At 48.2% G+C, this 141,683-nt stretch overlaps 1 protein-coding gene across 1 annotated transcript; it reads right to left on the bottom strand.

Moving 5' to 3' along the window:
• Window positions 1-31,842: 31,842 nt before the first annotated feature.
• On the bottom strand, window positions 31,843-90,744 carry LOC137300047 (aquaporin FA-CHIP-like). The gene is made up of 4 exons (XM_067969148.1): window positions 90,318-90,744; window positions 65,592-65,753; window positions 55,385-55,465; window positions 31,843-32,127 (listed from the first exon to the last, which is right to left on the bottom strand). The coding sequence occupies exons 1-4, from the start codon at window positions 90,687-90,689 to the stop codon at window positions 31,978-31,980; spliced, it is 765 nt and encodes a 254-aa protein (XP_067825249.1). The 5' UTR covers window positions 90,690-90,744; the 3' UTR covers window positions 31,843-31,977.
• Window positions 90,745-141,683: the final 50,939 nt, after the last annotated feature.

Genomic DNA, 141,683 nt, shown 5'->3' with positions numbered 1-141,683 from the left:
AAACACACAAATTATTTATATAATAAATTAAACAGGTTTTTTTATTCAATCATTATACTTGGGCATCGCTGGCGAGGCTAACATTTATTGCCCATCCCTAATTGCCCTTGAGAAGGTGGTGGTGAGCCGCCGCCTTGAACCACTGCAGTCCGTGTGGTGACGGTTCTCCCACAGTGTTGTTAGGAAGGGAGTTCCAAGATTTTGACCCAGCGATGATGAAGTAACGGCAATATATTTCCAAGTCGGGATGGTGTGTGACTTGGAGGGGAACCTGCAGGTGCTGTTGTTCCCATGTATGTGCTGCTCTTGTCCTTCTAGGTGCTAGAGGTCACAGGTTTGGGAGGTGCTGTCGAACAAGCCTTGGCGAGTTGCTGCAGTGCATCCTGTGGATGGTACACACTGCATCCACTGTGCACCGCTGGTGAAGGGAGTGAATGTTTAGGGTGGTGGATGGGGTGCCAATCAAGCGGGCTGCTTTATCCTGGATGTTGTTGAGCTTCTTCAGTGTTGTTGGAGCTGCACTCATCCAGGCAAGTGGAGAGTATTCCATCACACTCTTGACTTGTTCCTTTGTGGATGGTGGAAAGGCTTTGGGGAGTCAGGAGGTGAGTCACTCGCCGTAGAATACCCAGCCTCTGACCTGCTCTTGTAGCCACAGTAATTATATGGCTGGTCCAGTTAAGCTTCTGGTCAATGGTGACCCCCAGGATTGTTTGATGGTGGGAGATTCGGCGATGGTAATGCCATTGAATGTCAAGGGGAGGTGGTTAGACTCTCTCATGTTGGAGATGGTCATTGCCTGGCACTTGTCAATTATATATATAATAAATTAAACATTTATTTAGTTCATAATTTAATCAATTGAATTATTTAGATAATATATTAAACACTTGACTTAGTTCTATAATAAAGTAAACAATTGAATTATTTATATAATAAATTTAAAATTTCATTATAAATTAAACTACTGATTTATTTATGTATTCAATTAAACACTTGAATAATTTATATAATAAAATAAACAGTTCAGTTATTTATGTAATTAATTACACAATTGATTATTTACATAATAAAATAAACTATTGAATTATTTATATCATAAATTAAACAAATCATGATCAATTAAACACTTGAATTATTTAAATAATAAAGTAAATTATACATTTATTTATATAATAAATTACACAATTCATTATAAATTAAACTATTCATTTGTTTATATAATTAATTAAATACATGAATTACTTAAATAATAAATTAAACAATTCATTCCTAATTAAATAATTGAATTATTTAGATTATCAAACAAACTATCAAATTTGTTATATAATAAATCACACTCTTGATTATTTATATAATAAATTAAACAATTCATTATAAATTACACTGTTGAACTATTTATATAATAAATTAAACACTTGAATAATTCATATAATAAAATAAACAATTCAATTATTTATATAATTAATTACTCATTTGATTATTCATATAATAAATTATACACATGAATTATTTATATAATAAATTAAAACAATTCAATTATTTATATAATACATTAAATAATTCATTATTAATTAAACTATTGAATTATTTATAAAATAAATTAAACAATTGAATTCTTGAATTACTAAATTTAACATTTATTTAATTAATAAATTAAACAGTTGAATTATTTAGGTAATACATTTTACTTGACCTAGTTCGATAATAAATTAAACACTTGACTTATTTATATAATAAATTAAACAATTCATTATAAATTAAACTATTGAATTATTTATATATTCAATTAAATACTTGAATAATTTATATCATAAAATAAACAGTTCAATTATTTATATAATTAATTACACAATTGATTATTTATACAATGAATTAAACTATTAAATTATTTATATCATAAAGCGAACAATTGAATTATTTATATAATAAATCAAACTATTCATTATAAATTAAACAATTGAATTATTTATAAATTAATGATATACTTGATTATTTACATAATAAATTAAAATGTTGAATTATTTATATAATATATTAAACAATTCACTATAAATTAAAGAACTGAATTATTTATATAATAAATTAAACACTTGAATTATTTATATACCAAAATAAACAATTCAATTAATATATAATTAATTACCCATTTGATTATTTATATAATAAATTAAACAATTCATTATTAATTAAACTATTGAATTATTTATATAATATATTAAACACTTAAAGGAACAGGGGAATATAGGAACAGCAGTAGGCCATTCAGCCCTTCGGGCCTGCTCCGCCATTCAAAATGATCGTGGCTGATCGTCTAACTCAGTACCCTGTTTCTGCTTTTTCCCCATATCCCTTGATCCCTTTAGCATGAAGAAATATATCTATCTCCTTCTTGAATACATTTAATGACTTGGCCTCCACTGCCTTCTGTGGGAGACAATTCCACAGGTTCACCACCCTCTGAGTGAAGAAATTTCTCCTCATCTTGGTTCTAAATGGCATACCCCATATCCTGAGACTGTGACCCCTGGTTCTGGATTCCCCAGCCATCGGGAACATGCTCCCTGCATCTAGTCTGTCTAGTCCTGTTAGAATTTTATATGTTCTTCTAAACTCTAGTGAATATAGGCCTAGTCGACCCAATCTCTCCTCATACGTCAGTCCTGCCATCCCAAGAATCAGTCTGGTAAACCTTCGTTGCACTCCTTCCTCAGATAAGGAGACCAAAACTGCACACAATACTCCAGATGTGGTCTCATCATGGCCCTGTATAACTGCAGTAAGACATCCCTGCTCCTGTACTCAAATCCTCTTGCAATGAAGGCCAACATACCATTTGCCTTCCTAACTGCTTGCTGCACCTGAATGCTCACTTTCAGCGACTGGTGTACAAGGACACCCAGGTCTCGTTGCAACTCCCCTTTTCCCAATCTATCACCATTCAGATATCTGCCTTTCTGTTTTTACAACCAAAGTGGATAACCTCACATTTATCCACATTATACTGCATCTGCCATGTTCTTGCCCACTCACCCAACTTGTCTAAATCACATTGCAGCCTCTTTGCATCCTCCTCACAGCTCACATTCCATCCCAGCTTTGTGTCGTCTGCAAACTTGGAAATGTTACCTTTAGTTCCCTTATCCAAATCATTGATATATATTATGAATTGCTGGGGCCCAAGCACTGGTGCCTGCGGTACCCCACTAGTTACTGCCTGCCACCCGGAAAAAGACACGTTTATTCCCACTCTCTGGTTCCTGTCTGTCAACCAATTCTCAATCCATGCCAGTATATTCCCCCCAATCCCATGTGCTTTAATTTTGCCTTCTGAAAATCCAAATACACCACATCCACTGGTTCTCCCCTATCTATTCTATTAGTTACATCCTCAAAAAACTCCAGTAGATTTGTTAAGCATTTGTTAACCCTTTCATAAACCCATGCTGACTTTGTCCAATCCCGTTAATGCCCTCCAAGTGTTCTGTTATCACATCTTTTATAATAGACTCTAGCATGTTGAACGATTACTTGGCATCAGTATTTACAGTAGAAAAAGCGGATAGCAGGCCGGAAATCAAAAAAAAACTAATATTGAATCGGGGACAGGGACTCGATAAAATTAACATAAGTAAAGCAACAGTAATGAAGAAAATAATAGCATTAAAGAGTGACAAATCCCCAGAACCAGATGTTTTCCATCCCAGGGTTTTAAAGGAAGTAGGTGAGCACATTGCGGATGCCCTAACTATAATCTTTCAAAGTTCTCCAGATTCAGAAACTGTCCCTCTAGATTGGAAAATTGCACATGTCACTCTGCTTTTCAAGAAAGGAGAGAGAGGGAAACCAGGGAATTATAGACCAGTTAGCCTAACATCTGTTGTGGGGAAATTGCTGGAGTCTATAATTAAGGATAGGGTGACTGAACACCTCGAGAATTTTCAGTTAATCAGGGAGAGCCAGCATGGATTTGTGAAAGGTAGGTCGTGTCTGACAAACCTGATTGAATTTTTTGAAGAGGTGACTAAAGTAGTGAACAGGGGAATGTCAATGGATATTATTTATATGGACTTCCAGAAGGCATTTGATAAGGTCCCACATAAACGACTGTTAGCTAAGTTAGAAGCCCATGGAATCGAGGGAAAAGTACGGACTTGGTTAGGAAGTTGGCTGAGCGAAAGGCGACAGTGAGTAGGGATAATGGGAAGGTACTCACATTGGCAGGATGTGACTAGTGGAGTCCCGCAGGGATCTGTCTTGGGGCCTCAATTATTCACAATATTTATTAACAACTTAGATGAAGGCATAGAAAGTCTCATATCTAAGTTTGCCGATGACACAAAGATTGGTGGCATTGTAAGCAGTGTAGATGAAAACATAAAATTACAAAGGGATATTGATAGATTAGGTGAATGGGCAAAATTGTGGCAAATGGAATTCAATGTAGACAAATGTGAAGTCATCCACTTTGGATCAAAAAAAGATAGAACAGGGTACTTTCTAAATGGTAAAAAGTTAAAAACAGTGGATGTCCAAAGGGACTTAGGGGATCAAGTACATAGATCATTGAACTGTCATGAACAGGTGCAGAAAATAATCAAGAAGGCTAATGGAATGCTGGCCTTTATATCTAGAGGACTAGAGTACAAGGGGGCAGAAGTTATGCTGCAGCTATACAAAACCCTGGTTAGACTGCACCTGGAGAACTGTGAGCAGTTCTGGGCACCGCACCTTCGGAAGGACATATTGGCCTTGGAGGGAGTGCAGCGTAGGTTTACTGGAATGATACCCGGACTTCAAGGGTTAAGTTACGAGGAGAGATTACACAAATTGGGGTTGTATTCTCTGGAGTTTCGAAGGTTAAGGGGTGATCTGATCGAAGTTTATAAGATATTAAGGGGAATGGATAGGGTGGATAGAGAGAAACTATTTCCGCTGGTTGGGGATTTTAGGAGTAGGGGGCACAGTCTAAAAATTAGAGCCAGACCTTTCAGGAGCGAGATTAGAAAACATTTCTGCACACAAAGGGTGGTAGAAGTTTGGAACTCTCTTCCGCAAATGGCAATTGATACTAGCTCAATTGTAAATTTAAATGTGAGATAGATAGCTTTTTGCCAACCAAAGGTATGAAGGGATATGGGCCAAAGGCAGGTATATGGGGCTCGAATTTAGCAGGCCTGCGGGTTCCCAGCGGGTGGTCCTCCGGGAGCGTCGAAAACGCGAACGGCGAAATTAGTGGGTTGCCCACGCGATCGTAGCAGGCAATCCACTAATAGGATCCAATTACCTGCTCCTCCGGGGTCCACGGCGCTGGCCTGCGCCTCGGGCGGGCTGCGCATGCGCAGTACGATCTGTCAGCTGGAGGCTCTCTAGTTAAAGGGGCAGTCCTCCACTGACAGATGCTGCAACCAATGGGACAAATTGCAGCATGGAGCAGCCCAGGGGGAAGGCTGCTCCCAGTTTAATGATGCCTCACCCCAGGTATCATCAGATGGGGTGAGGAGGAGGGGGAGGACACAGATCTTCCCCCCGGCGGGCGGGAGGAAGCGGCCTGCCTCTGCCACCAAGAAGGCCTGGCTCGAGGTGGCAGAGGGGGTCACCTGCGCCACCAACATATCGCCCACCTGCATACAGTGCAGGAGGCGCTGCAATGACCTCAGTAGGTCAGCCACAGTGAGAACACGAAGTCTTTCCCCTACACTCCATCTGCCACAACACTGCCCCAACCCCACATCTCCTTCGGCACCGCCAACACTATTCTGTCACATCACCCTTCATGCCCACTCACACCCCATCCTCATCTTACCTCCACCTACTCACCTCGCCAGTACTCATCCTGCCACTAACACGCGACCCAATCCTCATACAATCTCATGGCTCCATCCCATACTCACCCTCTCGTGCATCTCCCTCACGGCCAGCCTCACTCAACCTGCCACCACCTGTGCTGCAGCCACAGGGCATGCATCACATATGTGCAGTAGGCAGGGTAAGGCAAACGTCTCGTCAGCATGAAGGGGGTGCACAAGGGTGTCTGAGGGTTTGTCATGGGTGTTACCCATATTGAATTTCAGAGCCACAAACAGCACACATTATATTGACACCACCACTGCCATGTCTCCGCGAATCCTGTCCATTGTGTCCAATAATGCCCGCTCCTGGGTATCACTATGAGGACCCACCACTGATGCCACCCATCGTGTTACTGCAGAGTAGGTGCAGGTGTATTTGCAGGGCTCGTCCGCGCAGACGACTGAGAGACATCGGCGGTGTAGCCGGCTGCACCCTGGAAGGATGCGGAGGAGAAGGTGTGGAGGACAGTGGTGACTTTGCCAGCGACAGGTAAGCAGTTGGTTCTGGGGCCAGCCAGGAGCAGCTCGGCATGAAAGAGGCTGCAGATCTCCACGACTACATGTCGAGCGAATCTGCGCCTCCCTGTGCACTGCTGCTCGGAGAGGTCCGGGGAGCTGCGCCTCGGTCTGTGGACCCTGTGGCGAGGGTAGTGCCCTCTGCGACGCGTCTCTCTCTGCGGTAGCCCTCCCTCCTGCTGTGCAGGTGGGTGTGCAACCACACCGTGTTGGGGGGATCCACGTCTCTGCGGTGGACGGCGTGGACTGCGAGGCTGCTGGTGGTGGTCATGCTCTTCGTCCTCCGAGGGTGTCCACACACCACCCAACTGGCAGGTGTTGGTCTGAGGGGTTGTGCAGGGTAGGTGTGTGGGTCCTCGGACTGGGGCTGCGGTTTCGTGTCGGTCTGTCCTCTGGCTTGGCCGGGGGGTGGTGGGGGGCAGGGGTTGCCCTATGTGACGCGGTGGCCTCCTGCGTGGGTGAGGGCTCTCCCCCGTGGAGTGCACCTTGGCACCTGCCACAGGCTGCTGGCTGCAACACGCCTGGTTTGAAGGGTTCTGTTTCCCCCAGTGTGGGAAACTGACTGCTTTGAACCTAAAATCCCACACTTCCTCTTTTGACAGCTGCTTCAGCTCATTAACTGACCACAACGAGCAAGTTAAGTGCTCTCAAGTGGAACCCCACTGGCTTTAATTGCCTGCGGGATTCCCACCAACGGGGCTTGCGCGCGCAGCCCCGCACGTCAGCGCGATACCCGGAAGTGGCCGGGATTTCGTCCGAATCCGGTCACGTGATCGGAGATCGGGATTTTCGGGGCCCCCCCGCTAGAAACCCGCAGGTAACCCGACCCTAAAATCGAGCCCATGGAGTTAAATCACAGATCAGCCATAATCTTATCAAATGGTGGAGCAGGCTCGAGGGGCTGAATGGCCATGTTCCTATGGTTTTGATATCCCTTGCAAGTTTCTTTTCATACTCTCTTTTTGTAGCTCTTACTATCTGTTTTGTGACCCTTTGTTGATCTTTGTATCTTTCCCATTCGCCAGGATCTGTGCCATTTTTTGCCTTTTTGTATGCCCTTTCCTTATGTCTTATACTGTCCCTCACCTCTTTAGTTGTCCATGGCTGTTTTTTTTTTGGCAAGTGGTGTTCTTGCCCCTCAGGGGTATAAACCAGTTCTGTATCACATTAAATGTTTCTTTAAACATTTCCCACTGATCATCAGTCGTTTTACCCATTAACAGATTTGCCCAGTTTACTGTGGACAGTCTCTGTCTCATCCCATTGAAGTCGGCCTTGCCCAAGTCTAGAATCTTAGCAGCTGATTCACTTTTTTCCCTTTCAAACACTATATTGAACTCAATCATGTTATGATCGCTATTGGGATAGATGTTCATGCACAGTTAAGCTGTTAACTAAATCTGGTTCATTACTCATTATTAAATCTAATATGGCTTGCCCCCTTGTTGCCTCTGAGACAAACTATCCCGGACACACTCAAGAAATTTGCTACCTTTCTGAAAGTTGCTCGTCTGCTTTTCCCAATCTATGTGAAGGTTAAATTCCCACATTAAGACCACTATGCCTTTCTTACACGCTTGTCTAATCTCTGCACTTAAAAAATCTAGCACATCAGAGCTGCTGCCAGGGCTCCTTTACACAACTCCCACTATAGTCTTAGATCCTTTCCTATTTCTCAATTCAGCCCATAAGGTCTCTGTTGGCTGATTACCTCTCGTTATATCCTCCTTTATCATTGAAGTGATTTCATCTCTGATCATTAAGGCTATTCCTCCCCCTCTTCTATTTCCCCTATCTCTCCTGTAGACCTTATAACCCGGTATAATTAGTTCCCAATCCTGACCATCCTGCAGCCATGTCTCAGTAATAGCTATCATGTCATACCCTCCAATTTGAATTTGTACCTGTTGTTCATTTAATTTATTCCTTATACTCCGTGCATTTGTATATAGAACTCTTAGTTGGGCCACACACCCTAGCCTGACCTTCAGCTTTGATGCTCGGTTAATCGCCTTACGCCTTCTAGTTTTCACTTTGTCTGTAGTGCCTAAAGTACACTTTCTTTCTGCTGCTCTATGCTTTTCCCTTTCACTTGTTCTTGAACAACTATTTGTACTATTTGTATTGTAAATTTCCCCTGCGTCTTCCCCTCTCTTGCTGCTTTCAACTTTACTCTCTTCTGACTCTCCGCTCAGGTTCCCATCCCCCGGCCACTTTAGTTTAAACCCTCCCCAACAGCACTAGCAAACCTCCCCCGACCCCCCGAATCTCCTGGATCTGTTGAGGTGTAACCCGTCCGGCTTGTACAGGTCCCACCTTCCCCAGAACCGGTCCCAATGCACCAGGAATCTAAAGCCCTCCCTCCTGCAGCATCTCTCCAGCCACACATTCATCTTCTCTATCCTCCTGTTTCTATACTCACTAGCGCGTGGCACCAGGAGTAATCTGGAAATTACTACCTTTGAGGTCCTGCTTTTTAATCTTTTTCCTAACTCCTTAAACTCAGCCTGTAGGATCTCATCCCACTTTCTACCAATGTTGTTGGTCCAGATATGTACCCCGACCTTTGGTTGTTCACCCTCTCCACTCCAGAATATTCTGAAGCTGCTCAGTGACATCCATGACTCTGGCACCAGGGAGGCAACATACCATCCTGGAATCACATCTGCAGCCGCAGAAACACCTGTCTGTTCCCTTAACCATAGAATCCCCTATCACTATTGATCTCCTGACCTTTCTCCTCCCCCTCTGTACAGCTGAGCCACATATGGTGCTGTGGACTTGTCTCTGGCTGCATTCCCCAGAGGAACCCTCTCCCACAACAGTACCCAGAACTGAACACTGGTTGGAGAGTGAGATGCCCTCGGGGACTCCTGAACTACCTGCCTCGTCCTCCTTGTCTGTCTGGCAGTCGCCCAGTCCCTCTTTGCCTGCACTCTCTTAAGCTGCGTGGTAACCACCTCCTGAAACGTGCTATCCACAAAACTCTCAGCCTCGCGGATGCTCTGCAGTGACAATGGCTGACGACACTTCCTGCACATGTGGTTGTCCAGGACTGGGGAAACGTCCTGGAGTTCCCACATGGCACAGGTCGTGCATTGCATGGGTCTGAGCTGCCCTGCCATGCCTTAATTTATTAGATCAACTTTAACCAAGTAAAAACAAATTAAGCCTTAAATACAGTTATTTTTGGTTTTGTTACTCTAGTTAAGTAGTTAAAGTTTTTAATTTTAATGAGCTACCAGTAGTTTTACGCTTCGAGCTTTGAATTCAATTTTTCCCAATTCCCGAACTCAGAGAAAAAAATCCTGTAACACTCACTAGCCAATCACCTACCTGCTGTCCTGTGACGGCACTCATTTTTTTTTCAACGATTGCCTCTCTGCTCCGAATGTAGGTCTCCATCTGGTCTTCTCTCTCTCCATCTGGGTCTCCATCTGGTCCTCTCTCTTCCTCTGGGTCTCCATCTGGTCCTCTCTCTCTCTCTCTCTGGGTTGGCAGATGTAGGAGGGGTTCTAAATGAATTTTTTGCATCTGTTTTCACTATGGAGAAGGACGATGTAGACATAGAAATACGGCAGGGGGACTGTGATATACTCGAACATATTAACATCGAGCGGGAGGAGGTATTGGCGGTTATTTCAGGCCTAAAAATGGATAAATCCCCAGGCCCGGACGAAATGTATCCCAGGCTACTGTGTGAGGCAAAGGAGGAGATTGCGGGGGCTCTGACACATATATTCAGAACCTCTCTGGCCACAGGGGATGTGCCAGAGGACTGGAGAACCGCTAATGTAGTACCATTATTCAAGAATGGAAGTAGGGAAAACCCGGGGAACTACAGGCCAGTGAGCCTAACATCAGTGGTAGGAAAATTATTGGAAAAAATTCTGAAGGACAAAATTAGTCTCCACTTGGAGAAGCAAGGATTAATCAGGGATAGTCAACATGGCTTTGTCAAGGGAAGATCATGTCTGACTAATTTGATTGAATTTTTTGAGGGGGTGACTAGGCGTGTGGATGAGGGTAACGCAGTGGATGTGGTATACATGGATTTCAGTAAGGCCTTCGATAAAGTCCCCCACAGGAGACTGGTCAAGAAGGTACGAGCCCATGGAATCCAGGGTGCCTTGGCACTTTGGATACAAAACTGGCTTAGTGGCAGAAAGCAGAGGGTGATGGTCGAAGGTTGTTTTTGTGACTGGAAGCCTGTGGCCAGTGGGGTACCACAGGGATCGGTGCTGGGTCCCTTGCTGTTTGTGGTCTACATTAATGACTTGGATATGAATGTAAAAGGTATGATCAGTAAGTTCGCTGATGATACAAAAATTGGTAGGGTGGTAAATAGCGAGGAGGATAGCCTCAGTCTGCAGGACGATATAGATGGGTTGGTCAGATGGGCGGAACAGTGGCAAATGGAATTTAACCCAGAAAAGTGCGAGGTGATGCACTTTGGAGGGACTAACAAGGCAAGGGAATACACAATGAATGGGAGGACCCTTGGCAAGACAGAGGGTCAGAGGGATCTTGGTGTGCAAGTTCACAGATCCCTGAAGGCGGCGGAACAGGTAGATAAGGTGGTAAAGAAGGCATATGGGATACTTGCCTTTATTAGCCGAGGCATAGAATATAAGAGCAAGGAGTTTATGATGGAGCTGTATAAAACACTGGTTAGGCCACAACTGGAGTACTGTGTGCAGTTCTGGTCGCCACACTACAGGAAGGATGTGATCGCTTTGGAGAGGGTGCAGAGGAGATTCACCAGGATGTTACCAGGGCTGGAGCATTTCAGCTATGAAGAGAGACTGGGAAGATTGGGTTTGTTTTCCTTGGAGCAGAGGAGGCTGAGGGGGGACATGATTGAGGTGTACAAAATTATGATGGTCACAGATAGGATGGATACTAAGGAGCTTTTTCCCTTTGTTGAGGGTTCTATAACAAGGGGACATAGATTCAAGGTAAAAGGCGGGAGGTTTAGAGGGGATTTGAGAAAGAACTTTTTCACCCAGAGGGTGGTTGGAGTCTGGAACTCACTGCCTGAAAGGGTTGTGGAGGCAGGAACCCTCACAACATTCAAGAAGCATTTGGATGAGCACTTGAAATGCCATAGCATACAAGGCTATGGACCAAATGCTGGAATATGGGATTAGAGTAGACAGGGCTTGATGGCCGGCATGGACACGATGGGCCGAAGGGCCTCTATCCGTGCCGTATAACTCTATGACTCTATGACTCTCTATGACTCTATGTCTCCATCTGGTCCTCTCTCTCTCTCTCGGTCTCCATCTGGTCCTCTCTCTCCCTCTGGGTCTCCATCTGATCCTCCCTCTGGGTCTCCATCTGATCCTCCCTCTGGGTCTCCATCTGATCCTCCCTCTGGGTCTCCATCTGATCCTCCCTCTGGGTCTCCATCTGATCCTCCCTCTGGGTCTCCATCTGATCTTCCCTCTGGGTCTCCATCTGATCCTCCCTCTGGGTCTCCATCTGATCCTCTCTCTGGGTCTCCATCTGGTCCTCTCTCTGGGTCTCCATCTGGTCCTCTCTCTCTCCCTCTGGGTCTCCATCTTGTCCTCTCTCTTTCCGGGTCTCCAATTGGTGCTCTCTCTCTTCCTCTGGTGCTCTCTCTCTATCTCTGGGTCTCCATCTGGACCTCTCTCTCCCTCCAGTGCTCTCTCTCTCTCTGGGTCTCCATCTGGTCCTCTCTATCTCACTGGGTCTCCATCTGGTCTTCTCTCTTTCTCTGGGTCTCCATCTGGTCCTCTCTCTCTCTCTCTGGATCTCCATCTGGTCCTCTCTCTCTCTCTCTCTCCCTCTGGGTCTCCATCTGGTCCTCTCTCTTCCTGGGTCTCCCTCTGGTCCTTTCTATTTCTCTGTGTCTCCATCTGGTCTTCTCTCTCTCTGGCTCTCTCCGGGTCTCTTGCTCTCTCACACTCTCCCTCTGGGTCTCCCTCTCTCTCTCTCTCTGGGTCTCCTTCTCTCTCTCTTTCTCTTTCTCTCTCTCTGGGTCTTCCCCCCTCTCCCTCTCTGGGTCTCCGTCTCTATCCCTCTCTCTGGGTCTCCGTCTCTATCCCTCTCTCTGGGTCTCCCTCTCTCTCTCTCTCTCTGGGTCTCCCTCTCTCTCTCTCTCTCTGGGTCTCCCTCTCTCTCTCTCTCTGGGTCTCCCTCTCTCTCGCTCTCTCTCTGGGTCTCCCTCTCTCTCGCTCTCTCTCTGGGTCTCCCTCTCTCTCTCTCTCTCTCTGGGTCTCCCTCTCTCTCTCTCTCTCTGGGTCTCCCTCTCTCTCTCTCTCTGGGTCTCCCTCTCTCTATCTCTGTGGATCTCCCTCGCTCTCTCTCTCTCGGTCTCTCTCTCTCTGGTCCATTCAGGGATGGTTTTCCTCCCAGTGGGAGTATCTCTCCCGGACCCCATCATGTGATCTCCAGTACCCCATCATGTGATCTCCAGTACCCCATCATGTGATCTCCAGTACCCCATCATGTGATCTCCCTGGGGAATCTGAGATTTGTATGAAAGTAATAACTGACAAGGAAAAAAATAAAAACTGACATCAAGAGAAACAGGCTAATTTACTCAACTGAGCAATAAAAAGTAACGAAAAGAATACAAATTAAATCCATCTGATAATCAATGTTTAATGTTAATTCTCAGTTATCTCTGGAAATAGATAATTAAATAACTGTAAAGAAAGAATGAAATCTCCAGGGCCTGATGGATTTCCCCTCAGGGTATTAAAGGAAACAGGCAGGGAAATTACAGAAACATTAGTCCTAATTTCCCAAAGCTCTCTGGACTCGGGAATTGTGCCTTTGGATAGGAAAATTGAAAATGTCACTCTGTTATTTAAGAAAGGAGGGAGAGAGAAATCAGGAAAATACAGACCTGTTAGTTTAACGTCAGTTACGGGGAAGTTACTGGAATCTATCATCAGAGTCAAAATGATTAGCTCATCCTTGTTCAAGAACTCAATCAGAGAGTCAGCGGGGATTTGTGAAGGGTAGCTCATGTCTGACTAATCTAGTTGAATTTTTTGAGGTCACTAACAGGGTGAACAGAGAGTGTCAATGGAAGTTGTTTATATGGATTTCCAGAAGGCATTTGATAAGGTTCAGCACAAGAGATAATTAGCAAAAATAAAAGTGCACAAAAATGAAAGTGACCTTGTGACTTGGGTTGGAATTGGTTGGGAGGTCGGAGACAGAGAGTGGGGATAAAGGGAACGTTTTTTGATTGGTGGGATGTGGCAAGTGGTGATCCCCAGGGATCTGGACTAAGGTCTCAGCTTTTCACCATATTTATCAATAACTTGGATGAAGGAATAGAGAGTTTTATATCCAAGTTTACAGATGACATTAAGTTAAGAGGCACAATAAGTTGTGTGGATGGGAGCAGGAAGTTACAAAGGGACAGATTAAGTGAGTGGACAAATCTGTGGCAGATGGAGTTCAGTGTGGGGATGTGTGAGATCATCCACTTTGGATGCAAGAAGGAAACATTGGAGTATTTTCTTAAAGTGAGATACTGGGAAGTGTGGAGGAGCAAAGGGATTTGTGTGTCCATGTACACAAATCATTAAAAGCCAGTGCCCAGATACAAAAAGTAATCACAAAGTCTAATGGAATGTTGGCCTTTATCTCGAGGGCTGGAATACAAAGGGGAGGAAGTTATGCTTCAGTTGTACAGAGCCTCTGTCAGAGCCCCCCTGGAGTACTGATCCTCAACAAGGAGATATTGGCCTTGGAGGGGGGACAGTGCAGATTCACCAGAATGATACTGGGGCTTGAAGGGTTCAATTATGAGGACAGGGTGCAGAGACTTGGTTTGTATTCCCTTGAGTTTCGAAGGTTGAGGGTGATCTGATCCAGGGATTTAAAACTATAAAGGGATTTGATAGGGTAGAAATAGAAATTATTTTCTCTGCTGGGGGAATCCAGAACAAGAGGGCATGACCTTCAAATTAGAGCTAGGGCATCTAGGAGTGAAATCAGGAAGCCCTTTGTGGAAAACTATAAGCTTTGCCTTAATAAATTGACTTTCTAATACACTTAAACCATAAAGCTGACCATATTAATGTAGAAATATTGAACCATTATAGAAGCAAAGCATGATGGAATAAAAACTGACTGATTAATTAAACTGTTATAAGAGACTGTTGCAGCATGGCATGTCCTAAACTTTTAAATCATATGAGAATAATTGGCTCGACATGCCTGATCGTGTGGGTGGGAACTGACATAAAACCTGCTACAACCCCTGCTGCAAGCAGACTCAATCGTGTTTCAAGAGAACTGCATGTCAATACTTTTTTATACATGTCATATATGTATGCAAAGCGTCAAGGTATCTCTAGTTGCTGGGTGTGCTCACATATCCCAATTCAATCCAAGGGAGGCATTCCACTCAGACCAGTCCCCCGAACTTCCCAAGAAATAGCGGAGTGGGTAATAAATCAAATTGAAATTAATGGGAACAGAATGCGAGATCGTGGCTGGATGAGTGCGAGAACAAATAAGACAATGTTTGTGAGAAAGCAATGGAAGGAGTACACAGTCACAACAAAATGTGAAACCAGATTTCGGGGGTGGTACCAACCTAATTACGATCAGACCCATAAACCTCCTTTTTTAATCCTTACAAATACACCAAGAACTAATGGAGCAATATGTTTGAGTAAGAATTCAGTAAGGGGTGATGTAGTGGGATGGAGTAATTGCACTCAGTATATAAATATGACAGTAACCAGCATCAGTAGTACCATCAGATGGAAGCCTTGCACAGGTGGCCAAATTTACATAGATAGAATAAACATAAAGAATTCCCCTGCAGTTACTGCGTTTAATGAAACCTACTTTATTTGTGGCCACAAGGCATACCCATGGTTGCCTCAAAGATGGACCGGATCATGTTACTTGGGATATGTGATCCCATATATCTGACACTCATCATCCCTGCCTCAATATCCTGCTGGGCAACGAGTAAAGAGGGTAATTACTGAGGCTGACCGATTCTGGGCCATTGCTTTCCCTAGGTGGGGAGTGAGCATGGCCACCAGAGAAATTATTAAATTAGCCAATATCTGGGAAATAGTTGCTAATGATACGGCAGAAGCCTTAAAGGAAATAAGCGCAGAAATGATAGCCATTCGTACGGTCACCTTACAAAACCGTATGGCCCTTGATTACCTATTGGCAGAGAAAGGAGGAACATGCGCACTAATTGGATCTGAATGTTGTACCAACATACCTGATAGTTCAGAGAATATTACTAATTTGGCCAATCACATCCAAAGGGAAGTTGAGAAATTCAAGCAGCCCCCTTCATTCACTCTTTGGGGCTGGGCAACAGGATGGCTGGGTTCTATTGGGACTTCTCTAGTTCAGGGACTAGTCATATTTGTTGTTATAATTCTTATAGCCTATTGCTTTGTCAAATGCTGCTGTGTTATGATGTCCAACCTGGGTACACAGAAAATGCCCACAAATTTGATGGTGCAAGTAGGGGTGACACAGGATGAGGCGACACAGGAGGTGTTTGAACGTCTGGGTGGAATAATGCCTTATTAAAGTGTTGTCCTTTTATTTTTATATATATATATATATATATATATATGTAGGACAAAAGGTGGGAATGTGGAAAACTATAAGCTTTGCCTTACTAAATTGACTTTCTAATACACTTAAACCATAAAGCTGACCATATTAATGTAGAAATATTGAACCATTATAGAAGCAAAGCATGATGGAATAAGTTGACCATGTTAGCTAACCAGCTGAATTTAATGAGAAGCTTGGAGTGTTCACTTTCCCAGCAAAGACACACAGAAGGGCTATTGTCTTTGCTTATGAGATAACTGTCTAACTAACAGAAATTAATGACCACATAACCTTGAGACCAAGACAGTCTCTACTGATAAGGGAGCTGTGTTGCTAGAGCAACGTACCTTTCCCAGATCCTGTGAGAGGCCACCGAGGGGGATGGGGGCCTGGGGGTTGGGTCCCTATTTTTGATTGACTAAAACTCTTGAACCAATGAGATTGTACATGTACGCCTATATTCAATGATAGACAAACATTACTAAAGTAAGTGTATAAAAAGAAAGCCTTTGTCTTTCGAAGTCGTAGCCTCAACCTTTGATTTGAGGTGGACTTCCCTTGTATACAAGCTTCTTGGTAATAAATTCTTACTTGTCTGAAAATAAGTGTTTGGAGTTAATGCATTGTGTATAATAGGTAATTAAGTTCTTTTCGACACCTTTTTCACACAAGGGTAGTGGGAAATCTGCTCAGGCTGATTGAAGTGGACCCTGTGATATAATAGAATTTTCTGTCCTCTCAGACTTGGACATCTTGGGGATCCATCTTTTAAAAAGGTGGAGGAACTCAGTTCTAAGATGGATTCCACTCACTTCATAATAATTCCTCAATCAGCTTGTCTTATCATCGAGATATCATGGACCAGACACACTGTGTTTTAAAGAAAGCTGATTTATTTGACACTTCTCCAGAATATTAAACTCCAGCCCAGTTATAGGGGTTATTAACATCAGAAACAAACGGCAACTCTCAGAATGAACATGGTTCAGTCCTGGATGTGATTAAAAGCAGCAATTACAGCAGAATCCAACCCCTGCAGTCACAGGTGAACTCGCGAGTGTCTCAGCTGTTCCAGGATATACCAGGTTAGCTGTGAGCTTTGGCTCGCAGAGCCCTTTTACTTTCAGGTTCATCTGTGAGAGAAGCAGGGTCCAGCGAGCAATGCGGGCACTGCTCACTGTCCCATCCTTGATTCTCCCGTCCAGGAGCATCTGGGTGGGCATGTGATGGGTGAGGAGGGTGAGGGGAGAGGTGCCTGTGAAGATCAGCGATCTTTTCACAGCCCAATATGTGGCCAAGAGGTGCCTTTCACAATTGGAGTAGCTCTTCTCCACATCTGTGAGTATCCTGGAGGAGTAGACCACCGGTCTCAGCTTGCCATGCCGCTCTTGGAGCAGCACAGCACTCAGGCTGTCCCCGCTGGCTGCTATCTCTAGGAAGAACTCTTTCCCTCCATCTATGGCCCCTAGAGCTGGTGCGGTCTGCAGATCTTTCTTGAGCCTGACAAATGCTGCCTGGCACCCCTCATCCCAAACCCACTCCACTCCCTTATGCAGGAGTCGGAGCAGAGGGGCTGCTGTGGCCGCATGGTCCTCAATGAAGTCTCTGCAGTACCCGGTTAGCCCTAGAAACAATCTCACTCCCGTGACTGTGTTGGGGACTGGTAACTCCTGTACTGCTTCCCTTCTAGCTTTATCTATGGCCCTTTGCCCAGCGCGTATTGTCAGGCCCAGGAATTTCACCTCCTGCTGGCCGATCTGCGCTTTCTTTGGGTTCACTTGAAAACCAGAAGTGGGCCATGCTCCTCTCTCGAATCGGTGAATAGGAGCAGGTCATCCACGTATTGTACCAGCTGCCTGGGCTGGCTGAAGCCCTTTAAACTGTTTGCCATGCATTGGTGGAAAATGTTGGGGCTATTGTGGAAGTCCTGAGGCAGACAGTTCCAGGTGTACTGTTGCCCTTTAAAGGTAAAGGCAAACTTGTACTGATCCTTTCTCCATAAAGGGATGGACCAAAACCCGTTGGAGATATCCAGGACAGTGAAAGTGGTCGCGGATGCTGGGATACTTCCTATCAGGTCGGCAACTGCTGCTACCGTGGGTGCACAGGCTGGGATGTTACTGTTGAGCACCCGACAGTCCACTGTGGCCCTCCAGGAGTTGTCTGGTTTTCTAACAGGCCACAGTGGAGAGTTCACGTGGGTGGCTATCGGTCTCAGGACCCCCTGTTGCACTAAGGAGGACATGGCTGCTTCCATGTCTGGCTCCGCTTCCCTGGGGAAGTTATATTGCTTTTGTGGTCGGGCCATAGGGTCCCCATCTACACTGACCTCGAACCCGTTGACCCTCCCACAGTCGTGTTTGTGTGTAGCAAATGTGGCTAGGTGGGCTCGCACAAATGCCTGGAACTCCCTTGGGGTATTACTGACCATGAGTTCGAGGTTATAACCCTCTTTAGGCTTCATGGTGCACAGGGTCCCCTTCCCCTGTTTCACTGGGATGACTACTACTCCGCCTTCTTTTCCTGTATTTGCCCCCCACAGGCAGTGATTCCTCAAATCCACTAGGATCCCATGGCCTACAATAAAGTCGGCTCCCAGGATCCCTTTTCCACTCTCCACTTCCCACTTCATTAGGACACAGGTCCACTTAGAGCGGAGTGTTCCTAAACGAATGGTCAGCGGGATGGAAAATGTCTGGGACCCCGTTAGATAGAGCTGAGGTGGTGGGGTTAGCTGAATGGATCACGGTACGTGATGCTCCCGTGTCCAACAGATAGGTCCCCTTTACCTCTTCTACCTCCATCTCAATGAGGCGTCTCTTCCATAAGTCGTAGGTAAGGGAACACAGGTAAACAGGGTTGTGGGTTAGATGGGGCTGATGGGGTCAGAGCGCCGGTGGTGGCTGCTACCTTCCCTGGGCCAGTCAATAGGGTACTCATGGCGTCCAAAAATGACTTGACCGTGGCAGGAGGGAGTCCTGTCTCTGCCTTTTGGGCTGGGGTTGAGGAATTCTTTCTCTTGTTATCTTTCCAAGGATTCTTACACTCCTTCCTCCAGTGTCCATCCTTCCCACACCCATAACAGTTGAGCTTTGTGCTTGTAAGATTCTCAAAATTCACAGATCCCCCAAAACTCAGAGAAAAACCAGAAAGAAATTCACCTTTTCCCTGGATATGGGAAAACTTTGGCCCCTGACTAAAATCCTAAGATGGAAGGATAGGTGAGAGGTCACCAGACGAATCCACAATCCACACACTTGGAAGGTGGGAGAATTACTGCTTCAGACATGTCTCTGTTTTAATGCAAAATCGACAGCAGGTGGTCAACACTCGGCACGAATTCGAAAGGCAGTCGGCCATTGAAAGAGGCAACTGCTCCAGACATGGTGGGGCCATGTCTTTGTTTTAAAGCAAAACTTATCAACACCGAGGAGGTTGGATACAAAAGGAAGCCTTGTGTGACAAGCTCTAAAAATCGGAATTAACAATGACCCATCGGGAGAAGCAATGGCAACATGATGAGGGACCATCAAAAAGCCATCAAAGATTCTTAAGGACTTTGTAAGAACTGTTTAAACAGACATGAAGTGTTTTTTTTTAAAGTGACGAAGACCATTTGTAAGAGAGGGATACACAAGTGGAAACTCGAAACCGCTCTCTCTCTCTCTCTCTGGCTCTTGCTGGCTCTGGTGGGCTGCTTGTCTTGGTTCTGCCTGTCTCTGGAAGAAAGAGCAGCTTCCAGCGTTCAACAAGGCGACGGGGCAGTTGGACATGGAAGGTCGGCAGCTCTAGAAGCAGGCCGAGACACACAAGAAGAAACCAGACCAACAGCCCCAGTGACCATCAGACACCTCGCGGCAACAAGGGCCTTATGAAACAACCAACCGAATATTACCACCAACCAACCGGGTAATATTGGGTCACCGCGACCAAAGAAAACCAACTCGGGAGAAAACCGAAGATCCGCAAAGTTTCCACTCTGCGATCGATTTCTGACTTACCTCTGGGTGAATTACTGTCAAGGGTTCGTTTGGTGAGCATTATCTCTGGTCCTTTAGAGTCAAACTTAGCAAGTACAGTGGGATTGCGAGGGGTGAGGTATCTTTCTACTGTAATTTCCCTCGTGTGTACCAAAGTGTTCCCCATTTTATTAGAGTGTAACGATTGTTGTGTTGTATTTTCGCTCTTGAATAAAGGTCAAAGTTTCTTGTCTGCTGCAATTTGTCACAACCCCCAAATAAGTCCAAGGTCGAGAACCCAGGGAGTGGGAGCGATTCGAACCACTCAGAAGTCAGAGGTGAAGCTGACACACACCACCACCCCCGACACTCTGACTCGGAGCTGAACTCACTCTGGCTGTGAGCTGTGCTCACTCTGACTCGGAGCTGTGATTAATCTGATTGTGAGCTGCGCTCACTCTGACTCGGAGCTGCGCTCACTCTGACTCGGAGCTGCGCTCACTCTGACTCGGAGCTGCGCTCACTCTGACTCGGAGCTTTTTTTTTTATTATTCGTTCACGGGATGTGGGCGTCGCTGGCGAGGCCAGCATTTATTGCCCATCCCAAATTGCCCTCGAGAAGGTGGTGGTGAGCCGCCTTCTTGAACCGCTGCAGTCCGTGTGGTGACGGTTCTCCCACAGTGCTGTTAGGAAGGGAATTCCAGGATTTTGACCCAGCGACGATGAAGGAACGGCCGATATATTTCCAAGTCGGGATGGTGTGTGACTTGGAGGGGAACGTGCAGGTGGTGTTGTTCCCATGTGCCTGCTGCTCTTGTCCTTCTAGGTGGTAGAGGTCGCGGGTTTGGGAGGTGCTGTCGAAGAAGCCTTGGCGAGTTGCTGCAGTGCATCCTGTGGATGGTACACACTGCAGCCACAGTGCGCCGGTGGTGAAGGGAGTGAATGTTTTGGGTGATGGATGGGGTGCCAATCAAGCGGGCTGCTTTATCTTGGATGGTGTCGAGCTTCTTGAGTGTTGTTGGAGCTGCACTCATCCAGGCAAGTGGAGAGTATTCCATCACACTCCTGACTTGTGCCTTGTAGATGGTGGAAAGGCTTTGGGGAGTCAGGAGGTGAGTCACTCGCTGCAGAACACCCAGCCTCTGACCTGCTCTCGTAGCCACAGTATTTATATGGCTGGTCCAGTTCAGTTTCTGGTCAATGGTGACCCCCAGGATATTGATGGTGGGGGATTCGGCGATGGTAATGCCGTTGAATGTCAAGGGGAGGTGGTTAGACTTTCTCTTGTTGGAGATGGTCATTGCCTGGCACTTATCTGGCGCGAATGTTACTTGCCACTTATGAGCCCAAGCCTGGATGTTGTCCAGGTCTTGCTGCATGCGGGCTCGGACTGCTTCATTATCTGAGGGGTTGCGAATGGAACTGAACACTGTGCAGTCATCAGCGAACATCCCCATTTCTGACCTTATGATGGAGGGAATGTCATTGATGAAGCAGCTGAAGATGGTTGGGCCTAGGACACTGCCCTGAGGAACTCCTGCAGCAATGCCCTGGGGCTGAGATGATTGGCCTCCAACAACCACTACCATCTTCCTTTGTGCGAGGTATGACTCCAGCCACTGGAGAGTTTTCCCCCTGATTCCCATGGACTTCAATTTTACTAGGGCTCCTTGGTGCCACACTCGGTCAAATGCTGCCTTGATGTCAAGGGCAGTCACTCTCACCTCACCTCCGGAATTCAACTCTTTTGTCCATGTTTGGACCAAGGCTGTAATGAGGTCTGGAGCCGAGTGGTCCTGGCGGAACCCAAACTGAGCATCGGTGAGCAGGTTATTGGTAAGTGCCGCTTGATAGCACTGTCGACGACACCTTCCATCACTTTGCTGATGATTGAGAGTAGACTGATGGGGTGGTAATTGGCCGGATTGGATTTGTCCTGCTTTTTGTGGACAGGACATACCTGGGCAATTTTCCACATTGTCGGGTAGATGCCAGTGTTGTAGCTGTACTGGAACAGCTTGGCTAGAGGCGCAGCTAGTTCTGGAGCACTAGGCTTCAGCACTACAGCTGGGATGTTGTCGGGGCCCATAGCCTTTGCTGTATCCAGTGCACTCAGCCGTTTCTTGATATCACGTGGAGTGAATCGAATTGGCCGAAGACTGGCTTCCGTGATGGTGGGGATATCGGGAGGAGGCTGAGATGGATCATCCACTCGGCACTTCTGGCTGAAGATGGTTGCAAACGCTTCAGCCTTGTCTTTTGCACTCACGTGCTGGACTCCGCCATCATTGAGAATGGGGATGTTTGCAGAGCCTTCTCCTCCCGTTAGTTGTTTAATTGTCCACCACCATTCACGACTGGATGTGGCAGGACTGCAGAGCTTTGATCTGATCCGTTGGTTGTGGAATCGCTTAGCTCTGTCTATAGCATGTTGCTTCCGCTGTTTAGCATGCATGTAGTCCTGAGTTGTAGCTTCACCAGGTTGGTACCTCATTTTTAGGTACGCCTGGTGCTGCTCCTGGCATGCTCTTCTACACTCCTCATTGAACCAGGGTTGATCCCCTGGCTTGTTGGTAATGGTAGAGTGAGGAATATGCCGGGCCATGAGGTTACAGATTGTGCTGGAATACAATTCTGCTGCTGCTGATGGCCCACAGCGCCTCATGGATGCCCAATTTTGAGCTGCTAGATCCGTTCTGAATCTATCCCATTTAGCACGGTGGTAGTGCCACACAACACGTTGGATGGTGTCCTCAGTGCGAAGACGGGACTTCATCTCCACGAGGACTGTGCGGTGGTCACTCCTACCAATACTGTCATGGACAGATGCATTTGCGACAGGGAGATTGGTGAGGACAAGGTCAAGTAAGTTTTTCCCTCGTGTTGGTTCGCTCACCACCTGCCGCAGGCCCAGTCTAGCAGCTATTTCCTTCAGGACTCGGCCAGCTCAGTCAGTAGTGGTGCTACCGAGCCACTCTTGGTGATGGACATTGAAGTCCCCCACCCAGAGTACATTTTGTGCCCTTGCTACCCTCAGTGCTTCCTCCAAGTGGTGCTCAACATGGAGGAGGACTGATTCATCAGCTGAGGGAGGACGGTAGGTGGTAATCAGCAGGAGGTTTCCTTGCCCATGTTTGACCTGATGCCATGAGATTTCATGGGGTCCAGAGTCAATGTTGAGGACTCCCAGGGCCACTCCCTCCTGACTGTATATCACTGTACCGCCACCTCTGGTGGGTCTGTCCTGCCGGTGGGACAGGTCATACCCAGGGATGGTGATGGAAGAGTCTGGGACGTTGGCTGCGCTCACTCTGACTCGGAGCTGCGCTCACTCTGACTTATCTCTACCCAAACTGTTTCATTATCCTGATCCTTTATCCCAATATCATTTCTCTGTGTTACAGTGATTCCTTCCTTTATTAACAGAGCCACCCCACCTCCCCTTCCTTCCTGCCTGTCCTTCCTGATTGTTAAATACCCTGACATATTGAATTCCCTGTCATTGTCACCCTGCAGACATGTTTCTGTAATGGCCACAAGATCATACCCATACGTAGTTATTTGTGCTGTTAACTCGTCCATTTTAACATCGAGCAGGAGGAGGTATTGGCGGTTTTAGCAGGCCTAAAAATGGATAAATCCCCAGGCCCGGACGAAATGTATCCCAGGCTGCTGTGTGAGGCAAAGGAGGAGATTGCAGGGGCTCTAACACATATATTCAGAACCTCTCCGGCCACAGGGGATGTGCCAGAGGACTGGAGAACCGCTAATGTAGTACCATTATTCAAGAAGGGGAGTGGGGAAAACCCGGGGAACTACAGGCCAGTGAGCCTAACATCAGTGGTAGGAAAATTATTGGAAAAAATTCTGAAGGACAAAATTAGTCTCCACTTGGAGAAGCAAGGATTAATCAGGGATAGTCAACATGGCTTTGTCAAGGGAAGATCATGTCTGACTAATTTGATTGAATTTTTTGAGGGGGTGACTAGGCGTGTGGATGAGGGTAACGCAGTGGATGTGGTATACATGGATTTCAGTAAGGCCTTCGATAAAGTCCCGCACAGGAGACTGGTCAAGAAGGTACGAGCCCATGGAATCCAGGGTGCCTTGGCACTTTGGATACAAAACTGGCTTAGTGGCAGAAGGCAGAGGGTGATGGTCGAAGGTTGTTTTTGTGACTGGAAGCCTGTGGCCAGTGGGGTACCACAGGGATCTGTGCTGGGGCCCTTGCTGTTTGTGGTCTACATTAATGACTTGGATATGAATGTCAAAGGTATGATCAGTAAGTTCGCTGATGATACAAAAATTGGTAGGGTGGTAAATAGCGAGGAGGATAGCCTCAGTCTGCAGGACGATATAGATGGGTTGGTCAGATGGGCGGAACAGTGGCAAATGGAATTTAACCTGGAAAAGTGCGAGGTGATGCACTTTGGAGGGACTAACAAGGCAAGGGAATACACAATGAATGGGAGGACCCTTGGCAAGACAGAGAGTCAGAGGGATCTCGGTGTGCAAGTTCACAGATCCCTGAAGGCGGCGGAACAGGTAGATAAGGTGGTAAAGAAGGCATATGGGATACTTGCCTTTATTAGCCGAGGCATAGAATATAAGAGCAAGGAGGTTATGATGGAGCTGTATAAAACACTGGTTAGGCCACAGCTGGAGTACTGTGTGCAGTTCTGGTCGCCGCACTACAGGAAGGATGTGATCGCTTTGGAGAGGGTGCAGAGGAGATTCACCAGGATGTTACCAGGGCTGGAGCGCTTCAGCTATGAAGAGAGACTGGGAAGATTGGGTTTGTTTTCCTTGGAGCAGAGGAGGCTGAGGGGGGACATGATTGAGGTGTACCAAATTATGAGGGGCATAGATCGGATGGATACTAAGGAGCTTTTTCCCTTCGTTGAGGGTTCTATAACAAGGAGGCATCGATTCAAGGTAAAAGGCGGGAGGTTTAGAGGGGATTTGAGAAAGAACTTTTTCACCCAGAGGGTGGTTGGAGTCTGGAACTCACTGCCTGAGAGGGTTGTGGAGGCAGGAACCCTCACAACATTCAAGAAGCATTTGGATGAGCACTTGAAATGCCATAGCATACAAGGCTACGGACCAAATGCTGGAATATGGGATTAGATTAGACTGGGCTTGATGGCCGGCGTGGACACGATGGGCCGAAGGGCCTCGATCCGTGCTGTATAACTCTATGACTCTATGACTCTATTTTGTTACGAATGCTACGTGCATTCAGATAAAGAACTTTCAAATATGTTTTGTGACACTTAGTTACTGCTTTTTCCTTTTTTGACACTTTACCTTTTACTCCATACCTTCTGTCCCTTCCTGACACGCTTTCCTCTGACTCCCTGCTCAGGTTCCCAACCCCCTGCCACTTTAGTTTAAACCCTCCCCAACAGCACTAGCAAACACTCCCCCTCGGACAGCGGTCCCGGCCCTGCCCAGGTGCAGACCGTCCGGTTTGTACTGGTCGCACCTCCCCCAGAACCTGTTCCAGTGTCCCAGGAATTTGAATCCCTCCCCCTTGCACCACTCCTCTCGCCACGTATTCATTTCAAATATCCTCCTATTTCTACTCTGACCAGCACGTGGCACTGGTAGCAATCCTGAGATTACTACCTTTGAGGTCCTATTTTTAAATTTACCTCCTAACTCCCTATATTCTTCTTTTAGGACCTCATCCCCTTTTCTACCTATATCGTTGGTGCCTATGTGCACCACGACAGCTGGCTGTTCGCCCTCCCCCTCCAAAATGTTCTGTAGCCGCTCCGAGACATCCTTGACCCTTGCACCAGGGAGGCAACACACCATCCTGGAGTCTCGGTTGAGGCCGCAGAAACGCCTGTCTATTCCCCTTACAATTGAGTCCCCTATCACTATAGCTCTTCCACTCTTTTTCCTCCCAGCCTGTGCAACAGAGCCACCCATGGTGCCAGGAAGTTGGCTGCTGCTGCCTTCCCCTGATAAGTCATCCCTCCCAACAGTATCCAAAGTGGTATATCTGTTTGAGAGGGGGATGGCCACAGGGGACCCCTGCACTACCTGCCTGCACCTCTTAATCTGCCTGGTGGTCACCCATTCACTTCCTGCCTGTACACCCTTTACCTGGGGTGTGACCAACTCGCTAAACGTGCTATCCACGTGGTTCTCAGCATCGCGAATGCACCAGTATGTATCCATCCGCAGTTCCAGTGCCGCAATGCGGTCTGTCAGTAGCTGCAGCTGGATACACTTCCCGCACACATGGTCGTCAGGGACACAGAAAGTGTCCCTGATTTCCCACGTAGAGCAGGAGGAGCATGCCACGGGGCCGAGTGTCCTGCCATGACTTACCCTTTAATTGATTGAAATTAAATTAAAATTAAATGAATCCCACCAATCACACTGGAATAAAATGATATACTCAAGGGCCCCTGCTTAACAGTCGTCCCTGCGACACAAAGAGACCGGAGGAACCACAAACTATAAGTTCAGAAAGATTGAGAAAGAAAATACACACCAACCAATCACGAACCTGCTTTTTGGTGACGTCACACTACGAATACATTTTGCTTCCCTCTCCCGGAACCTGGATTTGTCGTCGGCCCCTCGGGACTCACCTTTAGTACGGCCCCTCGCCCCCTCGGGACTCACCTTTAGTACGGCCCCTCGCCCCCTCGGGACTCACCTTTAGTACGGCCCCTCGCCCCCTCGGGACTCACCTTTAGTACGGCCCCTCGCCCCCTCGGGACTCACCTTTAGTACGGCCCCTCGCCCCCTCGGGACTCACCTTTAGTACGGCCCCTCGCCCCCTCGGGACTCACCTTTAGTACGGCCCCTCGCCCCCTCGGGACTCACCTTTAGTACGGCCCCTCGCCCCCTCGGGACTCACCTTTAGTACGGCCCCTCGCCCACTCGGGACTCACCTTTAGTACGGCCCCTCGCCCCCTCGGGACTCACCTTTAGTACGGCCCCTCGCCCCCTCGGGACTCACCTTTAGTACGGCCCCTCGCCCCCTCGGGACTCACCTTTAGTACGGCCCCTCGCCCCCTCGGGACTCACCTTTAGTCCGGCCCCTCGCCCCCTCGGGACTCACCTTTAGTCCGGCCCCTCGCCCCCTTGGGACTCACCTTTAGTACGGCCCCTCGGCCCCCTCGGGACTCACCTTTAGTACGGCCCCTCGCCCCCTCGGGACTCACCTTTAGTACGGCCCCTCGCCCCCTCGGGACTCACCTTTAGTACGGCCCCTCGCCCCCTCGGGACTCACCTTTAGTACGGCCCCTCGCCCCCTCGGGACTCACCTTTAGTACGGCCCCTCGCCCCCTCGGGACTCACCTTTAGTACGGCCCCTCGCCCCCTCGGGACTCACCTTTAGTCCGGCCCCTCGCCCCCTCGGGACTCACCTTTAGTACGGCCCCTCGCCCCCTCGGGACTCACCTTTAGTACGGCCCCTCGGCCCCCTCGGGACTCACCTTTAGTACGGCCCCTCGCCCCCTCGGGACTCACCTTTAGTACGGCCCCTCGCCCCCTCGGGACTCACCTTTAGTACGGCCCCTCGCCCCCTCGGGACTCACCTTTAGTCCCGCCCCTCGCCCCCTCGGGACTCACCTTTAGTACGGCCCCTCGCCCCCTCGGGACTCACCTTTAGTACGGCCCCTCGCCCCCTCGGGACTCACCTTTAGTCCCGCCCCTCGCCCCCTCGGGACTCACCTTTAGTCCCGCCCCTCGCCCCCTCGGGACTCACCTTTAGTACGGCCCCTCGCCCCCTCGGGACTCACCTTTAGTACGGCCCCTCGCCCCCTCGGGACTCACCTTTAGTCCCGCCCCTCGCCCCCTCGGGACTCACCTTTAGTACGGCCCCTCGCCCCCTCGGGACTCACCTTTAGTACGGCCCCTCGGCCCCCTCGGGACTCACCTTTAGTACGGCCCCTCGCCCCCTCGGGACTCACCTTTAGTCCCGCCCCTCACCCCCTCGGGACTCACCTTTAGTACGGCCCCTCGCCCCCTCGGGACTCACCTTTAGTCCGGCCCCTCGCCCCCTCGGGACTCACCTTTAGTACGGCCCCTCGCCCCCTCGGGACTCACCTTTAGTACGGCCCCTCGGCCCCCTCGGGACTCACCTTTAGTACGGCCCCTCGCCCCCTCGGGACTCACCTTTAGTACGGCCCCTCGCCCCCTCGGGACTCACCTTTAGTACGGCCCCTCGCCCCCTCGGGACTCACCTTTAGTCCCGCCCCTCGCCCCCTCGGGACTCACCTTTAGTACGGCCCCTCGCCCCCTCGGGACTCACCTTTAGTACGGCCCCTCGCCCCCTCGGGACTCACCTTTAGTACGGCCCCTCGCCCCCTCGGGACTCACCTTTAGTCCCGCCCCTCGCCCCCTCGGGACTCACCTTTAGTACGGCCCCTCGCCCCCTCGGGACTCACCTTTAGTACGGCCCCTCGCCCCCTCGGGACTCACCTTTAGTACGGCCCCTCGCCCCCTCGGGACTCACCTTTAGTCCCGCCCCTCGCCCCCTCGGGACTCACCTTTAGTACGGCCCCTCGCCCCCTCGGGACTCACCTTTAGTACGGCCCCTCGCCCCCTCGGGACTCACCTTTAGTCCCGCCCCTCGCCCCCTCGGGACTCACCTTTAGTACGGCCCCTCGCCCCCTTGGGACTCACCTTTAGTACGGCCCCTCGCCCCCTCGGGACTCACCTTTAGTCCCGCCCCTCGCCCCCTCGGGACTCACCTTTAGTCCCGCCCCTCGCCCCCTCGGGACTCACCTTTAGTACGGCCCCTCGCCCCCTCGCGACTCACCTTTAGTCCCGCCCCTCGCCCCCTCGGGACTCACCTTTAGTCCCGCCCCTCGCCCCCTCGGGACTCACCTTTAGTACGGCCCCTCGCCCCCTCGGGACTCACCTTTAGTACGGCCCCTCGCCCCCTCGGGACTCACCTTTAGTACTGCGCTCAGGCTGACTCGTAGCTGTACAGACGCTGGCTGTGAGTTTGACTCACTCTGGCTGTGAGCTGCGCTCATTCTGATGTGAGCTGTACTCGCAATGAATCGGAGCTGCACTCGCTCTGACTTTGAGCTGTACTCACTTTAACTTGGAGCTGTGCTCCGGCTGACTCGTAGCTGTACTGACGCTGGCTGTGAGTTATGCTCACTCTGACTGTGAGCTGCGCTCACGCTGACTGTGAGCTGCGCTCACTCTGGCTCGGAGCTGCGCTCACTCTGGCTCGGACCTGCGCTCACTCTGACTGTGAGCTGTACTCACTCTGACTGTGAGCTGTGCTCCCTCTGACTCGGAGCTGTGCTCACTCTGACTCGGAGCTGTACTCACTGATGTGAGCTGTGCTCTCTCTGACCGGGAGCTGTGCTCACTCCGACCGTCAGCTGTGCTCACTCCGACCGTCAGCTGTGCTCACTCCGGCCGTCAGCTGTGCTCACTCCGGCCGTCAGCTGTGCTCACTCCGGCCGTCAGCTGTGCTCACTCCGGCCGTCAGCTGTGCTCACTCCGGCCGTCAGCTGTGCTCACTCCGGCCGTGAGCTGTGCTCACTCTGACTCGGAGCTGTGCTCTCTCTGACTCGGAGCTGTGCTCACTCTGACTCGGAGCTGTGCTCACTCGGACTCGGAGCTGTGCTCACTCTGACTCGGAGCTGTGCTCACTCTGAATCGGAGCTGTGCTCACTCTGACTCGGAGCTGTGCTCACTCTGACGTGAGCTGCACTCACTGATGTGAGCTGTGCTCTCTCTGACTGGGAGCTGTGCTCACTCCGGCTGTGAGCTGTGCTCACTCTGGCTCGAAGCTGTTCTCACTTGGACTTGGAGCTGTGCTCAGGCTGACTCGGAGCTGCACTGACGCTGACTGAGCTGTGCTCACTCTGACTCGGAGCTGTGCTCACTCTGACTCGGAGCTGTGCTCACTCTGACTCGGAGCTGTGCTCACTCTGACTCGGAGCTGTGCTCACTCTGACTCGGAGCTGTGCTCACTCTGACTCGGAGCTGTGCTCACTCTGATGTGAGCTGTGCTCTCTCTGACTGGGAGCTGTGCTCACTCCGACTGTGAGCTGCGCTCACTCCGACTCATAAGAACATAAGAACATAAGAAATTGGAGCAGGAGTAGGCCAATCGGCCCCTCGAGCCTGCTCCGCCATTCAATAAGATCATGGCTGATCTGATCCCAACCACAAATCTAAAGAACACAAGAAGTCGGAGCAGGACCCGGCCACATAGCCCCTGGGCCCTCTCCGCCACCCACAGGGCATTGACCGATCCGAACTCAGCTTCATGTCCAATTTCCTGCCCGCTCCCCATAACCCCTAATTCCCTTTACTTCTAGGGAGCTGTGCTCACTCCGACTGTGAGCTGCGCTCACTCTGACTCGGAGCTGTTCTCACTCGGATGTGAGCTGTACTCACTGATGTGAGCTGTGCTCTCTCTGACTGGGAGCTGTGCTCACTCTGACTGGGAGCTGTGCTCACTCCGACTCGGAGCTGCGCTCACTCTGACTCGGAGCTGTTCTCACTCGGATGTGAGCTGTACTCACTGATGTGAGCTGTGCTCTCTCTGACTGGGAGCTGTGCTCACTCTGACTGGGAGCTGTGCTCACTCTGACTGGGAGCTGCGCTCACTCTGGCTGTGAGCTGCGCTCACTCTGGCTGTGAGCTGCGCTCACTCTGGCTGTGAGCTGTGCTCACTCTGACTCGGAGCTTTACTCACTCGGATGTGAGCTGTACTCACTGATGTGAGCTGTGCTCTCTCTGACTGGGAGCTGTACTCAGTCTGACTGTGAGCTGTACTCAGTCTGACTGTGAGCTGTACTCAGTCTGACTGTGAGCTGTACTCAGTCTGACTGTGAGCTGTGCACCTTCTGACTGTGAGCTGTGCACCTTCTGACTGTGAGCTGGACTCACTCTGACTGTGAGCTGGACTCACTCTGACTGTGAGCTGGACTCACTCTGACTGTGAGCTGGACTCACTCTGACTGTGAGCTGGACTCACTCTGACTGTGAGCTGGACTCACTCTGACTGTGAGCTGGACTCACTCTGACTGTGAGCTGGACTCACGCTGGATGTGAGCTGTACTCACTCTGACTGTGAGCTGGACTCACGCTGACTGTGAGCTGGACTCACTCTGACTGTGAGCTGGACTCACGCTGGATGTGAGCTGTACTCACTCTGACTGTGAGCTGGACTCACGCTGACTGTGAGCTGGACTCACTCTGACTGTGAGCTGGACTCACGCTGGATGTGAGCTGTACTCACGCTGACTGTGAGCTGGACTCACTCTGACTGTGAGCTGGACTCACTCTGACTGTGAGCTGGACTCACTCTGACTGTGAGCTGGACTCACGCTGGATGTGAGCTGTACTCACGCTGACTGTGAGCTGGACTCACGCTGGATGTGAGCTGGGCTCACGCTGGATGTGAGCTGGACTCACGCTGGATGTGAGCTGGACTCACTCTGACTGTGAGCTGGACTCACTCTGACTGTGAGCTGTGCGCGCTCTAAATCTGAGCTTTGCTCGCTCTGGATGTGAGCTGCAATCACTCTGATGTGAGCTGTGCTCACTTTGGCTCGGAGCTGTGCTCTCAGAGATTGTTTATCAGTAATTTGGATATACCGTTCCCATGTTCTCGGATTGTGGGCTGTATTCTCGCTCGGTGTGAAGTTGCTACACTGCATGAATGAAGTTGGAGTTTGGGGAGGGCCCATGTTATTTGATAATTCTTGGGTTTCTTGAGCAGCAGACTGCTCTGGTCAAATCCCCGTTGAATGTTAATGAGATTATTGACACAACTGTCCTGCGGTGATACAGAGTTTGTTTCACTGCATGTTACCGTGAACTATCAGGTAGTTCCCATTGAGTATCTGAGTGGGTCACTCTGCATGGACTAACCACAGTCACAGAAACATTATTTACACAAATACAATTTAAATATAAGTGTATTACATACAAAATCAAACTCCTGATTTTTATTTACAAACGTGATGAATTTTAACAACTACATGATGTAAAAATGATTTATGATATGTGTGTGGCACTGCCATCATGTGTTGCAGTTCTAGCGATTTGATTGGTCTCTAGGGCTGTGATTCCACATGGCATTCCACCTTGTCATTGGCCTCCAGTGTGTTCAGACAATCTCTGCAACCAATCCTCTTTGGCATCAGCAGTAAGTTGTACCCAATCGCAGCCATGATTCCTCCAATCAGGGGTCCGACCCAGAAAATCTGCAGCAACAACAACAGCTGTCATTTTCGATCCATTGGCTGCGGCCTGTGCTCTGAGCCAATCGGTGGGATCAAGGAGCGACAGCTCAGAATAGCAGGTCAGTGATTGGCTGGTAAGTATTACAGCTTTTTTTTCCACTGAGTTAGGGAAGTGGGTAAAATTAAATGAAGAGCTGGGAGCATAAAACTGCTGTTAGTTTATGAAATTTACTAACTTAAACTAGTTTATTAACCAGATTAATAAAACTATAAATAACCAATTGATAAAAACTTTTGAACACTGATTATATAAAAGCAGGTTGGCGTCAACACAAGGGAAGGAGCTGATTGGTGAGGAGCTGGTGAGTGTTTTTTTTAAGTCTTTAGTTTATTTTAAGTCTTTTGTTAAGATTAGTTAATAAATCGAGGCATGGCAGGGCAGGGTGACCAGGCAGGTAGTGCAGGAGTGCCCTGAGGGCATCTCACTCTCTACCCAGTACTCAGTTCTGAATACTGGTGAGGGAGAGGGTTCCTCTGGGGAGTGCAGCCAGAGCCAAGTCCACAGCACCATGGGTGGCTCAGCTGTACGGGGGTGGGAGAGGAGAGCGATAGTGATAGGGGATTCTATAGTTAGGGGAACAGACAGGCCTTTCTCTGGCTGCAGATGTGATTCCAGGATGGTATGTTGCCTCCCTGGTGCCAGAGTTAAGGATATCACTGAGCGGCTGCAGAGCATTCTGACGGGGGAGGGTGAACAGCCAGAGGTCGTGGTCCATATCGGTACCAACGACATAGGTAGAAAGAGGGATGAGGTCCTGCAGGCAGATTTTAGGGAGCTAGAAAAGAGATTAATGAGCAGGACCTCAAAGGTAGTAATCGCTGGATTACTCCCAGTGCCACATGCTAGTGAGTATAGAAATAGGAGTCTTACAACAACAGCTGTCATTTTCGATCCATTGGCTGCGGCCTGTGCTCTGAGCCAATCGGTGGGATCAAGGAGCGACAGCTCCTTGACAGGCCGGACAGGTTGCACCTCAACAGAGCTGAGACCAATGTCCTCACGGGGAGGGGTTCGCTGGTGCTGTAGGGGAGGGTTTAAATTAATTTGGCAGGGGGATGGGCACCAGGATGTAGCATTGGAAAGGTGAAACAAGGGGCACAAAGGATTGGGAGAGACAGATAGCACTAGAGTAAGAAATAGTACAGTATTAGGTGGAATCAGACTAAGAGAGAATAAAAGAAGGTCTTAGATAGATTTGCAGTGCGTGTGTGTAAACGTACGAAGTGTGGTAAACAAGGTTGGTGAGCTACAGCCGCAAATAGCCACACGGGAATATGATGTTGTGGTGATAACGGAGACCTGGCTCAAAAAAGGGCAGGATTGGGTACTAAACATTCCTGGATACAAGGTGTTCAGGAAAGATCGGGAAGGAAAGAAAGCGGGAGGGGCAGTATTGATTAAAGAGAATATTGCAGTGCTGGAGAGAGAGGATGTCCTGGAGGGCTCAAGGACACAATCTATTTGGTGAGAGTTAAGAAACAATAGAGGTGCCATTACACTACTGGGGGTATTCTATAGACCACCTACCAGTGGGAAGGAGATAGAGGAGCAAATTTGCAGGGAAATTAGAGGTGCCAAAACCATAGAGTAGTGATAATGGGAATCTTCAACTATCCCAATATAGACTGGGATAGTAATAGTGTAAGTGACAAGAGGGGGAGGAATTTTTGAAGTGTGTTAAGGGAACTTTCTTGACCAGTACGTTTCTGGCCCAATGAGGAAGGAGACATTGCTGGATCTGGTTCTGGGGAATGAGGTGGGCCAAGTGTCAGTGAGGGAACATTTAGGGAACAGCAACCATAGTATCATAAGGTTTAAATTAGCTATGGAAAAGGATTAGTGAGTATAGAAATAGGAGGATAGAACAGATGAATGCGTGGCTAAAGAGTTGGTGCAGGAGGGAGGGTTTCAGTTTCCTGGATCACTGGGCCTGCTTCTGGGGAAGGTGGGACTTGTACAAGTCGGACGGGTTGCACCTGAACCAGAGCGGGACAAATATCCTTGCGGGGAGGTTTGCTAGCACTGTTGGGGGGGGTTTAAACTAACTTGGCAGGGGGATGGGATACAGAGTGGAGCTACAATAGGGGGTGATGTGCAGCCAAATATAGAGAAAAAAACAAGTCAGCTTGGAAGACAGGGCAAATATGTGAGGGCAAGGCTGGATGGCATCTATTTTAATGCAAGGAGTCTTGCGAATAAGGTGGATGAACTGAAGGTGTTGATAAACACATGGGAGTATGATATTGTTGCTGTCACAGAGACATGGTTGAGGGAGGGGCAAGACTGGCAGCTCAATATTCCGGGGTACAGAATCTTCAGGCGAGACAGAGGGGGAGGTATAAGAGGAGGGGGGTCGCAATATTAATTAAAGAATCAATTACTGCCATAAGGAGGGATGATATATTAGCAGGTTCCTCTAATGAGGCCATATGGGTGGAGCTTAAAAACAAAAAGGGGGCAAGCACTTTGATGGGAGTGTACTATAGGCCCCCAAACAGTCAGGGGGAGATAGAGGAACAGATATGTAGGCAAATCTCAGAAAATTGTGCAAATAATAGGGTAATAATAGTGGGGGATTTCAACTTCCCCAATATTAACTGGGATACTCAGAGTGTAAAAGGCTTAGAGGGTACAAAATTCTTAACGTGCATCCAGGAGAGCTTTTTGAGCCAGCATGTAGAAAGTCCTACAAGAGAGGGGGCGGTACTGGACCTAATTCTAGGGAATGTGGCCGGCCAAGTGGAAGAAGTGCTAGTAGGTGAGCACTTTGGTGACAGTGACCATAATTCGGTGAGATTGAAGGTGGTCATGGAAAAGGACAGGGAGGGGCCGGAAGTAAAGGTTCTAAATTGGGGGAAGGCCGATTTTAATAGGATAAGGCAGGATCTGGCCAAAATGGACTGGGATCAGCTGCTTGTAGGAAAATCCGCATCGGAGCAATGGGAGTCTTTCAGAAGGGAGATTGAGACCATACAATGGCAACATGTTCCCGTAAAGGTCAAGGGTGGTTCCAAGAACTCCAGGGAACCTTGGATGTCAGGGGATATACGAGAATGGATTAGGAAAAAAAGGAGGGCTTTTGGCAGATACAAAAGGCTAAAGACAGAGGAAGCCCTAGAGGAGTACAAAAAGTGCAGGGGGATACTTAAAAAAGAAATTAGGAGATCAAGGAGGGGCCATGAAATAACACTGGCGAGCAAAATAAAGGAAAATCCTAAGATGTTTTATAAGTATATTAAGGGTAAGAGGATGACTAGGGAAAAAATAGGGCCCATTAGGGACAAAAATGGCAATCTGTGTGTGGAGCCGGCAGATGTAGGAGGGGTTCTAAATGAATTTTTTGCATCTGTTTTCACTATGGAGAAGGACGATGTAGACATAGAAATACGGCAGGGGGACTGTGATATACTCGAACATATTAACATCGAGCGGGAGGAGGTATTGGCGGTTTTAGCAGGCCTAAAAATGGATAAATCCCCAGGCCCGGACGAAATGTATCCCAGGCTACTGTGTGAGGCAAAGGAGGAGATTGCGGGGGCTCTGACACATATATTCAGAACCTCTCTGGCCACAGGGGATGTGCCAGAGGACTGGAGAACCGCTAATGTAATACCATTATTCAAGAAGGGGAGTCGGGAAAAACCGGGGAACTACAGGCCAGTGAGCCTAACATCAGTGGTAGGAAAATTATTGGAAAAAATTCTGAAGGACAAAATTAGTCTCCACTTGGAGAAGCAAGGATTAATCAGGGATAGTCAACATGGCTTTGTCAAGGGAAGATCATGTCTGACTAATTTGATTGAATTTTTTGAGGGGGTGACTAGGCGTGTGGATGAGGGTAACGCAGTGGATGTGGTATACATGGATTTCAGTAAGGCCTTCGATAAAGTCCCCCACAGGAGACTGGTCAAGAAGGTACGAGCCCATGGAATCCAGGGTGCCTTGGCACTTTGGATACAAAACTGGCTTAGTGGCAGAAGGCAGAGGGTGATGGTCGAAGGTTGTTTTTGTGACTGGAAGCCTGTGGCCAGTGGTGTACCACAGGGATCGGTGCTGGGTCCCTTGCTGTTTGTGGTCTACATTAATGACTTGGATATGAATGTAAAAGGTATGATCAGTAAGTTCGCTGATGATACAAAAATTGGTAGGGTGGTAAATAGCGAGGAGGATAGCCTCAGTCTGCAGGACGATATAGATGGGTTGGTCAGATGGGCGGAACAGTGGCAAATGGAATTTAACCCAGAAAAGTGCGAGGTGATGCACTTTGGAGGGACTAACAAGGCAAGGGAATACACAATGAATGGGAGGACCCTAGGCAAGACAGAGGGTCAGAGGGATCTTGGTGTGCAAGTTCACAGATCCCTGAAGGCGGCGGAACAGGTAGATAAGGTGGTAAAGAAGGCATATGGGATACTTGCCTTTATTAGCCGAGGCATAGAATATAAGAGCAAGGAGGTTATGATGGAGCTGTATAAAACACTGGTTAGGCCACAGCTGGAGTACTGTGTGCAGTTCTGGTCGCCACACTACAGGAAGGATGTGATCGCTTTGGAGAGGGTGCAGAGGAGATTCACCAGGATGTTACCAGGGCTGGAGCGCTTCAGCTATGAAGAGAGACTGGGAAGATTGGGTTTGTTTTCCTTGGAGCAGAGGAGGCTGAGGGGGTACATGATTAAGGTGTACAAAATTATGAGGGTCACAGATAGGATGGATACTAAGGAGCTTTTTCCCTTCGTTGAGGGTTCTATAACAAGGGGACATAGATTCAAGGTAAAAGGCGGGAGGTTTAGAGGGGATTTGAGAAAGAACTTTTTCACCCAGAGGGTGGTTGGAGTCTGGAACTCACTGCCTGAAAGGGTTGTGGAGGCAGGAACCCTCACAACATTCAAGAAGCATTTGGATGAGCACTTAAAATGCCATAGCATACAAGGCTACGGACCAAATGCTGGAATATGGGATTAGAGTAGACAGGGCTGATGGCCGGCGCGGACAAGATGGGCCGAAGGGCCTCTATCCGTGCTGTATAACTTCTATTACTCTATGACTATGACAAGGAGAAATCTAGAGTAAAATATTCAATTGGAGGAGGGCCATTTTCAGTGGGATGAGAACAGATCTGACCCGGGTAAATTGGAATCTTTGATTGGCAGGCAAAACAACGGGCGGCCTTTAAAGAGGAGATGGTTCGGGTACAGTCTAGGCACATTGCCATGAGTTAGAAAGGTAGGGCAACTAAAGCCAGAGCTCCCTGGATAACCAAAAAGAGAGAGAGTAAAATGAAGTAGAAAAAAGGGGCGTATGACAGGTGTCAGGTTGATAACACAAGTGAGAACCAGGCTGAATATTGAAAGTTCAGAGGGGAAGCGAAAAAGGAAATAAGAGGGGAAAAGAGAGAGTGTGAGAATAGACTGGCGGCCAACATAAAAGGGAATCCAAACATCTTCTATAGGCATGTAAACAGTAAACGGGTAGCAAGAGGAGGGGTGGGGCCGATTAGGGACCACAAAGGAGATCTACTCATGGAGGCAGAGAGCATGGCTGAGGTACTAAATGAGGACTTTGCATGTGTCTTTACCAAGGAAGAAGATGCTGCCAAAGTCACAGTAAAAGAAGAGGTAGATGAGATAATGGATGGGCTAAAAATTGATAAAGAGGCTTAAAGTAGATAAGTCACCCGGTCCGGATGGGATGCATCCTAGGTTGCTGAGGGAAGTGAGGGTGGAAATTGCAAAGTTTCTGGCCATAATCTTCCAAACATCCTTAGATACCGGGGTGGTGCCAGAGGACTGGAGAATTGCAAATGTTACACCTTTGTTCAAAAAAGGGTGTAAGGATAAACTCAGCAACTACAGGCCAGTCAGTTTAACCTCAGTGGTGGGAAATCTTTTAGAAACGATAATCCGGGACAGAATTAACAGTCACTTGGACAAGTGTGGATTGATTGGAGAAAGCCAGCACAAATTTGTTAAAGGAAAATCATGTTTAACTAACTTGATTGAGTATTTTGATGAGGTACTAGAGAAGGTCGATGAGGGCAATGTGGTTGATGTGGTGTATATGGACTTCCAAAAGGCGTTTGATAAAGTGCCGCATAATAGGCTTGTCATCAAAGTTGAAGCCCATGGAATAAAAGGGGCAGTGGCAGCATGGATACAGAATTGGCTAAGGGACAGGAAGCAGAGAGTAGTAGTGAACCCACCACCCTCTGGGTGAAAACATCTTTCCTCAGCTCCCCTCTAATCCTTCTACCAATCACTTTAAATCTATGCCCCCTGGTTATTGTTGTCTCCGCTAAGGAAAATAGGTCCTTCCTATCCACTCTATCTAGGCTCCTCATAATTTTATACACCTCAATAAAATCTCCCCTCAGCCTCCTCTGTTCCAAAGAGAACAACCCCAGCCTATCCAATCTTTCCTCACAGCTAAAATTCTCCAGCCCTGGCAACATCCTCATAAATCTCCTCTGTACCCTCTCTGGAAGTCACTGCCTGAAAGGGTGGGAGAGGCAGAAACCCTCAACTCATTTAAAAAGTACCTGGATGTGCACCTGAAGTGCCGTAACCTACAGGGCTACGGACCAAGTGCTGGAAAGTGGGATTAGGCTGGGATTAGGCTTCGGTCAGAACGGACATGATGGGCTGAATAACCTCCTTCTGTGGGCTGAATAACCTCCTTCTGTGCTGTAAATTTGCTATGATTCTATGATCTCTCTGTTCCTGTACCCCTTTTAGAAATGTACCCTTTAATTTATATTGCCTCTCCTCGTTCTTCCTACTGAAAAGTATAACTTCGCATTTTTCTGCGTTAAATTTCATCTGTCATGTGTCCACCCATTCCACCAGACTGACCATAATCCTCTTGAAGTCTATCACTATCCTTCTCACTGTTCACTGCACTTCAAAGTTTTGTGTCATCTGCAAATTTTGAAATTGTGCCCTGTACACCCAAGTCCAAGTCATTAATATATATCAAGAAAAGCAGTGGTCCCAGCACTGACCCCTGACGTACATCACTGTACACCTCCCTCCAGTCCGAAAAACAACCATTCATCACGACGCTCTGCTTCCGGTCACTTAGCCAATTTTGTATCCATGATGCTACTGCCCCTTTTATTCCATGGGCTTCAATCTTGATGACAAGCCTATTAGGTGGCATGTTTTTGAACGAGGGTGTAACATTTGCAATTCTCCAGTCCTCTGGCACCATCCCTGTATCTAAGGATGATGAGGAGATTATGCCCAGTACCGCTGCAATTTCCACCCTTACTTCCCTCAGAAGGCTGTAATGAAGTGCCAGGCAATGACCATCTCCAACAAGAGAGAGTCTAACCATCTCCCCAAGACATTCAACGGCATTACCATCGCCGAATCCCCCACCATCAGCATCCTGAAGGTCACCATTGACCAGAAACTTAACTGGACCAGCCATTTAAATACTGTGGCTACAAGAGCAGGTCAGAGGCTGGCTATTCTGTGGTGAGTGACTCACCTCCTGACTCCCCAAAGCCTTTCCACCATCTACAAGGCACAAGTCAGGAGTGTGATGGAATACTCTCCACTTGCCTGGATGAGTGCAGCTTCAACAACACTCAAGAAGCTCGACACCATCCAGGACAAAGCAGCCCGCTTGATTGGCACCCCATCCACCACCCTAAACATTCACTCCCTTCACCACCGGCGCACAGTGGCTGCAGTGTGTACCATCCACAGGATGCACTGCAGCAAATCGCCAAGGCTTCTTCGACAGCACCTCCCAAACCCACGACCTCTACCACCTAGAAGGACAAGGGCAGCAGGCACATGGGAACAACACCACCTGCACGTTCCCCTCCAAGTCACACACCACCCCGACTTGGAAATATATCGCCGTTCGTTCATCATCGCTGGGTCAAAATCCTGGAACTCCCTTCCTAGCAGCACTGTGGGAGAACCTTCACCACACGAACTGCAGCGGTTCAAGAAGGCGGCTCACCACCACCTTCTCAAGAGCAATTAGGGATGGGCAATAAATGCCGGCCTCGCCAGCAACGCCCACATCCCATGAACGAATAAAAAAAAATAAAAAGGCTAGCTGCACTTAAAGTAGATAAGTCACCTGGTCCGGATGGACCAAGGCTGTAATGAGGTCTGGAGCCGAGTGGTCCTGGCGAAACCTAAACTGAGCATCGGTGAGCAGGTTATTGGTGAGTAAGTGCCGCTTGATAGCACTGTAGACGACACCTTCCATCACTTTGCTGATGATTCTATTATCTCCTCTTTATCAATTTTTAGCCCATCCAGTATCTCAAATACATTTTCCTTTACTGAGACTCTGGCAGCATCTTCTTCCCTGGTAAAGATAGACGCAAAGTACTCATTTAGTACCTCGGCCATGCTCTCTGCCTCCATGAGTAGATCTCCTTTTTGGTCCTTGATCGGTCCCACCCCTCCTCTTACTGTTTCCTTGCCTATAGAAGATTTTTGGATTCCCTTTTGTGTTGGCCGCCAGTCTATTCTCATACTCTCTCTTTGTCCCTCTTGTTTCCTTTTTCACTTCCCCTCTGAATTTTCTATATTCAGCCTGGTTCTCACTTGTGTTATCAATCTAGCATCTGTCATACGCCCCTTTTTTCTGCTTCATCTTACTCTCTATCTCTTTTGTCATCCAGGCAGCTCTGGCTTTAGTTGCCCTCCCTTTCTCCCTCGTGGGAATGTACCTAGACTGTACCTGAACCATCTCCTCCTTAAAGGCTGCCCCCATTGTTCAATTACAGTTTTGCCTGCCAATCTTTGATTCCAATTTACCCGGGTTGGATCAGTTCTCATTCCACTGAAATTGGCCCTCCTCCAATTGAGTATTTTTACTTTAGAGTGGTCCTTTAAGTTGGTCCTCTGCTCTGACTCCTTATGTTCTCTCCCCAGTCTCTCACAGGTATGCGCTCGCTCTGGACACTGGACTCCAGATTGAGGCCTAGTCTTGGTTGAAGCCTTGGTCATCGATCCTTTATGTTGGTCGCTGACCCGTTATTAAATGATAGAATCATAGAATCATAGAATCTTACAGCACAGGAGATCATTCGGTCCATCGTGCCTGTGCTGGCTCTTTGAAAGAGCTGTCCAATTTAGTCCCACACCCCAGCTTTTCCCCCATAACCCTGCAAATTAGTCCTTTTCAAGTACATGTCCAATTGCCTTTTGAAAGTTCCAATGGAATCTGCTTCCACCACTCTTTCAGGTAGTATGTTCCAGATCTTAAAGGCCCTTTGTGTAAAAACATTTCTCCTAATTTCCCCTCTAATTCTTTTGCCAATTGTTTTAAATCTATGACCTCTGGTTACTGACCCACTTGCCAGTGAAAACAATTGCTCCCTATTTGCTCTATCAGAACCCCTCATTTTGAACACCTCTATTAGGTCTCTCCTTAACCTTCTCTGGTTTAAGGAGAACAATCCCAGCTTTTCCAATCTCTCCACATAACTGAAGTCCCTCATCCCTGGTATGATCTGGGAATATCTCTTCTGTACCCTCTCCAAGGCCTTGACATCCTTCCTAAAGTGTGATGCCCAGAATTGTATACAATACTCCAGCTGAGGCCTACCCAGTGATTTGTGAAGGTTTAGCATGACTTCCTTGTTTTTGTTTTCAATGCCCCTATTTATCCCATATGCTTTCTTAACCACCTTATCAACTTGCCCTGCCACCTTCAAAGATTTATGAATATGAGCCCCAAGGTCCCTCTGCTCTTGCACCCCCCCTCAAAATAGAACCATTTAGATTATACTGCCTCTCCATGTTGTTCCTCCCAAAGTGTATCACTTCACACTTATCTGCTTTAAATTGCATCTGCCATGTGTCTGCCCATTTCACCAGTCTGTCTATGCCCTCCTGAAATCTGCTACTATCCTCCTCACTATTTATTACATTGCCAAGTTTTGTATCATCTTCAAACTTCAAAATTGTACTCCCTATACCCAAGTCCAGGTCATTATTAGATAACAAGAAAAGCAATGGTCCTCATACCAATCCCTGGGGGACCCCACTGCATACTTCTCTCCAGAAAAACATTAGTTCACCACTACTCTGTCTCCTGTCTCTTTGCCAATTATGTACCCAAGTTACCGCCGTCCCTTATCAAATGCCTTTTGAAAGTCCATATGTACAACATCTACTGCACTACTGTCATCAACCCTCTCTGATGCTTCATCAAAGAGCTCAATCTGGTTAGTCAGACATAATTTGTCTTTAACAAATCCATGTTGGCTGTCCCTTATTAACTCATGCTTCTCCAAGTGAGAATTAATGTTGTCCTTGACGATGGACTCTAGAGGTTTTCCCACCACTGATTGATTGGCCTATTGTTACCAGGTTTATCGCTCCCCCCTTTTTTGAACAGGGGTGTAACATTTGCAATCCTCCAGTCCTCTGGCACCATTCCCATATTCAAGGGGGATTAGAAGATTGATAGCTTCTGCTATCTCCACCCTAGCTTCCCTCAGCAACCTAGGATGCATTCCATCTGCACCGGGTGACTTATCTACTTTAAGCCTTTCTAGTACCTCCTCTTTATCAATTTTTAGCCCATCCAGTACCTCAACTACCTTCTCTTTTACTGAGACTGTAGCAGCATCTTCTTCCTTGGTAAAGACAGATGCAAAGTACTCATTTAATACCTCAGCCATGCCCTCTGCCTCCAAACGCAGATCTCCTTTTTGGTCCCTAATCGGTCCCATCTCTCCTCTTACTACCCGTCTATATGCCTACAGAAGACTTTTGGATTCCCTTTTATATTGGCTGTCAGTCTATTCTCATACTCCCTCTTTGTCCCTCTTACTTCCTTTTTCGCTTCCCTTCTGAACTTTCTATATTCAGCCTGGTTCTCACTTGTATTATCAACCTGACAGCTGCCATATGCCCCCTTTCTCTGCTTCATCTTACTCGCTATCTCTTATGTCACCTAGGGAGCTCTGGCCTTGGTTGTCCTACCTTTCTCCCTCATGGCAATGTACCTTGACTGCACCCGAATCATCTCCCCTTCAAACGCCGTCCATTGTTCGATTACAGTTTTGCCTGCCAATCTTTGATTCCAATTTACCTGGGCCAGATCTGTTCTCATCCCACTGAAATTGGCCCTCCTTCAATTGTGTATTTTTACTCTAGATTGCTCCTTGTCCTTTTCCATAGCTAATCTAAACCTTATGATACTAAAATTGCAGTTCTTTAAATGTTCCCCCACTGACACTTGCTCCACTTGGCCCGTCTCATTCCCCAGAACCAGATCCAGCAATGCTCCTTCCTCATTGGGCCAGAAACGTACTGGTCAAGAAAGTTGTCCTGAACACACTTCAAAAATTCCTCCCCTTCTTTGTCCCTTACACTGTTACTATCCCAGTTTATATTAGGATAGTTGAAGTCCCCCATTATCACTACTCTATGGCTCTTGCACCTCTCTGTAATTTCCCTGCAAATGTTTTCCTCTATATCCTTCCCACCAGCTGCTGGCCTATAGAATACCCACAGTAGTGTAATGGCACCTCGATTGTTTCTTAACTCTAACTAAATAGATTCTGTCCTTGACCCCTCCAATAGATAAGACCATAAAAGATCAAAAGAGATAGGAGCAGGAGTAGGCCATTCGGCCCCTCAAACCTGCTCCGCCATTTAATGAGATCATGGCTGATCTGATTTTTACCTCAACTCCACTTTCCCGCCCTTTCCCCATATCCTTTGACTCCTTTGCTGATTAAAAATGTGTCTAACTCAGCCTTGAATGTATTCAATGACTCAGCCTCCACAGCTTTTTGGGATAAAGAATTCCAAAGATTCACGACCCTCAGGGAGAAGAAATTCCTCCTCATTTCCATCTTAAATGGGCGACCCCTTATTCTGAGACCATGCCCCCTAGTTTTAGATTTCCCCATGAGGGGTAACATTCTCTCAGCATTTACCCTATCGAGTCCCCTCAGAATCCTGTATGTTTAAATGTGATCTCCTCTCATTCTTCTAAACTCCAATGAGTATAGACCCAACCTGTTCAATCTTTCCTCATAAGACAACCCTTCCATACCCGGAATCAACCGAGTGAACCTTCTCTGAACTGCCTCCAATGCAAGTATGTCCTTCCTTAAATAAGGGCACCAGAACTGTACGCAGTACTCCAGGTGTGGTCTCACCAGCACCCTGTACAGTTGTAGCTTTTATACTCCATCCCCCTAGAAATAAAAGCCAATACTCCATTTGCCTTCCAGATTAGCTGCTGCACCTGTATGTTGACTTTTTGTGTTTCATGTATGAGGACACCCAGATCCCTCTGTACCGCAGCATTTTGTAGTATTTCTCCATTCAAATAATATTTTGCTTTTTTATTTTTCCTCCCAAAGTGGATGACTTCACATTGTCCCACATTATATTCCATCTGCCAAATTTTTGCCCATTCGCTTAACCTGTCAATATCCCTTTGCAGACACTTTGGGCGTCATTTTAGCACCCGCTATCGGGTGCGTTCCTGGCGGGGGGCTCCGAAAATCGGAGAATCCCGGAGCGGGACCGGAGCCCGCCCCGAACCCGCGCACTTCCGGGTTCCCCGCTGAAATGCCGGCGTGCGCGCGCAGCCCCCGCTGGTGGGAATCCCGCAGGCAATTAAAGCCAGTGGGATGCCACTTGACAATATTTAGTTAGGTATTTCAGGTCATTAACTGACCTGATTAAGGGATTATGTGAGGAGGGGTGGGATTTTAGAGCAAACTGGGACTGTTTCCCACACTGGGGGAAACACTCCCAGGTCAAATGGACGTGTTGCAGCTGTTAGCCTGTGGCAGCTGCAAAGGTCCATTTGACAGGTGGTGGGGGGGGTTGAGACCCTCACTCATTGCAGGAGGCCACTCTGTCACTTGGGACAAAGTTTGGCCTCCACCACCCTCCTCCTGACAGTCAAAGTCACCAACCTGCACACTTACCCCGGGGTCCGGAGACATGTACCTACCTCGCGGACCCCCTCAGATGTACATCTTGCAGATGGGGGCCGCCGTAGCTGCAGTCATGACCTCCTCGGTAGGCGAACAGCATCACCAGCCTCACCAGCCTCACCATCCATGCCGTCAACCTCTGACACGTGGAGCTCCACAACACAGTGCTGTGACACATCCACCTGTATAGCAGGAGGGAGGGCTACTGCAGAGAGAGATGCGTCGCGGAGGGCACTACCCTCGCCACAGGGTCCACAGACCGAGGCTCAGCTTCCTGGACCTCTCTGAGCAGCAGTGCACACGGAGGCTCAGAGTCACCTGACATGTAGTCGTGGACATCTGCAGCCTCTTTCATGCCGAGCTGCTCCTGGCTGGCCCGAGCACCATCTTCTTACCTGTTGTTCTCAAAGTCACCACTGCCCTCAACAACCTCTCCTCTGCATCCTGGGGACATTGCCGATGTCTCTCAGTCGACTGCACAAAAGAGCCCTGCAAATACACCTACACCCACTCTGCAGTGACACAATGAGTGGCATCAGTTGTGGGTCTTCATCGTGATTAGTTCAAAACCTCTCCCATAGCACTAATGAAGCTCCCCGCGAGGACATTGGTCCCAGCTCCATTGAGGTGCAACCTATCCGGCCTGTACAGGTCCCACTTCCCCCCAAACTGGTCCCAATGCCCCAGGAATCTAAAGTCCTCCCTCCTGCACCATCTCTCCAGCCACGCATTCATCTTCTCTATCCTCCTATTTCTTTACTCACTCACACTTGGCAATTATTACCTTGGAGGTCCTGCTTAATAATCTCTTTCCTCAGGTCCTCCAGGTAGAGTTTAGGGAGTTAGGAAAGAGATTATTCCTACCTATGTCGTTGGTGCCGATATGGACCACGACCTCTGGCTGTTCACCCTCTCACTCCAGAATGTTCCACAATCACTCAGTGACATCCTTTACCCTGGTACACGGAGGCAATTTATCATCCTGGAATCACGTCTTTTTTTTTAATCGTTCATGGGATGTGGGCGTCGCTGGTAAGGTCAGCATTAATTGCCCTTGAGAAGGTGGTTCTCCCACAGTGCTGTTAGGAAGGGAGTTCCAGGATTTTGACCCAGCGACGATGAAGGAACGGCGATATATTTCCAAGTCGGGATGGTGAGTGACTTGGAGGGGAATGTGCAGGTGGTGTTGTTCCCATGTGCCTGCTGCCCTTGTCCTTCTAGGTGGTAGAGGTCGTGGGTTTGGGAGGTGCTGTCGAAGAAGCCTTGGCGAGTTGCTGCAGTGCATCTGTGGATGGTACACACTGCAGCCACGGTACGCCGGTGGTGAAGGGAGTGAACGTTTAGGGTGGTGGATGGGGTGCCAATCAAGCGGGCTGCTTTGTCCTGGATGGTGTCGAGCTTCTTGAGGGCTGTTGGAGCTGCACTCATCCAGGCAAGTGGAGAGTATTCCATCACACTCCTGACTTGTGCCTTGTAGATGGTGGAAAGGCTTTGGGGAGTCAGGAGGTGAGTCACTCGCCACAGAATACCCAGCCTCTGACCTGCTCTTGTAGCCACAGTATTTATGCGGCTGGTCCAGTTAAGTTTCTGGTCAGTGGTGACCCCCAGGATGTTGATGGTGGGGGATTCGGCAATGGTAATGCCGTTGACTGTCAAGGGGAGGTGGTTAGACTCTCTCTTGTTGGAGATGGTCATTGCCTGGCACTTATCTGGTGAGAATGTTACTTGCCACTTATGAGCCCAAGCCTGGAAGTTGTCCAGGTCTTGCTGCATGCGGGCTCGGACTGCTTCATTATCTGAAGGGTTGCAAATGGAACTGAACACTTTGCAATCATCAGCGAACATCCCCATTTCTGACCTTATGATGGAGGGAAGGTCATTGATGAAGCAGCTGAAGATGGTTGGACACTGCCCTGAGGAACTCCTGCAGCAATGCCCTGGGGCTGAGATGATTGGCCTCCAACAACCACAACCATCTTCCTTTGTGCTTGGTATGACTCCAGCCACTGGGGAGTTTTCCCCCTGATTCCCATTGACTTCAATTTTACTCGGGCTCCTTGGTGCCACACTCGGTCAAATGCTGCCTTGAGCACAAGTCTTCAGCACTACAGCTGGGATGTTGTCGGGGCCCATAGCCTTTGCTGCATCCAGTGCACTCAGCCGTTTCATTATATCACATGGAGTGAATCAAATTGGCTGAAAACTGGCTTCTGTGATGATGGGGATATCGGGAGGAGGCCGAAATGGATCATCCACTCGGCACTTCTGGTCGCAGAAACGCCTGTCTGCTCCCCTAACTATAGAATCCCCGATCACTATTGCTCTTCTGACCTTTCTCCTCCCCTCCTGTACAGCTAAGTCACCCATGGTGCCGTGGACTTGGCTCTGGCTGCGCTCCCCAGAGGAACCCCCTCCCTCACCAGTATTCAGAACTGAATACTGGTTGGAGAGTGAGATGCACTCAGTGGATTCCTGCACTACCTGCCTCGTCCTTTGGCAGTCACCCAGTCCCTCTCTGCCTGCAATCTCTTAATCTGTGAGGTGACCACCTCCTGAAATGCGATATCCCCGTAGCTCTCAGCCTCGTGGATGCTCTGCAGTGACCCCAGCTGCTGCTCAAGGTCCGAGACCCGAAGCTCGAGCTCCTCCAGCTGACGACACTTCCTGCACCTGTGGTTGTCCAGGACACGGGAAGAGTCCTGGAGTTCCCACACGACACAGGATGTGCAATCGATGGGAGACTCATAATACAATCAAGGAGAGTCAACATGGTTTTATGAAGGGGAAATCGTGTCTGACAAATTTATTAGAGTTCTTTGAGGAAGTAACGGGCAGGGTGGATAAAGGGGAACCAATGGATGCAGTATATTTGGATTTCCAAAAGGCATTCGATAAGGTGCCACATAAAAGATTACTGCACAAGATAAGAGCTCATGGTGTTGGGGGTAATATACTGGCATGGATAGAGGATTGGCTAACTAACAGAAAACAATGAGTAGGGGTAAAAGGGTCATTTTCAAAATGGCAATCTGTAACTAGTGGGGTGCCGCAGGGATCAGTGCTGGGGCCTCAACTATTTACAATCTATATCAATGATTTGGATGAAAGAACAGAGTGTCTTGTGGCCAAATTTGCTGCTGATACAAAGATAGGTGGAAAAGCAAGTTGTGAGGAGGACACAAAGGGCCCGATGTTAGCAGGGCTGCGGGTTCTCGGCGGGGGGGCTATCGGGCGCGTGGGTAACGCGCCCGGTGAAATTAGTCAGCTGTAGCATCCAATCCACTAATTGGATCCACTTACCTGCTCCTCCGAGTTCCCCACTGCTGATCTGCGCGTCGGGCGGGCTGCGCGTGCGCAGTAAGGTCTGTCAGCTGGAGGCGATCTATTTAAAGGGGCAGTCCTCCACTGACTGATGCTGCAACAAATAGCAAAAATTACAGCATGGAGCAGCCCTGGGGGAAGGCTGCTCCCAGTTTAATGATGCCTCACTCCAGGTATCAATACATGGGGAGAGGAGGAGGGGGAGGACAGAGATCGTCCCCCCAGCGGGCGGGAGGAAGCGGCCTGCCTCTGCCACCAGGGAGGCCTGGCTCGAGGTGGCAGAGGGGGTCACCTGCGCCACCAACATATCGCCCACCTGCATACAGTGCAGGAGGCGCTCCAATGACCTCAGTAGGTCAGCCACAGTGAGTACACGTAGTCTTTCCCCTACACTCCGTCTGCCACATCACTGCCCCCACCCCACATCTCCTTCAGCACTGCCAACACTACTCTGTCACATCACCCCTCATACCCACTCAAACCCCATCCTCATCGTACCTGCACCTACTCACCTCGCCAGTACTCATCCCACCACTACCACTCAACCCAATCCTCATACAATCTCATGGCTCTATCTCATACTCACCCTCTCGTGCATCTCTTTCACGGTCAGTCTCACTCAACCTGCTACTACCTGTGCTGCAGCCACAGGGCATGCATCACATATGTGCAGTAAGCAGCGTAAGGCAAACGTGTCGTGAGCATGAAGGGGATGCACAAGGGTGTTTGAGGGTTTGTCATGGTTGTTCCTTATATTGAATTTCTGACCAACTCACATTACATATTATATTGGCACCACTACTGCCATGTCTTCGCGAATCCTGTCTGGTTTGTGCATTAATGCCCTCTCCGGAGGATCACTATGAGGACCCACAACTGATGCCACCCATTGTATTTGCAGGGCTCTTTTGCGCAGACGACTGAGAGACGTCGGCGATGTCCCCGGTTGCACCCTGGAAGGATGCGGAGGAGAGGTTGTTGAGGGCAGTGGTGACTTTGACAGCAACAGGTAAGAAGATGGTGCTCGGGCCAGCCAGGAGCAGCTCGGCATGAAAGAGGCTGCAGATGTCCATGACGACATGTCGAGTGACTCTGAGCCTCCGTGTGCACTGCTGCTCAAAGAGGTCCAGGAAGCTGAGCCTCGGTCTGTGGACCCTGTGGCGAGGGTAGTGCCCTCTGCGACGCATCTCTCTCTGCAGTAGCCCTCCCTCCTGCTGTACAGGTGGATGTGTCACAGCACTCTATTGTGGAGCTCCACGTGTCATAGAATCATAGAATCATAGAAGTTACAACATGGAAACAGGCCCTTCGGCCCAACATGTCCATGTCGCCCAGTTTATACCACTAAGCTAGTCCCAATTGCCTGCACTTGGCCCATATCCCTCTATACCCATCTTACCCATGTAACTGTCCAAATGCTTTTTAAAAGACAAAATTGTACCCGCCTCTACTACTGCCTCTGGCAGCTCGTTCCAGACACTCACCACCCTTTGAGTGAAAAAATTGCCCCTCTGGACCCTTTTGTATCTCTCCCCTCTCACCTTAAATCTGTGCCCCCTCGTTATAGACTCCCCTACCTTTGGGAAAAGATTTTGACTATCGACCTTATCTATGCCCCTCATTATTTTATAGACTTCTATAAGATCACCCCTTAACCTCCTACTCTCCAGGGAAAAAAGTCCCAGTCTGTCTAACCTCTCCCTGTAAGTCAAACCATCAAGTCCCGGTAGCATCCTAGTAAATCTTTTCTGCACTCTTTCTAGTTTAATAATATCCTTTCTATAATAGGGTGACCAGAACTGTACACAGTACTCCAAGTGTGGCCTCACCAATGCCCTGTACAACTTCAACAAGACATCCCAACTCCTGCATTCAATGTTCTGACCAATGAAACCAAGCATGCTGAATGCCTTCTTCACCACCCTATCCACCTGTGACTCCACTTTCAAGGAGCTATGAATCTGTACTCCCAGATCTCTTTGTTCTATAACTCTCCCCAACGCCCTACCATTAACGGAGTAGGTCCTGGCCCGATTCGATCTACCAAAATGCATCACCTCACATTTATCTAAATTAAACTCCATCTGCCATTCATCGGCCCACTGGCCCAATTTATCAAGATCCCGTTGCAATCCTAGATAACCTTCTTCACTGTCCACAATGCCACCAATCTTGGTGTCATCTGCAAACTTACTAACCATGCCTCCTAAATTCTCATCCAAATCATTAATATAAATAACAAATAACAGCGGACCCAGCACCGATCCCTGAGGCACACCGCTGGACACAGGCATCCAGTTTGAAAAACAACCCTCTACAACCACCCTCTGTCTTCTGTCGTCAAGCCAATTTTGTATCCAATTGGCTACCTCACCTTGGATCCCATGAGATTTAACCTTATGTAACAACCTACCATGCGGTACCTTGTCAAATGCTTTGCTGAAGTCCATTTAGACCACGTCTACTGCACAGCCCTCATCTATCTTCTTGGTTACCCCTTCAAAAAACTCAATCAAATTCGTGAGACATGATTTTCCTCTCACAAAACCATGCTGACTGTTCCTAATCAGTCCCTGCCTCTCCAAATGCCTGTAGATCCTGTCCCTCAGAATACCCTCTAACAACTTACCCACTACAGATGTCAGGCTCACTGGTCTGTAGTTCCCAGGCTTTTCCCTGCCGCCCTTCTTAAACAAAGGCACAACATTTGCTACCCTCCAATCTTCAGGCACCTCACCTGCAGAGGTGGACGGCGTGGCCGGCGAGGCTGGTGATGCTGTTCGCCCTCCGAGGAGGTCATGACTGCAGCTACGGCGGCCCCCATCCGCAAGATGTACATCTGAGGGGGTCCGCGAGGTAGGTACATGTCTCCGGACCCCGGGGTAAGTGTGCAGGTTGGTGACTTTGACCATCAGGAGGAGGGTGGTGGAGGCCAAACTTTGTCCCAAGTAACAGAGCGGCCTCCTGCAATGAGTGAGGGTCTCCACCCCCCCCCCACCTGTCAAATACCACAGGCTAACAGCTGCAACACGTTCATTTGACCTGGGAGTGTTTCCCCCAGTGTGGGAAACAGTCCCAGTTTGCTCTAAAATCCCACCCCTCCTCACATAATCCCTTAATCAGGTCAGTTAATGATCTGAAATACCTGACTAAATATTGTCAAGTGGCATCCCGCTGGCTTTAATTGCCTGCGGGATTCCCACCAGCGGGGGCTGCGCGCGCACGCCGGCGTGTCAGCGGGGAACCCGGAAGTGCGCGGGTTCGGGGCGGGCTCCGGTCCCACTCCGGGATTCTCCGATTTTTGGAGCCCCCCCGCCAGGAACGCACCCGATAGCGGGTGCTAAAATGACGCCCAAAGTGTCTGCAAAGGGATATTGACAGGTTAAGCGAATGGGCAAAAATTTGGCAGATGGAATATAATGTGGGACAATGTGAAGTCATCCACTTTGGGAGGAAAAATAAAAAAGCAAAATATTATTTGAATGGAGAAATACTATAAAATGCTGCGGTGCAGAGGGATCTGGGTGTCCTCATACATGAAACACAAAAAGTCAACATACAGGTGCAGCAGCTAATCTGGAAGGCAAATGGAATATTGGCTTTTATTTCTAGGGGGATGGAGTATAAAAGCAGGGAAGTCATGCTACAACTGTACAGGGTGCTGGTGAGACCACACCTGGAGTACTGTGTACAGTTCTGGTGCCCTTATTTAAGGAAGGACATACTTGCATTGGAGGCAGTTCAGAGAAGGTTCACTCGGTTGATTCCGGGTATGGAAGGGTTGTCTTATGAGGAAAGATTGAACAGGCTGGGTCTATACTCATTGGAGTTTAGATGATAGGAGATCTTATTGAAACATACAAGATTCTGAGGGGACTTGATGGGGTAGATGCTGAGAGGATGTTACCCCTCATGGGGGAATCTAAAACTAGGGGGCATAGTCTCAGAATAAGGAGTTGCCCGTTTAAGACGGAAATGAGGAGGAATTTCTTCTCCCAGAGGGTCGTGAATCTTTGGAATTCTTTATCCCAAAAAGCTGTGGAGGCCGAGTCATTGAATACATTCAAGGCTGAGTTAGACACATTTTTGATCAGCAAGGGAGTCAAAGCATATGGGGAAAGGGCGGGAAAGTGGAGTTGAGGTAAAAATCAGATCTTCCGTGATCTCATTGAATGGCGGAGCAGGCTCGAGGGGTCGAATGGCCGACTCCTGCTCCTATCTCTTATGGTCTTATGGTCTTATGGAGCTGGCCTCCATGCCTCGATTTATTAGATTAACTAAACTTACCAGAAATAAACTAATGACTTAAAAAAAGCACTCACCAACTACTCACCAATCAGCTGCTCACCAATCAGCTCCGTCCCTTGTGCTGACATCACTTTCGATTTTTCTCTTGCTCCCTGGACTTGGCTTTTTACCTGCTCTGATGCTCTGATGCTCCACCCCCGGTCTCTCGCAGGTCTGCGCTCACTCTGGACTTCGGGCTGTCTCTGCCCCTTTATATTGTTCTTTTACCCTGGTTGTTGGTCTCTGACCCTTAATTTGATTTAGAATCATAGAATCATCGTATGATACAGCACAAAAGGAAGCCATTCGGCCCATCGTGCCTGTGCCGGCTCTCTGGTAGAGCTATCCAATTGGTCCCTTTCCCTGCTCTTTCCCTGTAGTCCAACACATGTTTTCCCTTCAAGTATTTATCCAATTCCTTTTTAAAGTTATTATTGAATCTGCTTCCACCGCCCTTTCAGGCAGCGCATTCCAGGTCATCACAACTCACTATGTAAACATTTTTTTGCTCATTCACCTCGGGTTCTTTTGCCAAGCACCTTAAATCTGTGTCCTCTGGTTACCGACCCTTCTACCACTGGAAACAGTTTCTCCTTATTTACTCTATCAAAACCGTTCATGATTTTGAACACCTCAATCAAATCTCCTCTTAACTTTCTCTGTTCTAAGGAGAACAATCCCAGCTTCTCCAGTCTCTCCACATAACTGAAGTCCCTCATCCCTGGTACCATTCTTGTAAATCTTTTCTGCACCCTCTGTAAGGCCTTGACATCCTTCCTGAAGTGTGGTGCCCAGAATTGAAGACAATATTCCAGCTGTAGCCTAACCAGTGTTTTATAAAGGTTTTACAACACCAAGTTATAGTCCAGCAATTTTATTTTAAATTCACAAGCTTTCAGAGGCTTCCTCCTTCCTCAGGTGAATATTGTGGAATTTTCCACAATATTCACCTGAGGAAGGAGGAAGCCTCCTAAAGCTTGTGAATTTAAAATAAAATTGCTGGACTATAACTTGGTGTTGTAAAATTGTTTACAATTGTCAACCCCAGTCCATCACCGGCTTCTCCACATTATAAAGGTTTAGCATTAATCCCTTGCTTTTGTACTCTATACCTCTGTTAATAAAGACCAGGATGATTTTTAACAGCCTTCTCAACTTGTCCTGCCACCTTCAAAGATGTGTGTCCATCTTGGGGTTCTGATCACTGGGGGTTTGGGGTTCAGATCACTGGGGGTTTGGGGTTCAGATCACTGGGGGTTTGGGGTTCAGATCACTGGGGATTTGGGGTTCTGATCACTGGGGGTTTGGGGTTCTGATCACTGGGGGTTTGGGGTTCTGATCACTGGGGGTTTGGGGTTCTGATCTCTGAGGGTTTGGGGTTCTGATCACTGGGGGTTTGGGGTTCTGATCACTGGGGGTTTGGGGTTCTGATCACTGGGGGTTTGGGGTTCTGATCACTGGGGGTTTGGGGTTCTGATCACTGGGGGTTTGGGGTTCTGATCACTGGGGGTTTGGGGTTCTGATCACTGCGGGTTTGGGGTTCTGATCTCTGAGGGTTTGGGGTTCAGATCACTGCGGGTTTGGGGTTCTGATCACTGGGGGTTTGGGGTTCTGATCACTGGGGGTTTGGGGTTCTGATCACTGCGGGTTTGGGGTTCTGATCTCTGAGGGTTTGGGGTTCTGATCACTGGGGGTTTGGAGTTCTGATCACTGGGGGTTTGGGGTTCTGATCACTTTATGTTGGTCTCTTCCTCTTGATGCTGGTCTCTGACCTTTTATGTTGCATGAGGATTTCCAGGTTTCCCCTGAGGCAGGCAACACTTCCCCAAAAGTCGAAAGGGCAGCCATTTTGAGGAGCACACTGAAGAAGTCGATAAGACAGGGATAGTGCGACAAAGAGGTGGAGGCCGTGTACCTTCTCCAATTGGACAGCAGCCAGAAGGCCTCCAGAAGTCTCTCAGGAGGTCCGATCAGTGCACTCTGCCAGACTAGCAGCCAGGCACCCTGACATGGGAGGAGTAAATCAGCCCCTTTGGTTCATGTGTTGTCTTATTGTTTCTGCAAAACTAGCCTACTTATTATAAAACTGATTATTTATTTGCAAAGTACCTTTTTTGGTGTGAACATGAAAGTTTGATTTTGAGGGAGTGCGAGCCCTGAACCATAATATTTATTAGTGATTCACACACAAAACAGAGCTGTTCCCATATACAGGAAGAGGCCTCATTCTCTCTCCATCTTTAATGATTGGAAACAGCTGCATAAAGGAATCTCAATGCAGTGAACAAAGTAGCAAACCCTACTGAACCGAACCCCAAAACCCTGTGATCTGAACCCCAAACTCCCAGTAATCTGAATCCAAAAACCCTACTGATGTGAACCCCAAAACCCTGTGATCTGAACCCCAAACTCCCAGTAATCTGAATCCAAAAACCCTACTGATGTGAACCCCAAAATCCCAGTGATCTAAACCCCAAACCCCCAGTGATCAGAACCCCAAACCCCACGACTTGGCGGTGTACTTTGCAAAGGCTGGACTGGTTGCAATATGACACATAATGCAAGTATTATAGATCATGTGACAATGTTAGTGTGATTGCAGTGTCATGCGCTTAAAAAGAAAGAACAGAAGCAAAGCTGGTGAGCTGAGGTGAGAACACTTCACTTACCCAGTGATGATTGAAGTTTGTTGTAATCACAGCTGGTCCCAGGGATCGAGCAGGATTCATGCTGCATCCAGTGAATCCAATCTGCAAACAGTGAACAACACAGTGAGGAACACAAGCCGGGGGTTTTAGACAAATTCTCAACACCCTATTATGACTTCCCATCACTAATCTAAAGGAGACAAAGCTCTTTGTTTTAAAGAGGTTAATGTAGATTTAGGAGCAGACAGAGGAACATTGGACTCGTTAATAATTTGTTCATGAATATCACCACCAGGAATTTCTAGTCCAATGTCACATCCAAGGTTTTATAAATAGGAGCATCGGGTCCAAAAGTGAAGAGGCATCAACTAGACAAACCATTGATTGGGCTCCCATTAGACTATTGGGCTTTACTTCTGGCAGAGGCTAGAGTAACTGAGGCAAAATTCTTTAGAGCAGAGAATGTTAAGAGGAAATGTGACTGGACGGAGGGAATGGAGGGGGATCCTGAGGCCTGAGAGGCCAAAGATTTCCTTGTGGGCCACAAGAACACTAAAAATGTTTTTAAAGCGTACGTTACTGGAGCTCTTCTGGCCCGGCCCTTTTTCCCGGCAGGTTTGGCCTGGGCGGCAGAGTGTTGGGGAAACCAGTACTCTTCCACTCAGGCCTCAGGTTCAAATAGCAAGTCGGGCCCCGATGACATTTAAAGAGGACTTGTTAGCTTCGGAAAGGTGTTTTTGCCACCTGCAATCCCGTGGGATGGTACATACTGAGTTACAATCAAGGCCAGTATCACTATAACCTGGTTATTATTGTGTCACATGGTGACTCCAACACACCACCAGATTTTCACATACAATGCTTCACAGTCAACAGTGAAAGAAACCAAGGAAATATTTCCTGAAAAAAGAGACTTTTTGAAGTGTTTACTTACAAATTTTGGGATTGAAAGGGGGTTTCGGCTTGGACCCAGCTGAATGACTCTTGTCACAGTGCCTGGGATTGACAAATGGATTGTTTTCTGTCTCGGGTCATCGGGTCATTGTCGAGAGTGCCTGTTCAGCAACCAGATACATTCCACTTTTTCTATTTCTTCCCTGGTTCTCACCATTCGAAAGGGGCGACTGGACTCCAGTACAAGTGAGTGGCAATGATTGATTTATGAGGTGAGGCAAAGAGGCTATTTAACTGTTGGGCCATCACCAAACCAAATCCTTTCCTCACCCAATCTCCATAACTACATGAATCACTGTACAATGACCAAGAGCACAATTCCTGGCCAGTCTTTCTTTCCTCCCATTAACCCAGGGTTGCTGGGAATAATTGACACACCAGCCTCCATCAGGTAACTCAGGTGTTACACACGAGATAACATGCAGGCTGGGGTGTGTTACACACAGGCTGGGGTGTGTTATACACAGGATAACACACAGGCTGGGGTGTGTTACACACAGGCTGGGGTGTGTTATACACAGGATAACACACAGGCTGGGGTGTGTTACACACAGGCTGGGGTGTGTTATACACAGGATAACACACAGGCTGGGGTGAGTTATACACAGGATAACACACAGGCTGGGGTGTGTTACACACAGGCTGGATTGTGTTATACACAGGATAACACACTGGCTGTAATGTCCTGGCCAATATTGATCCCTCGACCAACATCACCAAAAACAGATGATTTGGTCAGGTTTGTGGGATCTTGCTGTGCGCAAATTGGATGCCACATTTCCTACATTAGAATAATGATTAAACTTCAAAAGTACTTCATTGGCTCTAAAGCGTTTTGGGACATCCTGAGATCATGCAAAGCGCTATATAAATGCAAGTCTTTCATTCTTTCTTTTAAGGATAGCACATAAGCTGGAGAGTGATATATTGGATAACACACAGGCTTGGGAGATCACCCACAGGCTGGAGTCTGTTCCACAAGATGACACATAGGTTGGAGTATGTTACACACAGGATAACACACAGGCTGGAGTGTATTACATGGGATAACAACAACACTGGAGTTACACAGGATAGCACACAGCCTGGTGTATGTTATGGAGAACAACATAGACTGGAGTGTGTTACACAGGATAACAGACAGGTAAATGTGTGTTACAAACAGGATAATAGAGGCTAGATGTTTTATACAGAGTAACACACAGGCTGCTCTGTGTTATACACAGGATAACACACATTGCTCTCTGTTATACACAGGATAACACATAGGTACGTACAGGTTGGAGTGGGTTACACAGGATAACATACAGGCTGGCATGTGTTATGCAGGGCCACATAGGCTGGAGTGTGTGACATAGGATAACGCACAGGGTGTTACATAGAAAAACACACAGGCTGGAGTATGTTACACAGGATAGCACACAGAATAACATACAGGCTGGAGTATGTTACACAGGATAACACACTGGGTGGGGTACTAGGTTGGGTGGGGTGGGGTCTGGGTGGGGTGGGGCATGGGTGGGGTCTGGGTGGGGTACCAGGTTGGGTGGGGTCTGGGTGGGGCATGGGTGTGGTCTGGGTGGGGTACCAGGTGGGGTGGGGTCAGGGTGGGGTCTGGGTGGGGTACCAGGTTGGGTGGGGCCTGGGTGGGGTACCAGGTTGGGGTGGGGTACTGGGTGGGGTCGGGCCTGGGTGGGGTACCAGGTTGGGGTGGGGTACCGGGTGGGGTCGGGCCTGGGTGGGGTACCAGGTTGGGTGGGGCCTGGGTGGGGTCTGGGTGGGGTGGGGTACCAGGTTGGGTGAGGCCTGGGTGGGGTACCAGGTTGGGTGGGGCCTGGGTGGGGCGGGGCCTGGGTGTGGTACCAGGTGAGGTGGGGCCTGGGTGGTGTCTGGGTGGGGTAACAGGTTGGGTGGGGTCTGGGTGGGGCCTGGGTGGGTCTGGATCAAAGTAGCAGATTGCTTTGATTCACCTCTTCATGCATTGCCAAGTGGAGAGGTTCAGATATGAGCACCAGGGTGTATTGAGATGGAGGGATGGGTATGTGAAGGTGGGGCCAAGCACCTCGGAGGAGAACCCTCTCATTCTCTACTTTTTTGTCATCATAAACATGGTAAAGTAACATCCCCATTTGAAATGCCCTTATTGTATCCTGTGGTAGATGTAGTTACATTTAAAAAAGGAGACAGTGTAAGAAGCAGAGAAAAGAATGACATCAAGGTAAAACCTGCACTTAATGAGAAGGCTCGTCAGTGGCAGAAGTTGAAACTATCGCCGTAAACCGAGAAGATGGTTCGATAGAATCCATGGATTTTACAACACGGAAACAGGCCATTCGGCCCAGCCAGGCCGTGTTGGCATTTACCCTCCACACGAGCAAATAGTTCTAATCACATTCCCCCCCCCCCCCTGTTCCCATATACCTTTACCCCCTTTTCACCATTCACCTTTCCAATGTAATCTTCAATATTGACGTAGTTTCTGCCTCAGCCACTGAGCCTGGAAGTGAAGGCCACAGCCTCACAACTCTCTGTCTGAAGAAGTTTCTCCTGCCCTCTGTTCTAAATATCTTACATTTAATCTGTGGCCCCTCTTTCCTGACTGTTAGCGTAAAATTTGGGCTGTTGGGTTAAAGGCAAAGATGAAGTGACTATTGTGTGCATGGCGGCGGTCATTACCCTAAAACCACACCGAAATGTGCTTTGTGCAGACCAGACTAACCTTAAGTAAAAGCTTAAACATAACATATGACTACTAAACAAAACGGACTCTACTAAACAAAATGGATTCTGTGACTGTGGGAAAGACAGTTAAAAGTGCTGAGTTTGTATATTCCGAAAACTGACTTACAGTCTGGGAATACAAAAGACATTTCACAATGAACTGATAAAAACTACAGAACCAGACTGAATAGACAAAGCCCATACTGTCTTAAGGTGATAACAGTTGTTTTAATGTGATTGGAGGTCCGCGGTTGCTGTGCGGGCCTAATTGGTTAGTGTGTAAACTAATAAAGACTAATGATGTAATCGCTACTGAAAATCTGTATTTCAAAGGTATAAAAAAGCATGACAACCATGTTGAAGTTGAGGAGGTAGTTGCGAACGCTGCGGAGCGTCCAGTTCTTCTCCCAAAATACTTTGTCCAATAAACTGCATGTTGAATCTTTAAGTCTGACTCCGAGTGGTGATTTTCCCACAACAAATTGGCGTAGTCGGCAGGATCTCACTACTGGTGAGCTGATCGGTTGGCCTCAATCAGCGAACTGGAGTAGAGATTATTGAACTGTGGGAGTCAGACTAAGCCAACAGTGCAGTTAACACGGGGGGGTAAGTTAAGAGAATTTATGGGACTGTTGGGTATAACTAAGAGCTGGTTGCTTGTGCTGATCGACTAAGGACAAGGAAGTGCCTCTTTTACGCCCAGCCTTAGACTGGTTGTTAAGAGGGGAGATCCCCCATGCGAAGGTCAGGACCATGAAGTGGGCGCAAAAACAGGGGCACTTGCGATTGTGAAGCACAAGTAACCAGAACCATCCGATATCAAACTCTGTAGTGGCGAACAAACGCAGAGATTAGAGCATAAGTTAGAGCATAAGTTAATTTACGATGTGTACTATCTGATCACCTTAACCTGGAGCCGAACTCCATGCGAGGAAGCACATTACCAAACTGGTAATTGTGGCCGTGAGTATATAGTTGCAGCTAAAAGTAAAATCTGGAGTGGAGTTCGGGCTGGGAGTTAGAAAGTTTCAGAGTGTTGGGAAAGAAAAGAAAATCCGGTGATTCCGGTATAGACCGGGGATTACGGCTGGACGTACGCCAGCACTACCGACAGAGTCGGTGATTACGGAGCACCGGCAAAGTCCGGTACCGGGACACGAAAGTAGACAGAAAAGAAAATCCGGTGAAAGGCCGGGACCCGAAAGATAGATATAGCGAGAGGCTGAATAGACAGAAAAGAAAATCCGGTGAGAGACCGGGACCCGAAAGATAGATATAGCGAGAGGCTGAATAGACAGAAAAGAAAATCCGGTGAGAGACCGGGACCCGAAAGATAGATATAGCGAGAGGCTGAATAGACAGAAAAGAAAATCCGGTGAGAGACCGGGACCCGAAAGTGAAAGTTGAGAGAAAAGAAAATCCGGTGAGAGGCCGGGACCCGAAAGATATAGCGAGATCAGAGCACGACAGGTGAAAATGACAAGTGAACAACCTAGATGGGGACCTGCGGGTTCCCTTATTGAGAAGTATATGACAGATAGACACTCGTTGATTAAGCAGATGCAAAAGGATGGCTGGGATATTTCTCAGACCTTAGAACAACAGAGAAAGTGGATAGATAGGGAAAAGAAGGATAGAACAAAAAAGGCAGGAGTATTACTAGTCCACCAACTACCTGGACTAATAGGACAAGTGGGCACCTCCACTAGAAAGTGGAGCGAAGATAAGGATAAAATTAGGGAATTAGAAACTAGGATAAGGGAATTAGAAAAAAAGAATCAATTAAAAGAGACCCGGAAAAGAAAGGGTGTACTGTCTCTTTAAAAAGCCTGTCCTGATTGTGAGTGGGTTTTTTTTCGGTGTTGTGGGCCACGCCCCCTTCTTACTGCGTCTTACGTGTTTTCTTCTTTTGTGTAATATATCTGTTTTTGTCTTGTGTTTAATTCTGAGATTGCTGAATTAAAATTGGAGTTATTGAGGCTAAGTGACCGATTAAATTCTGATTCTTATAAAATGTGAGCATGTCAAATTCCAGACATGGGATCTTCTAAAAATTGGCATTTTGAATTTTTATCTTGTGATTGGCTGTGGTTAAAAAAAAAATAACGGGACAGATATAAAAAAGCTATCTGGTATCACCGTGATAGGAAATGTTGGAAAGCGGGAACAGCTCGGAGAATTGGTCACAATCATACCCACTAAAAGTATTAAAAAAATGAATTGGAAAGCTATAGTTGTGTATGATGAGCAAATTATAAAACTTACGAAGACTAACTATAAACTAAAATGTACGATGGGAGATGTTGTTTCCTGGTATGAATTTTTTTTTTAAAAGAATTTATGTGAAAATTACGTTGACGTATGCTTAGAAAAGTCTAACCTTCCCAAGGACACCGATATCTGTTTCCAATTCACCAAGACAAAATGAGGTTTTAATTGTAAAGAAAGATAAAGTGCAGATTTAAAGAATTACAAGTTACAATTGCAGGATGATCTCTAGTTATAAATTAAACTGATCTTCGAAGCATTTTGTGCTATTGTCAATTGATTAAACACTATGATTAAAATAAATCTCAAAAATAGTGTGAAAAAGATAAAGTGAAAGCAATCCACAAATGTGAGAAGTGAAAAAAAAAATTCAGTCAAAGCTGTGTGAAGTTAATGTTAACCCCTTCCATCCCAAGAAGCCAGACTGTCATGCCAAGCAGTTCAAACAGATAGAAATGACCCAGTCGGTTGAGAACTGTCTGAGGCTTGCCCAGAACACAAGTTCAACAATGAGGTAACAATTGGTATAGGTTAGAATTGGAAGTCCATTACTTGAGCTATGTACTGACACAGGGTACTAAACGCCTATCAGTTTTACCCCGCCACAGTATGATAACGAAGTTCGACAAGTTCGGGGCTATTCACGAATAATAGATACAATACAAATCTGACCAACGAGGGGAGACCTTCCCTGACAAATTATATAACTCGCGTTGAGAATGCTAAGAAAATTCAACAATTATATCAACACCTCCTAACTCAAGTGTTAAAACAAAGCGAGACATGGAATGGAGGTGGACATCGTAAAAGAGATAGATTTGTACATCTTGAAAACACAGAGATTAGGACTTGGAGTTGGGAATTCCAATCTGCAGTCCTACGTACATCTGTATGTGGGAGAGACAGTGTTTATTTCAGACAGGCTGCGTGCTCCAGAGAGAGAGAGAGAGAAAGAGAAAGAGACTAGGCAATTCCTCTCTCCTGTTTTGTTTTCTGATTTGGTTTCAGGTAAAGGGATTATTCCTTTGGACAAAATAAATAATAAATGATGATTTGACAAATTAACCCCTTGGGCTCTCAAGAAGAGCCGCAATGGATTTTCTCTGTTTCTTTTAAAACAGGTGACCCTGGTTACCAAGAGTAATTACAAAGTTACGATGCAACCTTTGCTGGACAAATTTGGTGCATGAAACGATCCAGTGATGTTAAAGATTTAAGACTTTAGCTGCAGACATCAGCAGATACCAAATGTCACAGCGTGGTGTATCAAGAATCCTCTTCCTTTGAAAACATTTTGATTTGTTTTGTTTTAACCCATTTATTGTCTTCTGAGACAGAGTGCTCGAGGTGGGAAAATATGGGAGTTACATCCAAAAAAAAAAATTATGAGCACTTCATCTCTACTATAAAAACCACAAAGCCTGGACATAATTTGTTTCTGAAATTGGAATTGATAAGAAAAATTTATATGAGTTGCTATTCAAGCACTCGAGGGAGAAAAATTTACTTGTAATTTAAGGCGATAATCAAATTATATTTCAAAATAAAAGAAGTCCAGTCTAAATGGTTCCTATTGAATGCTGTGTATCAAGAATTCTTTTTGGGAGGGAAGAAAAATTTTACATTGACAAGTCCTGTCAGTCCAACAATACTGCTCTCAAGTTGGGATAATTGTGAAATGATAGAAGGGACTCGGGCACAATATAATGGGATATTTTGGGAAATGAAAAGCGGTTCAAGAAGAAATTACGTAAAATAAATAAATTTTGGGATATTGGAGCTGACTGTAAATATTGTATCGGACAGTAACATTGATTTGACAACATTAGATCGAAAGGTCAGAGATTTAGGGTCTCGCATTAAAGATATATTTAAAAAAATAAATGAAAATACAGATAAGGAATTGTCTAAGGATCAAATACTGATCATACATTTGCACAGTGCTAGAAACACATGCCCAAACCATTAATAAATTAATAAAAGAGGAATATAACGTATCTTAGTAGGTGGCTGCTAATGACATCCGCAGTACATATGGTAACTGGATTGTGGAACAGACACGAGAGAACCTAGCCCAGATACAGGCAGGGGAAGTACCCTTATGAATAACGAATCAACAAACTGAGGGTGAGCCTGACCTGTGGGCATGATGGAGGTGGTACCTCCAACCGGCTGTTACCAAACAAGAACATCACCCCTTGCCAATTCAGGGCAATGGTGCGAGTGTACCCTACTCAAGTGGAGTGTAAACCTGACGGAGGAGGGCTCCTAGGGTTGGTACGAGTAATACTGGTGATGGCACCCGAAACCCAGGGATGAGAGGTGTAACAAGAATATTGGGGTAGTGAAGGACGGAATGCACATATCCCATCACAATATGTTACCATATGCTGAAAAAAAAAAATTAAAGGGAATTTGGCTGGAACAAAATTAAAGGTATGTGTTACTAGACATGCTGTCACTGTATGTCCACATAGTGTTGGACACAGCCCAGAAGCACAGGGTGAGATAGTTTACAACAGAAATGCGTATGTGCCGCCCCAACAGCCGAATAGCATAAAGATAGGGCACTTTGCACCCAAAATCTGTAACATGTAACCTGTGAGTTACGGGTTAGGCATACGCACAGAACATCACGGAAGTTAAATACCCGAAAGGCTGTGTATTAAGTGCCGGACCAATGTTGCATGGACTTTATCGGTATTGGTCTCAATGATTATTAAGCCATAATCATGACCAACAGGGGGGTCTGTTAGCGTAAAATTTGGGCTGTTGGGTTAAAGGCAAAGATGAAGTGACTATTGTGTGCATGGCGGTGGTCATTACCCTAAAACCACACTGAAATGTGCTTTGTGCAGACCAGACTAACCCTAAGTAAAAGCTTAAACATAACATATAACTACTAAACAAAATGGACTCTACTAAACAAAATGGATTCTGTGACTGTGGGAAAGACAGTTAAAGTGCTGAGTTTGTATATTCCAAAACTGACTTACAGTCTGGGAATACAAAAGACATTTCACAATGAACTGATAAAAACTACAGAACCAGACTGAATAGACAAAGACCATACTGTCTTAAGGTGATAACAGTTGTTTTAATGTGATTGGTGGTCCGCGGTTGCTGTGCGGGCTTAATTGGTTAATGTGTAAACTAATAAAGACTAATGATGTAATAGCTGCTAAAAATCTGTATTTCAAAGGTATAAAAAAGCATGACAACCATTTTGAAGTTGAGGAGGTAGTTGCGAACGCTGCGGAGCGTCCAGTTCTTCTCCCAAAGTACTTTGTCCAATAAACTGCATGTTGAATCTTTAAGTCTGACTCCGAGTGGTGATTTTCCCACAACACTGACCCCTCACCTACTGGAAACTGTCTGCTTCTATCTCTCCCACCCTTCCATAATGTTAATTAATCTGCATTGTTCTAATGGAAAAAGACACCATTTTTCAAGTATTTCTTTGTATTTGTATTCCCTCATACGAGGCAGTATCCCAGTGAATCTGTGTTGTACCCTCTCTATAGCCTCAACAAAGTTCCTATCATTTGGAGCCCAGTGCTGCACACAGTCCCCTCACTGATGACTCACTAAGGTTTTATATAGATTCATCATTACATTTTTTTTGAAGTCTTAACTACATGAGATTCAGATTTTAATGTCCACTGGACCTGCACCTCCAAATCCCTCTGCTCTTCCACAATTCTGAGCCTAGTTCCACTCAGATTATAATTACTGCTGTTATTTATTTACCAAAATACTTCACACTTACTGACATTGAATTCCATCTGCCACTTTTCTGACCATTGCCCCTTCAATAGGACCTGCCTGTCACCAACTAGCAACCAGCAAGGCCTTTTTAAATCAGGCAGTGATTCGTCGAGGCCAGTCACAGGGAATAGGGGAGGGAAATGGGATAGGCTTTATTGAAAGGACATTTGAATCCCATCGGGCAGGGGGGATTACAGGGTCTGCAGGCATTGGGAGCAGGCTTTACTGTTGGTGATTGGGGGCACTACCTCTCTTCCCGATTCTCCTCCTCCAGCATCCGTCCCGGATCCACCAAAGATCAAGGTTAGATATTATTGAGTGAAAAAGCAGAGAAGTGGATATGGAGGAGTGGGATCAGGGGACAAATCCACGCTCTGCTTGGAATGGAGCAGCACAGGGCCGTATTCTGTGTCATGATTGTGGAATTGAAGAAAATGCACAACTAGTTTTGAAAAATCAATTGTGTCACTGAATAATTGGTATGATGAATAAAAGGAACAAATGGAATCATTCTTACTGCCACCAAATGTCCAAGGGTCACGGATGCTCCAAGGGCCACATGTGCAGACCCTTCAAAGTTGCTTTTCTTGTGTGAGATGGCAAACACGCACATCACGAGCTGGAAGGTGACAATGATTTCTACTCCCAAAGCCTGGCTCTGCGTAACTCCCGGAGAAGGCTGTGGAGTAAATTGGGCACAATTAGATAGCTGCATTGAATAAACAGTCCCATGGCTTCAGAAGCATTCAAACTATTTTTAGTACTCAATGTGTACAGTAGATTTTATGCTGCATGGGGCTGTGGATGAACAATCCCAAATCTCTAGCATCCACAACCTTCCTCACTGGCGCACAGAACATACAAACAGACAGAAGCAGCAAGAAACACAGAACGAGAAAGACACAGGACTTGGTTACAGACAGGAACAGCAAGACAACAGAAAGAGAAAGACAGGTGTCATACACAAAGATAGAAACAGCAAGGCCACAGAAAGAAAAAGACACAGGACGTGCAAAATAGTAAAAGGGTAGTAAAAGGAAGGGTGGGATTGATTAGGAACAAAAAAGATCTTCTTGTGGAGGCAGAGGGCATGGCTGAGGCACGAAATGAATATTTCACATCAGTCTTCACTAGAGGAGAGGATGCTGCCATTGTAACAGTAAAGGAGGAGGTAGTACTGATATTGGATAGGATTAAAATAGATAAAGAGGAGGTATTTAAAAGATTGGCAGAATTCAAGGTAGGAACCTCACCTTATCCAGATGGGATGCATCCTCGGTTACTGAGGGAAGTAAGGGTGGAAATTTCAGCCATACTGGCCGTAATCTTCCAACCCTCCTTAGATACAGGGGTGGTGCCAGAGGACTGGAGAATTGCAAATGCTACACCCATGTTCAAAAAAGGGTGTAAGGATAAACTCAGCAACTATAGGCCAGTCAGTTTAACCTCGGTGGTGGGGAAACTTTTAGAAACAATAATCCAGGACAAAATTAATAGTCACTTGGACAAGTGTGGATTAATAAAGGAAAGCCAGCACAGATTTGTAAAAGGCAAATTGTGTTTAACTAACTTGATTGAGTTTTTTGATGAGATAAACAGAGAGGGTTGATGAGAGTAGTGTGGTTGATGTGGTGTACATGGATTTTCAAAAGGCATTTGATAAAGTGCCACATAATAGGCTTGTCAGCAAAATAAAAGGGGCAGTAGCAGCATGGATACAAGATTGGCTAAGTGTCAGGAAACAGAGAGTAGTGATGAATGGTTGTTTTTCGGACTGGAGGGAGATGTACAGTGGTGTTCCCCAGGGGCCAGTATTAGAACCACTGCTTTTTTTGATATATATTAATGACTTGGACTTGGGTGTACAGGGCACAATTTTAAAATCTGCAGATGACACAAAACTTGTAAACAGTGAGGAGGATGGTAACAGACTTCAGGAAGACATAGACAGACTGGTGAAATGGGTAGACATATGGGAGATGAAATTAAATGCAGAGAAGTGCGAAGTGATAAATTTTGGCAGGAAGATTGAGGAGTGGCAATATAAATTAAAGGGTGTGGGAACAGAGAGACCCGGAGGTATATGTGCACAAATCTTTGGAGGTGGCCGGACAGGTTGAGAAAGCAGTTAAAAAAGTATAAGGGATCCTGGGCTTTATAAATTGAGGCATAGAGTACAAAAGCAAGGAAATTATGTTGAACCTTTACAAAATACTAGTTTGGCCACAACTGGAGTATTGTGTCCAATTCTGGGCACCGCACTTTTGGAAAGATGTGAAGGCCTTAGAGAGGGTGCAGAGGAGATTTACTAGAATGATTCCAGGGATGAGGGACTTCAGTTATGTGGATAGACTGGAGAAGCTGGGATTGTTCTCCTTGGAACAGAGAAGATTAAGAGGAGATTTGATCGAAGTGTTCAAAATCATGAATGGTTTAGAAAGAGTAAATAAAGAGAAACTGTTCCCATTGGCAGAAGGCCCATCTTCCAAAATTCTAGAGACTCTGGAACAGTTCCTACAGATTGGAGGGTGGCAAATGTAACCCCACTATTTAAAAAAGGAGGGAGAGAAAAAACAGGAAATTACAGACCAGTTAGCCTAACATCAGTCGTGGGGAAAATGCTAGAGTCTATTATAAAAGATGTGATAACAGAACACTTGGAGGGCATTAATGGGATTGGACAAAGTCAGCATGGGTTTATGAAAGGGAAATCATGCTTAACAAATCTACTGGAGATTTTTGAGGATGTAACTAGTAGAATAGATAGGGGGGAACCAGTGGATGTGGTGTATTTGGATTTTCAGAAGGCTTTTGATAAGGTCCCACACAAGAGGTTAGTGTGCAAAATTAAAGCACATACTGGCATGGATTGAGAATTGGTTGACAGGCAGGAAACAGAGAGTAGGAATAAATTGATTTTTTTCCGGGTGGCAGGCAGTGACCAGTGGGGTACCGCAGGGATCAGTGCTTGGGCCCCAGCTATTCACAATATATATCAATGATTTGGATGAGGGAACTTAATGTAACATTTCCAAGTTTGTAGACGACACAAAGCTGGGGTGGAATGTGAGCTGTGAGGAGGATGCAAAGAGGCTCCAATGTGATTTAGACAAGTTGGGTGAGTGGGCAAGAACATGGCAGATGCAGTATAACGTGAATAAATGTGAGGTTATCCATTTTGGTTGTAAAAACAGAAAGGCAGATTATTATCTGAATGGTGATAGATTGGGAAAAGTGGAGGTGCAACGAGACCTGGGTGTCCTTGTACACCAGTCACTGAAAGCGAGCATTCAGGTGCAGCAAGCAGTTAGCAAGGCCTTCATTGCAAGAGGATTTGAATACAGGAACAGGGATGTCTTACTGCAGTTATACAGGGCCTTGGTGAGACCACATCTGGAGTATTGTGTGCAGTTTTGGTCTCCTTATCTGAGGAAGGATGTCCTTGCCATGGAGGGAGTGCAACGAAGGTTTACCAGACTGATTCCTGGGATGGCAGGACTGACATATGAGGATAGATTGGCCTATATTCACTAGAGTTTAGAAGAATGAGAGGTGATCTCATCGAAACATATAACATTCTAACAGGACTAGACAGACTTTAAGCAAGGAGGATGTTCCCGATGGCTGGGGAGTCCAGAACCAGGGGTCACAGTCTCAGGATACGGGGTGTGCCATTTAGAACCGAGATGAGGAGAAATTTCTTCACTCAGAGGGTGGTGAACCTGTGGAATTCTCTACCACAGAAGGCAGTGGAGGCCAAGTCATTAGATGTATTCAAGAAGGAGAGATATATTTCTTAATGCAAAAGGGAACAAGGGACATGAGGAAAAAGCGGGAACAGGGCACTGAATTAGACGATCAGCCATGATCCTTTTGAATGGCGGAGCAGGCCCGAAGGGCCGAATGGCCTACTCTTGCTCCTATTTTCTACGTTTCTATGTTTCTAAGGGTTGAAAACCAGAGGACACAGATTTAAGGTGATTGGCAAAAGAACCAAAGGTGATATGAGGAAAAATGTTTTGTTCAGAGAGATGATCTGGAATGTGCTGCCTGTAAGGGCGGTGGAAGCAGATTCAATCATGGCTTACAAAAAGGAACTGGATAAATATTTGAAGGGAAAACATTTAAAGGCTATGGGGAAAGAGCGGGGGAATGCAACTAACTGGATAGCTCTTACAAAGAGATGGCACGGGCTCGGTGGCCCGAATGGCCTCCTCCCTTGCTGTACCTACTATGATAAGACAAAGACACAGGACGTGCACACAGACAGAAACAGCAAGACCACAGAACGAGAAAGACACAGGACATGCATGCAGGACAGGCCAGAAGACTACAGAAATAAAAACATACAGGACATTGATTCAGATAGAAAAAGCAAGAACATAGAAAGAGAATGGCACAGGATGTGGATACAGACAGAAACAGCAAAGCAACAGAAAAAGGATGACATGGGATATGGAAACAGCATGACCATAGAAAGAGAAAAGCAGGGCCGTGCACACAGACAGAAAGCGCAAGAACCACAAAAAGAGAAAGACACAGGATATGCACAGAGACAGAGGCAGCAAGACCACAGAAATAATAACATGCAGGACACGGATACAGACAGAAGGAGCAAGAACCACAGAACAAGAAGACACAGGATGTTCATACAAACTGAAGGCGTAAGACCACAGAAAAAGAATTCCACAGGACATGCACATGGATGTGAACAGCAAGACCACAGAAAGTGAAAGATAAAGGACGTGCACATAGACAGAGGGAGCAAGACGACGCAAAGAGAAAGACATTAGAACATAAGAAATAGGAGCAGGAGTAGGCCATATGGCCCCTCGAGCCTGCTCCGCCATTCAATCAGATCATGGCCGATTGTCTTCTTCAATTCCACTTTCCCGCCCGATCCCCATATCCCTTGATTCCCCTCAGAGTCCAAAAAACTATCAATCTCAGTCTTGAATATATTCAACAAATGAACATCCACAGCCCTCTGGGGTAGAGAATTCCAAAGATTCACAACCCTCTGAGTGAAGAAATTTCTCTTCATCTCAGTCCTAAATGGCTGACCCCTTATCCTGCGACTATGTCCCCAAGTTCCAGACTCTCCAGCCAGGGGAAACAGCCTCTCAGCATCTACCCTGTCAAGCCCTCTCACAATCTTATATGTTTCAATGAGATTTTAAAGGCAAAGGACATGCATGCAGGCAGAAATAGCAAGAGCACAGATAGAGAAAAGCACAGGACATGCACACAGACAGAAGCAGCAAGAACCAGAAAACAAACATTCCTATCAGTGGAGACTGGCTGTCTGTGAGCAATGCAATGGGAGATTTACTCGCAGAAATTAAAATCCTTGAATTGGTTATGTTGTCATGCCCCTATTCCATTCAAATCAATCTCGAGAACAGTAATGTTATTCTTATTTGTTCCATAGGGGCATAGGGATTGCTAAACATAAAAAGACCAAGGTCCATCTCTCCTTCTACCATCCTGACAGTCACATGATTCAACCTTGTTGAACAATCTCTATCAATTAGTCGACAACATGGCACAGGCACGATGGGCCGAATGGCCCCATTCTCTGCTGTACTTATTACGATACTATGAACAGACCCAGACATGAGGTGAGGAAACCCCCAATGGTGGTGAGCTTTGGGAACCATTGGTCCAAAGTCATCTGTTCCTCCCACTTACCACATGTTATGTCTCAAATTACTCATATGATGGATCCCAAAATGACATTTTCTGAAAGAAATCGATCTAATTTGCATTTGAATGAATCAACACTTTTTGCTTCCACTGTTTCCCGAGGAAGTCTGTTCCATAGATTGACCACTCACTCACTGGAATATTGCTTCTGCAGATTAGTTTTGAAATTACCCTCCTTCACGCGCAGGCCGTGTTCTCTGATTGTACTGTTCTGGACAAGGTGAAAGAGCTTGTCATGGTCGACATTATCCAGTCCCTTTAGTATCCTAAAAAGACCAATCAGATCACCTCTCAACCTTCTCTTTTCCAATCCCACCATCCCCGCAATCACTCTGGTCTTCTCCATCCTTTCAATAACTGTAATATCCTTTTTGTACTGTGGGGACCAGAACTGTACACAGTTTTCTAAGTGCAGTCACACCAATGATTTATAAAGTGCCAGGATTACCTCACTATTTCAGCACAATATTGACCTATTAGTACATCCCAACATCTGATTTGCTTCACTCACTGTCACCGAGCATTGTTGCGATAGTTTTAAATTATTGTCAATCAGTAGCCATATTTCCATGCACATTATTTTCTTTCCAGTTAAATTTTGTTCCTTCCTGGATTTTTTGTCCCCATGTGTAGCACATCTCCACATTGAATTCCATCTGCCACCTGCAGGCCCAGTTCCCAAGTATATTCAAATCATCCTGCAGCTTATCTCCAGAGATAGTGTTGTAGACCCTACCTGGCTGTTAACAAAAACAACTAACAGCCATATCCTTTCCTCCAACTAAAGCTGGGGAATTTAAATTCAATTAATTAAATAAGATCTGGAATTAAAATACTAGTATCAGTAATGGTGGCCATGAAACTACCGGATTGTCGTAAAAACCCATCTGGTTCACTAATGTCCTTTAGGGAAGGAAACCTGCCGTCCTTACCCAGTCTGGCCTATATGTGATTCCAGACACAGAGCAATGTGGTTGATTCTGAAATAGCCCAGCAAGCCACACAGTTGTACAATTTCGCTTAAAAAAGTCACAATAAGAATAAAACCAGACGGACCACTAGGCACCGGACATGACAAAGACAAACCAAGCCCAGTTGGCCCTGCAAAGTCCTCCTCACTAACATAAGAACATAAGAAATAGGAGCAGGAGTAGGCCAATTGGCCCCTCGAGCCTGCTCCGCCATTCAATAAGATCATGGCTGATCTGATCCTAACCTCAAATCTAAATTCTTGTCCAATTTCCTGCCCGCTCCCCGTAACCCCTAATTCCCTTTACTTCTAGGAAACTGTCGATTTCTGTTATAAATTTATTTAATGATGTAGCTTCCACAGCTTCCTGGGGCAGCAAATTCCACAGACCTACTACCCTCTGAGTGAAGAAGTTTCTCCTCATCTCAGTTTTGAAAGAACAGCCCCTTATTTTAAGATTATGCCCCCTCGTTCTAGTTTCACCCATCCTTGGGAACATCCTTACCGCATCCACCCGATCAAGCCCCTTCACAATCTTATATGTTTCAATAAGATCGCCTCTCATTCTTCTGAACTCCAATGAGTAGAGTCACAATCTACTCAACCTCTCCTAATATGTCCGCCCCCTCATCCCCAGGATTAACCGAGTGAACCTTCTTTGTACTGCCTCGAGAGCAAGTATGTCTTTTCTTAAGTATGGACACCAAAACTGTATGCAGTATTCCAGGTGCGGTCTCACCAATACCTTATATAACTGCAGCAATACCTCCCTGTTTTTATATTCTACCCCCCTAACAATAAAAGCCAACATTCTGTTGGCCTTCTTGATCACCTGCTGCACCTGCATACCAACCTTTTGATTTTCTTGCACTAGGATCCCCAGATCCCTTTGCACTGCAGTACTTTCCAGTTTCTCGCCATTAAGATAATAACTTGCTCTCTGATTTTTCCTGCCAAAGTGCATAACCTCACATTTTCCAATATTGTATTGCATCTGCCAAATCTCCGCCCACTCACCCAGCCTGTCTATATCCCCTTGTAGGTTTTTTATGTCCTCCTCACTCTCTACTTTCCCTCCCATCTTTGTATCATTTTCAAACTTTGATATGTTACACTCGGTCCCCTCCTCCAAATCGTTAATATAGATTGTAAAGAGTTGGGGACCCAGCACCGACCCCTGCGGAACACCACTGGCTACTGGTTGCCAGTACGAGAATGAACCATTTATCCCAACTCTCTGCTTCCTGTTAGATAACCAATCCTCCACCCATGCCAGAATATTACCCCCAATCCAGTGATTCTTTATCTTGAGCAATAATCTTTTATGTGGCACCTTGTAGAATGCCTTCTGGAAGTCTAAATACACTACGTCCACTGGTTCCCCTTTATCCACCCTGTATGTTAAGTCCTCAAAGAACTCAAGCAAATTTGTCAGACATGATTTCCCCTTTGTAAAGCCATGCTGACTTTGTCCTATTAAATTATGTTTATCCAAATGTTCCTTAATAATAGACTCCAAAATTTTACCCACCACAGATGTTAGGCTAACTGGTCTATAATTTCCAGCCTTCTGCCTACTACCCTTTTTAAATAAGGGTGTTACATTAGCAGTTTTCCAATCTGCCGGGACCTTTGCCGAGTCCAGAGAATTTTGGAAACTTATTCCCAAAGCATCCACAATCCCTACTGCCACTTCCCTCAAGACCCTAGGATGTAAGCCATCAGGTCCAGGGGATTTATCCGCCTTGAGTCCCATTAATTTACTGAGTACCAATTCCTTCGTGATTTTAATCGTATTTAGCTCCTCCTCCCCTAGAGCCCCCTGTTTGTCCAGTGTTGGGATATTCTTAGTGTCCTCTACCGTAAAGACTGAAACAGAATATTTGTTCAGCATTTTTGTCATCTCCATGTTTCCCACCATTAATTTCCCGGTCTCATCCTCTAAGGGACCTATGTTTGCCTTAGCCACCCTTTTTCTTTTTATATAACTGTAGAAACTCTTGCTATCTGTTTTTATATTTTTTGCTAATTTCTTTTCATAATCTATCTTCCCTTTCTTAATCAATCCTTTAGTTACTTTTTGCTGTCTTTTGAAGACTTCTCAATCTTCTATCCTCCCACTAAGTTTGGCTACCTTATATGTCCTTGTTTTTAGTCGGATACTATCCTTAATTTCTTTACTTAGCCACGGATGGCTGTCATTTCTTTTACACCCTTTTTTCCTCAGTGGAATATATATTTATTGAAAGTTGTAAAATAACTCCTTAAATGAACAGCACTGTTCATGTACCGTCTTACCCTTTAATCTATTTTCCCGGTCCACTGTAATCTGGGGACTTGTGCCAAAATTGGGAGAGCTGTCCCACAGACTAGTCAAGCAACAGCCTGACATAGCCATACTCACAGAATCATAGCTTTCAGTCCTCTTGGAGACGAATCCCGTCTTCACACTGAGGACACCATCCAACGTGTTGTGTGGCACTACCACCGTGCTAAATGGGATAGGTTCAGAACAGATCTAGCAGCTCAAAACTGGGCATCCATGAGGCACTGTGGGCCATCAGCATCAGCAGAATTGTATTCCAGCACAATCTGTAACCTCATGGCCCGGCATATTCCTCACTCTACCATGACCAACAAGCCAGAGGATCAAACCTGGTTCAAAGAGGAGTGTAGAAGAGCATGCCAGGAGCAGCACCAGGCATACCTAAAAATGAGGTGCCAATCTGGTGAAGCTACAACTCAGGACTACATGCATGCTAAACAGCAGAAGCAACATGCTATAGACAGAGCTAAGCGATTCCACAACCAACGGATCAGATCAAAGCTCTGCAGTCCTGCCACGTCCATTCGTGAACAGTGGTGGACAATTAAACAACTAAAGGGAGGAGGAGGCTCTGTAAACATCCCCATCCTCAACGATGGCGGAGTCCAGCACGTGAGTGCAAAAGACAAGGCTGAAGCGTTTGCAACCATCTTCAGCTAGAAGTGCCGAGTGGATGATCCATCTCGGCCTCCTCCCGATATCCCTACCATCACAGAAGCCAGTCTTCAGCCAATTCGATTCACTCCACGTGATATCAAGAAACGGCTGAGTGCACTGGATACAGCAAAGGTTATGGGCCCCGACAACATCCCAGCTGTAGTGCTGAAGCCTTGTGCTCCAGAATTAGCTGCACCTCTAGCCAAGCTGTTCCAGTACAGCTACAACACTGGCATCTACCCGACAATGTGGAAAATTGCCCAGGTATGTCCTGTCCACAAAAAGCAGGACAAATCCAATCCGGCCAATTACCGCCCCATCAGTCTACTCTCAATCATCAGCAAAGTGATGGAAGGTGTCGTCGACAGTGCTATCAAGCGGCACTTACTCACCAATAACCTGCTCACCGATGCTCAGTTTGGGTTCCGCCAGGACCACTCGGCTCCAGACCTCATTACAGCCTTGGTCCAAACATGGACAAAAGAGCTGAATTCCAGAGGGGAGGTGAGAGTCACTGACCGTGACTGCCCTTGACATCAAGGCAGCATTTGACCGAGTGTGGCACCAAGGAGCCCTAGTAAAACTGAAATCAATGGGAGTCAGGGGGAAACTCTCCAGTGGCACAAAGGAAGATGGTAGTGGTTGTTGGCGGCCAATCATCTCAGCCCCAGGACATTGCTGCAGGAGTTCCTCAGGACAGAGTCCTGGGCCCAACCATCTTCAGCTGCTTCATCAATGACCTTCCCTCCATCATAAGGTCCGAAATGGGGATGTTCGCTGATGACTGCACAGTGTTCAGTTCCAATTGCATCCCCTCAGATAATGAATCAGTCCGAGCCCGCATGCAGCAAGACCTGAACAACATCCAGACTTGGGCTGATAAGTGGCAAGTTATATTCGCGCCAGACAAGTGCCAGGCAATGACCATCTCCAACAAGAGAGAGTCTAACCACCTCCCCTTGACATTCAACGGCATTACCATTGCTGAATCCCCCACCATTAACATCCTGGGGGTCACCATTGACCAGAAACTTAACTGGACCAGCCATATAAATACTGTGGCTTCAAGAGCAGGTCAGGGGCTGGGTATTCTGCGGGGAGTGACTCACCTCCTGACTCCCCAAAGCCTTTCCACCATCTACAAGGTACAAGTCAGGAGTGTGATGGAATACTCTCCACTTGCCTGGATGAGTGCAGCTCCAACAACACTCAAGGAACTTGACAGCATCCAGGACAAAGCAGCCCGCTTGATTGGCACCCCATCCACCACCTTAAACATTCACTCCCTTCACCACTGGCGCACAGTTGCTGCAGTGTGTACCATCCACAGGATGCACTGCAGCAACTCGCCAAGGCTTCTTCGACTGCACCTCCCAAACCCACGACGTCTACCACCTAGAAGGACAAGAGCAGCAGGTACATGGGAACAACACCACCTGCACGTTCCCCTCCAAGTCACACACCATCCTGACTTGGAAATATATCGCCGTTCCTTCATCGTCGCTGGGTCAAAATCCTGGAACTCCCTTCCTAACAGCACTGTGGGAGATCCTTCACCACACGGACTGCAGCGGTTCAAGAAGGCGGCTCACCACCACCTTCTCAAGGGCAATTAGGGATGGGCAATAAATGCCGGCCTCGCCAGCGACGCCCACATCCCATGAACGAATAAAAAAAAAATGCCTGACCCTTAAAAGCTCTTCCCTGGGATCACCTCAGTCCTCCTTTCATTTATCTGGACAGGCTCGGCTGATGCCAGCTTTCCATTCCAGATTTGTTTTTATTTAGACTGAATTCAAGTTCACAAACAACCACAGTAAGATTTGAATTGACATCTCTGGATTATTACCCCAGGCCGCTGCATTACCAGTCCAGTAACATAACCACTACGCTACAGCATATTTCCACTCTATGCTTTCATGGACCCTACCCATTCATTCGATCTCCTTCCACAGTCCACGTGCACTCACACCTATCATGGAGTCCACCCATCCATTTAATCCCCAGCTACAGCCCTTGTACACTCTCCCCTTTGATGGACTCTACCCACCCATTTAATCTTCTTCCACAGCCCATGTACAATCTACCCTATATTGAAGTTTTCAAGATATTAAGGGGAACTGATAGGGTAGATAGAGAGACACTATTTCCACTGGTTGGAGAGTCTCAAACTCGGGGATATAGCCTAAAAATTGGAGCCAGGACTTTCAGGAACAAAATTAGGAAGTACTTCTACACGCAAAGGGTGGTAGAAGTTTGGAACTCTCTTCCGCAAACGGCAGTTGATGCTAGCTCAATTGTTAATTTTAAATCTGAGATTGATAGATTTTTGTTAACCAAAGGTATTAAGGGATATGGGGCTATGGAGTTAGGCCACAGGTCAGCCATTGACCGGTGGAACAGGCTCAAGGGGCTAAATGGCCTATTCCTGTTCCTATGTTCCCTATTACAGACTCTAAACACCCATTTAATCTCCTCCCACAGCACATGTACACCCCGCCCTATCATGGACTCTACCCACCCATCCAATGTCCTTCCACAGCCCATGTACACTCTACCCTACCATGCACCCTACCTCCCCATTTAATCTCCTTCCACAGATAATGTACATGGACACTCGGCACACATTTAATCTATTCCCACCACCCATGTACATGGACCCTCCCCTAGTTCTCCAGCTGGAGCGGACCAGCCTGAGAACAGGTCTGATTGGAGATTCCTTCAATAAGTCTGAAGCTTTTGCTCTTGATTTGGCACATCCTGCGGGTGCGGGCAGTCCACAGTTGCTCTGAGAACAGTCGCCCAGCGGGCTGGATGGTCTTTCCCACTCGCACTCTGTTAAACAGGAGCCAATGGAAAGGGCTGGAGATTATCCGGAGCCGTGATCTCATCTTTCTTCTCCTGATCTGACACAGGAGCTGGGAAACCGAAAGGCGCAGGAGGACACTGAGTCCGGAAAATCAACGGGAAAAGATTCAAGGCGCTCGATATTGGCGCCTGGTGAAACGGTTCAGAAATGTGCGGGGGGAGAGAGGCTGGCCCCTAGGGGTGGGGGAGAGTCCGGCTCTGACCCTGGGGGTGGGGGAGAGTCCGGCTCTGACCCTGGGGGTGGGGGAGAGTCCGGCTCTGACCCTGGGGGTGGGGGAGAGTCCGGCTCTGACCCTGGGGGTGGGGGAGAGTCCGGCTCTGACCCTGGGGGTGGGGGAGATTCCGGCTCTGACCCTGGGGGTGGGAGAGAGTCCGGCTTTGACCCCTTCCCTTTAACTTTCTCTCCCTTGCCCTCTGTCTCTCCATCTCTTTCTCTCCCTCCCTTCCTTCCTTCCTCCCTCTGTCTCTCCATCTTTTTCTCTCCCCTCCCTCACTCCCTCTGTCTCTCCATCTCTTTCCCTCCCTTCCTTCCTCCCTCTGTCTCTCCATCTCTTTCTCTCCCCTCCCTCACTCCCTCCTTCTCTCCATCTCTTTCTCTCCCCTCCCTCACTTGCTCCCTCTGTCTCTCCATCTCTTTCTCTCCCTCCCTTCCTCCCTCTGTCTCTCTATCTCTTTCTCTCCCTCCATCTCTTTCTCTACCTTCCTTCCTCCCTCTGTCTCTCCATCTCTTTCTTTCCCTCCCTCCCTCCTCCCTCTGTCTCTCTATCTCTTTCTCTCCCTCCATCTCTTTCTCTCCCTTCCTTGCTCCCTCTGCCTCTCCATCTCTTTCTCTCCTCTCCCAGCCTTCCTCCCTCTGTCTCTCCATCTCTTTCTCTCCCCTCCCTTCCTTGCTCCCTCTGTCTCTCCATCTCTTTCTCTCCCTCCCTCCCTCCCTCCCATCCTTCCTCCCTTTGTCTCTCTATCTCTTTCTCTCCTTCCATCTCTTTCTCTACCTTCCTTCCTCCCTCTGTCTCTCCATCTCTTTCTTTCCCTCCCTCCCTCCTCCCTCTGTCTCTCTATCTCTTTCTCTCCCTCCATCTCTTTCTCTCCCTTCCTTGCTCCCTCTGTCTCTCCATCTCTTTCTCTCCCTCCCTCCCATCCTTCCTCCCTCTGTCTCTCCATCTCTTTCTCTCCCTCCCTCGCTCCCTCTCTTTCTCTCCCTCCCTTGCTCTCTCTGTCTCTCCATCTCTTTCTCTCCCTCCCTTGCTCTCTGTCTCTCCATCTCTTTCTCTCCCTCCCTCCCTCACTCCCTCCTTCTCTCCATCTCTTTCTCTCCCTCCCTCCCTCACTTGCTCCCTCTGTCTCTCCATCTCTTTCTCTCCCTCCCTCGCTCCCTCTTTCTCTCCATCTCTTTCTCTCCCTCCCTTGCTCCCTCTCTCTCCATCTCTTTCTCTCCCTCCCTCGCTCCCTCTTTCTCTCCATCTCTTTCCCTCCCTTGCTCCCTCTTTCTCTCCATCTCTTTCTCTCCCTCCCTTGCTCCCTCTTTCTCTCCATCTCTTTCCCTCCCTTGCTCCCTCTTTCTCTCCATCTCTTTCTCTCCCTCCCTCGCTCCCTCTTTCTCTCCATCTCTTTCTCTCCCTCCCTTGCTCCCCCTTTCTCTCCATCTCTTTCCCTCCCTTGCTCCCTCTTTCTCTCCATCTCTTTCTCTCCCTCCCTCGCTTCCTCGTTCTCTCCATCTCATTCTCTCCCTCCCTTGCTCCCTCTTTCTCTCCATCTCTTTCTCTCCCTCCCTTGCTCCCTCTTTCTCTCCATCTCTTTCCCTCCCTTGCTCCCTCTTTCTCTCCATCTCTTTCTCTCCCTCCCTCGCTTCCTCGTTCTCTCCATCTCATTCTCTCCCTCCCTTGCTCCCTCTTTCTCTCCATCTCTTTCTCTCCCTCCCTTGCTCCCTCTTTCTCTCCATCTCTTTCCCTCCCTTGCTCCCTCTTTCTCTCCATCTCTTTCTCTCCCTCCCTCGCTCCCTCTTTCTCTCCATCTCTTTCTCTCCCTCCCTTGCTCCCTCTTTCTCTCCATCTCTTTCCCTCCCTTGCTCCCTCTTTCTCTCCATCTCTTTCTCTCCCTCCCTCGCTTCCTCGTTCTCTCCATCTCATTCTCTCCCTCCCTTGCTCCCTCTTTCTCTCCATCTCTTTCTCTCCCTCCCTCGCTCCCTCTTTCTCTCCCTCCCTCGCTCCCTCTTTCTCTCCATCTCTTTCCCTCCCTCCCTCCCTCGCTCCCTCCGTCTCTCCATCTCTTTCTCTCCCTCCCTTGCTCCCTCCGTCTCTCCATCTCTTTCTCTCCCTCCCTCGCTCCCTCTTTCTCTCCATCTCTTTCTCTCTCTCCCCCTTGCTCCCTCTTTCTCTCCATCTCTTTCTCTCCCTCCCTCGCTCCCTCTGTCTCTCCATCTCTTTCTCTCCCTCCCTCGCTCCCTCTCTTTCTCTCCCTCCCTTGCTCTCTCTGTCTCTCCATCTCTTTCTCTCCCTCCCTTGCTCTCTGTGTCTCCATCTCTTTCTCTCCCTCCCTCCCTCACTCCCTCCTTCTCTCCATCTCTTTCTCTCCCTCCCTCCCTCACTTGCTCCCTCTGTCTCTCCATCTCTTTCTCTCCCTCCCTCGCTCCCTCTTTCTCTCCATCTCTTTCTCTCCCTCCCTTGCTCCCTCTCTCTCCATCTCTTTCTCTCCCTCCCTCGCTCCCTCTTTCTCTCCATCTCTTTCCCTCCCTTGCTCCCTCTTTCTCTCCATCACTTTCTCTCCCTCCCTCGCTCCCTCTCTTTCTCTCCCTCCCTTGCTCTCTCTGTCTCTCCATCTCTTTCTCTCCCTCCCTTGCTCCCTCTTTCTCTCCATCTCTTTCTCTCCCTCCCTTGCTCCCTCTTTCTCTCCATCTCTTTCCCTCCCTTGCTCCCTCTTTCTCTCCATCTCTTTCTCTCCCTCCCTCGCTCCCTCTTTCTCTCCATCTCTTTCTCTCCCTCCCTTGCTCCCTCTTTCTCTCCATCTCTTTCCCTCCCTTGCTCCCTCTTTCTCTCCATCTCTTTCTCTCCCTCCCTCGCTTCCTCGTTCTCTCCATCTCATTCTCTCCCTCCCTTGCTCCCTCTCTCTCCATCTCTTTCTCTCCCTCCCTCGCTCCCTCTTTCTCTCCATCTCTTTCCCTCCCTTGCTCCCTCTTTCTCTCCATCTCTTTCTCTCCCTCCCTCGCTCCCTCTTTCTCTCCATCTCTTTCTCTCCCTCCCTTGCTCCCTCTTTCTCTCCATCTCTTTCTCTCCCTCCCTTGCTCCCTCTTTCTCTCCATCTCTTTCCCTCCCTTGCTCCCTCTTTCTCTCCATCTCTTTCTCTCCCTCCCTCGCTCCCTCTTTCTCTCCATCTCTTTCTCTCCCTCCCTTGCTCCCTCTTTCTCTCCATCTCTTTCCCTCCCTTGTTCCCTCTTTCTCTCCATCTCTTTCTCTCCCTCCCTCGCTTCCTCGTTCTCTCCATCTCATTCTCTCCCTCCCTTGCTCCCTCTTTCTCTCCATCTCTTTCTCTCCCTCCCTTGCTCCCTCTTTCTCTCCATCTCTTTCCCTCCCTTGCTCCCTCTTTCTCTCCATCTCTTTCTCTCCCTCCCTCGCTCCCTCTTTCTCTCCATCTCTTTCTCTCCCTCCCTTGCTCCCTCTTTCTCTCCATCTCTTTCCCTCCCTTGCTCCCTCTTTCTCTCCATCTCTTTCTCTCCCTCCCTCGCTTCCTCGTTCTCTCCATCTCATTCTCTCCCTCCCTTGCTCCCTCTTTCTCTCCATCTCTTTCTCTCCCTCCCTTGCTCCCTCTTTCTCTCCATCTCTTTCCCTCCCTTGCTCCCTCTTTCTCTCCATCTCTTTCTCTCCCTCCCTCGCTTCCTCGTTCTCTCCATCTCATTCTCTCCCTCCCTTGCTCCCTCTTTCTCTCCATCTGTTTCTCTCCCTCCCTTGCTCCCTCTTTCTCTCCATCTCTTTCCCTCCCTTGCTCCCTCTTTCTCTCCATCTCTTTCTCTCCCTCCCTCGCTCCCTCTTTCTCTCCATCTCTTTCTCTCCCTCCCTTGCTCCCTCTTTCTCTCCATCTCTTTCCCTCCCTTGCTCCCTCTTTCTCTCCATCTCTTTCTCTCCCTCCCTCGCTTCCTCGTTCTCTCCATCTCATTCTCTCCCTCCCTTGCTCCCTCTTTCTCTCCATCTCTTTCTCTCCCTCCCTCGCTCCCTCTTTCTCTCCCTCCCTCGCTCCCTCTTTCTCTCCATCTCTTTCCCTCCCTCCCTCCCTCGCTCCCTCCGTCTCTCCATCTCTTTCTCTCCCTCCCTTGCTCCCTCCGTCTCTCCATCTCTTTCTCTCCCTCCCTCGCTCCCTCTTTCTCTCCATCTCTTTCTCTCTCTCCCCCTTGCTCCCTCTTTCTCTCCATCTCTTTCTCTCCCTCCCTCGCTCCCTCTGTCTCTCCATCTCTTTCTCTCCCTCCCTCGCTCCCTCTCTTTCTCTCCCTCCCTTGCTCTCTCTGTCTCTCCATCTCTTTCTCTCCCTCCCTTGCTCTCTGTGTCTCCATCTCTTTCTCTCCCTCCCTCCCTCACTCCCTCCTTCTCTCCATCTCTTTCTCTCCCTCCCTCCCTCACTTGCTCCCTCTGTCTCTCCATCTCTTTCTCTCCCTCCCTCGCTCCCTCTTTCTCTCCATCTCTTTCTCTCCCTCCCTTGCTCCCTCTCTCTCCATCTCTTTCTCTCCCTCCCTCGCTCCCTCTTTCTCTCCATCTCTTTCCCTCCCTTGCTCCCTCTTTCTCTCCATCACTTTCTCTCCCTCCCTCGCTCCCTCTCTTTCTCTCCCTCCCTTGCTCTCTCTGTCTCTCCATCTCTTTCTCTCCCTCCCTTGCTCCCTCTTTCTCTCCATCTCTTTCTCTCCCTCCCTTGCTCCCTCTTTCTCTCCATCTCTTTCCCTCCCTTGCTCCCTCTTTCTCTCCATCTCTTTCTCTCCCTCCCTCGCTCCCTCTTTCTCTCCATCTCTTTCTCTCCCTCCCTTGCTCCCTCTTTCTCTCCATCTCTTTCCCTCCCTTGCTCCCTCTTTCTCTCCATCTCTTTCTCTCCCTCCCTCGCTTCCTCGTTCTCTCCATCTCATTCTCTCCCTCCCTTGCTCCCTCTCTCTCCATCTCTTTCTCTCCCTCCCTCGCTCCCTCTTTCTCTCCATCTCTTTCCCTCCCTTGCTCCCTCTTTCTCTCCATCTCTTTCTCTCCCTCCCTCGCTCCCTCTTTCTCTCCATCTCTTTCTCTCCCTCCCTTGCTCCCTCTTTCTCTCCATCTCTTTCTCTCCCTCCCTTGCTCCCTCTTTCTCTCCATCTCTTTCCCTCCCTTGCTCCCTCTTTCTCTCCATCTCTTTCTCTCCCTCCCTCGCTCCCTCTTTCTCTCCATCTCTTTCTCTCCCTCCCTCGCTCCCTCTCTTTCTCTCCCTCCCTTGCTCTCTCTGTCTCTCCATCTCTTTCTCTCCCTCCCTTGCTCTCTGTCTCTCCATCTCTTTCTCTCCCTCCCTCCCTCACTCCCTCCTTCTCTCCATCTCTTTCTCTCCCTCCCTCCCTCACTTGCTCCCTCTGTCTCTCCATCTCTTTCTCTCCCTCCCTCGCTCCCTCTTTCTCTCCATCTCTTTCTCTCCCTCCCTTGCTCCCTCTCTCTCCATCTCTTTCTCTCCCTCCCTCGCTCCCTCTTTCTCTCCATCTCTTTCCCTCCCTTGCTCCCTCTTTCTCTCCATCTCTTTCTCTCCCTCCCTTGCTCCCTCTTTCTCTCCATCTCTTTCCCTCCCTTGCTCCCTCTTTCTCTCCATCTCTTTCTCTCCCTCCCTCGCTCCCTCTTTCTCTCCATCTCTTTCTCTCCCTCCCTTGCTCCCTCTTTCTCTCCATCTCTTTCCCTCCCTTGCTCCCTCTTTCTCTCCATCTCTTTCTCTCCCTCCCTCGCTTCCTCGTTCTCTCCATCTCATTCTCTCCCTCCCTTGCTCCCTCTTTCTCTCCATCTCTTTCTCTCCCTCCCTTGCTCCCTCTTTCTCTCCATCTCTTTCCCTCCCTTGCTCCCTCTTTCTCTCCATCTCTTTCTCTCCCTCCCTCGCTTCCTCGTTCTCTCCATCTCATTCTCTCCCTCCCTTGCTCCCTCTTTCTCTCCATCTCTTTCTCTCCCTCCCTTGCTCCCTCTTTCTCTCCATCTCTTTCCCTCCCTTGCTCCCTCTTTCTCTCCATCTCTTTCTCTCCCTCCCTCGCTCCCTCTTTCTCTCCATCTCTTTCTCTCCCTCCCTTGCTCCCTCTTTCTCTCCATCTCTTTCCCTCCCTTGCTCCCTCTTTCTCTCCATCTCTTTCTCTCCCTCCCTCGCTTCCTCGTTCTCTCCATCTCATTCTCTCCCTCCCTTGCTCCCTCTTTCTCTCCATCTCTTTCTCTCCCTCCCTCGCTCCCTCTTTCTCTCCCTCCCTCGCTCCCTCTTTCTCTCCATCTCTTTCCCTCCCTCCCTCCCTCGCTCCCTCCGTCTCTCCATCTCTTTCTCTCCCTCCCTTGCTCCCTCCGTCTCTCCATCTCTTTCTCTCCCTCCCTCGCTCCCTCTTTCTCTCCATCTCTTTCTCTCTCTCCCCCTTGCTCCCTCTTTCTCTCCATCTCTTTCTCTCCCTCCCTCGCTCCCTCTGTCTCTCCATCTCTTTCTCTCCCTCCCTCGCTCCCTCTCTTTCTCTCCCTCCCTTGCTCTCTCTGTCTCTCCATCTCTTTCTCTCCCTCCCTTGCTCTCTGTGTCTCCATCTCTTTCTCTCCCTCCCTCCCTCACTCCCTCCTTCTCTCCATCTCTTTCTCTCCCTCCCTCCCTCACTTGCTCCCTCTGTCTCTCCATCTCTTTCTCTCCCTCCCTCGCTCCCTCTTTCTCTCCATCTCTTTCTCTCCCTCCCTTGCTCCCTCTCTCTCCATCTCTTTCTCTCCCTCCCTCGCTCCCTCTTTCTCTCCATCTCTTTCCCTCCCTTGCTCCCTCTTTCTCTCCATCACTTTCTCTCCCTCCCTCGCTCCCTCTCTTTCTCTCCCTCCCTTGCTCTCTCTGTCTCTCCATCTCTTTCTCTCCCTCCCTTGCTCCCTCTTTCTCTCCATCTCTTTCTCTCCCTCCCTTGCTCCCTCTTTCTCTCCATCTCTTTCCCTCCCTTGCTCCCTCTTTCTCTCCATCTCTTTCTCTCCCTCCCTCGCTCCCTCTTTCTCTCCATCTCTTTCTCTCCCTCCCTTGCTCCCTCTTTCTCTCCATCTCTTTCCCTCCCTTGCTCCCTCTTTCTCTCCATCTCTTTCTCTCCCTCCCTCGCTTCCTCGTTCTCTCCATCTCATTCTCTCCCTCCCTTGCTCCCTCTCTCTCCATCTCTTTCTCTCCCTCCCTCGCTCCCTCTTTCTCTCCATCTCTTTCCCTCCCTTGCTCCCTCTTTCTCTCCATCTCTTTCTCTCCCTCCCTCGCTCCCTCTTTCTCTCCATCTCTTTCTCTCCCTCCCTTGCTCCCTCTTTCTCTCCATCTCTTTCTCTCCCTCCCTTGCTCCCTCTTTCTCTCCATCTCTTTCCCTCCCTTGCTCCCTCTTTCTCTCCATCTCTTTCTCTCCCTCCCTCGCTCCCTCTTTCTCTCCATCTCTTTCTCTCCCTCCCTTGCTCCCTCTTTCTCTCCATCTCTTTCCCTCCCTTGTTCCCTCTTTCTCTCCATCTCTTTCTCTCCCTCCCTCGCTTCCTCGTTCTCTCCATCTCATTCTCTCCCTCCCTTGCTCCCTCTTTCTCTCCATCTCTTTCTCTCCCTCCCTTGCTCCCTCTTTCTCTCCATCTCTTTCCCTCCCTTGCTCCCTCTTTCTCTCCATCTCTTTCTCTCCCTCCCTCGCTCCCTCTTTCTCTCCATCTCTTTCTCTCCCTCCCTTGCTCCCTCTTTCTCTCCATCTCTTTCCCTCCCTTGCTCCCTCTTTCTCTCCATCTCTTTCTCTCCCTCCCTCGCTTCCTCGTTCTCTCCATCTCATTCTCTCCCTCCCTTGCTCCCTCTTTCTCTCCATCTCTTTCTCTCCCTCCCTTGCTCCCTCTTTCTCTCCATCTCTTTCCCTCCCTTGCTCCCTCTTTCTCTCCATCTCTTTCTCTCCCTCCCTCGCTTCCTCGTTCTCTCCATCTCATTCTCTCCCTCCCTTGCTCCCTCTTTCTCTCCATCTGTTTCTCTCCCTCCCTTGCTCCCTCTTTCTCTCCATCTCTTTCCCTCCCTTGCTCCCTCTTTCTCTCCATCTCTTTCTCTCCCTCCCTCGCTCCCTCTTTCTCTCCATCTCTTTCTCTCCCTCCCTTGCTCCCTCTTTCTCTCCATCTCTTTCCCTCCCTTGCTCCCTCTTTCTCTCCATCTCTTTCTCTCCCTCCCTCGCTTCCTCGTTCTCTCCATCTCATTCTCTCCCTCCCTTGCTCCCTCTTTCTCTCCATCTCTTTCTCTCCCTCCCTCGCTCCCTCTTTCTCTCCCTCCCTCGCTCCCTCTTTCTCTCCATCTCTTTCCCTCCCTCCCTCCCTCGCTCCCTCCGTCTCTCCATCTCTTTCTCTCCCTCCCTTGCTCCCTCCGTCTCTCCATCTCTTTCTCTCCCTCCCTCGCTCCCTCTTTCTCTCCATCTCTTTCTCTCTCTCCCCCTTGCTCCCTCTTTCTCTCCATCTCTTTCTCTCCCTCCCTCGCTCCCTCTGTCTCTCCATCTCTTTCTCTCCCTCCCTCGCTCCCTCTCTTTCTCTCCCTCCCTTGCTCTCTCTGTCTCTCCATCTCTTTCTCTCCCTCCCTTGCTCTCTGTGTCTCCATCTCTTTCTCTCCCTCCCTCCCTCACTCCCTCCTTCTCTCCATCTCTTTCTCTCCCTCCCTCCCTCACTTGCTCCCTCTGTCTCTCCATCTCTTTCTCTCCCTCCCTCGCTCCCTCTTTCTCTCCATCTCTTTCTCTCCCTCCCTTGCTCCCTCTCTCTCCATCTCTTTCTCTCCCTCCCTCGCTCCCTCTTTCTCTCCATCTCTTTCCCTCCCTTGCTCCCTCTTTCTCTCCATCACTTTCTCTCCCTCCCTCGCTCCCTCTCTTTCTCTCCCTCCCTTGCTCTCTCTGTCTCTCCATCTCTTTCTCTCCCTCCCTTGCTCCCTCTTTCTCTCCATCTCTTTCTCTCCCTCCCTTGCTCCCTCTTTCTCTCCATCTCTTTCCCTCCCTTGCTCCCTCTTTCTCTCCATCTCTTTCTCTCCCTCCCTCGCTCCCTCTTTCTCTCCATCTCTTTCTCTCCCTCCCTTGCTCCCTCTTTCTCTCCATCTCTTTCCCTCCCTTGCTCCCTCTTTCTCTCCATCTCTTTCTCTCCCTCCCTCGCTTCCTCGTTCTCTCCATCTCATTCTCTCCCTCCCTTGCTCCCTCTCTCTCCATCTCTTTCTCTCCCTCCCTCGCTCCCTCTTTCTCTCCATCTCTTTCCCTCCCTTGCTCCCTCTTTCTCTCCATCTCTTTCTCTCCCTCCCTCGCTCCCTCTTTCTCTCCATCTCTTTCTCTCCCTCCCTTGCTCCCTCTTTCTCTCCATCTCTTTCTCTCCCTCCCTTGCTCCCTCTTTCTCTCCATCTCTTTCCCTCCCTTGCTCCCTCTTTCTCTCCATCTCTTTCTCTCCCTCCCTCGCTCCCTCTTTCTCTCCATCTCTTTCTCTCCCTCCCTTGCTCCCTCTTTCTCTCCATCTCTTTCCCTCCCTTGTTCCCTCTTTCTCTCCATCTCTTTCCCTCCCTTGTTCCCTCTTTCTCTCCATCTCTTTCTCTCCCTCCCTCGCTCCCTCTTTCTCTCCATCTCTTTCTCTCCCTCCCTCGCTCCCTCTTTCTCTTCATCTCTTTCTCTCTCCTCCCTCGCTCCCTCTTTCTCTCCATCTCTTTCTCTCCCTCCCTCGCTCCCTCTTTCTCTCCCTCCCTTGCTCCCTCTTTCTCTCCATCTCTTTCTCTCCCTCCCTTGCTCCCTCCGTCTCTCCATCTCTTTCTCTCCCTCCCTCGCTCCCTCTTTCTCTCCATCTGTTTCTCTCCCTCCCTTGCTCCCTCTTTCTCTCCATCTCTTTCCCTCCCTTGCTCCCTCTTTCTCTCCATCTCTTTCTCTCCCTCCCTCGCTCCCTCTTTCTCTCCATCTCTTTCTCTCCCTCCCTTGCTCCCTCTTTCTCTCCATCTCTTTCCCTCCCTTGCTCCCTCTTTCTCTCCATCTCTTTCTCTCCCTCCCTCGCTTCCTCGTTCTCTCCATCTCATTCTCTCCCTCCCTTGCTCCCTCTTTCTCTCCATCTCTTTCTCTCCCTCCCTCGCTCCCTCTTTCTCTCCCTCCCTCGCTCCCTCTTTCTCTCCATCTCTTTCCCTCCCTCCCTCCCTCGCTCCCTCCGTCTCTCCATCTCTTTCTCTCCCTCCCTTGCTCCCTCCGTCTCTCCATCTCTTTCTCTCCCTCCCTCGCTCCCTCTTTCTCTCCATCTCTTTCTCTCTCTCCCCCTTGCTCCCTCTTTCTCTCCATCTCTTTCTCTCCCTCCCTCGCTCCCTCTGTCTCTCCATCTCTTTCTCTCCCTCCCTCGCTCCCTCTCTTTCTCTCCCTCCCTTGCTCTCTCTGTCTCTCCATCTCTTTCTCTCCCTCCCTTGCTCTCTGTGTCTCCATCTCTTTCTCTCCCTCCCTCCCTCACTCCCTCCTTCTCTCCATCTCTTTCTCTCCCTCCCTCCCTCACTTGCTCCCTCTGTCTCTCCATCTCTTTCTCTCCCTCCCTCGCTCCCTCTTTCTCTCCATCTCTTTCTCTCCCTCCCTTGCTCCCTCTCTCTCCATCTCTTTCTCTCCCTCCCTCGCTCCCTCTTTCTCTCCATCTCTTTCCCTCCCTTGCTCCCTCTTTCTCTCCATCACTTTCTCTCCCTCCCTCGCTCCCTCTCTTTCTCTCCCTCCCTTGCTCTCTCTGTCTCTCCATCTCTTTCTCTCCCTCCCTTGCTCCCTCTTTCTCTCCATCTCTTTCTCTCCCTCCCTTGCTCCCTCTTTCTCTCCATCTCTTTCCCTCCCTTGCTCCCTCTTTCTCTCCATCTCTTTCTCTCCCTCCCTCGCTCCCTCTTTCTCTCCATCTCTTTCTCTCCCTCCCTTGCTCCCTCTTTCTCTCCATCTCTTTCCCTCCCTTGCTCCCTCTTTCTCTCCATCTCTTTCTCTCCCTCCCTCGCTTCCTCGTTCTCTCCATCTCATTCTCTCCCTCCCTTGCTCCCTCTCTCTCCATCTCTTTCTCTCCCTCCCTCGCTCCCTCTTTCTCTCCATCTCTTTCCCTCCCTTGCTCCCTCTTTCTCTCCATCTCTTTCTCTCCCTCCCTCGCTCCCTCTTTCTCTCCATCTCTTTCTCTCCCTCCCTTGCTCCCTCTTTCTCTCCATCTCTTTCTCTCCCTCCCTTGCTCCCTCTTTCTCTCCATCTCTTTCCCTCCCTTGCTCCCTCTTTCTCTCCATCTCTTTCTCTCCCTCCCTCGCTCCCTCTTTCTCTCCATCTCTTTCTCTCCCTCCCTTGCTCCCTCTTTCTCTCCATCTCTTTCCCTCCCTTGTTCCCTCTTTCTCTCCATCTCTTTCCCTCCCTTGTTCCCTCTTTCTCTCCATCTCTTTCTCTCCCTCCCTCGCTCCCTCTTTCTCTCCATCTCTTTCTCTCCCTCCCTCGCTCCCTCTTTCTCTTCATCTCTTTCTCTCTCCTCCCTCGCTCCCTCTTTCTCTCCATCTCTTTCTCTCCCTCCCTCGCTCCCTCTTTCTCTCCCTCCCTTGCTCCCTCTTTCTCTCCATCTCTTTCTCTCCCTCCCTTGCTCCCTCCGTCTCTCCATCTCTTTCTCTCCCTCCCTCGCTCCCTCTTTCTCTCCATCTCTTTCTCTCTCTCCCCCTTGCTCCCTCTTTCTCTCCATCTCTTTCCCTCCCTCGCTCCCTCTTTCTCTCCATCTCTTTCTCTCTCTCCCCCTTGCTCCCTCTTTCTCTCCATCTCTTTCTCTCTCTCCCCCTCGCTCCCTCTTTCTCTCCATCTCTTTCCCTCCCTTGCTCCCTCTTTCTCTCCATCTCTTTCTCTCCCTCCCTCGCTCCCTCTTTCTCTCCATCTCTTTCTCTCCCTCCCTTGCTCCCTCTTTCTCTCCATCTCTTTCTCTCCCTCCCTTGCTCCCTCTTTCTCTCCATCTCTTTCCCTCCCTTGCTCCCTCTTTCTCTCCATCTCTTTCTCTCCCTCCCTCGCTCCCTCTTTCTCTCCATCTCTTTCTCTCCCTCCCTTGCTCCCTCTTTCTCTCCATCTCTTTCCCTCCCTTGTTCCCTCTTTCTCTCCATCTCTTTCTCTCCCTCCCTCGCTTCCTCGTTCTCTCCATCTCATTCTCTCCCTCCCTTGCTCCCTCTTTCTCTCCATCTCTTTCTCTCCCTCCCTCGCTCCCTCTTTCTCTTCATCTCTTTCTCTCTCCTCCCTCGCTCCCTCTTTCTCTCCATCTCTTTCTCTCCCTCCCTCGCTCCCTCTTTCTCTCCCTCCCTTGCTCCCTCTTTCTCTCCATCTCTTTCTCTCCCTCCCTTGCTCCCTCCGTCTCTCCATCTCTTTCTCTCCCTCCCTCGCTCCCTCTTTCTCTCCATCTCTTTCTCTCTCTCCCCCTTGCTCCCTCTTTCTCTCCATCTCTTTCCCTCCCTCGCTCCCTCTTTCTCTCCATCTCTTTCTCTCTCTCCCCCTTGCTCCCTCTTTCTCTCCATCTCTTTCCCTCCCTTGCTCCCTCTTTCTCTCCATCTCTCTCCCTCCCTCCCTCCCTCCGATCACTTACCTTGTTGAGTCCCAGTTCTCCTCGGATGTCCTGAGGTGTGAGTGCGTACAGTAGGGCGCAGGCTGCGATGGAGCCGAGCCCCTGCATGAGGATGTAGAGCAGCGCCCGGAGCGGACTGATCCGCAGGGTGAGGAGCAGCGCCAGGCTGACAGCGGGGTTCAGCTGACCCCCACTCACCCCCTGGGTGAACACGGAGACGGCGGCCACCCCCAGACCGAAGCCCAGGGCCACCTGCAGCGTGCCGGGGCTCTGCCCACCCCAGCACAGGGCACTGCCCACACTGCAGAACACAAAGACGGCCGTGCCCAGGAACTCGGCAGTCAGAGCTCGCCAGAAGGACTCGCTCTGGAGTTCCTCCTTCATCTGCTTCATGTCGTAGCTGGGAGTGAGCAGAGATGGGGAGGTAGCAGCTCACCTACTCCTCCCGAACAGCCCACGACCAGCCTCGGAGAGGTCATTGCCAAGGTCACTGCCTCAAGGACTCCACTTTCTGGGGTTTTTCCACTTTCTGACTCTCATTTCTGAAAAACTTTCCCAAATTATCTGGAAGATTTGCAAAGGTATATTACTTCTTTCAGCCTGCCGGATTTTGTCTTTTTTTCTGTACAATTTGTAATCACACTTACAATTCGATCATCCCCCACCAATAGTCGAATTTTCACTTTTCATTTGAAAGTTTTCTGCATCATCCAATGCGAGGCTTGTTACTATTTGGGGTACAGACCTGTTACTATTTGGGGTACAGACCTGTTACTAGTTGGGGTACAGACCTGTTACTAGTTGGGGTGCAGACCTGTTACTATTTGGGGTACAGACCCGTTACTATTTGGGGTACAGACCTGTTACTATTTGGGGTACAGACCTATTACTAGTTGGGGTACAGACCCGTTACTATTTGGGGTACAGACCCGTTACTATTTGGGGTACAGACCCGTTACTATTTGGGGTACAGACCTGTTACTAGTTGGGGTACAGACCCGTTACTATTTGGGGTACAGACCTATTACTAGTTGGGGTACAGACCCGTTACTATTTGGGGTACAGACCCGTTACTATTTGGGGTACAGACCCGTTACTATTTGGGGTACAGACCTGTTACTAGTTGGGGTACAGACCCGTTACTATTTGGGGTACAGACCCGTTACTATTTGGGGTACAGACCCGTTACTATTTGGGGTACAGACCCGTTACTATTTGGGGTACAGACCTGTTACTAGTTGGGGTACAGACCTGTTAACACAAAAAGTTTTTACAATTATATTAGAAGAAAAAGTGTAGTCAGGGATAATGTGGGCCCTTTAAAAACAGATGAGGGTAATAATTAAAAATGTAAATAAGGAAATGGCAGATTGTTGAATAATTACTTTGTGTCGGTCTTCACAGTGGAAGAAGAGAATAATATCATAGTATCATAGCGGGTACAGCACAGGAGGAGGCCATTCGTCCCATCGTGCCTGTGCCGGCTCTTTGAAAGAGCTATCCAATTAGTCCCATTTCCCTACTCTTTCCCCATATCCCTGTAAATTATTTCCCTTCAAGTATTTATTGAATTCTTCTTGGAAAGTTACTGTTAAATCTGTTTCCACCACCCTTTCAGGCAGTGAATTCCAGATCATAACAACTCGCTGCGTAAAATAATGTTTCCTCATGTCGCCTCTGGCTCTTTTGCCAATCACCTTAAATCTGTGTCCTCTGGTTACCGACCCTTCTGCCACTGGAAGCAATTTCTCCTTATTTACTCTGTCAAAACCGTTCGTGATTTTGAACACCTCTATCAAATCTCCCCTTAACCTTCTCTGCTCTAAGGAGAACAATCCCAGCTTCTCCAGTCTCTAAACTTTCCATCCTAAAGTGTGATGCCCAAAATTGCACACAATCCTCCAGCTGAGGTCTAACCAGTGTTTTATAAAGGTTTAGCATAACTTCCTTGCTTTTGTACTCTATGCCTCTATTAATAAAGCCCAGGATCCCATATGCCTTTCGAACAGTGTTCTCAACTTGTCCTGCGACCTGTCACTATCTGGGGTACTGACCTGTCACTAGTTGGGGTGCACCCCCAGATCTCTCTGTTCCTGCACCTGTTTAAAATTGTACCATTTAGTTTATATTGCCTCTCCACTTCACACTTCTACATAAGAACATAAAAAATAGGAGCAGGAGTTGGCCATATGACCCCTCGAGCCTGCTCCGCCATTCAATAAGATCATGGCTGATCTTTGACCTCAACTCCACTTTCCTGCCTGATTCCTATATCCCTTGATTCCCTTAGAGTCCAAACATCTGTCGATCTCAGCCCTCGGAGTGAAGAAATTCCTCTTCATCTCAGTCCTAAATGGCCGACTCCTTATCCTGAGACTATGCCCCCTAGTTCTAGACTCTCCAGCCAGGGGAAACAACCTCTCAGCATCTACCCTGTCAAGCCCTCTAAGAATTTTATACATTTCAATGAGATCACCTCTCATTCTTCTAAACTCCAGAGAGTATAGGCCCATTCTACTCAATCTCTCCTCATAGGACAACCCTCTCATCCCAGGAATCAATCTAGTGAACCTTTGGTGCACTGCCTCCAAGGCAAGTTTATCCTTCCTTAGACAAGTAGGGAAAAACCGGGGAACTACAGGCCAGTGAGCCTAACATCAGTGGTAGGAAAATTATTGGAAAAAATTCTGAAGGACAAAATTAGTCTCCACTTGGAGAAGCAAGGATTAATCAGGGATAGTCAACATGGCTTTGTCAAGGGAAGATCATGTCTGACTAATTTGATTGAATTTTTTGAGGGGGTGACTAGGCGTGTGGATGAGGGTAACGCAGTGGATGTGGTATACATGGATTTCAGTAAGGCCTTCGATAAAGTCCCCCACAGGAGACTGGTCAAGAAGGTACGAGCCCATGGAATCCAGGGTGCCTTGGCACTTTGGATACAAAACTGGCTTAGTGGCAGAAGGCAGAGGGTGATGGTCGAAGGTTGTTTTTGTGACTGGAAGCCTGTGGCCAGTGGGGTACCACAGGGATCGGTGCTGGGTTCCTTGCTGTTTGTGGTCTACATTAATGACTTGGATATGAATGTAAAAGGTATGATCAGTAAGTTCGCTGATGATACAAAAATTGGTAGGGTGGTAAATAGCAAGGAGGATAGCCTCAGTCTGCAGGACGATATAGATGGGTTGGTCAGATGGGCGGAACAGTGGCAAATGGAATTTAACCCAGAAAAGTGCGAGGTGATGCACTTTGGAGGGACTAACAAGGCAAGGGAATACATAATGAATGGGAGGACCCTAGGCAAGACAGAGGGTCAGAGGGATCTTGGTGTGCAAGTTCACAGATCCCTGAAGGCGGCGGAACAGGTAGATAAGGTGGTAAAGAAGGCATATGGGATACTTGCCTTTATTAGCCGAGGCATAGAATATAAGAGCAAGGAGGTTCTGATGGAGCTGTATAAAACACTGGTTAGGCCACAGCTGGAGTACTGTGTGCAGTTCTGGTCGCCACACTACAGGAAGGATGTGATCGCTTTGGAGAGGGTGCAGAGGAGATTCACCAGGATGTTACCAGGGCTGGAGCGCTTCAGCTATGAAGAGAGACTGGGAAGATTGGGTTTGTTTTCCTTGGAGCAGAGGAGGCTGAGGGGGTACATGATTAAGGTGTACAAAATTATGAGGGTCACAGATAGGATGGATACTAAGGAGCTTTTTCCCTTCGTTGAGGGTTCTATAACAAGGGGACATAGATTCAAGGTAAAAGGCGGGAGGTTTAGAGGGGATTTGAGAAAGAACTTTTTCACCCAGAGGGTGGTTGGAGTCTGGAACTCACTGCCTGAAAGGGTTGTGGAGGCAGGAACCCTCACAACATTCAAGAAGCATTTGGATGAGCACTTGAAATGCCATAGCATACAAGGCTATGGACCAAATGCTGGAATATGGGATTAGAGTAGACAGGGCTGATGGCCGGCGCGGACACGATGGGCCGAAGGGCCTCTATCCGTGCCGTATAACTCTATGACTCTATGACTCTACAAGGAGACCAACACTGTACACAGTACTCCAGATGTGGTCTCACCAAAGCCCTGTACAATTGCAGCAAGATATCCTTACTCTTATACTCCAACCCCTTTGCAATAAAGGCCAACGTACCATTTGCCTTCCTAATTGCTTGCTGTACCTGCATGTTAACTTTCTGTGTTTCCTGTGCAAGAACACCCAAATCCCTCTGAACACCAACATTTAATCGTTTCTCACCATTTAAAAAATATTCAGTTTTTCTATTTTTCCTATGAAAGTGTTTTCCTTCCTCACATTTCCCCACATTAGATTCTATCTGCCAACTTAACCTGTCTATAACCCTATAACTTATTGGGCTCAATTTTCAAACCGAGCCGGGAAGGGGGCCGGGAGTCAATTTGAGCTGGGGAAACCCATTAATACGGGTTTCCTGGACGTCCTTACAATTTTGACGAAAGGACGTCTTTTATTTTTTTTGTGTGGGTTTCTCGTCTGACTGACCGGCTGATTGACAGGCTGACTGACCGGCTGATTGACAGGCTGACTGACCGGCTGATTGACAGGCTGACTGACCGGCTGATTGACAGGCTGACTGACCGGCTGATTGACAGGCTGACTGACCGGCTGATTGACAGGCTGGTCTCAGTCGGATAGGAGACCAGCGATTGTTGAGGGGGAGGGTTGGGATTGGATGATCGGGGTCGGAGGGTCAGGGTCGGGGGGCCACGATCGGGGCGGGTGGTGGGGGAGGGTCGGTGCAGATAGGCTTGTTGGGCCTTGGGGGAAGCACTCCTGCTCCTCCGGGCCCTCAAGTTGTGCCTTTCCAGGCACCTACCTGCAGCCTTGGGCCTTCTCGCCTCCTTTCACGGCGTAAAACTGAAGGTCTGGGAATCCCAGTCCTCTGGGGTTGAAATGGAGAATTAGTTAAAAATGGAGGCCTGAAGCCTCTTTGAAACGTTTTAAGCCCCGACCCGCCTCCTGGGAGTGGATTGGCCACCCGCCCCTCGTCCCGTCTGAAATGGCAGTTTTCAATGCCCCCGGCTCCCAACCCACCCGTTTTGAACTTTGAAAATCGGGCCCTTTGTGTCCTCCTCACAGCTTACTTTCCCATCTAGCTTTGTATCGTCAGCAAACTTGGATACACTACACTCGGTCCCTTCAGCTAATTCATTAATATAGATTGTAAATAGCTGAGGCCCAAGCACTGATCCTTGCAGCACCCCACTAGTTACAGCCTGCCAATCTGGGAATGACCCGTTTATTCCTACTTTTTTTTTTTATTCGTTCACGGGATGTGGCAAGGCCGGCATTTATTGCCCATCCCTAATTGCCCTCGAGAAGGTGGCGGTGAGCCGCCTTCATGAACCTCTGCAGTCCGTGTGGTGACGGTTCTCCCACAATGCTGTTAGGAAGGGAGTTCCAGGATTTTGACCCAGCGACAATGAAGGAACGGCGATATATTTCCAAGTCAGGATGGTGTGTGACTTGGAGGGGAACGTGCAGGTGGTGTTGTTCCCATGCGCCTGCTGCCCTTGTCCTTCTAGGTGGTAGAGGTCGCGGGTTTGGGAGGTGCTGTCGAAGAAGCCTTGGCGAGTTGCTGCAGTGCATCCTGTGGATGGTGCACACTGCAGCCACAGTGCGCCGGTGGTGAAGGGAGTGAATGTTTAGGGTGGTGGATGGGGTGCCAATCAAGCGGGCTGCTTTATCTTGGATGGTGTCGAGCTTCTTGAGTGTTGTTGGAGCTGCACTCATCCAGGCAAGTGGAGAGTATTCCATCACACTCCTGACTTGTGCCTTGTAGATGGTGGAAAGGCTTTGGGGAGTCAGGAGGTGAGTCACTTGCCGCAGAATACCCAGCCTCTGACCTGCTCTCGTAGCCACAGTATTTATATGGCTGGTCCAGTTAAGTTTCTGGTCAATGGTGACCCCCAGGATGTTGATGGTGGGGGATTCGGCGATGGTAATGCCGTTGAATGTCAAGGGGAGGTGGTTAGACTTTCTCTTGTTGGAGATGGTCATTGCCTGGCACTTATCTGGCGCGAATGTTACTTGCCACTTATGAGCCCAAGCCTGGATGTTGTCCAGGTCTTGCTGCATGCAGGCTCGGACTGCTTCATTATCTGAGGGGTTGCGAATGGAACTGAACACTGTGCAGTCATCAGCGAACATCCCCATTTCTGACCTTATGATGGAGGGAATGTCATTGATGAAGCAGCTGAAGATGGTTGGGCCAAGGACACTGCCCTGAGGAACTCCTGCAGCAATGCCCTGGGGCTGAGATGACTGGCCTCCAACAACCACTACCATCTTCCTTTGTGCCAGGTATGACTCCAGCCACTGGAGAGTTTTCCCCCTGATTCCCATTGACTTCAATTTTACTAGGGCTCCTTGGTGCCACACTCGGTCAAATGCTGCCTTGATGTCAAGGGCAGTCACTCTCACCTCACCTCTGGAATTCAGCTCTTTTGTCCATGTTTGGACCAAGGCTGTAATGAGGTCTGGAGCCGAGTGGTCCTGGCGGAACCCAAACTGAGCATCGGTGAGCAGGTTATTGGTGAGTAAGTGCCGCTTGATAGCACTGTCGACGACACCTTCCATCACTTTGCTGATGATTGAGAGTAGACTGATGGGGCGGTAATTGGCCGGATTGGATTTGTCCTGCTTTTTGTGGACAGGACATACCTGGGCAATTTTCCACATTGTCGGGTGGATGCCAGTGTTGTAGCTGTACTGGAACAGCTTGGCTAGAGGCGCAGCTAGTTCTGGAGCACAAGTCTTCAGCACTACAGCTGGGATGTTGTCGGGGCCCATAGCCTTTGCTGTATCCAGTGCACTCAGCCGTTTCTTGATATCACGTGGAGTGAATCGAATTGGCCGAAGACTGGCTTCCGTGATGGTGGGGATATCGGGAGGAGGCTGAGATGGATTATCCACTCGGCACTTCTGGCTGAAGATGGTTGCAAACGCTTCAGCCTTGTCTTTTGCACTCACGTGCTGGACTCTGCCATCATTGAGAATGGGGATGTTTGCAGAGCCTCCTCCTCCCGTTAGTTGTTTAATTGTCCACCACCATTCACGACTGGATGTGGCAGGACTGCAGAGCTTTGATCTGATCCGTTGGTTGTGGAATCGCTTAGCTCTGTCTATAGCATGTTGCTTCTGCTGTTTAGCATGCATGTAGTCCTGAGTTGTAGCTTCACCAGGTTGGCACTTCATTTTTAGGTACGCCTGGTGCTGCTCCTGGCATGCTCTTCTACACTCCTCATTGAACCAGGGTTGATCCCCTGGCTTGTTGGTAATGGTAGAGTGAGGAATATGCCGGGCCATGAGGTTACAGATTGTGCTGGAATACAATTCTGCTGCTGCTGATGGCCCACAGCGCCTCATGGATGCCCAGTTTTGAGCTGCTATATCTGTTCTGAATCTATCCCATTTAGCACGGTGGTAGTGCCACACAACACGTTGGATGGTGTCCTCAGTGCGAAGACGGGATTTCATCTCCACGAGGACTGTGCGGTGGTCACTCCTACCAATACTGTCATGGACAGATGCATTTGCGACAGGTAGATTGGTGAGGACGAGGTCACGTAAGTTTTTCCCTCGTGTTGGTTCGCTCACCACCTGCCGCAGGCCCATTCTAGCAGCTATGTCCTTCAGGACTCGGCCAGCTCGGTCAGTAGTGGTGCTACCGAGCCACTCTTGGTGATGGACATTGAAGTCCCCCACCCAGAGTACATTTTGTGCCCTTGCTACCCTCAGTGCTTCCTCCAAGTGGTGTTCAACATGGAGGAGGACTGATTCATCAGCTGAGGGAGGATGGTAGGTGGTAATCAGCAGGAGGTTTCCTTGCCCATGTTTGACCTGATGCCATGAGATTTCATGGGGTCCAGAGTCAATGTTGAGGACTCCCAGGGCCACTCCCTCCTGACTGTATATCACTGTACCACCACCTCTGGTGGGTCTGTCCTGCCGGTGGGACAGGACATACCCAGGGATGGTGATGGAAGAGTCTGGGACGTTGGCTGAAAGGTATGATTCTGTGAGTATGGCTATGTCAGGCTGTTGCTTGACTCGTCTGTGGGACAGCTCTCCCAATTTTGGCACAAGTCCCCAGATGTTAGTAAGGAGGACCTTGCAGGGTCGACTGGGCTTGGTGTTTTGCCGTTGTCGTGTCCGGTGCCTTGTGGTCCGATGCCGGGTGGTCCGTCCGGTTTTATTCTTATTATGACTTTTCGTAGCGAGATTTTACAACTGAGTGGCTTGCTAGGCCATTTCAGAGGGCAATTAAGAATCAACCACATTGCTGTGGGTCTGGAGTCACATTTTGGCCAGACTGGGTAAGGACGGCAGGTTTCCTTCCCTAAAGGACATTAGTGAACCAGATGGGTTTTTACGACAATCCGGTAGTTTCATGGCCATCATTACTGATACTAGTATTTTAATTCCAGATTTTTATTTTAATTAATTGAATTTAAATTCGCCAGCTGCCGTGGCGGGATTTGAACTCATGACTCTGGATTTTAGTCCAGGCCTCTGGATTACTAGCCAATCCTCTATCCATGCTAATATATTATCCCCAACCCCATGAGCCCTTATCTTGTGTAACAACCTTTTATGTGGCATCTTATCGAATGCCTTTTGAAAATTCAAATATACATCCACTGGTTCCCCTTTATCTACCCTGCTAGTTACATCCTCAAAACACTCTAATAGATTTGTCAAACATGATTTTCCTTTCATAAAACCGTGTTAACTCTGGCTAATCATATTATGATTTTCTAAGTGCCCTGTTACTACGTCCTTAATAATAGATTCTTGCATTTTCCCTACTGCTGATGTCAAGCTAACTGGCCTGCAGTTCCCTGTTTTCTCTCTCCCTCCTTTCTTGATTAGTGGGGTTACATTTGCTACCTTCCAATCCATGGGGACTGTTCTAGAATCTAGGGAATTCCTGAAGATCAAAACCAATGCATCCACTATCTCTGCAGCCCCCTCTTTTTAGAACCCTCAGATGTAGGCCATCAGGTCCAGGGGATTTGTCGGCTTTCAGTCCCATTAATTTTTCTAATATTATTTGTTTACTAATGTTCATCACTCTAAGTTCCTCCCTCTCATTAAAGCGTTAAATTTCTTCCACACAAATTAAGAATTAAGAGCAGGAGAAGGCCATTCGGCCCCTCGAGCCTGCTCTGTCATTTGATAAGATCATGGTTGATCTGATTGCGACCTCAACCCTACTTTCCCGTCCACCTACTATAACCTTTGACCCCCTTGTTAATCAGGAATCTGTCTAACTCAGTCTTAAAAATATTCACTGACGCTGCCTCCACCGCTCTCTGGGGAAGGAAGTTCCACCATGTGTCTGCCCATTTCACCAGTCTGTCTCTGTCCTCCTGAAGTCTGTTACTATCCTCCACATTGTTCACTACATTCCTGAGCTTCGTGTCATCTGCAAACTTTGAAATTATACCCTCTATACCCAAGTCCAGGTCATTAATATATTTGAAAAGAGCAGTGGTCCTAATACTGACCCCTGTGGAACACCACTGTATACTTCCCTCCAGTCTGAAAAATAACCATTCACCACTACTCTCTGCTTTCTGTCCCTTTGCCAATTTTGTATCCATGCTGTCACTGTCCCTTTAATCCCACGGGCTTTAATTTTGCTAACAAGTCTATTATGTGGAACTTTATCAAATGTCTTTTGAAAGTCCATATACACAACATCAATCTCACTACCCTCATCAACCCTCTCCGTTACTTCATCGAAAAACTCAATCAGGTTAGTCAAAGACTATTTTCCTTTAACAAATCCGTGCTGACTTTCATTTATTAACCCAGACTTTTCCAAGTGCCAACTTATCTTGTCCCGGATTATTGTCTCTAAAAGTTTCCCCACCACTGACGTTAGGCTGACTGGCCTGTAATTGTCGGGTTTATCCCTCTCCCCTTTTTTGAACAGGGTGTAACATTTGCAATCCTCCAGTCCTCAGGCACCATCTCCATATCTGAGGAGGATTGGAAGATTGTGGCCAGAGCCTCCGCAATTTCCACCCTTACTTCCCTCAGTAACCGAGGATCATCCCATCCGGACCGGGTGACTTTTCTACTTTGAGTTCTGCCAATCTTTTAAGTGCCTCCTCTTTATCTATTTTAATCCTATCCAATATCAGTACTACCTCCTCCTTTACTGTTACAATGGCAGCATCCTCTCCTCTAGTGAAGACAGATGTGAAATATTCATTTAGTGCCTCAGCCATGCCCTCTGCCTCCACAAGACGATTTCCTTTTCTGTCCCTGTTCGGTCCAACACTTCCTTTGACTTCCCTTTTACTATTTATATATTTATAAAAGACTTTTGAGTTCCCTTTTATGTTAGCCTCTAATCGATTCTCATACTCTCTCTTTGCCCCTCTTATTCCCTTTTTTAGATCCCCTCTGTACTGTTTGTATTCAGCCTGGTTCTCTACAGTATTATAGAATCATAGAAAGGTTACAGCATGGAAGGAGGCCATTTGGTCCATCGAGTCCGTGCCGGCTCTATGCAGGAGCAATCCAGCCAGTCGCACTCCCCTGCCCTTTCCCTGTAGCCCTGCAAGTGTTTTCCTTTCAAGTACTTATCCAGTCCCCTATGAACCTTACATTGTGCAAAGGTTTGTGAATTTTTGGACACTAGGGAATTTTTGGATGCTAAGGGAACCAAGAGATAAGGAGATAGGGCAGGAAAGTGGAGTTGAGGTAAAAGATCAGCCATGATCTTATTGAATGATGGGGCAGGCTCGAGCGGCCTGATGGCCTCCTCCTGCTCTGAATTATTATGTTCTTATGAAAATTTGTGAACTTGTGTGAAGGTTTGCGATGGTTTGTCAAGGTGTGTGAATGTTTGTGAAGGTTAGTGCAGGTTTATGAAAGGTTTGTGAACTTGTACAAAGGTGAGTGCAAGTTTATGAACTTGTGTGAAGGTTTGTGAAAGGTGTGCAGATGGTGTGTAGATTTGTGAAGGTTAGAGGGGGTTTGTGAATGTTTGTGAAGGTTTGTAATGGTGTGCGGCCTTGTGTGAAGGATTGTGAAGTTTTTTGATGGTCCGGTAAAGTCTGTGAAGGTTTTTCAAGGCGTGCAAAGATTTCTGAAGAAGTGTCAAGGATTTTGAAAGTTGATGATGTGTGAAGGTATCTGATGGTTTCAAAGATGTGGGAAGATTTTTGAAGATGCGTGAAAGTGCTTGATGGTGTGTGAAGGTTTCTGAAGAAAGTGTGTGATGTTTTCTGAAGGTGAGCAAAGGGTATTGAAGGTTTGTGACGGTGTGTGATGGTTTGTGTCGGTGTGTGATGGTTTGTGTCGGTGTGTGATGGTTTGTGACGGTGTGTGAAGGTTTGTGACAGTTTGTGACGGTGTGTGAAGGTTTGTGACGGTGTGTGACGGTTTGTGACGGTGTGTTACGGTTTGTGTCGGTGTGTGAGGGTTTGTGACGGTGTGTGACGGTTTGTGTCGGTGTGTGATGGTTTGTGACGGTTTGTGACGGTGTGTGACGGTTTGTGTCGGTGTGTGATGGTGTGTGAAGGTTTGTGACGGTTTGTGACGGTGTGTGACGGTTTGTGACGGTGTGTGACGGTTTGTGTCGGTGTGTGATGGTGTGTGAAGGTTTGTGACGGTTTGTGTCGGTTTGTGAAGGTTTGTGATGGTTTGTGAAGGTTTGTGTCGGTTTGTGAAGGTTCGTGATGGTTTGTGAAGGTTTGTGTCGGTGTGTGACGGTTTGTAACGGTGTGTGATGGTTTGTGTCGGTTTGTGACGGTGTGTGAAGATGTGTGAAGGTTTGTGACGGTTTGTGTCGGTGTGTGAAGGATGGTGTCGGTGTGTGACGGTTTGTGAAGGTGTGTGACGGTTTGTGTCGGTGTGTGAAGGTTTGTGACGGTTTGTGTCAGTTTGTGACGGTTTGTGAAGGTTTGTGACGGTGTGTGATGGTCTGTGTTGGTGTGTGAAGGTTTGTGAAGGTGTGTGACGGTTTGTGTCGGTGTGTGAAGGTTTGTGACGGTTTGTGAAGGATTGTGTCGGTTTGTGACGGTGTGTGACGGTTTGTGTCGGTTTGTGAAGGTTTGTGACGGTCTGTGTCGGTGTGTGATGTTTTGTGAAGGTTTGTGACGGTTTGTGTCGGTGTGTGACGGTTTGTGACGGTGTGTGACGGTTTGTGACGGTTCTTATGTTCTTATGTGTGATGGTTTGTGACGGTGTGTGACGGTTTGTGACGGTGTGTGAAGGTTTGTGTCGGTCTGTGTCGGTTTGTGACGGTGTGTGACGGTTTGTGATGGTCTGTGTCGGTGTGTGACGGTTTGTGACGGTGTGTGACGGTGTGTGATGGTTTGTGACGGTGTGTGAAGGTTTGTGTCGGTGTGTGACGGTTTGTGACGGTGTGTGACGGTTTGTGACGGTCTGTGTCGGTGTGTGACGGTTTGTGACGGTGTGTGACGGTGTGTGACGGTTTGTGATGGTGTGTGAAGGTTTGTGTCGGTGTGTGACGGTTTGTGTCGGTGTGTGAAGGTTTGTGTCGGTGTGTGATGGTTTGTGTCGGTGTGTGACGGTGTGTGAAGGTGTGTGAAGGTTTGTGTCGGTTTGTGTCGGTGTGTGATGGTTTGTGTCGGTGTGTGATGGTTTGTGTCGGTTTGTGACGGTGTGTGAAGGTTTGTTTCGGTTTGTGATGGTGTGTGATGGTTTGTGAAGGTTTGTGTCGGTTTGTGATGGTGTGTGATGGTTTGTGTCGGTTTGTGTCGGTGTGTGAAGGTTTGTGTCGGTTTGTGACGCTTTGTGAAGGTTTGTGTCGGTTTGTGACGGTTTGTGAAGGTTTGTGTCGGTTTGTGACGGTGTGTGACGGTGTATGAAGGTTTGTGTCGGTTTGTGTCGGTGTGTGAAGGTTTGTGTCGGTTTGTGACGGTGTGTGAAGGTTTGTGTCGGTTTGTGACGCTTTGTGACGGTTTGTGAAGGTTTGTGTCGGTTTGTGACGGTGTGTGACGGTGTATGAAGGTTTGTGTCGGTTTGTGACGGTTTGTGAAGGTTTGTGTCGGTTTGTGATGGTGTGTGATGGTTTGTGAAGGTTTGTGTCGGTTTGTGACGGTGTGTGAAGGTTTGTGACGGTTTGTGTCGGTGTGTGAAGGTTTGTGAAGGTTTGTGTCGGTTTGTGACGGTGTGTGATGTTTTGTGTCGGTTTGTGTCGGTGTGTGATGGTTTGTGTACGTTTGTGTCGGTGTGTGATGGTGTGTGACGGTTTGTGACGGTGTCGGTGTGTGACGGTGTGTGACTGTTTGTGTCGGTGTGTGAAGGTTTGTGAAGGTTTGTGACGGTGTGTGACGGTTTGTGTCGGTGTGTGATGGTTTGTGTCGGTTTGTGAAGGTTTGTGTCGGTTTGTGACGGTGTGTGACGGTTTGTGTCGGTTTGTGACGGTGTGTGACGGTTTGTGAAGGTTTGTGACGGTGTGTGACGGTTTGTGTCGGTGTGTGATGGTTTGTGTCGGTTTGTGAAGGTTTGTGTCGGTTTGTGACGGTGTGTGACGGTTTGTGTCGGTGTGTGACGGTTTGTGTCGGTTTGTGACGGTGTGTGACGGTTTGTGTCGGTGTGTGACGGTTTGTGTCGGTTTGTGAAGGTTTGTGACAGTTTGTGTCGGTGTGTCAAGGTTTGTGAAGGTTTGTGTCAGTTTGTGACGGTTTGTGAAGGTTTGTGTCGGTGTGTGAAGGTTTGTGTCGGTTTGTGACGGTTTGTGAAGGTTTGTGATGGTTTCGGTGTGTGAAGGTTTGTGACGGTTTGTGTCGTTTTGTGACGGTGTGTGATGGTTTGTGATGGTTTGTGTCGTTTTGTGACGGTGTGTGACGGTTTGTGTCGGTTTGTGACGGTGTGTGACGGTTTGTGATGGGTTGTGACGGTTTGTGTCGGTGTGTGAAGTTTTGTGACGGTTTGTGTCGGTTTGTGACGGTTTGTGTCGGTGTGTGAAGTTTTGTGAAGGTTTGTGACGGTGTGTGAAGGTTTGTGAAGGTTTGTGACGGTGTGTGATGGTTTCTGACGGTTTGTGTCGGTGTGTGACGGTTTGTGAAGGTTTGTGTCGGTGTGTGATGGTTTGTGACGGTTTTTGAAGGTTTGTGTCGGTTTGTGAAGGTTTCTGTCGGTTTGTGAAGGTTTGTGTCGGTTTGTGACGGTGTGTGACGGTTTGTGTCGGTTTGTGAAGGTTTGTGATGGTCTGTGTCGGTGTGTGATGGTTTGTGAAGGTTTGTGACGGTTTGTGTCGGTGTGTGACGGTTTGTGACGGTGTGTGTCGGTGTGTGACGGTTTGTGACGGTGTGTGACGGTTTGTGACGGTGTGTGAAGGTTTGTGACGGTTCTTATGTTCTTATGTTCTTATGTGTGACGGTTTGTGACGGTGTGTGACGGTTTGTGACGGTCTGTGTCGGTGTGTGACGGTTTGTGACGGTGTGTGACGGTTTGTGACGGTCTGTGTCGGTGTGTGACGGTGTGTGACGGTTTGTGACGGTGTGTGACGGTTTGTGACGGTCTGTGTCGGTGTGTGACGGTGTGTGACGGTTTGTGTCGGTGTGTGAAGGTTTGTGTCGGTGTGTGAAGTTTTGTGAAGGTTTGTGACGGTGTGTGAAGGTTTGTGTCGGTTTGTGACGGTGTGTGACGGTTTGTGAAGGTTTGTGACGGTGTGTGATGGTTTCTGACGGTTTGTGTCGGTGTGTGACGGTTTGTGAAGGTTTGTGTCGGTGTGTGATGGTTTGTGACGGTTTTTGAAGGTTTGTGTCGGTGTGTGACGGTTTGTGAAGGTTTCTGTCGGTTTGTGAAGGTTTGTGTCGGTTTGTGACGGTGTGTGACGGTTTGTGTCGGTTTGTGAAGGTTTGTGACGGTCTGTGTCGGTGTGTGATGGTTTGTGAAGGTTTGTGACGGTTTGTGTCGGTGTGTGACGGTTTGTGACGGTGTGTGTCGGTGTGTGACGGTTTGTGACGGTGTGTGACGGTTTGTGACGGTGTGTGAAGGTTTGTGACGGTTCTTATGTTCTTATGTTCTTATGTGTGACGGTTTGTGACGGTCTGTGTCGGTGTGTGACGGTCTGTGTCGGTGTGTGACGGTTTGTGACGGTCTGTGTCGGTGTGTGATGGTTTGTGACGGTGTGTGACGGTTTGTGACGGTGTGTGACGGTTTGTGACGGTGTGTGTCGGTGTGTGACGGTTTGTGACGGTGTGTGACGGTTTGTGACGGTGTGTGAAGGTTTGTGACGGTTCTTATGTTCTTATGTTCTTATGTGTGACGGTTTGTGACGGTGTGTGACGGTTTGTGACGGTCTGTGTCGGTGTGTGACGGTTTGTGACGGTGTGTGACGGTTTGTGACGGTCTGTGTCGGTGTGTGACGGTGTGTGACGGTTTGTGACGGTGTGTGACGGTTTGTGACGGTCTGTGTCGGTGTGTGACGGTGTGTGACGGTTTGTGTCGGTGTGTGAAGGTTTGTGTCGGTGTGTGAAGTTTTGTGAAGGTTTGTGACGGTGTGTGAAGGTTTGTGTTGGTTTGTGACGGTGTGTGACGGTTTGTGAAGGTTTGTGACGGTGTGTGATGGTTTCTGACGGTTTGTGTCGGTGTGTGACGGTTTGTGAAGGTTTGTGTCGGTGTGTGATGGTTTGTGACGGTTTTTGAAGGTTTGTGTCGGTGTGTGACGGTTTGTGAAGGTTTCTGTCGGTTTGTGATGGTTTGTGTCGGTGTGTGATGGTTTGTGACGGTGTGTGACGGTTTGTGAAGGTTTGTGTCGGTGTGTGATGGTTTGTGACGGTTTTTGAAGGTTTGTGTCGGTGTGTGACGGTTTGTGAAGGTTTCTGTCGGTTTGTGAAGGTTTGTGTCGGTTTGTGACGGTGTGTGACGGTTTGTGTCGGTTTGTGAAGGTTTGTGACGGTCTGTGTCGGTGTGTGATGGTTTGTGAAGGTTTGTGACGGTTTGTGTCGGTGTGTGACGGTTTGTGACGGTGTGTGTCGGTGTGTGACGGTTTGTGACGGTGTGTGACGGTTTGTGACGGTGTGTGAAGGTTTGTGACGGTTCTTATGTTCTTATGTTCTTATGTGTGACGGTTTGTGACGGTCTGTGTCGGTGTGTGACGGTCTGTGTCGGTGTGTGACGGTTTGTGACGGTCTGTGTCGGTGTGTGATGGTTTGTGACGGTGTGTGACGGTTTGTGACGGTGTGTGACGGTTTGTGACGGTCTGTGTCGGTGTGTGACGGTGTGTGAAGGTTGGTGTCGGTGTGTGACGGTTTGTGTCGGTGTGTGAAGGTTTGTGTCGGTGTGTGATGGTTTGTGTCGGTGTGTGACGGTGTGTGAAGGTGTGTGAAGGTTTGTGTCGGTTTGTGTCGGTGTGTGATGGTTTGTGTCGGTGTGTGACGGTGTGTGATGGTTTGTGTCGGTTTGTGACGGTGTGTGATGGTTTGTGTCGGTTTGTGTCGGTGTGTGATGGTTTGTGTCGGTGTGTGATGGTTTGTGTCAGTTTGTGTCGGTGTGTGAAGGTTTGTGTCGGTTTGTGACGGTTTGTGACGGTGTGTGAAGGTTTGTGTCGGTTTGTGACGCTTTGTGACGGTGTGTGATGGTTTGTGTCGGTTTGTGTCGGTTTGTGATGGTTTGTGTCGGTGTGTGATGGTTTGTGTCAGTTTGTGTCGGTGTGTGAAGGTTTGTGTCGGTTTGTGACGGTTTGTGACGGTGTGTGAAGGTTTGTGTCGGTTTGTGACGCTTTGTGACGGTTTGTGAAGGTTTGTGTCGGTTTGTGACGGTGTGTGACGGTGTATGAAGGTTTGTGTCGGTTTGTGACGGTTTGTGAAGGTTTGTGTCGGTTTGTGATGGTGTGTGATGGTTTGTGAAGGTTTGTGTCGGTTTGTGACGGTGTGTGAAGGTTTGTGACGGTGTGTGAAGGTTTGTGAAGGTTTGTGTCGGTGTGTGATGTTTTTTGTCGGTTTGTGTCGGTGTGTGATGGTTTGTGTACGTTTGTGTCGGTGTGTGATGGTGTGTGACGGTTTGTGACGGTGTCGGTGTGTGACGGTGTGTGACGGTTTGTGATGGTGTGTGAAGGTTTGTGAAGGTTTGTGTCGGTGTGTGACGGTTTGTGTCGGTTTGTGTCGGTGTGTGACGGTTTGTGTCGGTTTGTGACGGTGTGTGACGGTTTGTGTCGGTGTGTGACGGTTTGTGTCGGTTTGTGAAGGTTTGTGACAGTTTGTGTCGGCGTGTCAAGGTTTGTGAAGGTTTGTGTCAGTTTGTGACGGTTTGTGAAGGTATGTGACGGTGTGTGACGGTTTGTGACGGTTTGTGTCGGTGTGTGAAATTTTGTGACGGTTTGTGTCGGTTTGTGACGGTTTGTGTCGGTGTGTGATGGTTTGTGAAGGTTTGTGTTGGTGTGTGACTGTGTGTGAAGGTTTGTGACGGTTTGTGACGGTGTGTGACGGTTTGTGTCGGTGTGTGACGGTTTGTGTCGGTTTGTGAAGGTTTGTGACAGTTTGTGTCGGCGTGTCAAGGTTTGTGAAGGTTTGTGTCAGTTTGTGACGGTTTGTGAAGGTATGTGACGGTGTGTGACGGTTTGTGACGGTTTGTGTCGGTGTGTGAAATTTTGTGACGGTTTGTGTCGGTTTGTGACGGTTTGTGTCGGTGTGTGATGGTTTGTGAAGGTTTGTGTTGGTGTGTGACTGTGTGTGAAGGTTTGTGACGGTTTGTGTCGGTGTGTGATGGTTTGTGAAGGTTTGTGTCGGTTTGTGACGGTGTGTGAAGGTTTGTGTCGGTTTGTGTCGGTGTGTGAAGTTTTGTGAAGGTTTGTGACGGTGTGTGAAGGTTTGTGTCGGTTTGTGACGGTTTGTGAAGGTTTGTGACGGTGTGTGACGGTTTCTGACGGTTTGTGTCGGTGTGTGACGGTTTGTGAAGGTTTGTGTCGGTGTGTGATGGTTTGTGACGGTTTTTGAAGGTTTGTGTCGGTGTGTGATGGTTTGTGATGGTGTGTGAAGGTTTGTGACGGTGTGTGACGGTTTGTGTCGGTGTGTGAAGGTTTGTGTCGGTTTGTGACGGTGTGTGACGGTTTGTGTCGGTTTGTGACGGTGTGTGACGGTTTGTGTCGGTGTGTGACGGTTTGTGTCGGTTTGTGACGGTGTGTGACGGTTTGTGTCGGTGTGTGACGGTTTGTGTCGGTTTGTGAAGGTTTGTGACAGTTTGTGTCGGTGTGTCAAGGTTTGTGAAGGTTTGTGTCAGTTTGTGACGGTTTGTGAAGGTATGTGACGGTGTGTGACGGTTTGTGACGGTTTGTGTCGGTGTGTGAAGTTTTGTGACGGTTTGTGTCGGTTTGTGACGGTTTGTGTCGGTGTGTGATGGTTTGTGAAGGTTTGTGTTGGTGTGTGACTGTGTGTGAAGGTTTGTGACGGTTTGTGTCGGTGTGTGATGGTTTGTGAAGGTTTGTGTCGGTTTGTGACGGTGTGTGAAGGTTTGTGTCGGTTTGTGTCGGTGTGTGAAGTTTTGTGAAGGTTTGTGACGATGTGTGAAGGTTTGTGTCGGTTTGTGACGGTGTGTGACGGTTTGTGAAGGTTTGTGACGGTGTGTGACGGTTTCTGACGGTTTGTGTCGGTGTGTGACGGTTTGTGAAGGTTTGTGTCGGTGTGTGATGGTTTGTGACGGTTTTTGAAGGTTTGTGTCGGTGTGTGATGGTTTGTGACGGTTTGTGAAGGTTTGTGACGGTGTGTGATGGTTTGTGACGGTTTGTGTCGGTGTGTGATGGTTTGTGACGGTGTGTGACGGTTTGTGAAGGTTTGTGACGGTGTGTGATGGTTTGTGACGGTTTGTGAAGGTTTGTGACGGTTTGTGTCGGTGTGTGACGGTTTGTGTCGGTTTGTGAAGGTTTGTGACAGTTTGTGTCGGTGTGTCAAGGTTTGTGAAGGTTTGTGTCGGTTTGTGACGGTTTGTGAATGTTTGTGTCGGTGTGTGAATGTTTGTGACGGTTTGTGAAGGTTTGTGTCGATGTGTGACGGTTTGTGTCGTTGTGTGATGGTTTGTGTCGGTTTGTGTCGGTGTGTGAAGGTTTGTGTCGGTTTGTGAAGGTTTGTGACAGTTTGTGTCGGTGTGTCAAGGTTTGTGACGGTTTGTGAATGTTTGTGACGGTTTGTGAATGTTTGTGACGGTTTGTGTCGGTTTGTGACGGTTTGTGAATGTTTGTGACGGTTTGTGAAGGTTTGTGTCGGTGTGTGACGGTTTGTGTCGTTGTGTGATGGTTTGTGAAGGTTTGTGTCGGTTTGTGACGGTGTGTGAAGGTTTGTGACAATTTGTGTCGGTGTGTGAAGGTTTGTGACGGTTTGTGTCGGTTTGTGACGGTGTGTGACGGTTTGTGTCGTTGTGTGATGGTTTGTGAAGGTTTGTGTCGGTTTGTGAAGGTTTGTGACAATTTGTGTCGGTGTGTGAAGGTTTGTGACGGTTTGTGTCGGTTTGTGACGGTGTGTGACGGTTTGTGTCGTTGTGTGATGGTTTGTGAAGGTTTGTGTCGGTTTGTGAAGGTTTGTGACAATTTGTGTCGGTGTGTGAAGGTTTGTGACGGTTTGTGTCGGTTTGTGACGGTGTGTGACTGTTTGTGTCGTTGTGTGATGGTCTGTGAAGGTTTGTGTCGGTTTGTGTCGTTGTGTGTCGGTGTGTGTAGGTTTGTCTCGGTTTGTGAAGGTTTGTGACGGTGTTTGAAGGTTTGTGACGGTTTGTGTCGGTGTGTGAAGGTGTGTGATGGTTTGTGACGGTTTGTGTCGGTTTGTGATGGTGTGTGATGGTTTGTGACGGTTTGTGACGGTGTGTGTAGGTTTGTGAAGGTTTGTGACGGTGTGTGACGGTTTGTGACGGTGTGTGTAGGTTTGTGAAGGTTTGTGACGGTGTGTGTAGGTTTGTGACGGTTTGTGAAGGTTTGTGTCGGTTTGTGACGGTGTGTGATGGTTTGTGACGGTGTGTGTTGGTTTGTGAAGGTTTGTGTCGGTGTGTGACGGTTTGTGAAGGTTTGTGTCGGTTTGCGAACGTGTGTGATGGTTTGTGATGGTGTGTGTAGGTTTGTGACGGTGTGTGAAGGTTTGTGATGGTGTGTGATGGTTTGTGATGGTGTGTGTCGGTTTGTGAAGGTTTGTGATGGTATGTGAAGGTTTGTGTCGGTGTGTGTAGGTTTGTGTCGGTTTGTGAAGGTTTGTGTCGGTTTGTGAAGGTTTGTGTCGGTTTGTGAAGGTTTGTGACGGTTGTGAAGGTGCGTGAAGGTTTCTGACGGTTTGTGACGGTTGTGAAGGTTTGTGACTGTTGTGAAGGTGTGTGAAGGTTTGTGACGGTGTGTGATGGTTTGTGAAAGTTTGTGTCGGTTTGTGACGGTGTGTGATGGTTTGTGACAGTTTGTGACGGTGTGTGATGGTTTGTGAAGGTTTGTGTCGGTTTGTGACAGTTTGTGTCGGTTTGTGACGGTGTGTGTAGGTTTGTCTCGGTTTGTGAAGGTTTGTGACGGTGTGTGTAGGTTTGTGAAGGTTTGTCTCGGTTTGTGAAGGTTTGTGACGGTTTGTGTAGGTTTGTGAAGGTTTGTGTCGGTTTGTGAAGGTTTATGTCGGTGTGTGATGGTTTGTGACGGTGTGTGACGGTTTGTGAAGGTTTGTGTCGGTGCGTGAAGGTTTGTGACGGTGTGTGATGGTTTGTGAAGGTTTGTGTCGGTTTGTGACGGTGTGTGTAGGTTTGTGAAGGTATGTGACGGTTTGTGACGGTTGTGAATGTGTGTGAAGGTTTGTGACGGTTGTGAAGGTGTGTGTAGGTTTGTGAAGGTTTGTGTCGGTTTGTGACGGTGTGTGGAGGTTTGTGAAGGTTTGTGTCGGTTTGTGACGGTGTGTGTAGGTTTGTGAAGGTTTGTGTCGGTGTGTGAAGGTTTGTGACGGTTTGTGACGGTTGGTGAAGGTTTGTGACGGTGTGTGATGGTTTGTGACGGTTGTGAAGGTGTGTGACGGTTTATGACGGTTGTGAAGGTTTGTGACGGTTTGTGTCGGTGTGTGATGGTTTGTGAAGGTTTGTGTCGGTTTGTGACGGTCTGTGAAGTTTTGTGACGGTTTGTGTCGGTGTGTGAAGGTTTGTGTCGGTTTGTGACGTTGTTTGTAGGTTTGTGAAGGTGTGTGACGGTATGTGAAGGTTTGTGACGGTGTGTGAAGGTTTGTGACGGTTTGTGTCGGTGTGTGAAGGTTTGTGTCGGTTTGTGAAGGTTTGTGTCGGTTTGTGACGGTGTGTGAAGGTTTGTGACGGTGTTTGAAGGCTTGTGACGGTTTGTGACGGTGTGTGAAGGTTTGTGACGGTGTTTGAATGTGTGTGAAGGTTTGTGTCGGTTTGTGACGGTGTGTGTAGGTTTGTGACGGTGTGTGAAGGATTGTGACGGTTTGTGACGGTGTGTGAAGGTTTGTGACGGTGTTTGAATGTGTGTGATGGTTTGTGTCGGTTTGTGACGGTGTGTGTAGGTTTGTGACGGTATGTGAAGGTTTGTGACGTTGTGTGACGGTTTGTGATGGTGTGTGATGGTTTGTGAAGGTTTGTGACGGTGTGTGATGGTTTGTGAAGGTGTGTGAAGGTGTGTGACGGTTGTGAAGGTGTGTGAAGGTTTGTGACGGTTGTGATGGTTTGTGACGGTGTGTGAAGGTGTGTGACGGTTTGTGACGGTGTGTGATGGTTTGTGAAGGTGTGTGAAGGTTTGTGACGGTGTTTGAAGGTGTGTGATGGTTTGTGTCGGTTTGTGAAGGTTTTTGACGGTGTGTGATGGTTTGTGAAGGTTTGTGTCGGTTTGTGACGGTGTGTGAAGGTGTGTGACGGTTGTGAAGTTGTGTGACGGTTTGTGACGGTGTGTGAAGGTTTGTGACGGTTGTGAAGGTGTGTGAAGGTTGTGAAGGTGTGTGACGGTTTGTGACGGTTGTGAAGGTTTGTGACGATGTGTGTAGGTTTGTGAAGGTTTGTGTCGGTTTGTGACGGTTTGTGAAGGTGTGTGACGGTTTGTGAAGGTTGGTGAAGGTTTGTGTCGGTTTGTGACGGTGTGTGAAGGTTTGTGTCGGTGTGTGAAGGTTTGTGACGGTTTGTGACGGTGTGTGTAGGTTTGTGACGGTGTGTGAAGGTTTGTGATGGTTTGTGAAGGTGTGTGAAGTTTTGTGACGGTGTGTGACGGTTTGTGACGGTGTGTGGAGGTTTGTGTCGGTTTGTGTCGGTGTGTGACGGTTTGTGACGGTGTGTGGAGGTTTGTGTCGGTGTGTGAAGGTTTGTGAAGGTGTGTGAAGGTTTGTGAAGGTTTGTGTCGGTGTGTGATGGTTTGTGAAGGTTTGTGACGGTGTGTGTACGTTTGTGAAGGTTTGTGTCGGTTTGTGACGGTGTGTGAAGGTGTGTGACGGTTTGTGACGCTGTGTGATGGTTTGTGAAGGTGTGTGAAGGTTTGTGAAGGTGTTTGAAGGTGTGTGTCGGTTTGTGACGGTTTGTGACGGTGTGTGAAGGTTTGTGACGGTGTGTGATGGTTTGTGAAGGTTTGTGTCGGTTTGTGACGATGTGTGTAGGTTTGTGAAGGTTTGTGTCGGTTTGTGACGGTGTGTGAAGGTTTGTGAAGGTTTGTGTCGGTGTGTGATGGTTTGTGAAGGTTTGTATCGGTGTGTGAAGGTGTGTGAAGTTTTGTGTCGGTGTGTGAAGGTTTGTGACGGTTTGTGTCGGTGTGTGATGGTTTGTGAAGGTTTGTATCGGTGTGTGAAGGTTTGTGAAGTTTTGTGTCGGTGTGTGAAGGTTTGTGACGGTTTGTGTCGGTGTGTGATGGTTTGTGTCGGTGTGTGATGGTTTGTGTCGGTGTGTGATGGTTTGTGTAGGTTTGTGTCGGTGTGTATCGGTTTATGTCGGTGTGTGACGGTGTGTGATGGTTTTGTGTCGGTGTGTGACGGTGTGTGATGGTTTGTGAAGGTTTGTTTCAGTTTGTGACGGTGTGTGAAGGTTTGTGTCGGTTTGTGACGCTTTGTGAAGGTTTGTGTCGGTTTGTGACGGTGTGTGATGGTTTGTGAATGTTTGTGTCGGTTTGTGACGGTGTGTGAAGGTTTGTGACGGTTTGTGTCGGTGTGTGAAGGTTTGTGATGGTGTGTGAAGGTTTGTGACGGTGTGTGACAGTTTGTGTCGGTGTGTGACGGTTTGTGAAGGTTTGTGATGGTGTGTGACGGTTTGTGTCGGTGTGTTACGGTTTGTGTCGGTTTGTGACGGTGTGTGACGGTTTGTGTCGGTGTGTGACGGTGTGTATCGGTTTGTGACGGTGTGTGAAGGTTTGTGACGGTTTGTGTCGGTTTGTGAAGGTTTGTGTCGGTGTGTGAAGGTGTGTGACGGTGTGTGAAGGTTTGTGTCGGTTTGTGACGGTGTGTGACAGTTTGTGTCGGTGTGTGACGGTTTGTGTCGGTGTGTGAAGGTTTGTGACGGTTTGTGTCGGTGTGTGAAGGTTTGTGACGGTGTGTGAAGGTTTGTGAAGGTTTGTGACGGTGTGTGAAGGTTTGTGACGGTTTGTGTCGGTGTGTGAAGGTTTGTGACGGTTTGTGTCGGTTTGTGAAGGTTTGTGTCGGTTTGTGACGGTGCGTGTAGGTTTGTGACGGTGTGTGAAGGCTTGTGACGGTTTGTGACGGTGTGTGAAGGTTTGTGACGGTGTTTGAATGTGTGTGATGGTTTGTGTCGGTTTGTGACGGTGTGTGTAGGTTTGTGACGGTATGTGAAGGTTTGTGACGTTGTGTGACGGTTTGTGATGGTGTGTGATGGTTTGTGAAGGTTTGTGACGGTGTGTGATGGTTTGTGAAGGTGTGTGAAGGTGTGTGACGGTTGTGAAGGTGTGTGAAGGTTTGTGACGGTTGTGATGGTTTGTGACGGTGTGTGAAGGTGTGTGACGGTTTGTGACGGTGTGTGATGGTTTGTGAAGGTGTGTGAAGGTTTGTGACGGTGTTTGAAGGTGTGTGATGGTTTGTGTCGGTTTGTGACGGTGTGTGAAGGTTTGTGATGGTGTGTGATGGTTTGTGAAGGTTTTTGACGGTGTGTGATGGTTTGTGAAGGTTTGTGTCGGTTTGTGACGGTGTGTGAAGGTGTGTGACGGTTGTGAAGTTGTGTGAAGAATTGTGACGGTTTGTGACGGTTGTGAAGGTGTGTGAAGGTTGTGAAGGTGTGTGACGGTTTGTGACGGTTGTGAAGGTTTGTGACGATGTGTGTAGGTTTGTGAAGGTTTGTGTCGGTTTGTGACGGTTTGTGAAGGTGTGTGACGGTTTGTGAAGGTTGGTGAAGGTTTGTGTCGGTTTGTGACGGTGTGTGAAGGTTTGTGTCGGTGTGTGAAGGTTTGTGACGGTTTGTGATGGTGTGTGTAGGTTTGTGACGGTGTGTGAAGGTGTGTGATGGTTTGTGAAGGTGTGTGAAGGTGTGTGATGGTTTGTGTCGGTTTGTGACGGTGTGTGACGGTTTGTGACGGTGTGTGGAGGTTTGTGTCGGTTTGTGTCGGTGTGTGAAGGTTTGTGATGGTGTGTGAAGGTTTGTGAAGGTTTGTGTCGGTGTGTGATGGTTTGTGAAGGTTTGTGTCGGTGTGTCATGGTTTGTGAAGGTTTGTGACGGTGTGTGTACGTTTGTGAAGGTTTGTGTCGGTTTGTGACGGTGTGTGTAGGTTTGTGAAGGTTTGTGACGGTTTGTGACGGTTGTGAAGGTGTGTGAAGGTTTGTGACGGTGTGTGTACGTTTGTGAAGGTTTGTGTCGGTTTGTGACGGTGTGTGTAGGTTTGTGACGGTATGTGAAGGTTTGTGACGTTGTGTGACGGTTTGTGATGGTGTGTGATGGTTTGTGACGGTGTGTGATGGTTTGTGAAGGTGTGTGAAGGTGTGTGACGGTTGTGAAGGTGTGTGAAGGTTTGTGACGGTTGTGATGGTTTGTGACGGTGTGTGAAGGTGTGTGACGGTTTGTGACGGTGTGTGATGGTTTGTGAAGGTGTGTGAAGGTTTGTGACGGTGTTTGAAGGTGTGTGATGGTTTGTGTCGGTTTGTGACGGTTTGTGACGGTGTGTGAAGGTTTGTGATGGTGTGTGATGGTTTGTGAAGGTTTTTGACGGTGTGTGATGGTTTGTGAAGGTTTGTGTCGGTTTGTGACGGTTGTGAAGTTGTGTGACGGTTTGTGACGGTGTGTGAAGGTTTGTGACGGTTGTGAAGGTGTGTGACGGTTTGTGACGGTTGTGAAGGTTTGTGACGATGTGTGTAGGTTTGTGAAGGTTTGTGTCGGTTTGTGACGGTTTGTGAAGGTGTGTGACGGTTTGTGAAGGTTGGTGCAGGTTTGTGTCGGTTTGTGACGGTGTGTGAAGGTTTGTGTCGGTGTGTGAAGGTTTGTGACGGTTTGTGACGGTGTGTGTAGGTTTGTGACGGTGTGTGAAGGTGTGTGATGGTTTGTGAAGGTGTGTGAAGTTTTGTGACGGTGTGTGACGGTTTGTGACGGTGTGTGGAGGTTTGTGTCGGTTTGTGTCGGTGTGTGACGGTTTGTGACGGTGTGTGGAGGTTTGTGTCGGTGTGTGAAGGTTTGTGAAGGTGTGTGAAGGTTTGTGAAGGTTTGTGTCGGTGTGTGATGGTCTGTGAAGGTTTGTGACGGTGTGTGTACGTTTGTGAAGGTTTGTGTCGGTTTGTGACGGTGTGTGAAGGTGTGTGACGGTTTGTGACGCTGTGTGATGGTTTGTGAAGGTGTGTGAAGGTTTGTGAAGGTGTTTGAAGGTGTGTGATGGTTTGTGTCGGTTTGTGACGGTTTGTGACGGTGTGTGAAGGTTTGTGACGGTGTGTGATGGTTTGTGAAGGTTTGTGTCGGTTTGTATCGGTGTGTGAAGGTTTGTGAACGTTTGTATCGGTGTGTGATGGTTTGTGAAGGTTTGTATCGGTGTGTGAAGGTGTGTGAAGTTTTGTGTCGGTGTGTGAAGGTTTGTGACGGTTTGTGTCGGTGTGTGATGGTTTGTGACGGTTTGTGTCGGTGTGTGATGGTTTGTGAAGGTTTGTATCGGTGTGTGAAGGTTTGTGAAGTTTTGTGTCGGTGTGTGAAGGTTTGTGACGGTTTGTGTCGGTGTGTGATGGTTTGTGTCGGTGTGTGATGGTTTGTGTCGGTGTGTATCGGTTTATGTCGGTGTGTGACGGTGTGTGATGGTTTTGTGTCGGTGTGTGACGGTGTGTGATGGTTTGTGAAGGTTTGTTTCGGTTTGTGACGGTGTGTGAAGGTTTGTGTCGGTTTGTGACGCTTTGTGAAGGTTTGTGTCGGTTTGTGACGGTGTGTGATGGTTTGTGAATGTTTGTGTCGGTTTGTGACGGTGTGTGAAGGTTTGTGACGGTTTGTGTCGGTGTGTGAAGGTTTGTGATGGTGTGTGAAGGTTTGTGAAGGTTTGTGACGGTGTGTGACAGTTTGTGTCGGTGTGTGACGGTTTGTGAAGGTTTGTGTCGGTGTGTTACTGTTTGTGTCGGTTTGTGACGGTGTGTGACGGTTTGTGTCGGTGTGTGACGGTGTGTGTCGGTTTGTGACGGTGTGTGAAGGTTTGTGACGGTTTGTGTCGGTTTGTGAAGGTTTGTGTCGGTTTGTGACGGTGTGTGACAGTTTGTGTCGGTGTGTGAAGGTGTGTGACGGTGTGTGAAGGTTTGTGTCGGTTTGTGACGGTGTGTGACAGTTTGTGTCGGTGTGTGACGGTTTGTGTCGGTGTGTGAAGGTTTGTGACGGTTTGTGTCGGTGTGTGAAGGTTTGTGACGGTGTGTGAAGGTTTGTGACGGTTTGTGTCGGTGTGTGAAGGTTTGTGACGGTTTGTGTCGGTTTGTGAAGGTTTGTGTCGGTTTGTGACGGTGTGTGAAGGCTTGTGACGGTTTGTGACGGTGTGTGAAGGTTTGTGATGGTTTGTGTCGGTTTGTGACGGTGTGTGTAGGTTTGTGACGGTATGTGAAGGTTTGTGACGTTGTGTGACGGTTTGTGATGGTGTGTGATGGTTTGTGAAGGTTTGTGACGGTGTGTGATGGTTTGTGAAGGTGTGTGAAGGTGTGTGACGGTTGTGAAGGTGTGTGAAGGTTTGTGACGGTTGTGATGGTTTGTGACGGTGTGTGAAGGTGTGTGACGGTTTGTGACGGTGTGTGATGGTTTGTGATGGTGTGTGAAGGTTTGTGACGGTGTGTGACAGTTTGTGTCGGTGTGTGACGGTTTGTGAAGGTTTGTGTCGGTGTGTTACGGTTTGTGTCGGTTTGTGACGGTGTGTGACGGTTTGTGTCGGTGTGTGACGGTGTGTGTCGGTTTGTGACGGTGTGTGAAGGTTTGTGACGGTTTGTGTCGGTTTGTGAAGGTTTGTGTCGGTTTGTGACGGTGTGTGACAGTTTGTGTCGGTGTGTGAAGGTGTGTGACGGTGTGTGAAGGTTTGTGTCGGTTTGTGACGGTGTGTGACAGTTTGTGTCGGTGTGTGACGGTTTGTGTCGGTGTGTGAAGGTTTGTGACGGTTTGTGTCGGTGTGTGAAGGTTTGTGACGGTGTGTGAAGGTTTGTGACGGTTTGTGTCGGTGTGTGAAGGTTTGTGACGGTTTGTGTCGGTTTGTGAAGGTTTGTGTCGGTTTGTGACGATGTGTGAAGGCTTGTGACGGTTTGTGACGATGTGTGAAGGTTTGTGATGGTTTGTGTCGGTTTGTGACGGTGTGTGTAGGTTTGTGACGGTATGTGAAGGTTTGTGACGTTGTGTGACGGTTTGTGATGGTGTGTGATGGTTTGTGAAGGTTTGTGACGGTGTGTGATGGTTTGTGAAGGTGTGTGAAGGTGTGTGACGGTTGTGAAGGTGTGTGAAGGTTTGTGACGGTTGTGATGGTTTGTGACGGTGTGTGAAGGTGTGTGACGGTTTGTGACGGTGTGTGATGGTTTGTGAAGGTGTGTGAAGGTTTGTGACGGTGTTTGAAGGTGTGTGATGGTTTGTGTCGGTTTGTGACGGTTTGTGACGGTGTGTGAAGGTTTGTGATGGTGTGTGATGGTTTGTGAAGGTTTTTGACGGTGTGTGATGGTTTGTGAAGGTTTGTGTCGGTTTGTGATGGTGTGTGAAGGTGTGTGACGGTTGTGAAGTTGTGTGAAGGTTTGTGACGGTTTGTGACGGTGTGTGAAGGTTTGTGACGGTTGTGAAGGTGTGTGAAGGTTGTGAAGGTGTGTGACGGTTTGTGACGGTTGTGAAGGTTTGTGACGATGTGTGTAGGTTTGTGAAGGTTTGTGTCGGTTTGTGACGGTTTGTGAAGGTGTGTGACGGTTTGTGAAGGTTGGTGAAGGTTTGTGTCGGTTTGTGACGGTGTGTGAAGGTTTGTGTCGGTGTGTGAAGGTTTGTGACGGTTTGTGACGGTGTGTGTAGGTTTGTGACGGTGTGTGAAGGTGTGTGATGGTTTGTGAAGGTGTGTGAAGTTTTGTGACGGTGTTTGAAGGTGTGTGATGGTTTGTGTCGGTTTGTGACGGTGTGTGACGGTTTGTGACGGTGTGTGGAGGTTTGTGTCGGTTTGTGTCGGTGTGTGACGGTTTGTGACGGTGTGTGGAGGTTTGTGTCGGTGTGTGAAGGTTTGTGATGGTGTGTGAAGGTTTGTGAAGGTGTGTGAAGGTTTGTGAAGGTTTGTGTCGGTGTGTGATGGTTTGTGAAGGTTTGTGTCGGTGTGTGATGGTTTGTGAAGGTTTGTGACGGTGTGTTTACGTTTGTGAAGGTTTGTGTCGGTTTGTGACGGTGTGTGTAGGTTTGTGAAGGTTTGTGACGGTTGTGAAGGTGTGTGAAGGTTTGTGACGGTGTGTGTACGTTTGTGAAGGTTTGTGTCGGTTTGTGACGGTGTGTGTAGGTTTGTGAAGGTTTGTGACGGTTTGTGACGGTTGTGAAGGTGTGTGAAGGTTTGTGACGGTTTGTGAAGGTTTGTGACGGTTGTGAAGGTGTGTGAAGGTGTGTGACGGTTTGTGATGGTTGTGAAGGTTTGTGACGGTTTGTGACGTTTGGTGAAGGTTTGTGACGTTTGGTGATGGTTTGTGACGGTTGTGAAGGTGTGTGATGGTTTGTGATGGTTGTGAAGGTGTGTGACGGTTTGTGAAGGTTTGTGGCGGTTTGTGACGGTCTGTGAAGTTTTGTGACGGCTTGTGTCGGTGTGTGAAGGTTTGTGTCGGTTTGTGACGTTGTTTGAAGGTGTGTGATGGTTTGTGAAGGTGTGTGACGGTGTGTGAAGGTTTGTGACGGTGTGTGAAGGTTTGTGTCGGTTTGTGACGGTTTGTGTCGGTTTGTGACGGCGTGTGAAGGTTTGTGACGGTGTGTGATGGTTTGTGAAGGTGTGTGAAGGTTTGTGACGGTGTGTGATGGTTTGTGAAGGTGTGTGACGGTTGTGAAGGTGTGTGAAGGTTTGTGACGGTTGTGATGGTTTGTGACGGTTTGTGACGGTGTGTGATGGTTTGTGAAGGTGTGTGAAGGTTTGTGACGGTTTGTGACAGTGTGTGAAGGTGTGTGACGGTTGTGATGGTTTGTGACGGTGTGTGAAGGTGTGTGACGGTTTGTGACGCTGTGTGATGGTTTGTGAAGGTGTGTGAAGGTTTGTGACGGTGTTTGAAGGTGTGTGATGGTTTGTGTCGGTTTGTGACGGTGTGTGAAGGTTTGTGACGGTGTGTGATGGTTTGTGAAGGTTTGTGTCGGTTTGTGACGATGTGTGTAGGTTTGTGTCGGTTTGTGACGGTGTGTGACGGTTTGTGAAGGTTTGTGACGGTGTGTGAAGGTTGGTGAATGTTTGTGTCGGTTTGTGACGGTGTGTGAAGTTTTGTGTCGGTTTGTGAAGGTGTGTGATGGTTTGTGACGGTGTGTGTAGGTTTGTGACGGTTTGTGAAGGTGTGTGATGGTTTGTGAAGGTGTGTGAAGTTTTGTGACGGTGTTTGAAGGTGTGTGACGGTGTGTGACGGTTTGTGACGGTATGTGGAGGTTTATGTCGGTTTGTGTCGGTGTGTGAAGGTTTGTGACGGTGTGTGTCGGTGTGTGAAGGTTTGTGACGGTTTGTGTCGGTGTGTGAAGTTTTGTGTCGGTGTGTGAAGGTTTGTGACGGTTTGTGTCGGTGTGTGATGGTTTGTGTCGGTGTGTGATGGTTTGTGTAGGTTTGTGTCGGTGTGTATCGGTTTATGTCGGTGTGTGACGGTGTGTGATGGTTTTGTGTCTGTGTGTGACGGTGTGTGATGGTTTGTGAAGGTTTGTTTCGGTTTGTGACGGTGTGTGAAGGTTTGTGTCGGTTTGTGACGCTTTGTGACGGTTTGTGAAGGTTTGTGAATGTTTGTTTCGGTTTGTGACGGTGTGTGAAGGTTTGTGTCGGTTTGTGACGCTTTGTGACGGTTTGTGAAGGTTTGTGAATGTTTGTTTCGGTTTGTTACGGTGTGTGAAGGTTTGTGACGGTTTGTGTCGGTGTGTGAAGGTTTGTGAAGGTTAGTGTCGGTGTGTGATGGTTTGTGAAGGTTTGTGTCGGTGTGTGAAGGTTTGTGACAGTTTGTGTCGGTGTGTCAAGGTTTGTGAAGGTTTGTAACGGTTTGTGTCGGTGTGTGAAGGTTTGTGACAGTTTGTGTCGGTTTGTGACGGTGTGTGGCAGTTTGTGTCGGTGTGTGACGGTTTGTGACGGTGTGTGACGGTTTGTGATGGTGTGTGAAGGTTTGTGAAGGTTTGTGTCGGTTTGTGACGGTGTGTGACGGGTTGTGGTCGGTGTGTGACGGTTTGTGACGGTGTGTCAAGGTTTGTGTCGGTTTGTGAAGGTTTGTGTCGGTTTGTGACGGTGTGTGATGGTTGTGGTCGGTGTGTCAAGGTTTGTGACGGTTTGTGAAGGTTTGTGTCGGTTTGTGACAGTTTGTGTCAGTATGTGACGGTTTGTGAAGGTTTGTGTCGGTTTGTGACGGTGTGTGATGGTTGTGGTCGGTGTGTGACGGTTTGTGATGGTGTGTCAAGGTTTGTGAAGGTTTGTGTCGGTTTGTGACGGTTTGTGAAGGTTTGTGACAGTTTGTGTCGGTATGTGTCGGTGTCTGAAGGTTTGTGACGGTGTGTGATGGTTTGTGAAGGTTTGTGTCGGTTTGTGACGGTGTGTGAACGTTTGTGTCGGTGTGTGATGGTTTGTGAAGGTTTGTGACGGTTTGTGTCGGTGTGTGAAGGTTTGTGATGGTTTCTGAAGGTTTGTGTCGGTTTGTGACGGTGTGTGAAGCTTTGTGACGGTTTGTGTCGGTGTGTGATGGTTTGTTATGGTTTGTGAAGATTTGTGTCGGTTTGTGTCGGTGTGTGATGGTTTGTGAAGGTTTGAGTCGGTTTGTGTCGGTGTGTGAACGTTTGTGAAGGTGTGTGAAGGTTTGTGACAGTTTGTGAAGGTGTGTGAAGGTTTGTGACAGTATGTGTCGGTTTCTGATGGTGTGTGATGGTTTGTGTCAGTTTGTGACGGTGTGTGTCGGTTTGTGAAGGTTTGTTACGGTCTGTGACGGTGTGTGTCGGTGTGTGACGGTTTGTGAAGGTTTGTGACGGTTTGTGAAGGTTTGTGACGGTTTGTGACGGTGTGTGACAGTTTGTGTCGGTGTGTGACGGTTTGTGAAGGTTTGTGACGGTGTGTGACGGTCTGTGTCGGTGTGTGATGGTGTGTGACGGTGTGTGATGGTGTGTGTCGGTTTGTGATGGTGTGTGACGGTTTGTGAAGGTTTGTGACGGTTTGTGACGGTGTGTGACGGTTTGTGACGGTGTGTGACGGTTTGTGAAGGTTTGTGATGGTGTGTGAAGGTTTGTGAAGGTTTGTGACGGTGTGTGACGGTTTGTGTCGGTGTGTGACGGTTTGTGTCGGTTTGTGACGGTGTGTGACGGTTTGTGTCGGTGTGTGACGGTGTGTGTCGGTTTGTGACGGTGTGTGAAGGTTTGTGACGGTGTGTGAAGGTTTGTGACGGTTTGTGAAGGTTTGTGTCGGTTTGTGACGGTGTGTGACGGTTTGTGTCGGTGTGTGACGGTTTGTGATGGTGTGTGAAGGTTTGTGAAGGTTTGTGTCGGTGTGTGACGGTTTGTTTCGGTTTGTGAAGGTTTGTGTCGGTTTGTGACGGTGTGTGAAGGTTTGTGACAGTTTGTGTCGGTGTGTGACGGTTTGTGAAGGTTTGTGTCGGTTTGTGACGGTGTGTGACGGTTTGTGTCGGTTTGTGACGGTGTGTGACGGTTTGTGTCGGTGTGTGACGATGTGTGTCGGTTTGTGACGGTGTGTGAATGTTTGTGACGGTTTGTGTCGGTTTATGAAGGTTTGTGTCGGTTTGTGACGGTGTGTGACGGTTTGTGTCCGTGTGTGACGGTTTGTGTCGGTTTGTGAAGGTTTGTGACAGTTTGTGTCGGTGTGTCAAGGTTTGTGAAGGTTTGTGTCGGTTTGTGACGGTTTGTGTCGGTTTGTGACGGTTTGTGACGGTTTGTGAAGGTTTGCGTCGGTGTGTGAAGGTTTGTGTCGGTTTGTAACGGTGTGTGAAGGTTTGTGAAGGTTTGTGTCGGTTTGTGACGGTGTGTGAAGGTTTGTGACGGTTTGTGAAGGTTTGTGTCGGTGTGTGAAGGTTTGTGTCGGTATGTGATGGTTTGTGAAGGTGTGTGATGGTTTGTGAAGGTGTGTGAAGGTTTGTGACAGTTTGTGAAGGTGTGTGAAGGCTTGTGACAGTTTGTGTCAGTTTGTGATGGTGTGTGATGGTTTGTGAAGGTTTGTGTCGGTGTGTGAAGGTTTGTGATGGTTTGTGAAGGTTTGTGTCGGTTTGTAACGGTGTGTGAAGGTTTGTGACGGTTTGTGTCGGCTTGTGATGGTTTGTGAAGATTTGTGTCGGTTTGTGTCGGTGTGTGAAGGTTTGTGATGGTTTGTGAAGGTTTGAGTCGGTTTGTGTCGGTGTGTGAAGGTTTGTGAAGGTGTGTGAAGGTTTGTGATGGTTTGTGAAGGTTTGAGTCGGTTTGTGTCGGTGTGTGAAGGTTTGTGAAGGTGTGTGAAGGTTTGTGACAGTTTTTTAAGGTGTGTGAAGGTTTGTGACAGTTTGTGTCGGTTTGTGACGGTGTGTTTCGGTTTGTGACGTTGTGTGAAGGTTTGTGTCGGTTTGTGTCGGTGTGTGACGGTTTGTGTCGGTTTGTGACGGTGTGTTACGGATTGTGTCGGTTTATGACGGTTTGTGACGGTTTGTGTAGGTTTGTGTCGGTGTGTGACGGTTTGTGTCGGTTTGTGACGGTGTGTGACGGTTTGTGACGGTTTGAAAAGGTTTGTGACGGTTTGTGAAGGTTTGTGACGGTTTGTGACGGTGTGTGACGGTTTGTGACGGTGTGTGAAGGTTTGTGCCGGTTTGTGTCGGTTTGTGACGGTGTGTGAAGGTTTGTGTCGGTTTGTGACGGTGTGTGAAGGTTTGTGACGGTTTGTGAAGGTTTGTGTCGGTTTGTGACGGTGTGTGAAGGTTTGTGACGGTGTGTGAAGGTTTGTGAAGGTTTGTGACGGTTTGTGTCGCTGTGTGATGGTTTGTGATGGTTTGTGAAGGTTTGTGACGGTTTGTGTCGGTTTATGACGGTGTCTTTCGGTTTGTGACGGTGTGTGAAGGTTTGTGAAGGTTTGTGTCGGTGTGTGACGGATTGTGTCGGTTTATGACGGTTTGTGTCGGTTTGTGACGGTTTGTGTAGGTTTGTGTCGGTGTGTGATGGTTTGTGAAGGTTTGTGTCGGTTTGTGACGGTTTGTGTCGGTTTGTGACGGTGTGTGAATGTTTGTGACGGTTTGTGAAGGTTTGTGACGGTTTGTGTAGGTTTGTGTCGGTGTGTGATGGTTTGTGAAGGTTTGTGTCGGTGTGTGAAGGTTTGTGTCGGTGTGTGAAGGTTTGTGTCGGTATGTGATGGTTTGTGAAGGTGTGTGATGGTTTGTGAAGGTGTGTGAAGGTTTGTGACAGTTTGTGAAGGTGTGTGAAGGCTTGTGACAGTTTGTGTCAGTTTGTGATGGTGTGTGATGGTTTGTGAAGGTTTGTGTCGGTGTGTGAAGGTTTGTGATGGTTTGTGAAGGTTTGTGTCGGTTTGTAACGGTGTGTGAAGGTTTGTGACGGTTTGTGTCGGCTTGTGATGGTTTGTGAAGATTTGTGTCGGTTTGTGTCGGTGTGTGAAGGTTTGTGATGGTTTGTGAAGGTTTGAGTCGGTTTGTGTCGGTGTGTGAAGGTTTGTGAAGGTGTGTGAAGGTTTGTGATGGTTTGTGAAGGTTTGAGTCGGTTTGTGTCGGTGTGTGAAGGTTTGTGAAGGTGTGTGAAGGTTTGTGACAGTTTTTTAAGGTGTGTGAAGGTTTGTGACAGTTTGTGTCGGTTTGTGACGGTGTGTTTCGGTTTGTGACGTTGTGTGAAGGTTTGTGTCGGTTTGTGTCGGTGTGTGACGGTTTGTGTCGGTTTGTGACGGTGTGTTACGGATTGTGTCGGTTTATGACGGTTTGTGACGGTTTGTGTAGGTTTGTGTCGGTGTGTGACGGTTTGTGTCGGTTTGTGACGGTGTGTGACGGTTTGTGACGGTTTGAAAAGGTTTGTGACGGTTTGTGAAGGTTTGTGACGGTTTGTGACGGTGTGTGACGGTTTGTGACGGTGTGTGAAGGTTTGTGCCGGTTTGTGTCGGTTTGTGACGGTGTGTGAAGGTTTGTGTCGGTTTGTGACGGTGTGTGAAGGTTTGTGAAGGTTTGTGTCGGTTTGTGACGGTGTGTGAAGGTTTGTGACGGTGTGTGAAGGTTTGTGAAGGTTTGTGACGGTTTGTGTCGCTGTGTGATGGTTTGTGATGGTTTGTGAAGGTTTGTGACGGTTTGTGTCGGTTTATGACGGTGTCTTTCGGTTTGTGACGGTGTGTGAATGTTTGTGACGGTTTGTGAAGGTTTGTGACGGTTTGTGTAGGTTTGTGTCGGTGTGTGATGGTTTGTGAAGGTTTGTGTCGGTGTGTGAAGGTTTGTGTCGGTATGTGATGGTTTGTGAAGGTGTGTGATGGTTTGTGAAGGTGTGTGAAGGTTTGTGACAGTTTGTGAAGGTGTGTGAAGGCTTGTGACAGTTTGTGTCAGTTTGTGATGGTGTGTGATGGTTTGTGAAGGTTTGTGTCGGTGTGTGAAGGTTTGTGATGGTTTGTGAAGGTTTGTGTCGGTTTGTAACGGTGTGTGAAGGTTTGTGACGGTTTGTGTCGGCTTGTGATGGTTTGTGAAGATTTGTGTCGGTTTGTGTCGGTGTGTGAAGGTTTGTGATGGTTTGTGAAGGTTTGAGTCGGTTTGTGTCGGTGTGTGAAGGTTTGTGAAGGTGTGTGAAGGTTTGTGATGGTTTGTGAAGGTTTGAGTCGGTTTGTGTCGGTGTGTGAAGGTTTGTGAAGGTGTGTGAAGGTTTGTGACAGTTTTTTAAGGTGTGTGAAGGTTTGTGACAGTTTGTGTCGGTTTGTGACGGTGTGTTTCGGTTTGTGACGTTGTGTGAAGGTTTGTGTCGGTTTGTGTCGGTGTGTGACGGTGTGTGACGGTTTGTGTCGGTTTGTGACGGTGTGTTACGGATTGTGTCGGTTTATGACGGTTTGTGACGGTTTGTGTAGGTTTGTGTCGGTGTGTGACGGTTTGTGTCGGTTTGTGACGGTGTGTGACGGTTTGAAAAGGTTTGTGACGGTTTGTGACGGTGTGTGACGGTTTGTGACGGTGTGTGAAGGTTTGTGCCGGTTTGTGTCGGTTTGTGACGGTGTGTGAAGGTTTGTGTCGGTTTGTGACGGTGTGTGAAGGTTTGTGACGGTTTGTGAAGGTTTGTGTCGGTTTGTGACGGTGTGTGAAGGTTTGTGACGGTGTGTGAAGGTTTGTGAAGGTTTGTGACGGTTTGTGTCGCTGTGTGATGGTTTGTGATGGTTTGTGAAGGTTTGTGACGGTTTGTGTCGGTTTATGACGGTGTCTTTCGGTTTGTGACGGTGTGTGAAGGTTTGTGAAGGTTTGTGTCGGTGTGTGACGGATTGTGTCGGTTTATGACGGTTTGTGTCGGTTTGTGACGGTTTGTGTAGGTTTGTGTCGGTGTGTGATGGTTTGTGAAGGTTTGTGTCGGTTTGTGACGGTTTGTGTCGGTTTGTGACGGTCTGTAAATGTTTGTGACGGTTTGTGAAGGTTTGTGACGGTTTGTGTAGGTTTGTGTCGGTGTGTGATGTTTTGTGAAGGTTTGTGTCGGTTTGTGACGGTGTGTGACGGTTTGTGTCGGTTTGTGACGGTTTGTGAAGGTTTGTGACGGTTTGTGTCGGTGTGTGAAGGTTTGTGTCGGTTTGTGACGGTTTGTGAAGGTTTGTGTTGGTGTGTGAAGGATTGTGACGGTTTGTGTCGGTTTGTGACGGTGTGTGAATGTTTGTGACGGTTTGTGTCGGTTTGTGACGGTGTGTGAAGGTTTGTGACGGTTTGTGTCGGTGTGTGAAGGTTTGTGACGGTTTGTGTCGGTTTGTGTCGGTGTGTGAAGGATTGTGACGGTTTGTGAAGGTTTGTGTCGGTTTGTGACGGTGTGTGAAGGTTTGTGTCGGTTTGTGACGGTGTGTGAAGGTTTGTGACGGTTTGTGAAGGTTTGTGACGGTGTGTGAAGGTTTGTGAAGGTTTGTGTCGGTGTGTGATGGTTTGTGTAGGTTTGTGTCGGTGTGTGATGGTTTGTGTAGGTTTGTGTCGGTGTGTGACGGTGTGTGACGGTTTTTGACGGTGTCGGTGTGTGTCGGTTTGTGACGGTGTGTGACAGTTTGTGTCGGGTTGTGAAGGTTTGTGACGGTGTGTGAAGGTTTGTGACGGTTTGTGTCGGTGTGTGACGGTTTGTGTCGGTTTGTGACGGTGTGTGACGGTTTGTGTCGGTTTGTGACGGTGTGTGACGGTTTGTGTCGGTGTGTGACGGTTTGTGTCGGTGTGTCAAGGTTTGTGAAGGTTTGTGTCGGTTTGTGACGGTGTGTGAAGGTTTGTGTCGGTTTGTGACGCTTTGTGTCGGTGTGTGACGGTGTGTGAAGGTTTGTGACGGTTTGTGAAGGTTTGTGTCGGTTTGTGACAGTTTGTGTCGGTTTGTGTCGGTGTGTGAAGGTTTGTGACAGTTTGTGTCGGTGTGTCAAGGTTTGTGATGGTTTGTGAAGGTTTGTGACGGTTTGTGAAAGTTTGTGACGGTGTGTGATGGTTTGTGAAGGTTTGTGACGGTTTGTGTCGGTGTGTGAAGGTTTGTGATGGTTTGTGAAGGTTTGTGTTGGTTTGTGACGGTGTGTGAAGGTTTGTGACGGTTTATGTCGGTGTGTGATGGTTTGTGAAGATTTGTGTCGGTTTGTGTCGGTGTGTGAAGGTTTGTGAAGGTTTGAGTCGGTTTGTGTCGGTGTGTGAACGTTTGTGAAGGTGTGTGAAGGTTTGTGACAGTTTGTGAAGGTGTGTGAAGGTTTGTGACAGTTTGTGTCGGTTTGTGATGGTGTGTGATGGTTTGTGAAGTGTTGTGACGGTTTGTTTCGTTGTGTGAAGGTTTGTGATGGTTTGTGAAGGTTTGTGTCGGTTTGTGACGGTGTGTGAAGGTTTGTGTCGGTGTGTGACGGTGTGTGAAGGTTTGTGTCGGTTTGTGACGGTGTGTGACGGATTGTGTCGGTTTGTGACGGTTTGTGTAGGTTTGTGTCGGTGTGTGATGGTGTGTAACGGTTTGTGTCGGTGTGTGAATGTTTGTGACGGTTTGTGACGGTTTGTGTAGGTTTGTGTCGGTGTGTGATGGTTTGTGAAGGTTTGTGTCGGTTTGTGACGGTGTGTGACGGTTTGTGAAGGTTTGTGTCGGTTTGTGACGGTGTGTGAAGGTTTGTGACGGTTTGTGTCGGTGTGTGACGGTTTGTGAAGGTTTGTGTCGGTTTGTGACGGTGTGTGAAGGTTTGTGTCGGTTTGTGACGGTGTGTGAAGGTTTGTGACAGTTTGTGAAGGTTTGTGACGGTGTGTGAAGGTTTGTGAAGGTTTGTGTCGGTGTGTGATGGTTTGTGTAGGTTTGTGTCGGTGTGTGACGGTGTGTGACGGTTTGTGTAGGTTTGTGTCGGTGTGTGAATGTTTGTGACGGTTTGCGACGGTTTGTGTAGGTTTGTGTCGGTGTGTGATGGTTTGTGAAGTTTGTGTCGGTGTGTGACGGTGTGTGAATGTTTGTGACGGTTTGTGTAGGGTTGTGTCGGTGTGTGATGGTTTGTGAAGGTTTGTGACGGTGTGTGACGGTTTGTGTCGGTTTGTGACGGTGTGTGAATGTTTGTGACGGTTTGTGTAGGTTTGTGTCGGTGTGTGATGGTTTGTGAAGGTTTGTGTCGGTGTGTGATGGTTTGTGAAGGTTTGTGTCGGTTTGTGACGGTGTGTGACGGTTGATGTCGGTTTGTGACGGTGTGTGAAGGTTTGTGATGGTTTGTGAAGGTTTGTGACGGTATGTGAATGTTTGTGACGGTTTGTGTCGGTTTGTGACGGTGTGTGACGGTGTGTGAAGGTTTGTGTCGGTTTGTGACGGTGTGTGACGGAATGTGTCGGTTTATGACGGTTTTTGTCGGTTTGTGACGGTTTGTGTAGGTTTGTGTCGGTGTGTGATGGTGTGTGACGGTTTGTGTCGGTTTGTGAAGGTGTGTGAATGTTTGTGACGGTTTGTGACGGTTTGTGTAGGTTTGTGTCGGTGTGTGATGGTTTGTGAAGGTTTGTGTCGGTTTGTGACGGTGTGTGACGGTTTGTGTCGGTTTGTGACGGTGTGTGAAGGTTTGTGACGGTTTGTGAAGGTTTGTGACGGTTTGTGTCGGTTTGTGACGGTGTGTGACGGATTGTGTCGGTTTATGACGGTTTTTGTCGGTTTGTGACGGTTTGTGTAGGTTTGTGTCGGTGTGTGATGGTTTGTGTCGGTGTGTGAATGTTTGTGACGGTTTGTGTAGGTTTGTGTCGGTGTGTGATGGTTTGTGAAGGTTTGTGTCGGTTTGTGACGGTGTGTGACGGTTTGTGTCGGTTTGTGATGGTGTGTGAAGGTTTGTGACGGTTTGTGAAGGTTTGTGACTGTTTGTGTCGGTTTGTGACGGTGTGTGAAGGTTTGTGACGGTTTGTTACGGTTTGTGTCGGTTTGTGAAGGTTTGTGACGGTTTGTGAAGGTTTGTGTCGGTTTGTGACGGTGTGTGAAGGTTTGTGACGGTTTGTGAAGGTTTGTGTCGGTTTGTGACGGTGTGTGAAGGTTTGTGTCGGTTTGTGACGGTGTGTGAAGGTTTGTGAAGGTTTGTGTCGGTGTGTGATGGTTTGTGAAGGTTTGTGTCGGTGTGTGATGGTTTGTGTAGGTTTGTGTCGGTGTGTGATGGTTTGTGTAGGTTTGTGTCGGTGTGTGACGGTGTGTGACGGTTTTTGACGGTGTCGGTGTGTGACAGTTTGTGACGGTGTGTGACGGTTTGTGTCGGTTTGTGACGGTGTGTGAAGGTTTGTGAAGGTTTGTGACGGTGTGTGACGGTTTGTGTCGGTGTGTGACGGTTTGTGTCGGTTTGTGACGTTGTGTGACGGTTTGTGACAGTGTGTGACGGTTTGTGACAGTTTGTGTCGGTGTGTCAAGGTTTGTGACGGTGTGTGAAGGTTTGTGAAGGTTTGTGACGGTTTGTGTCGCTGTGTGAAGGTTTGTGATGGTTTGTGAAGGTTTGTGACGGTTTGTGTCGGTTTATGACGGTGTCTTTCGGTTTGTGACGGTGTGTGAAGGTTTGTGAAGGTTTGTGTCGGTTTGTGTCGGTGTGTGACGGATTGTGTCGGTTTATGACGGTTTGTGTAGGTTTGTGACGGTTTGTGTAGGTTTGTGTCGGTGTGTGATGGTTTGTGACGGTTTGTGTCGGTTTGTGACGGTGTGTGAATGTTTGTGACGGTGTGTGAATGTTTGTGACGGTTTGTGAAGGTTTGTGACGGTTTGTGTAGGTTTGTGTCGGTGTGTGATGGTTTGTGAAGGTTTGTGTCGGTTTGTGACGGTGTGTGACGGTTTGTGTCGGTTTGTGACGGTTTGTGAAGGTTTGTGACGGTTTGTGTCGGTGTGTGAAGGTTTGTGTCGGTTTGTGACGGTTTGTGAAGGTTTGTGTTGGTGTGTGAAGGATTGTGACGGTTTGTGTCGGTTTGTGACGGTGTGTGAAGGTTTGTGACGGTTTGTGTCGGTTTGTGACGGTGTGTGAAGGTTTGTGTCGGTGTGTGAAGGTTTGTGACGGTTTGTGTCGGTGTGTGAAGGATTGTGACGGTTTGTGAAGGTTTGTGTCGGTTTGTGACGGTGTGTGAAGGTTTGTGTCGGTTTGTGACGGTGTGTGAAGGTTTGTGACGGTTTGTGAAGGTTTGTGACGGTGTGTGAAGGTTTGTGAAGGTTTGTGTCGGTGTGTGATGGTTTGTGTAGGTTTGTGTCGGTGTGTGATGGTTTGTGTAGGTTTGTGTCGGTGTGTGACGGTGTGTGACGGTTTTTGACGGTGTCGGTGTGTGTCGGTTTGTGACGGTGTGTGACAGTTTGTGTCGGTGTGTGAAGGTTTGTGACGGTGTGTGAAGGTTTGTGACGGTTTGTGTCGGTGTGTGACGGTTTGTGTCGGTTTGTGACGGTGTGTGACGGTTTGTGTCGGTGTGTGACGGTGTGTGACGGTTTGTGTCGGTGTGTGACGGTTTGTGACAGTTTGTGTCGGTGTGTCAAGGTTTGTGAAGGTTTGTGTCGGTTTGTGACGGTGTGTGAAGGTTTGTGTCGGTTTGTGACGCTTTGTGTCGGTGTGTGACGGTGTGTGAAGGTTTGTGACGGTTTGTGAAGGTTTGTGTCGGTTTATGACAGTTTGTGTCGGTTTGTGTCGGTGTGTGAAGGTTTGTGACAGTTTGTGTCGGTGTGTCAAGGTTTGTGACGGTTTGTGAAGGTTTGTGACGGTTTGTGAAAGTTTGTGACGGTGTGTGATGGTTTGTGAAGGTTTGTGTCGGTGTGTGAAGGTTTGTGATGGTTTGTGAAGGTTTGTGTTGGTTTGTGACGGTGTGTGAAGGTTTGTGACGGTTTATGTCGGTGTGTGATGGTTTGTGAAGATTTGTGTCGGTTTGTGTCGGTGTGTGAAGGTTTGTGAAGGTTTGAGTCGGTTTGTGTCGGTGTGTGAACGTTTGTGAAGGTGTGTGAAGGTTTGTGACAGTTTGTGTCGGTTTGTGATGGTGTGTGATGGTTTGTGAAGTTTTGTGACGGTTTATTTCGGTGTGTGAAGGTTTGTGATGGTTTGTGAAGGTTTGTGTCGGTTTGTGACGTTGTGTGAAGGTTTGTGTCGGTGTGTGACGGTGTGTGAAGGTTTGTGTCGGTTTGTGACGGTGTGTGACGGATTGTGTCGGTTTGTGACGGTGTGTGAATGTTTGTGACGGTTTGTGTAGGTTTGTGTCGGTGTGTGATGGTTTGTGAAGGTTTGTGTCGGTTTGTGACGGTGTGTGACGGTTTGTGAAGGTTTGTGACGGTTTGTGTCGGTTTGTGACGGTGTGTGAAGGTTTGTGACGGTTTGTGACGGTTTGTGTCGGTGTGTGAAGTATTGTGTCGGTTTGTGACGGTTTGTGAAGGTTTGTGTCGGTTTGTGACGGTGTGTGAAGGTTTGTGTCGGTTTGTGACGGTGTGTGAAGGTTTGTGACAGTTTGTGAAGGTTTGTGACGGTGTGTGAAGGTTTGTGAAGGTTTGTCTCGGTGTGTGATGGTTTGTGTAGGTTTGTGTCGGTGTGTGACGGTGTGTGACGGTTTGTGTAGGTTTGTGTCGGTGTGTGAATGTTTGTGACGGTTTGCGACGGTTTGTGTAGGTTTGTGTCGGTGTGTGATGGTTTGTGAAGTTTGTGTCGGTGTGTGACGGTGTGTGAATGTTTGTGACGGTTTGTGTAGGGTTGTGTCGGTGTGTGATGGTTTGTGAAGGTTTGTGACGGTGTGTGACGGTTTGTGTCGGTTTGTGACGGTGTGTGAATGTTTGTGACGGTTTGTGTCGGTTTGTGTCGGTGTGTGATGGTTTGTGAAGGTTTGTGTCGGTTTGTGTCGGTGTGTGACGGATTGTGTCGGTTTATGACGGTTTGTGTCGGATTGTGACGGTTTGTGTAGGTTTGTGTCGGTGTGTGATGGTTTGTGAAGGTTTGTGTCGGTTTGTGACGGTTTGTGTCGGTTTGTGACGGTGTGTGAATGTTTGTGACGGTGTGTGAATGTTTGTGACGGTTTGTGAAGGTTTGTGACGGTTTGTGTAGGTTTGTGTCGGTGTGTGATGGTTTGTGAAGGTTTGTGTCGGTTTGTGACGGTGTGTGACGGTTTGTGTCGGTTTGTGACGGTTTGTGAAGGTTTGTGACGGTTTGTGTCGGTGTGTGAAGGTTTGTGTCGGTTTGTGACGGTTTGTGAAGGTTTGTGTTGGTGTGTGAAGGATTGTGACGGTTTGTGTCGGTTTGTGACGGTGTGTGAAGGTTTGTGACGGTTTGTGTCGGTTTGTGACGGTGTGTGAAGGTTTGTGACGGTTTGTGTCGGTGTGTGAAGGTTTGTGTCGGTTTGTGTCGGTGTGTGAAGGATTGTGACGGTTTGTGAAGGTTTGTGTCGGTTTGTGACGGTGTGTGAAGGTTTGTGTCGGTTTGTGACGGTGTGTGAAGGTTTGTGACGGTTTGTGAAGGTTTGTGACGGTGTGTGAAGGTTTGTGAAGGTTTGTGTCGGTGTGTGATGGTTTGTGTAGGTTTGTGTCGGTGTGTGACGGTGTGTGACGGTTTTTGACGGTGTCGGTGTGTGTCGGTTTGTGACGGTGTGTGACAGTTTGTGTCGGTGTGTGAAGGTTTGTGACGGTGTGTGAAGGTTTGTGACGGTTTGTGTCGGTGTGTGACGGTTTGTGTCGGTTTGTGACGGTGTGTGACGGTTTGTGTCGGTGTGTGACGGTTTGTGTCGGTTTGTGACGGTGTGTGACGGTTTGTGTCGGTGTGTGACGGTTTGTGACAGTTTGTGTCGGTGTGTCAAGGTTTGTGAAGGTTTGTGTCGGTTTGTGACGGTGTGTGAAGGTTTGTCTCGGTTTGTGACGCTTTGTGTCGGTGTGTGACGGTGTGTGAAGGTTTGTGACGGTTTGTGAAGGTTTGTGTCGGTTTGTGACAGTTTGTGTCGGTTTGTGTCGGTGTGTGAAGGTTTGTGACAGTTTGTGTCGGTGTGTCAAGGTTTGTGACGGTTTGTGAAGGTTTGTGACGGTTTGTGAAAGTTTGTGACGGTGTGTGATGGTTTGTGAAGGTTTGTGACGGTTTGTGTCGGTGTGTGAAGGTTTGTGATGGTTTGTGAAGGTTTGTGTTGGTTTGTGACGGTGTGTGAAGGTTTGTGACGGTTTATGTCGGTGTGTGATGGTTTGTGAAGATTTGTGTCGGTTTGTGTCGGTGTGTGAAGGTTTGTGAAGGTTTGAGTCGGTTTGTGTCGGTGTGTGAACGTTTGTGAAGGTGTGTGAAGGTTTGTGACAGTTTGTGAAGGTGTGTGAAGGTTTGTGACAGTTTGTGTCGGTTTGTGATGGTGTGTGATGGTTTGTGAAGTTTTGTGACGGTTTGTTTCGGTGTGTGAAGGTTTGTGATGGTTTGTGAAGGTTTGTGTCGGTTTGTGACGGTGTGTGAAGGTTTGTGTCGGTGTGTGACGGTGTGTGAAGGTTTGTGTCGGTTTGTGACGGTGTGTGACGGATTGTGTCGGTTTGTGACGGTTTGTGTAGGTTTGTGTCGGTGTGTGATGGTGTGTAACGGTTTGTGTCGGTTTGTGAGGGTGTGTGAATGTTTGTGACGGTTTGTGACGGTTTGGGTAGGTTTGTGTCGGTGTGTGATGGTTTGTGAAGGTTTGTGTCGGTTTGTGACGGTGTGTGACGGTTTGTGAAGGTTTGTGACGGTTTGTGTCGGTTTGTGACGGTGTGTGAAGGTTTGTGACGGTTTGTGTCGGTGTGTGAAGTATTGTGTCGGTTTGTGACGGTTTGTGAAGGTTTGTGTCGGTTTGTGACGGTGTGTGAAGGTTTGTGTCGGTTTGTGACGGTGTGTGAAGGTTTGTGACAGTTTGTGAAGGTTTGTGACGGTGTGTGAAGGTTTGTGAAGGTTTGTGTCGGTGTGTGATGGTTTGTGTAGGTTTGTGTCGGTGTGTGACGGTGTGTGACGGTTTGTGTAGGTTTGTGTCGGTGAGTGAATGTTTGTGACGGTTTGCGACGGTTTATGTAGGTTTGTGTCGGTGTGTGATGGTTTGTGAAGTTTGTGTCGGTGTGTGACGGAATGTGTCGGTTTATGACGGTTTTTGTCGGTTTGTCACGGTTTGTGTAGGTTTGTGTCGGTGTGTGATGGTGTGTGACGGTTTGTGTCGGTTTGTGAAGGTGTGTGAATGTTTGTGACGGTTTGTGTAGGTTTGTGTCGGTGTGTGATGGTTTGTGAAGGTTTGTGTCGGTTTGTGACGGTGTGTGACGGTTAGTGTCGGTTTGTGACGGTGTGTGAAGGTTTGTGACGGTTTGTGAAGGTTTGTGACGGTTTGTGTCGGTTTGTGACGGTGTGTGACGGATTGTGTCGGTTTATGACGGTTTTTGTCGGTTTGTGACGGTTTGTGTAGGTTTGTGTCGGTGTGTGATGGTGTGTGACGGTTTGTGTCGGTGTGTGAATGTTTGTGACGGTTTGTGTAGGTTTGTGTCGGTGTGTGATGGTTTGTGAAGGTTTGTGTCGGTTTGTGACGGTGTGTGACGGTTTGTGTCGGTTTGTGATGGTGTGTGAAGGTTTGTGACGGTTTGTGAAGGTTTGTGACGGTTTGTGACGGTGTGTGAAGGTTTGTGACGGTTTGTGTCGGTGTGTGAAGGTTTGTTACGGTTTGTGTCGGTTTGTGAAGGTTTGTGAAGGTTTGTGTCGGTTTGTGACGGTGTGTGAAGGTTTGTGTCGGTTTGTGACGGTGTGTGAAGGTTTGTGACAGTTTGTGAAGGTTTGTGACGGTGTGTGAAGGTTTGTGAAGGTTTGTGTCGGTTTGTGACGGTGTGTGATGGTTTGTGTAGGTTTGTGTCGGTGTGTGACGGTGTGTGATGGTTTTTGACGGTGTGTGACGGTTTGTGACGGTGTGTGACAGTTTGTGTCGGTGTGTGACGGTTTGTGACGGTGTGTGAAAGTTTGTGAAGGATTGTGACGGTGTGTGACGGTTTGTGTCGGTTTGTGATGGTGTGTGACGGTTTGTGTCGGTGTGTGACGGTTTGTGACAGTTTGTGTCGGTGTGTCAAGGTTTGTGACGGTGTGTGAAGGTTTGTGAAGGTTTGTGACGGTGTGTGACGGTTTGTGTCGGTGTGTGACGGTTTGTGTCGGTTTGTGACGGTGTGTGACGTTTTGTGTTAGTGTGTGACGGTTTGTGACAGTTTGTGTCGGTTAGTCACGGTTTGTGTCGGTGTGTGAAGGTTTGTGCCGGTTTGTGACGGTGTGTGAAGGTTTGTGACGGTTTGTGTCGGTGTGTGATGGTTTGTGTCGGTTTGTGTCGGTGTGTGAAGGTTTGTGATAGTTTGTGAAGGTTTGTGTCGGTTTGTGACGGTGTGTGAAGGTTTGTGACGGTTTGTGTCGGTGTGTGATGGTTTGTGTCGGCTTGTGTCGGTGTGTGAAGGTTTGTGATGGTTTGTGAAGGTTTGAGTCGGTTTGTGTCGGTGTGTGAAGGTTTGTGAAGGTGTGTGAAGGTTTGTGACAGTTTGTGTCGGTTTGTGACGGTTTGTGTCGGTGTGTGAAGGTTTGTGATGGTTTGTGACGGTTTGTGTCGGTTTGTGATGGTTTGTGACGGTTTGTGTCGGTGTGTGAAGGTTTGTGACGGTGTGTGACGGTTTGTGTCGGTGTGTGAAGGTTTGTGATGGTTTGTGAAGGTGTGTGACAGTTTGTGTCGGTGTGTGAAGGTTTGTGAAGGTTTGTGTCGGTGTGTGACGGTTTGTGACGGTGTGTGTCGGTTTGTGAAGGTTTGTGACGGTTTCTGAAGGTGTGTGTAGGTTTGTGAAGGTTTGTGTCGGTTTGTGAAGGTTTGTGACGGTTGTGAAGGTGTGTGAAGGTTTGTGACCGTTTGTGACGGTGTGTGAAGGTTTGTGACGGTGTGTGTAGGTTTGTGAAGGTTTGTGACGGTTTCTGACGGTGTGTGTAGGTTTGTGAAGGTTTGTGTCGGTTTGTGAAGGTTTGTGACGGTTGTGAAGGTGTGTGAAGGTTTGTGACCGTTTGTGACGGTTGTGAAGGTGTGTGAAGGTTTGTGTCGGTTTGTGACGGTTTGTGAAGGTTTGTGACGGTGTGTGATGGTTTGTGACGGTTTGTGAAGGTTTGTGACGGTGTGTGATGGTTTGTGAAGGTTTGTGACGGTGTGTGTTGGTTTGTGACGGTGTGTGATGGTTTGTGTCGGTTTGTGACGGTATGTGTCGGTTTGTGAAGGTTTGTGTCGGTTTGTGATGGTTTGTGAAGGTGTGTGACGGTTTGTGTCGGTGTGTGAAGGTTTGTGACGGTTTGTGTCGGTTTGTGACGGTGTGTGAAGGTTTGTGACGGTTTGTGTCGGTGTGTGAAGATTTGTGACGGTTTGTGACGGTGTGTGAAGGTTTGTGACGGTTTGTGTCGGTGTGTGAAGATTTGTGATGGTTTGTTTCGGTTTGTGACGGTGTGTGACGGTGTGTGTAGGTTTGTGACGGTGTGTGAAGGTGTGTGATGGTTTGTGTCGGTTTGTGACGGTGTGTGTAGGTTTGTGACGGTGTGTGAAGGTGTGTGATGGTTTGTGTCGGTTTGTGACGGTGTTGTGTAGGTTTGTGACGGTGTGTGAAGGTGTGTGGAGGTTTGTGACGGTGTGTGAAGGTGTGTGATGGTTTGTGTCGGTTTGTGACGGTGTGTGAAGGTTTGTGACGGTGTGTGAAGGTGTGTGATGGTTTGTGTCGGTTTGTGACGGTGTGTGTCGGTTTGTGACGGTGTGTGAAGGTGTGCGGAGCTTTGTGTCGGTGTTTGAAGGTTTGTGTAGGTTTGTGTCGGTGTGTGACGGTTTGTGACGTTGTGTGGAGGTTTGTGAAGGTTTGTGACGGTGTGTGAAAGTTTGTGTCGTTGTGTGATGGTTTGTGTCGGTTTGTGTCGGTGTGTGATGGTTTGTGTCGATTTGTGTCGGTGTGTGATGGTTTGTGTAGGTTTGTGTCGGTGTGTGATGGTTTGTGTAGGTTTGTGTCGGTGTGTGATGGTGTGTGACGGTTTGTGACGGTGTCGGTGTGTGACGGTGTGTGACAGTTTGTGTCGGTGTGTGACGGTTTGTGAAGGTTTGTGACGGTGTGTGAAGGTTTGTGATGGTTTGTGACGGTGTGTGATGGTGTGTGAAGGTTTGTGAAGGTTTGTGACGGTGTGTGAAGGTTTGTGAAGGTTTGTGTCGGTTTGTGACTGTGTGTGAAGGTTTGTGTCGGTTTGTGACGGTGTGTGATGGTTTGTGTCGGTTTGTGTCGGTGTGTAATGGTTTGTGTCGATTTGTGTCGGTGTGTGATGGTTTGTGTAGGTTTGTGTCGGTGTGTGATGGTTTGTGTAGGTTTGTGTCGGTGTGTGATGGTGTGTGACGGTTTGTGACGGTGTCGGTGTGTGACGGTGTGTGACATTCTGTGATGGTGTGTGACAGTTTGTGTCGGTGTGTGACGGTTTGTGAAGGTTTGTGTCGGTTTGTGACGGTGTGTGAAGGTTTGTGACGGTTTGTGAAGGTTTGTGATGGTTTGTGACGGTTTGTGATGGTTTGTGACGGTGTGTGATGGTGTGTGAAGGTTTGTGAAGGTTTGTGACGGTGTGTGAAGGTTTGTGAAGGTTTGTGTCGGTTTGTGACTGTGTGTGAAGGTTTGTGTCGGTTTGTGACGGTGTGTGAAGGTTTGTGTCGGTTTGTGACGGTGTGTGAAAGTTTGTGAAGGTTTGTGACGGTTTGTGAAGGTTTGTGTCGGTGTGTGACGGTTTGTGACGGTGTGTGTCGGTTTGTGAAGGTTAGTGACGGTGTGTGACGGTTTGTGAAGGTTTGTGTCGGTTTGTGAAGGTTTGTGACGGTGTGCGATGGTTTGTGACGGTTTGTGAAGGTGTGTGTAGGTTTGTGAAGGTTTGTGACGGTGTGTGAAGGTTTGTGACGGTGTGTGTAGGTTTGTGAAGGTTTGTGACGGTGTGTGTAGGTTTGTGAAGGTTTGTGTCGGTTTGTGACGGTGTATGTTGGTTTGTGAAGGTTTGTGTCGGTTTGTGAAGGTTTGTGACGGTTGTGAAGGTGTGTGAAGGTTTGTGACGGTTTGTGACGGTTGTGAAGGTTTGTGACGGTTTGTGACGGCGTGTGATGGTTTGTGAAGGTTTGTGTCGGTTTGTGACGGTGTGTGATGGTTTGCGAATGTTTGTGTCGGTTTGTGACGGTGTGTGTAGGTTTGTGACGGTTGTGAAGGTGTGTGACGGTTGTGAAGGTGTGTGAAGGTTTGTGACGGTTTGTGACGGTGTGTGAACGTTTGTGACGGTTGTGAAGGTGTGTGAAGGTTTGTGACGGTTGTGAAGGTTTGTGACGGTTGTGAAGGTGTGTGAAGGTTTGTGACGGTTGTGAAGGTTTGTGACGGTCTGTGTCGGTGTGTGATGGTTTGTGAAGGTGTGTGACGGTTGTGAAGGTTTGTGACGGTTTGTGTCGGTGTGTGATGGTTTGTGAAGGTTTGTGTCGGTTTGTGACGGTGTGTGAAGGTTTGTGACGGTTTGTGTCGGTGTTTGAAGGTTTGTGTCGGTTTGTGACGGTGTGTGGAGGTTTGTGTAGTTTTGTGTCGGTGTGTGACGGTTTGTGACGGTGTGTGGAGGTTTGTGTCGGTGTGTGACGGTTTGTGACGGTGTGTGGAGGTTTATGTCGGTGTGTGAAGGTTTGTGTAGGTTTGTGTCGGTGTGTGAAGGTTTGTTATGGTGTGTGAAGGTTTGTGAAGGTTTGTGTCGGTGTGTGATGGTTTGTGAACGTTTGTGTCGGTGTGTGAAGGTTTGTGAAGGTTTGTGACGGTGTGTGAAGGTTGGTGACGGTGTGTGATGGTTTGTGTAGGTTTGTGTCGGTGTGTGATGGTTTGTGTAGGTTTGTGTCGGTGTGTGATGGTTTGTGTAGGTTTGTGTCGGTGTGTGATGGTGTGTGACGGTTTGTGTCGGTTTGTGACGGTGTGTGAAGGTTTGTGTCGGTTTGTGACTGTTTGTGATGGTGTGTGACGGTGTCGGTGTGTGACGGTGTGTGACATTCTGTGACGGTGTGTGACAGTTTTTGTCGGTGTGTGACGGTTTGTGACGGTGTGTGAAGGTTTGTGAAGGGTTGTGTCAGTTTGTGACGGTGTGTGAAGGTTTGTGTCAGTTTGTGACGGTGTGTGAAGGTTTGTGTCGGTTTGTGACGGTGTGTGATGGTTTGTGACGGTTTGTGACGGTTTGTGAAGGTTTGTGACGGTGTGTGATGGTTTGTGACGGTGTGTGAAGGTTTGTGAAGGTTTGTGTCGGTGTGTGACGGTTTGTGACGGTGTGTGTCGGTTTGTGAAGGTTAGTGACGGTGTGTGACGGTTTGTGAAGGTTTGTGTCGGTTTGTGAAGGTTTGTGACGGTGTGTGATGGTTTGTGACGGTTTGTGAAGGTTTGTGATGGTGTGTGTAGGTTTGTGAAGGTTTGTGACGGTGTGTGAAGGTTTGTGACGGTGTGTGTAGGTTTGTGAAGGTTTGTGACGGTGTGTGTAGGTTTGTGAAGGTTTGTGTCGGTTTGTGACGGTGTGTGTAGGTTTGTGAAGGTTTGTGTCGGTTTGTGAAGGTTTGTGATGGTTGTGAAGGTGTGTGAAGGTTTGTGACGGTTGTGAAGGTTTGTGACGGTTTGTGACGGCGTGTGATGGTTTGTGAAGGTTTGTGTCGGTTTGGGACGGTGTGTGACGGTTTGTGTCGGTTTGTGACGGTGTGTGACGGTTTGAAAAGGTTTGTGACGGTTTGTGAAGGTTTGTGACGGTTTGTGACGGTGTGTGACGGTTTGTGACGGTGTGTGAAGGTTTGTGCCGGTTTGTGTCGGTTTGTGACGGTGTGTGAAGGTTTGTGTCGGTTTGTGACGGTGTGTGAAGGTTTGTGACGGTTTGTGAAGGTTTGTGTCGGTTTGTGACGGTGTGTGAAGGTTTGTGACGGTGTGTGAAGGTTTGTGAAGGTTTGTGACGGTTTGTGTCGCTGTGTGATGGTTTGTGATGGTTTGTGAAGGTTTGTGACGGTTTGTGTCGGTTTATGACGGTGTCTTTCGGTTTGTGACGGTGTGTGAAGGTTTGTGAAGGTTTGTGTCGGTTTGTGTCGGTGTGTGACGGATTGTGTCGGTTTATGACGGTTTGTGTCGGTTTGTGACGGTTTGTGTAGGTTTGTGTCGGTGTGTGATGGTTTGTGAAGGTTTGTGTCGGTTTGTGACGGTTTGTGTCGGTTTGTGACGGTGTGTAAATGTTTGTGACGGTTTGTGAAGGTTTGTGACGGTTTGTGTAGGTTTGTGTCGGTGTGTGATGTTTTGTGAAGGTTTGTGTCGGTTTGTGACGGTGTGTGACGGTTTGTGTCGGTTTGTGACGGTTTGTGAAGGTTTGTGACGGTTTGTGTCGGTGTGTGAAGGTTTGTGTCGGTTTGTGACGGTTTGTGAAGTTTTGTGTTGGTGTGTGAAGGATTGTGACGGTTTGTGTCGGTTTGTGACGGTGTGTGAAGGTTTGTGACGGTTTGTGTCGGTTTGTGACGGTGTGTGAAGGTTTGTGACGGTTTGTGTCGGTGTGTGAAGGTTTGTGACGGTTTGTGTCGGTTTGTGTCGGTGTGTGAAGGATTGTGACGGTTTGTGAAGGTTTGTGTCGGTTTGTGACGGTGTGTGAAGGTTTGTGTCGGTTTGTGACGGTGTGTGAAGGTTTGTGACGGTTTGTGAAGGTTTGTGACGGTGTGTGAAGGTTTGTGAAGGTTTGTGTCGGTGTGTGATGGTTTGTGTAGGTTTGTGTCGGTGTGTGATGGTTTGTGTAGGTTTGTGTCGGTGTGTGACGGTGTGTGACGGTTTTTGACGGTGTCGGTGTGTGTCGGTTTGTGACGGTGTGTGACAGTTTGTGTCGGGTTGTGAAGGTTTGTGACGGTGTGTGAAGGTTTGTGACGGTTTGTGTCGGTGTGTGACGGTTTGTGTCGGTTTGTGACGGTGTGTGACGGTTTGTGTCGGTTTGTGACGGTGTGTGACGGTTTGTGTCGGTGTGTGACGGTTTGTGTCGGTGTGTCAAGGTTTGTGAAGGTTTGTGTCGGTTTGTGACGGTGTGTGAAGGTTTGTGTCGGTTTGTGACGCTTTGTGTCGGTGTGTGAAGGTTTGTGACGGTTTGTGAAGGTTTGTGTCGGTTTGTGACAGTTTGTGTCGGTTTGTGTCGGTGTGTGAAGGTTTGTGACAGTTTGTGTCGGTGTGTCAAGGTTTGTGATGGTTTGTGAAGGTTTGTGACGGTTTGTGAAAGTTTGTGACGGTGTGTGATGGTTTGTGAAGGTTTGTGACGGTT

This window comes from Heptranchias perlo, chromosome 30 (genome assembly GCF_035084215.1).
Source record: "Heptranchias perlo isolate sHepPer1 chromosome 30, sHepPer1.hap1, whole genome shotgun sequence".
Classification (NCBI taxonomy): Eukaryota; Metazoa; Chordata; class Chondrichthyes; order Hexanchiformes; family Hexanchidae; genus Heptranchias; species Heptranchias perlo.
This window is presented reverse-complemented; position numbering and strand designations above follow the sequence as displayed.

What these genes read in the sequence shown, in the direction of transcription:
- LOC137300047 (XM_067969148.1), bottom strand. Translation starts at nt 90,689, where the DNA reads ATGAAGCAGATGAAGGAGGAACTCCAGAGCGAGTCCTTCTGGCGAGCT. An exon ending in GAGAACTGGGACTCAACAAG is followed by an intron (nt 65,754 to 90,317) that starts GTAAGTGATCGG and finishes TTTACTCCACAG; the next exon opens with CCTTCTCCGGGAGTTACGCA. An exon ending in CCCTTGGACATTTGGTGGCA is followed by an intron (nt 55,466 to 65,591) that starts GTAAGAATGATT and finishes CACTGTTTGCAG; the next exon opens with ATTGGATTCACTGGATGCAG.